This window comes from Cornus florida, unplaced genomic scaffold, assembly GCF_030987335.1.
Source record: "Cornus florida cultivar Cherokee Brave unplaced genomic scaffold, ASM3098733v1 CherokeeBrave_3.0.0_Hap2_Chr02, whole genome shotgun sequence".
Classification (NCBI taxonomy): domain Eukaryota; kingdom Viridiplantae; phylum Streptophyta; class Magnoliopsida; order Cornales; family Cornaceae; genus Cornus; species Cornus florida.
The window spans coordinates 4,367,077-4,480,992 of NW_026775572.1; the positions used below are offsets into that span (position 1 = coordinate 4,367,077).

The window sequence follows — 113,916 nt, forward strand, 5'->3', positions numbered from 1 at the left end:
AGTTTTAGTATTTTTTTTTATTATATTAATAATAAATAAAGGGAGGTATATTTACACTATACTTTTCTCCAATTACATTTCATTTATTATTATTATTATTATTTTATAAAGGAAATGACTAGAAGGTCATTGCATTCTTTATTTTAGGTCCTCTCAAAGAAAATATTTTATTCCATACTAATAATTGTATTTTTGACTGTCAAAAGAAATAATTTATTCCATAATGACTTTTTTTTTTTATACAATCTAAAGAGATATTTATTTAACAAAGTTAACTTTTTTTTCTAGTCAAAAGAGGTAACTTTTTTTTTTTTTTTGATAATTTTTTATAAGTCTTGTCTAAATAAATAATTTATTAGATAAAAATAACTTCTTTTTTTTTTTAGTCTTATCAAAATAGATAATTTATTCAATATTGATATATATATTTTTAATCTTCTTCTTTTCGTACCTTTTTTTTTTGTTAATCTTGACAAAAAAAATATAATTTCTTCAATAAATATGTTTTTGTCAGAAGAGATAATTTTTTTAATGATTACTTTTTATTTTTTTGGTCAGGTAAAAAGAGGCAATTTAGTCTACAAAAATTTTTATTTTTTGGTCCCTTAAAAAAAAAATTGCTCAATTATTTTTTTGTCTTGTCAAAAGAGACCTAAAATAATAAAGAGTAGAAATAAGGAAAGGAAATCTAAAAAGACATTTTTGTCATTTTAAAGGTAGTAATTATTTACTTGTAAAGATAAAGTTAAAATTATCATTTTATTTAAAATTATAATGCAAACATTAAAAAGTGAAGTGTGGGTATAATCTTTGGTAATAAATTATTATAGTGAGGTTTAATATGACAAGATTAGACATTTATTTTGGACTTATTCATAAAGGTGCTTCGAATGTGAAAATTACAAACCACCTTTTTTTTTTTTTTTTTTCCCAAAATTAGGAAAAGATAAAAAAATTAGTCTAGCAGCGGTCATTAATCAACATATAATATCAAAAGTCTAAGAAGCAATCTTCATTAAAACAAAATAATAATACTAATAACATTGTTGACCGAATTGTCAATTACTGGCATCCAAAACAGAATGTGATCATCAAAGTATAAAATTGAGGATAAAATAAGCTTGAGAATTTCTTGTCAAAGAAAAAAAATCTACTAAACTTCCCATCTTTATCACCCATATTCGGAACCTAATTCAGAAGATAAAAACTACATCAGAAACTCCACCACTCTCTTTAATCCAAGGAAGGTTCAAGGTCAGTTTTCCATCAGTAGCCATCCATTCAAAGCCAACATTGGCACCATTCAAACAGCACTTCTTCGGTGACTCAGTTGAGTAGGCTAAGAACATGCCTCCACCTTTAACTTTAATTTTGGCACTAATCTCTGCACCACCCTCACTGTAATCCAACTCAATTATGGTCCCTCCACTGTTGAACATGTTGGTCAGTCCAATGGGTGCAAATTTGGCGGTCAGGCCTAGCTTCTTAACCGGCACAAAGCTGAAAATCTCAAACGAAGATGGTTGAATGGTGATCTCAATGGCAGTCGCTAAGAATAGCTTCTCAGCCTGATTTTGATAGACCGCAAACTCCTCTGCCTCACCCATTTTTGTTGCTTCCATCTTCTGGTCCCATTCGATGTCACTGACATGCACAAGACAAGCCATTGGTTTGTAGCACTGTGAATAGCCCTTAATTCTTTTTTCCTTGGGGTCCCAACCACCTCCTTGGCAGTTGAAGGCACCCACCACCCCTCCATACTGTAAAACATACACAGATTTTAGCGTGTCATGATTGACATAGTAATCCAAATTAATTACTCAGATAAAATTGAAATTTTTGGTTCAAGAGCCAAGCATTATATAGTACATTTTCAATCAGGACATGGTCATTTTGGAAAATTAGTCGTGCTAACTAAGGCAGAACCATTCCCATGAGAGTTATCTCATCATTGAATGATGTAAAAAAAAAAAAAAATTCATCATTCAATATAAAAAAAAAAATTAGTTTTTGTTTGGAGGTCACTACTAAAATTTTGAATGTAAAAAACGATTATAAAAGCAGAAAAAAATTAATCCAATTGTAGCCTAATTTACCCAAAATTATGGAAAACCGTATTAGATTGATAAACTTTTTAGTCATAGATATTGATGATGGTATAAGATATATAAAGCAGAATATTAAAAAATGTAACTAGATCAAAGGTGAGGGGCAGAAACCTTGTTGAAATTCCAAATCTTGAGAATGGTCTCACTGTCAAAAAGAGGGTTCTTGAAAAGGCAGTCTCTGGTTGGGAGAGCAAAGTGCTGGCACTTGGGAATGGTACCATCTGGGAACACAAGTAGCTTTAATAGATCAAAATTGTGACCTCCCACTGAGTCACTCACATAAACAGGTCCACCGCAGATAGCCCTCGATCCAGCATGGAACTTGGCACACAGATGGTCTGATTGAAACATATCCCAATCAGGCTGTATAATCTGACCCATCCACAAGCTGTTGTAGGCACAGTGGATCATATGAACCCCCTGTAACCAGTACACTCCATTTGGATCCCCATTTGGATCTTGGAACCAGAAGTCATCACCTGCAAGAAAAAAAAAAAAAAAAAAAAAATCTAACAAACTAAATTACTAACTACCATGACCAATTATTTATTATTTTTTTGGTGACAAGAGGGTATCACTACCTTTCGGTAACAAACAATATATAGTGCTATGAGACCTTGTGTCAGGTAAGAAAAGAGAAGACATTTGCCATTTTTCTGTTTATAAGTGATTATGTTCTAGAGAAGACTATTTGATTGAAAAATCTTACCAACTCTTCCCATAGAAATCTGCTTTGTCCCGAGTAAGAAGAAGTCATTACATTGTTCCATGCTAGAGATAAGTCCAGTTCCTTTGAAGTTCTTGGAAAGGGATTTTGAAAGCCCCTCGTAGTAAGCCTTAGCAAGCTCAACCCGGCCTCCATATTCCTCACCAACATATTCAAGTGTCTGCAGAAATGTAGAGTTTAGTTATGTAAGAGACTGTAAAAGCTACAAGAATTTAGTACTACTTAAAAGTCTAGGATTGAAGAGAGATAAAGACTTACATGAATAACATCCACTTTGACTCCTGTAATTCCAACTTCGGAAAGGTAGGAGTGCATAGAGTCATAGAAATCACTGGCTTGATCAGGATGAACAAGCCCAATGCTTCCTTCAACAATCTTCACCACTGCAAGATCACTCATTGTCCCGTCAAGCCCTGGAGAGACTTTGCAAGGGACTATCTTTGAACTGAGGTGAGTTGTTCCTGGCCTAACACCGCCCCACGCACCACATAGCGCGTGCCAAACATAAATATCATCCAAACCTTTGAATTGTGCTCTCAAATCCCTTGTAAAAGCCTTCATTCCATTATTTTCTGCTTTGCTGGAACAGCTCTCACAAGTTTGGCTTGAACCACCATCCTGTTCTCCACCAAACATAGCATTCAACTCTTGTTTCAGGTTTTCAATCTGTGATTGAAACTGGGACAAGTCAGTGACGCCAGATTGGATGGCCTTGTCGCGAGCCTTCTCTGCATGCTCAACCTCAATAGCTTTAGAGATCAGCATCTTTGGCTTCTTGGGATCAAATGGAGGTGGATTAGGACCCAACATGGACCCTCCCTTGTACTTTTTAAACTTCTCACATTCATCAAGTCTTTGAAGCCTTGCAGTCATTTGAGTCCCACCCAAAACAAGATTTTTCGCGTCCTCGTGAGGGTCACCTCCATCCAGATTGATGCTTTGCCATCCATCATCAATAATTAGAAATCTTGGTGAGACACCTCCATCTGCAAATTCCTTCACTCCATGCCAGACGCCGGCAGGCTCTACCGTTAAGTAGAATGCATCCCAAGTGCACCAACCAAACCTGTCAACAAGGGATGGGATTGATTTCTCTTCCAAGAGCCTAAACGTATTGAGATGGACCCTAATAGCACTATAAGCCTCTTTCATCAAGTTGTAGGGATTATCAGACATATGAACATAAGCAATTGCATCAAAAGATGATGCTTTGACTTGTGTGGAACCACTTTCAGCACAGATCATGACATGACCATCCATGCCCGGACGTAGAACAGACCTGAAGGAACCATCAATGATGGGTAGGATGAGGACATATGACCTTATTTCAGGGACATCTAAGAGTAGCCATTGGGTTTCCATCTGCAAATCTGACCCACAACTCCCCACCCACTGTGTAGACCACCATGTTTTAAATCGAAAAATGCTCAGAAAGTTCCTACCGTTAAACTTACCTAAGGAATTCATCGACATATCAGATGGTTCCTCCTTACTGAATCCAAGGAACCCACCCTTGTTTGATATGGACTGGACACGCTGAAATAGGGGAAGTGGAGCATTGGAAGAGTGACATATCGAAGAAAAACTTTTGAATGAGACATTGCTGGGGACTTCGGAGAGCAAAGGAACTCCTTTGACACATAATTTGCCATCAGACAATGCAAAGCATTCAACCTTATTATCGGATTTTAAGACACTAAAGATGGAGTTGATAGGATCATTATGAGGAGCCATGACAGAGGAAGAACAGGGGAATGAAATGAACTAACTGAACTGAACTGAGAGATGAGAAATCACAAGAAAACTAATTGGGTTTATATAGAAAACAAAGGATATGGATAGAGAATGAAAATCTTTGAAATTCCAATATGAATCAAATCTACAATTGAAAAGAAACCGTGACAAGGTGCTACCCTTTTTTTTTTTCTCTCGGCAGACCAAAATTAGATTGTGCAATCTTTGATACCTTTTACAAATATGGTATTTGTACCTATTACAAATATGGGAGCTGAACTTGCAGTTTTTGAGTTCTGTCACAATTTATGGATGCTGAAAAGAGAGAGCACTGAAGATTATTAATCAAGATTAAGAACACAAAGGTGGATAATGATTTGGAAGATTTAATTGGATTTTATATCAGAGAAACTTAAGAATGATATTGTATAAAGAAGCCATCCATAAATACATGTATACTAGTTGGCCTTGCATGCATCATGACATATGCCATCTTGTTTCTTGGCGGCTAGTCTGTCTCTTTTTCTGCGTCTTCACAAGTCTTACCATGAATTTAAAATGAAGAATGTGGAAACATTGGAGACAGGCAGTGGAACTAAACAAGGGAAGCCTGTACAAGCGACTTATTTCCTAACATTTAAAAAGGAGACAAGATAGCCTACAAATCTTGCTATCCTTATGTGTTTGAATATATATATATATACCAAACAAAAGTTTATATTAAGAATTTATTTTTATTACCTACCAACCAACCAACACAATTATTTGAGCGTAATCCTCTGTTAGGTAGGAAAGAAGGGAGGCAGAGCCCGTGTATGCCTGGGCAAGTGCCCCCTCCAATTTTTAAATTTTTTGTATATATATATATATATGGAATTTTTAATATAATGCCCCCTAAAATTTTAATTTTCAAATTTATCTATTAATTTTCTTATTCTTTTCTCTTTTACTCTTTAAATTTCTTTTAAAAGTTAAATTTCTGTAAGTTCTGAGATTTTTTTTTTCCCTTCTACTTTTTAAATTATTATTATTATTATTATTATTATTTCCTTAATATTGACTTTAATAACACTTGGCTTTGCCAACTAGGTCACTGGTCACTAATAACGCCCACTTAAAAAAAAAAAAAAAAAAAAAAAAAAAAAAAAAAGTCTAAAATAGTCTCTCCAGACTCTTCCATACTTTAAGATGGCCTAAAGCAAGGATGAAACTCACAAATCAAAAAATGACCCAATTTTTTTTTACCAAAACAAAAAAATAAAAAAAATTTAAGAGAGGAAATAATAAATTACTACTAAAAAATTCTTTGTGTAAGTACTTATATTCTGAAAATGTACATAAAAAAATAAAAAAGTTATTAACATTTATACAGGAGTATATGGTAGACAGATAGAAAATCCAGTGTTACGCGCCACAGAAGTCTGGTCGTTCCGGAATCTCGCCCCTCGTTTCGTGTAAGATCACTTTCATGGTAACAGAGGCGGTAGGACGGATTTGTTACTGTGAAAATTTGATCCCTCACCTATCTTTTTGGGGGTAGAGGAGATACCCTCAGCTACTAATTCACCTTTGATACTAATTCATGTATAATTGAAACTAATCGATCGGTTAGCATATAATAGTAATATGTTGATGGATTTCAAAAATCTAACTTTTGAAATATGCATATTAATCAAATTTTTGACATAAAGGGATCATTTGTGAAATTTCAGAAAAATATACATATAAAAGTAAAAAAAAAAAAAAAAAAAAAAAGGAAATCGGGAGACGGGATGCCCACTGGCACATGCTCCCTCCGCCATTGATTTCTAAAGCATGCATGTTTTTACTCCTAACGCTAGAAAACGTAATATTTTTGTAAAATTGTAATCACCTGAAACAAGAACTGGGACGTGCAAGATCTGAGTCGGCCCGGGTAAAGATCCTTTCTAACTGGCCAACCAGTCGCTTTTTCTGTTTATTAGAGTGCTTCGAAGAGAGAGGGTGGTAGCCGCTCAGGCTGTCTTATTCAGAGCCCCAGAAAGATGGTATCTATCTTTCGTATCATTACCTTTACTACTATACTTTTGCTACTTGGAAGTCAATTCAAGGATTACCACCTTACCCGGCGGCCGCTTTACGATTAAGATCTATACCTGTGGGATCCACCTTTCCGTCTATTCCAAGCCCATCCTTGTCTCCACTCCACGTGTCATTTTGCATGTCAAGTCTTCAAATCTCTCCACAGTCCCTCCTGCCCTTTTCTGTGAGAGATTCAGATGATCCCCTTCAATGTTAGATAAGAGAACAAGTGGATTAACTGTAGTTTTCACTTTCTTTTATTCCTATATATCTATCTATCTAAAAATTCTATACTTCCTAACTACACCTTCCTTTTCTATCATATATCCAGATGATTCCATATCCCATCACTAAACAAAATTTAGGATCTTCCCTTGCACATGACCAAATTAATGGTTAAAATGTCCACAGGGGAACCTATGCTTTTCCACTTGGCCGGGTTAATTAGGTCATGATCAAATCTTTCCCGCCCTTTTTTAATTTAATCCTGTCAGTGTGAAGGTCATACGTAGGTGAACAAGATGTGTAAATCATTCGACGGAAGCCGCACCCAATTGTGGCTCAACCTCTGCTGAGATTTGAAACCATGCTTTTTAAGGAAAATTATTACTTGTCGAGTTCTGAAGATTTTGGTCCTTAGATACTATTATAGATCATCAACTGGCTATTTTTGCTCTTTTTAGTGGTGTTGGACTCATTGAATGTTACTAAAATATGAATTTGCCATAAGTTGAGTTCACCATAGATGTAGAACGATGGATGGCCTTGTAATTTTCATCCACCTTTAAACTTTTTGCTTTTGATATATATATATATATATATATGGTTCTTTGCCAAGTCTATTCACCTTAAAAGACTAATCAAATGCAATGCATTTTTTATATTTATGTATTTTTTATTCTCATTTTCTATCACATTCTTACATGTTGAAAATTGTACTACAGTATGTGGTAGAAAATGAGAATAAAAAATACATAAATAAAATAAAAAAGAAATTTCATTAATTGTAAAACAACCTGTTTCAACAAGTGGGTTGCCAAAATTTTACTGAGTTGAGTGTGCAAAAGATGAAAGACAAGCAAATGGTGAATGCTGAGCAATCTCTAAATTCCAAACTGATCGTCAATCTCGTCTGCTTGCCAGGGGAACCACCTCAGCCAAGGGAGTTGAAAGGGTTTTTGAATTGGAGAGGTTCAGATTGAGTGCAGCAGCAGCTAGGGGTCAACGCATTTGAGGTGGAAGAGGTGCCCGCAATCAGGCAGCTAGCAGCCGGAGCATATCGCTGCTCTTGTTATCCGCCAAACAAATGGAACAGCACAAAGCAGTACTAGATCCCTTGTTCTTGAGCTTGGCTTCGGAGTAAAGCAGCTTTGGGTAATTCAATAGGGTGACCTCATCTAGCCCGACATGAACAACACAATCTTCTTGTTCAAGTGGCTCCCTAATAACCCTCCGAGCCATTGGGGCTGTTGCAGATGAGTGAGCCCGGCTGCAGCAGTATGAAGGGTGATGGTTGTGATGAGCAAAGGATAGCAAAAGCTGCCGATGTCACCGGAGCCCAAGATCCCCGGTGCCAGTTGTGCTATTCATCATCTTGGGTGATAATGGGAAGAGCCTAATATTCTTTCCAAATTGTAGAAGATTGAGCGATCGAGGTGGTTTGGTCAGCCATGGGTGATGCAAAGCCAGTGGTTATTTGGGGGTTAAAGATTTGGAAAGTCAAACGGTAAGAGAGAGAGATTGGTTGAGTTTTAATTAAAGGAAGATGCATTTTAACTTTAGAAAGGAGAGGGAGGATGATGAGATAATGTATGTGAATGAATATACATGAAATGTTTTCTTTTTTTGCGTATTATTTTATGAGTTTCTGTCTGCAAGTTCTTGGATGTCAATGGATTCTCAAATCTATATCCTTGACTTGCACGCTTGTTTCAGGTGATTAACGTGTTTCTTTTAACTTAAATTTTCTATCATTTTTTTTTTCTCTCTCTCACACATTGCATTGCACCTTCATACACCACAAAATTATTTGTTGCCTAGTGCTTCTTTAATAAAGTATACACCTATCACATTAATTACTCATATACGTTTATTTTTTTTTCAGAATACTCATACGAGTTTACTTCTATGATATTAGAGATTTATTATTAGTTATACTACCTCCATTCCATAATAGAATTTCATTTTTAAAAATGGGAGTTTTGAAGGGACATGCATTTAATGCATTGTCTCTTTTTAAAATTATCAATTTGTCTCTTCTAATTTAAATAATATAATTATAAAGTTTAAAATTTTAAAAAAAATAAAAGATAATGATGGAAATATAAAATTTATTTCCTTTGATTTTTTAAAAAGAATAATTAATTTGAGAGATGTAAAAACAAAAAATTAGATTATTAATATGGGCGGAGGGAATATTAATCTTCAGCCATGACCACGGAATAGTTTGTGCTAGTGGCTCCAGCCAGCAGGCCTCTTTATGGGTACGAATTGTTGCATGGTAAAATTAAAATTTTAAGGAAGCTTAGCTTATTGATTGATTGATTGATGAGCGCAACTGTATTTTGTAGACAAGAAAACCAAAAATGTGAAACCACTGATGTAATTGGTCGTTGTAACCGACAAACAATATCAAATTGGAGGTTGGCTTTGGAGTGGTTAATGATTATTCAAACAGTGTCGCTAATAATCCATGTCAATTGTTCAGTTGGCAACTTAGATGGACAGAGAGTGCATAATTTGTACTATCACAGAATTCATCCAAAGTAAGGTGCCTTTTGATAAAATTGTAATTTTAAGTGGTAAAATTATACTTTTAAGTGCTAAATATATTAATTCGAAAACCTATTTGATAGTATATTAATTTTACGTTAATATTTGGGTCCTCCTATGAGAGGATGAACTTTATCCTCATTTTTTTCTTTTGAGGGGGCATCAAATTTCTATATAATATTTTAAACTCGTATTCTTTCCCTATTCAACACTTGATACAGTACATTCTTTAAATAAATTTAGTAATTTTTCAATTTCAAATGGAGGTTGAGTATAGAAACAATCGTGATTCTTTTGAAAAAAAAAAAAAAAAAAAAAAAAAAAAAAAAAAAAAAAAACTCTTTGGAATTCGGTTTAATCGGTAAGACATCAACTGGGAAGATGAACTTTATCAATTAAATTCATTCAAACTAAGGTGCTGTTTGATAAAACTGAAAATTAAGTACTGAAAATTTCAAGTACTGAATTTTAAGCGCTGAAATTTTAAGTGTTGAATATATTAATCCGAAAACTTGTTTAATACTGTATTAATTTTAAGCGCTGAATTCATTAAGATTGTTTATTAAATGCGAAAGTTGAAATCTGTATATTGTATATATTACATTTTTGCCTTGAATATCTTCTACATACAATATTATTGATGGGTGAAAAGTAACCCTACGTTTGATCAACCGCTTAACCTACGATAACGATGAAGCTACATCAATAAGTTGACAAGGATGAGGCAGAAAGCCATTAAATGAGGGGATTGAAACAACACGCTCAATTGGTTGGGATGATTAACGGAATCTCCAAAAAAATCCTCTAATTGGTAACTAACTCAAATCATGGAAACTCTATAAATTCAACTCCAACTTATTGAATGAGGTACACAAAAACTTTATTGTGAATCATTAAATACAATACTCGACAATTATCTCTGGTCTTTGACTTGATCATTGGATTGTCCTCGACCGACACCACACTGGTGCCCTACGAAGTGACGTCATCCCTCTATTTCGCAAGAAACGTTGCCGTTCCGAGTCGTGCGGATTTTCACTTGAATAATTATTATAAAAGTCCTATATTAAAACATAAACACATAGATAAAATAATGAATTTCACCAAAGAAATATATCAATTTAATAATAGATTTAATGTCAATACTGATCATAAAAATTCCAAAATCAAAATACAAAATGAATAACTTATGAAAATGAAATATTAATGAAATGGAGATTAGTTCACGCACAAATCATTTTATTTTTATTTATTTAGTAGTTTTGCATCATAACAATGGTGAGAGGAATTGCATTGCATGATTGTTAATTATAAACTTGAGTGAACCATGCAGTATATAAATATATTTATATTTTGTTGAATATTATTTGTATTCACATTATTTGAGAAGAAAAGTGCAACGAAATTGGGGTAAACTAAAAACACACAAGTGTTGGAAAACCTAAAATATAATATTTAGGGTAAAAATGTCACTAACAAAATATTTTAAAACCTAAAATCATTTACTGAATATTATTTGTATTCACATTATTTAAGAAGAAAAGTGTAATGAAATTGGGGTAAATTAAAAACAAACAAGTGTTGGAAAACCTAAAATATAATATTTGGGGTAAAAATGTTAATAACAAAATATTTTAAAACCTAAAATCACTTACTGTCTTTTGCGATAATCTTTAAGTAACGTTGGTGTCACTTAAAATTTTGGCTTGTTTTAAGTGGTACGTAATATTTTAAGTAGCAATCTAAATGGTTGGCTTACCATGTTTTGTATTAAGAGCTCAATAACAACATCAAACAAGCCTTAAATTTGAAATAAATCAACGATAAAAAAATAATAAAAAAAAGAAAAAAAAAGATTAAGTTTTCAAAAGAACTCATTTATGGATCCAGATCCCCTCCTATCAAGACATGTGGCATTAATCGCTACCATGTTAAAAAAAATACTCAATCTCTCATGTTTATTTGCTCTAACCTCTCATGTTTCTTCCCTCTATATCGACTATATACTCAATCTCTCATGTTTCATCTTTCTAAATATACACTATATACTCTCTAATCTTTTTTTTCTCTCTATATCCAACGATTGCTCTATCTCTCATGTTTCTTTCTTTCTTTCTCATCTCTTTCTATATCTCTATTGACTTATTTTACTCTCTCTTCTATATCGTCCCATCTTACATTCTCATAATTAGGGTGAGTCGTTTTCATATTTATGCTTCATTTGGTTAGAGGGATGAAAAAATGGATAGAGGGAGAGATGGATGAGAAATCCCTAGGGAAGGGAAAGTGTCTCCCCCATTTTTTATTTGGCTGAATGGAATAGATAGTAAAAGGATGGATGGGGTGATATATTTTTTGTTTGGTTGGAAAAAAGAGAAATAAATTTTTTATATATTTTTTACCAATATACCCTCATTGTATAAACTAATAAAAGGTAGATATTCATTTTAATTTTTTTGAAAAGGTTAAAATTGAAAATTGTATATTTGTAGGTAATTATTCATTTTAAAATTGGAAATTGTATATTTGTAGGTAATTATTCATTTTCTTTCTCCTCTCTTTCCCCCAAAATTGGGCTGATATAAAAACATGAAGAAATGAGGGATGTTTCATCCCTCCTTGCATCATTTCCATCTTCTCCTCCCTCTAACCAAACACGAAAAGTTTCATCCATCCCTACTCTCATCCATCATTCCTCAATTGTTCATTCCAACTATTCATTTCTTTGGTATGAAATTTAAAGTCATAATGAAAATTCTTTCCAATAAATAAAAATTCATTTTACAACTAAACCTAAGAAATGGGGTTGTGGCCCCACCAAATGTTTGATCCGATCCATAAATCATTACTCTTATGCGCGTTTGATATGCAGAATGGAATGGAATGGAATGGAATGCTCATTCCAACCATTCATTTCTTTGGTATGAAATTTAAAGCCAGAATGAAAATTATTTCCAATAAATAAAAGTCCATTTTACAACTAAACTTAAGAAATGGCCATTTCATTCCTGACCAATTTTATGTGAAAAAATCAAGATTCCAAAATACCCTCATGAACCAAGTCCTAAAATGCAATACCCCTAATTTTAAAAGGATAGTCTTGGTATTTTAATTAAAGATTTTATTGCATTTTCATTGAATTATTTGCTTATTTGCGTAATAAATTAATTGTGTGTTTATTTAAATTCATTGTTTAATTGTTTATTTAATTTAATTATTTGGTTAATTGTTGATTTAATTGACTTGTTTTATTTAATAGCTTATATGACTTATTTGTTTAATTTTGTGTTTGCTTAGGTGGACTTAATTGGTTTATAATTTTTATTGTATCGTGTATAGTTTAAGTTTAGGGTTTTTCTTTTATGAAATTATGTTAGCCGACTTATAATTAGGTTGGAATTAGAATTAGGTTTTATAGAAGCCTATATATATATAAGTTAGGTGTCTGCCAAGGGTTTTAGAACCTTATTCACGTACTGTGAGGCAGAGAGAATAGAGAGGGATTTGGGAGAAAAAAAAAAGAGAAACTTGAGATAAACATAGAGAGGCTCAAGGAGGAAAGAAAGGGCGTTGCTCGTGGGTTGAACCAAGAGGCAACAGAGGAGGAGTACAGTCTTGGGATTTGTCGGAACTCAGAGACGGTGGTTTAAGGTTTCAAAATTGAAACCGAAGACAAGTTTTATTCTAACTCTTTTCCTTAAACCTGTGTTATGTGCATGCTATATAGTCTCCAGGAATTAATTCCAACTTTAAAACGGATGTTTGATGCATGTTATATCAGACTGTAACCTATTTTATGTTTAATTAACTGAAATTGTTTTTCTTGCGTAAACTGTTTCGATTATGTTTTAGATTTTTGTCAAGCAATTCGTTTTGGAATTTGAGGAGTTTTTAGGACTTTTGGGACTTAAATTGGATCCTAAAAACTTTTTAAAAATTGGGACAGAGGACTTGAACTTCGCCGGAAGCAAAGAAGAAGAACAAAGGAAAAGTAGCACAGCTCTCAGGGAGAGAGCCGGCTCCCTGGGTGAGAGAGTCGGCTGTCCATGAGGGAGAGCCGGCTCCAAAGGTGTGAGAGCCGGCTCCCATGAAGGGGGAGTCGACTCCGTTGCTGTAACACCCGTATGGGTGAATTTTTGGGGTTTTCTGATGATAGTGGGTTAAAATATAATTCTGAAACTTGTTTGGGGGTTTTTAATAATGTATAAAACATACTTAAGACCCAGGAATGTTGGTTTATACTGTGGTAATGGACTTCATGAAATTTAAATACTAATTTGCATGTTGTCACGGAATAAGGAAGTTTTATTGCTAGTGATTGTTTTAGCAAATTAAATAGACTAATAGGAATGTATTTTTGGAATTTGAATGTTATGTGCTCAGTTTAAACTTGTGAGTATCATTATATCATGCTCTGGATTCATAACTGGGGATTAAATAGACATCATGAAATTCATATATTAATTTGCATGCTGTTAAGGATTGTGGAAGATTTAATTGCTAGTTTTGTTTTACCAAATTAAATGGACTAGTATGAAAGTATTTTTAGGATTTTGGTATAAGTTGCTTAGTTTATATTTCTGATTATCGTTATAACATGCTATGGATTTTAATTAATGAACGATTATAAATTCTGTTCTGTCAATTATACGGATATGGATAGTTTAAATTGTTTATCATTACTCTAACAGTTTAAACGAGGTTATATGACTATAATCACATATTGGATGCATAATAAGATCTTGTATATATTTGACTTCTATTATGTTTGTCTCTGGATGTATTTGATGTTCGAATGAGTGTGCATCATTTATGGATCATATGCATTATATGCACCGGTATGGGACGGTGGCATATTAGGGATGGATTAAATCAAAACACTAATTCGTACATATTCATACATACAGAATGGATTAACTAAAACAGTTAAATCCTACATGGATTCATGTCTTGTCAACTAAAAGAATTGAACGACATATCGGATGTTTGTTTTATATTCTATATTAGGAATGATTTATATATGTGATTATGGTACCATGATATGAGCTTGAGCCTCAGGATCATAGTTAGGGTGCGTATATCGCCTAGGATGGATAACTGGACCTAATTGTTGTTCCCTGGTAGGTCTAGGTATATATGACCACGTTACGTGCAATTTGTATGTTACCTTATACTCAGGCTGAGACAGAACTGTGGGCTAGTGAGCGTCCTATAGTGTGTATCTATATCTATATGGACTATTTTAGTTATTGTTGAGCTATCTAAGATGTATCTGCGTATCAGATTTCTGTATGGATTGTAGTAGGATAGAACTTGCATGTGGGCCTGACCCACTCTTATATTTTTCTAGGTGTTCGTCAGTTCCAGGCTTAGAGCTTGATAGCAGATACAGTCACTAATTCCTCCAACTACGTAAGACTGCTTTCTATATTTAGTTTTGGCTTTTGTTTCAATTATTTCCTTTTCAGTTTGGAATTTTAATAGGGGTCCACAAGATGGATTCCCGAATTGTTTAATTAATAGAGGTTTTGGATTATTGGATTTCAATTATATAATTTTGAGGATTTTTTTTTTTTTTTTTAATTTAGAATTCTTTCAGCGTTTATTATTTTATTCTTATTTTATTTTTGTATTCCGTGCTTATTTACATATTGATTGTCTGGTATCTCTCGGATCTGTGCTCAGACTTGATCACCCGTGACTCTAAAATCAAGGGATGTCACATAAAACCACCACCACCATCGCTTCTGCCTTCCACCACCATTACTACCTTTCACCACTGCCACTTTCACTACCTTCCACCACCACTGCCGCCACCACCACCACTTCCACCTCCACCATCACCACTGCCTCCACTACCTTCCACCACTACCATTGCCGCCGCCACCCCCACCATCACCATTACTGTTATTACCACCAATACTATTGTCATTGCCACCCACCTGCATTGTCACCGCGTTCACCATTATCAACGCCATTGTTCTCTTCACTGCCTTCCACTGTTGTCTTCTGCCACTATCGCCATTACCTTCTACCACCACCATCTAGACCACTGCCGCCTTCCACCTCTATCACACCACTACCCCTTCTACCGTTTTCCACCACCACCTACACCATTATCACCTTCCACCATAATTACCACTACTTCCATAACCGCCAACACTTTCCACCACCCATCACCTACACTACTGCTACCTTCCACCACCACCACCTCCTTTCCACCACTGCCACCGACTTCCTCCGTCGCCTTCCAACACTAACACCTACACCACTGTCGTTTTCCACCTACACCAGCATTATCGCCACCACCCACCACCACTGCCATTTGTTTTTACAAAAATTATAGAATAATGTTATTTTGTGAATTTAATTTACTTTTCACCGAAAAGGATATTTTGGATAATTCAATTTAAAATTCATTCTATTCTAGGTTTTAAATTGGTCCAATCAAATGCTAGAATAGTTATTATTATTACATATATACATCATTTCATATTTGTAATTAAACAATAGATTGAGAATGGTCATTTAAATCAATTTCAACATGCCAAACACAACATTAATGAAAACTAGAAGGATAAATTATGCTAACCTCATCAGATTTGTCATAATTACAAAAATCTCTCCTATAGTTTTAAAATTACTTCGACCTCCCTAAAAGACAAACCTTCTAACCAAACGGAACTACAATGTGTTTGGAAAGTCAAGATTTGATGGGATTTGAAATGGATTCAAAATGGAATTCATAGTTTTAAGAAGCAATGTAATTTAAAATGGAATTGAATTTCATAAAATTGAAATCCCAAAATATAGTGTTATCAAATTTTATGAAAATTGGTGGAATTTGATGATATTTTGTAAATTACACAGTGTTATCAAATTTTAGGAAAATTGGTGGATTTGACGATATTTTGTAAATTATATAATTTACTCAATTTTTGAAGTGTGTGTGAGTACTTAGAGCATCTCCAGCAGTCTCTTAAAGTACTCTTTTGTGGAAAATATATACTGGCACATATGATATGTAATTTTTTTTTTTTAATCTTTAGCAGTCTGTTAAGATATACTGCCATCTCACTAATGTGTAAAATTGTTGCGTATTTTACGTAACCTTTTGGCTGATTTGTTAGGCAGATTCCTATGTGGCGTCTAGCTGGCAAAAAGAATGGGCCCCGGTCTCTCTCTCTCTCTTCACCCATCTGCGATTTTCACTCTAGTTTCAGTTCTCTCTCTAGAAGATCGGGAATGCCAGATTTGGGGTGTCAAAGATTGATGGCAGTGTCGGCAACAGAACTCCGATCAGTTCCCGATACTGCATCAACCGTTATATCAGCAGATCGGTAGTCCCATGCTCAAATCAAAGTGTCTTCTCTCTTTACGAAGAGAAATCTATACTGTCGCCAAAAGGCCACGAGATTTTTTTTGATTATTCAATTTTTTTTCTACTGTTAGCCATGGACTGCTAGTAGGATCTATGCCGTGTATCAATTATGTAAAAATGTTCCACTTTACTCAAAACCCATTTGTCTCTTCCCTTTTTCCACCCGATCTCGACAAAAAAGAGAAATTCCTCCGGTCATGTCAATTGGATCAACACAATATAAATGCTCGAAACCCATTTGTCTCTTCCTCTTTTCCCTAAGGAATTTCTAAAAAGCCAAATGACAGAAAATGTATGGGCAATAGAAAGATTTCAATTAAAGACTTCGACGAGAAACAAGGACATAAACTTCAGATTGTCATCGTGGCTGTCGCGAGTCGTCACCGTAAGAAATTGATTCTGATTGGGTGTCGCCATTGGATAATTCACCTCAGATTGGGTGTCGCCGTCCAGCAGTGTTGTTGGCAATGTTAGCTAATTTACCTTGGTCAAGCTTTTTGCCGGCTGGCGGTTTATGGTTGCCGACAGTGAAATCCCGGCGAGGACGGATCGCTGTAGATGTCGCCGAAGTTGAATTGACGCGTGCAAATTCGTCAAGCGTGTAGTGGATTGTCAGCGCGTGTTGAGAACGCAGGAAATGGGTTTGATGAAGTTCTGCACTAGGATCGAGTACGCTGAAACGACGTTCTTCATATCAGTTTGTTCCGCGTAGAGAAAATGAATGGACAACGTGTCATGATGTTGACGCCAAATTGGATTAATTTTTTGCCAGCTGTACCGCCACATGTATTCTGCCTTGCAAGTAGGTCGGACTGTTCTGCCTGAATATCACGACCCTTGGGGAATATATTTTTACAAAAAAGGTATAAAACAACAACTGCAGCTAAAAATAAATAATCCAAATTTTTTGTGTAAATCTATTGTGACATATCAAATTTACACCAAAAAAAATATATACACAACGGTTGGAGATGCTTTTACGCAACAAAAAAAGATGTTAACTTATGAGTTTGTAAATTATCCAATTTACCTTTCTTTTTAATGAAACATAATATTGAAATTTTAATTAATAAGGATAAAAGGGTAAAAGAAATATTTCCTTTATAATTAAATTATAACTTATTCCAAACATTAAAATGAGATTTAATGTCAAAATTCAATCCAATTTATTTTATTTTCTAAATTCAAATTTTAAAAGAATTTGATTTAAAACAAAGTGTTAAGAGTTAAACTTATTTGAGTTCCCTTTGAAAGAGTGTTTTAATGAGTGAACATTGAATATTTGAATGAAAATACCTCAATCAATGTACCTTTTAAGTCACTAGACGTTTTTAATGTATAAATATTGAATCTTTAAAAGAAAATGGGAGTTTTTAGTTAAACTTATTTGAATTTTCTTTAAATTATTAGATTGTTTTGAATTTGCAATAATATATTTTTTTATTTGACAGAAAAAAATAAAAAATAAAAACTACAAACAAAAAAGAGAAGTAAAATCCATGCTAATAGACTGAATAAGCAACACGGGCTGAGAGCCCAGTTAGCCCAAGAGTGTGCCACTCGGTTACAAGACCTAGAACCCACGACAAACAGAGATCCTTGTGTTTTCCTTTCCTAAAAAGCATGTTACGGAAAAAAACATTAGAAAGTACTGTTTGTGGGTTAGAGACGGTTCACTATAATTTTCATCCAGTTAATATTTTGATTGTATGCAAAAACACAAATTGACATTGGAGCTCTCAACAATGGCTGTTCTGAGAGTTTTGGTATTGGCTCTCGTGGTGTCGACGTTAGGGTGGTTGGTGGAATCGAGCAGCGACAACAACAAAGTGTACTCGCCTTGCGCGGACGCCAGTATACAGCGATCCGATGGGTTTACCTTCGGGATCGCCTTCGCGACTAGGACTTCCTTCTTCTACAACACTTCGGTCCAACTCTCTCCCTGCGATAAGAGGCTCTCTCTCTCTTCCTCCAACTCTCAGATCGCTCTCTTTCGCCCTAAAGTCGACGAGATCTCTCTCCTCACCATCAACACCTCTACCTTTTCTCCGGTACCAACTCTACCATTCCTTCTCCACATATATGTATATGCTTATGTATCTAGGGTTTAGACCCTATGGTTTAATCTTGATCTTGTTCACCTGTACGGACAGAGAATTGAACTTATATTTGTTAGATTTGGATCTAGGGTTTTGACACTAGGCTCTGTTTGGTGGTTAATAAGAAAACAAGGAAAATATACAAAAGAGAGTGAAATTCCGAATTTTATGTGATTTCGGTACAGAATATTTAGAAAGTTGCATCAACCGAGACAAATAGTTATGTTGATTCTAAGGGTCTTGATTGTAGGGTTTTTTTTGCACAATCTCTTAATCGTCGTTACAATCTGCCTGTTAGTGAAGTGTTTTTTTTTTTTTTCCTTGAAAGAAAGTTTTTTAATTCTTGATGTGTTTTCCATGTAACTTGTGTTTCTTTAATTCTTTCTTTTTCTTTTTTCTTTTTTCTTTTTTTTTTTAATCTTTTTGGAGAATTGTTTTTATATTTGATTCTTTGCTTTAGTTTTGGCTTTTTCAGAAATCTGCCAAGTTTGGTGTGTTCAGTTGACGAGGGGTTTTTTTCGCTTATGAATTTTGATGGATTTTGTACCAGCGAGTTTTGCATGGTTGTAATGTTAAGGGAGATTATTGGTGATCATTTGCTTAATAGGGAGGTGATATGTGGCTGGTGCTTTGGGATTGAGAAATGTGGTATTTAGGAAAGAGTTGTAGCAAAGTTAAGTACAGTCTTCCAAAGATTATGTGGGATACTGATTTTGGCTATGGAGTCTCGTTCGTGTCTTTAGAAGGGCTCAAGGTCCTATTTTAGGGATACTATTTTTTCCTCATATTATTGTTGGTGATGGATCTCGACTTTCTTATTAAGAGGATCTTAAGATGTGAGCATGTTTTAAGGACTTGTTCTTTTATATTGTTAAGATTCGTGAACTATATGCGCATTTATATTGAACCTTGTGGTTCATCCTAATTCTTTGCTCTTCATGGAATTTTAAAGAGCTTTAAATAGAGTAGCTTGCTTCTGTCCTTTATCTTTTCAATCACGTGTATGTTTTATATCCACTTCGAAGAGGTTTAGATTCCTTTCCTAAAGTCGGAGGCTTCTCAGTTCATCCTACTAGATTGATTTGGAAGACTATGATCCCCAAAGTTAAATCTCCAGTTTAGATGACCTGAAATAGTGTTACAAAGCTCTTAGCTTGGGTGGTGTGTTCTTTGAACTCATGAGCCCAGTCCAAATAACCCAATGCTTGGTCTTGCTCAATTCAATTGTAATTCTAAACATCTAAAATTTTAAAATTAAACTTATGTCTTGGGGTGTTTTACTTGAGATCTTTTTCCAACTTGTAAGCCCACATGCCTTCTAAATATTTGATTGTTAGGGCCATCCAATCAATATGTATAAAGTTCCTCAAATTCCTTTGGATGGTGTTGGCTTTGGAATCTTCTAAACGAGGTTTATATGCGAGTGTGTGTGTGACTTGTTGAGCTTTCCCATCCAAGTTGAGCTAACGATTGTAGGGCAATTATATGGTATAATGGCGAGAAGTGTTCTTAAGGAAAGAACATATCATGCAACATGGTGAGATTGAAGAGGGTCCAACTTATGGGAATAGTAATGTGGCCTAATAGGAATACAAATGCGTACGAGATAAATGAGAAAGGACACGGCATGGTCTTCCATTGTGATCTCATATGTTGGATACCCTGGAGTAATGGGGGCACCTGTCCAGCTCCATGGAGCCCTTAGCAAGATTCTCATCCTATTCCAATAGTTTCCTATTCTTAGAGAACTGACAAACATGCCCCAGTAGCCACGAGCAAAAGTGTGTCAGCTGGCCTCCTGCAATAAGAGTGGACAAGGGCAGTGTATTCTTCTGCCGATGCTTGGATTTTTGGGACCCCTGTTTATGACCTGGTACTAGGGTGCAAGCAAAATGGAAGTGGCTTCCATATTCGGCATCTTTAAAAGTTGTTCAAACTCGTTAACTTAGATTCACAGGTCACCTTAGGGACCCAAAGTCAGATGTTACCATGCTGTTTAAGCCACATGGCTATATAGTAGGTTTCTAAATCATCCAATACATGTAAGAAGTATGTTTCACAAAAGAAAAAACATTGACAGATCCATATATTCTGCAAAATTTTAGGGTCACCATATGAAAACCTTTTAATAGGGTCACCGTATTAGAACCTTTTAAAAGGGTCACCGTATCAAACCCTTTTAATACATCTGGAGTATGTTGATCTCCTTAAGCACATTGTATTAATCCAAATGAACCGCCCTCACCCCCCACCAAAAAATAAAAAATAAAAAAAAAGAAAAAAAAAAAGAAAAGAAAGAAAGAAAGAAGAAGAAAAAGGGAGTAGCATGTGGTTTTCAAGCAAACTTATGGATTATCAATCCCTGAAAAAAGGTTGAATACAAATATATGCACACACACAAAAACAAGTTTAGCTGGAACACGTAGTTTGATTAGCTCATGTTTTTATAGTTTCATTTGTCTACTCTGGTTGAGAAAAAAATTAGAGCCTCTAGGTCATTCTTATCTTATGTTGAAACCTTTCTAAATTGTATATGGCAATTTGAGTTTGCATTTTGCATGCAATTTAGATTTTAGTTACGGACGAATGAGAAAGAATGGGTTTTCCTGGTGCAACACCATGAGTTTTGGAGTGGGTTTTTATATTCTGTGTACAAGACTCAGGATTCCCCGAGTAGTTTGGAAAAAGGCTTGGTTGTGGTTTATTGTTTACCAGTCTCAGGATTCTTCATACTATTTTTTAGTGTGTTAAGTGCAAGCCTTTAATTTATTCAAGCATGAGCTGCTCAAACTAGTTACAGAAGAAAAGGTATGAGATGCCTGCAGCTTTTGATTTTTAAGTAATGCGACGCCCATAGTGTGGTTGCCTGTTTAGCCATTATCTAATGAATATTTAATGTAATATTTTGGCAAGTGATTGATTATGACTGTTTTTTTTATTGGAATGTATGCTATTCTACTTTTCCTTTGGGGATTTTTGTTGAATTTTTTCTTATGGATGAATATGATGCCACATAAACTATTTCTGGCATCACCTGTGACTTGTTCTCTTGTTGGTTCGCAGGATTCTAGTGGTGGATATATGGTGGCATTTGCTGGTCGAAAATATGCTGCAAGGTCCACCCCTGCTTTCGTTGCAAATAGTACATATACCGTAACCAGCTTCACACTTGTAAGGAACAAAACGATGTATATTTTTATAATGCTTTTAACCTGCAATTAACCAACGTGAATATCTAGTGAGACCAATGTGATTGTCAATGCAGGTTCTTGAATTTAAGAAGGGCAGGCTTCAAAACCTATATTGGAAGAGGGATGGCTGTGCTAAATGCTCAGACAACACAAATTTTGTCTGCCTCAATAACCAGGATTGTGCAATCAAAACAAACAATTGTAAGAACCATGGGGGTTCTGTAGATTGTAGCCTCGGGATACAGCTGGCATTCTCTGGCACAGATAAGCATTATTCAGTTTTCAACTCATGGTATGAAGTGAAAAACCTCCGTCAGTATTCCCTCTATGGCCTCTATTCAAATCTCAAGGATTCCCTCACTGGCCAGTATAACAAGATCTTTTAAGTGGTTTGTGTATCAACTTGTGGTTGGGTTGTAATTTTTCTGTTATTTCTCTATCTATAGTACTTGTCCTTCCTCTTTTCTTGTTGCAAAGTTTCTTCGAAGTTGTGTAAATTTCTCCACTTCAGGTCTCTTTCTATTTTATTTTATTTTTTTACCCAAACAAAAGGACTCTTTCTAATTTATGAATGGATGATATCATTGTATGGGAAGTTTTATTTGTTGTCTATTATTTTTTATTTTTTTATTATTTGACGAATTGATTGATGAACTCGATTTGTCACTGTTTGACAGGCCGGACTACATGTCAATACTATATATAAGAGAGGTTTGCCTTGATCATTGATTTCAGTGAAAGGAGAGATTTTCCTTAGTTACTGATTTCAGTAAAAGGAGAGATTTGTCTTAATCATTTATTTCAGTGAAAGGCTGATTCCTTAGTTACTGATTTCAGTAAAAGGAGAGATTTGTCTTAATCATTTATTTCAGTGAAAGGCTGAACGTATGAGGTTTAATCATGGGAGGATTAAGATTCTGTTGACATCGGGTCAGGGAAACTGTTAAACCCTAGTGTGACAAGATAGGTTTCCTTTTCTTCATTGTCACTTGTTTTCCTTCCCAAATGTACAGCTACTAGATTAGCTTGAAGATGATCTAGTTTGAAGATTTTTCGAGCATATTTAATTGAATCTGTATTTTGAGTGTTGAAACTTTTTATTTATTTATTTATTTGTTAATTTTTATTTTTAAAAATTAGGAAGCAAGAGGAGACTGGATGGCCTAAGCCTTTTTTGAGTTGGGTGTTAGGGTTGGATTTCAGCTGGCCTTCGGCCTGGCCTTGTACTAAATTAGTGAGTTTAATGGGTGCTGCTGACCTTGGCCTAGGCCGTGGCCAAGCACAGCAGATGTGTACTTGTGGCTGAAATGTGTTGCAGGGTGGTTTTTTATTGGCATTGCATCTGAATTATGAATTCTTTATCATTGGATCTGATGAAATTTTAAGATGCATAGAATTAGCGGTTTCAGATCTCTAATGCATCAGTTGGTATGCTAAAGGGTCATCAATGGAGCCATATTACATTGTGCTTTGCCTATATTTTTCATTTTGTTGGCGGGCAGAATTACTACCTTCATATAGGCATGAACTTTTCTTAATCTATAAATTACATACTTTGCTTATTTCTAATCCTTAATATGTTACACTTGACTTCAAGTTCATGCCAGGGTCATTGAGTCATCGGTTTTAACTCAAATTGGCTGGTCATTTTCCTTTGTACTCTGTTGATACTATTACCGTCCAATCAGGTATGGATTACAGTACGCATTCTTATGTTACATAGACTTGGGTACGGGTGTTAGACACAGGTATGTATTTTTGTATCGAACGTGTCAAATCTCTAAATAGAAAGACACACGGACACGGTTAAATATTTATTTTATTTTATTTTCTAGAGTAAAGTAATGTTATTATCTAATATAATGTTCAATATAGGCATTTAACTCATTTTAAAATAATAATATAATGTAATTGAATGATGATTATATATGTTTTGTAAATACATGTACAACCAAAAGTGTCGCACACATATTCCATATCTATGTCCGAGGAATATGTATCTTACACGAGTACTTCATTACTTTCAAATAGTTCATGTAACAGAGGTGCATTCATTTTTGTGGTGGCTTCATTTCATGATCACTGGTACCAGCCAATTTTATTTGTCTGTGTGTTCTATCAGCAAGAAATGGCACCGGCTGAGCTAAATATCTAGTTACGTGTAAGGTGACCTAAATATCTAGACATGGCACTAGCTGAGCTAAATATATTATTAATTAGAAATTAGCACTGAACGTGATCGACCCTTGGTTACTCATCTAGGCTTGGTTTGGATAATTAGATAATAATATTAGTGATGTAGGAAAATAAAAGAAAAGAGAGAATAATATTAATCATTTATTGTGTTTGGAAAATTAAAAGATAAAAGACAAGAAAGGATAATGTTTGCAAGGACAATGTGAGTGGGAAGGACTATTTTATGGGCAGCAAGGACAAAAAGGATTTCACTTGAAAACATGGGCTTCTACCCCATCCTTTCAAATCCTTCCACTTTAAGAGGAGCACTATTCAAAGAGTTAGGTTATCCCTCCTAATTCTCTCTTTCCCTTCCTTTCAAATCCTTCCACTTTAAGAGGAGCAAAATCACTGTTCAAATAGTTAGGTTATCCCTCCTAATTCTCTCTTTTCCTTCCTCATTATTAAAACGAAAAAAAAATACGATATCCCTTTTCTTTTTGATTTTTTTCCTCTAATTCCCTTCCCTCCTAATTCTCTCTTTTCCTTCCTCAACGAACAAAAGATACGATATCCCTTTCCTTTCTTTTTTCCTCCAATTCCCTTCCCTCCTTTCTTTTTCCTCCAATTCCCTCAAGTCCTTAACAGTCGGGAAATGCACCATAATCTGTGTTGGCTCAACTTTGATAGAGAAAGCAAGCCAAGATTGCAATTTACTAGTGTTTTGATAGTGCTCTTAACAATGTAAGTTGTCATGGACTTGTCTGACGTACCATCATAATCATATGAATTGACATTGTCAACAACGTTATTTTTTGACTTGAAAATAATAAGGAAATCTCCCACTTGCTTGTTGGTTCCACCATCAACCCAACTAAAAAATGCGAGAATCTGATGTTATTTTAGTGTTAGGGAAGATTCTAATGGAAAATTATTAACTTTAAATTAACCATCGTATTGTATAACAGCAAAGCACTACTTAAGAAAGAAAGAGATTAAAAAATGCTAACCCACTTTCTACTTAGTGGTAATCCCGATTGATCCACCCTATAATACTTTATAGAGTTTTATCTTTTTGGAAAGTAACATAAAGCGCTCTTGATATTTTCTAATTAACAGGTAACATTAATACTCTACTAACGTAACATAGAACTAATCAAGAACATCTTATGAATTTCATAGAAAACGAGTGAAAGAAGAGAATCTATGTGGCTGGCCACATTCGATTGAGATGATGAACGCAAAACACATTTTGAAACTGGATGATATATATATCTTTTATTTGCGATATTTTAATTAAAGTTGAGGTGGTAAAACAGCAAGGTTACTGATCAGCATGAACGTGTATGTTGATAAGTTCTGCTGATGAAGAATGTGCTAAGCGCACACGTAAACAAAAGAGAAAAAGCATATATGTAATCAAGCTGATTGCTGATGCTAGCTAGTAATTAGCTTGGGAGATCTCCACCTCTCTCTCTCTCTCTCTCTCTCTATCTCTCATAAAGGTTTCAATATATCCATATGAGTCCAATAGTGTTGTTTTCTAGCTCTAAAGATGCAGAAAAGTTGGTTCTATCTGATGTGGATTGCAAATCTAACAGGAAGATAGAAACAGACACCTTTTTTCTCAAAATCCACTTGTACGCTTATGGGTGAATTCCACTTGGAATGATCTCACGCGTGCCGATGAACATTCCCCTGTCCGAGCAGCGACACGTGGCGCTAGTCATTACCCACAGTAGTGGAGGAAACTTTTAAGATATTCAGCATGAACAGCCACCAAAAGAGAGCATAAAGAGGTTGTGAAATAAAAAAAGGGGAAAAAGAAACTCAAAGTGTTGTGTTGAGGACCACATGATGAGTTTGCTTATACAAGAAAAGAGCAGCTTGGACTCCCACTGCTAACCACTGTTACAACTACATTGCTAACACTTTGCATATATATATATATATATATACAAGGACCAACTGGTCGGTTAGGACTTTGGGACCAGTTTTGGGAAACTTATAGGATAAGATAAAGACTAATTTGCTATTGGTTAACACTCAAGTGCCAATTTTAGGTCAGTTGCCTTACCATGTTCTTAGGACAAATCTAGTGTTGGATTAGTCTAGAATGAATAGATATTGATATATATATATATATATATATATATATATATATATATGTATCTGTGTGCGTGGGGGTTGGGGAGAGAATCCTAAAGCAGACCAGGTGCTATGGAAAAACAGTGGCATATTAGATACACAGCCTTACAGTTTGGCAGGGATAAAAAGTGCTCTTGCCATTCTCAATGGCAGGGACATTAATACATTATGTAAATCTTTTTAATTTATATGTATAACCAGATCAAATTCAATATTGAAAACTATGGGACGTTTCCTATATATTTTGCTTAAATTTCCAGATGATTTCACATTGTTAGGCTCTTAAATATTTCCTTCCTTTACTAGTTTTTAGAAGGAATGACAGGCAAATAAATTACTAGTTTGAACTTTCTCAATATAGCATCAAGACTGTAACCTACTGGTAGTAGTCGTACTTTCTCCGTTTTTAAAGACGAGCTAGGGTGAGTTCGAAGCGTTAGGGTGTGAATTTCTTGCCTAAGTTAAAGTAAAAATTCTGGATTTTATACTTATTTGGAGTGTGAAAAAATTAGTCTAATGCATACTTTTAAGAGCATATAAAAGAGGACAACAATAATCATGGTAGTTTTCTCCAAACAGAAAAGCTTTGAAGTGACAATCTTATTTTGTACAATATGAATTATTATTAACCTCAAAGCTTGAGTTGAGAGGTTGTTGTATAGAGAGAATTAGACGCATCTCTTCTCCATTGTCATGGGACTAGAATATACTCTCAAACAAACAGAAAAGCTTTATTGTCTAAGACACATGTATGTGTTCTAAGTTGAAACCTATATGCCAATGTTGGACCTAGCCAATGGCTGCATATGAAAATTGAATCTTGTCCCCACTCTTTTTAATCATGGAGTTTCCAAACCATTTAGAAAAGGCCAAAAGTAAGAATTAAAGCAACACTATGTAAAGGCTTGATGTGGGTTGAGTCATTCATACACACACAAGCTTTCTCCTACCTCTAATAATTGATCAATCAGTGTGTAATATCATTGGGGCTTTAGATTAATCACTATTGATTTCGATTTTAAAGAAATAACTGAAATTAGGCCAATAATAGGAAATCTGCATAAATCCAACTAATTTTATGTGATGAAGCTGATATTATAATGACATTAGTCTTCACTCATATAAATTAGTACTCACATGAAATATTATTTTTATTGCAATATATTGTAACTTTTGGACAAATTTACCCTTTTATTTTGGATGGAAGACTAAGTAATATTGTATTATCATTTTGAGTATAGTACAATGACACCTCTTAAGGTTTGTTATAAAGACAATTATATATGAGTTGGTCAATTATAAAAAAAATGACACTTCCTCAAGTTTGATAGAATTAACAAAGACTACCTGACAATGGTAAATTGACTTTATTACTCTCAGACACATTAAATTATTAATTTAAGCAATACAACCCCTTTTGATTGACTAAAATACTCTTGAATCAAATAGTTTTAAATGAGTTATCGGGTACAACCCATCTGTGAAGGGTAAAGTAGACTTTTTCTCTCTCCTCAATCATTTAATTGTTTTGATTCTTCACAATTCAAACTAATTAAATAATGAAAGGTAAAGTAAAATTTTCACATGTTTTTAGGATTTGTTTGGCTTTCAAATCTTACAAAGAAATGTCATTATTTAAAAATATGACAACTTATACATGACTATTTTTATGTCAAACCTCACCAAAGTGTCATTGTACTTTACTCTATCATTTTGTTTTTTTTCCCTTTTGGCACTGTAATATCATGAAAACCAAGGATCTCAGAAATTGTCAAAATGAATATTGGAGCATAGCGATATTTCTTATTGCTTTGTTCTCCAATGCGGTGGCATCAAGATGACAACAACTTAAAAAGTTGGTGAAACAAATCCTTAGGCTTATCGAACAAATGAATAATGGTCGTATGTGTAATTTGTCATATTTTGGCTGGCATAAATAATCTTTTGGGACATCACTTTATAGATGTACATTTGTAGTGACTAGGCTATTTTGTCCGTTGCAAATCCAAAATAAATAAATAAATAAAACTTTGAAATAAGAGTACAATTGCATTGGATATCTAGTCAAACAACCTGAGAACTGACAACAGGGACTACTAGAAAATTTTTGAAATCGGACATGTGTAGTCAATCTTAGACTAGACAGTAATCCTTAAGTTAACTTCTGTATATTTTAAGGAAGATTTATTTCAACGAAAATTTGGAGAAAAGTTAATTGTGTCTAAATAATGACAAGATATAATCAGCTTTTTAAATTATTTTTTAAATTATGATATTATTAAAATAAAATATTTTTATTTATGTGATATGATACAATTAATTGATAACAAATATAATAAAATATTAAAAGTGTAAGAAAGTATTTCTTTAAAATTTAAATTCTTATATGAGTGATATGATATAATTAATTGATAACAAGTATAGTGAAATATTAAAAGTGTAGAAAAGTATTTTTTTTAAATTTAAATTCTTATATGAGTAATATAATTTTTATTCAAGAAATTTACTCCAAAAAATTACGTAAAATATGTCCATATTTATCTAGTGTCACATTAATAGCAGCATTGCACTATGTCATTGCCTATGTGGCAGCGACATGACATTACATTACATTAAATTGATTTAGACTATCTTTAAAGTTCAATCAATAATTTATTTATTTTTTTCATTTCCTTACGAACTACCAATATCAGTGCCACGTGGTTGCTAAGGATTGTCAATGTGGCAATGATGTGAATATTGACATGATGATATGATGCCACATGGCTGCTGACATGGTACCACCAAACTGGTTACGAGCAAGTCAGTGTGATCACAAGACAATTAAGCTATTCCCTTCTCAACAAATAAAACTTTTTAAGAAATTCAGCATTTGGAGTTAAATTCCATCTGTGTTTCAACTACAAAAGGTTAATTGAAAAAGTGTGTGTCGACATCTTCAGATAAGTTAATTTAAGTAATTATTAAAATAAAAATAAAAAAACTGTTCTTCTAGTTGTAATCTAATATTTTGGAGCCAAACACCTTGACATTGAACCTAGACGTCCACTGCAGATACAAAATTCCAGTAGCTATATGATGAGATCATTCTTTAGAGGCAATTAATTAAAGGGTACGGCTTAGCTACTCATCGGTAAGTAAAGTAAAGGTATTCACTCTTATGTGACTCAATAACAAAATAACACATAACCTTTAATAATAAAATAATCCACACATTTCTCTGCTTTCTCAAATTAACCATTGAATAAATGTATATAATGTTTTTAAGTGTGATTTATTTTATTATTAAAGGTGATGTGTTATTTTGTTATTGGACTACATAAGGTAAATAGTTTATATATATGTGTGTGCACGCGCATGTACCCATGGTAAATGGATGTTCTAAAAAGTTCTAACACCATCATTATTGATAATAAATAAAAATAAGATCATATGAATATATATAAATACACATATATATAGGCACAGACCCAACATTATATTTTTATTTTATATCTTAATTTTTAAAAAATTTATGAAAATGTCATCACTAAAATTATAATTTGTCCCCTTTGAATTTTATTTTATTTTTGCATTTTATACTTTAAATTTTTTAGAATTTATGAAAATCTCCCCACTAAAATTACAATTCCATTGATTTTTTTTTTTTTTTTTTTGTACTTTATATTTTTGAAAATTTGTGAAAAAATCTAATTGAAATTATAAAAATGAACCCACTATATAAGTTTGTCCCCTCAAATTAAAAGTCCACCCCCACCTCACAAAATTTTCTAATGAGGGCATATATATCATCCCATCCAGGATAATATTGGATTATTTTACAACTGTGACCCATCAATGTTGGTAAGTGATTTGGGCGTTTGGTAAATTGAATATTATGTTGTAGTAACCATGAACAAATTTAGTAATTAGTATTTTATTTATTTCTTTCGATGGAACGGTATTTCTAGCTAAAATTACAAATATATGTAGTAATAACAATATTCCATTTGTAATAGTTCCCCAAAAGGGTCATTTAAAAAATAAATAAATAAATGATTTTCATTTCCTTTTCTTTTTTTCTTCACTCTTTGGGCCAAATCTAATGTGAATTTACATGTGTGGGGTTAGTTTGAATTTTCTTTTGTAACCGAATTTCAAAAGGCAGGATTCTTCATTTTCTTCTCTCAGTTTTTTTTTTTTTATAAATAATTTACAATTAAATATTCAATGAATTTCCATTAAAAAAACAAATGGTAACTAATTTACCGGGGAAAAAGAGCTTTGTGTCAAAAACAGTGTTGCTATCAATTGATTTCAGAGAACTTTCGTCCCGTCTTCATTTGCAAAGAATTATGTTTTTGTTTATTTTTTTTGCGTTGAAGATTATTCAACATTGACTATTTTGTTTTGACATAACTAGACACTTCAAATTTATGTAACGTAATATAAGAATTCACCATCAAGAATTGCAGTGTGTGTGTATATATATATATATACAGAGAGAGAGAGATAAATAAGAATTCTAAAGATGCATTCAAATTAGGGGCGCAAATCATTTGCTGTGCGATTCCCATACTGTTTTTTTACAGTGAGAGGTAAGTGGCATTGATTTGACCACGTTTTACTCCACTTAATAGATATTAAGACTGTGTTTGGCAATTGCATTACTATTTATAAATAATATTTCACCACCATTTATAAATAACATCACAGAAATCTAAAAGTAATATCACATAATCTAAAAAGTAACATCACCACCATTTATAAGTATCTTCACCCTCGATGTTACTTTTTAGACTATGTGATATTATTTTTAGACTTTTATAATGTTACTTATAAATGGTGGTGAAATATAAAAATATATATACATCTAATATGTAACACCCAATTCAGCAAATTCAAGTTTTGGCCTAAATTTTAGACACCCAATTGAAAAAATCGATCTAATTGTGCAATTTTAACACTGGACATTATTTTGAGCACTCAACTAAGAAAATTCAAATAAAATTAAGAAATCAACCAGGGTTAGAATAATTTTTAGTATTTCTACAAATAAATTAATCAAATTAAGCATATATTCAACAAATTGTGAAATTACTTGTAATGCTTGCATTTTCAAAAAATCAAATTTTTTTTAGAGGCATTAACTATAATAATTCAATAAAGGAGTACTATTAATGACAATATACAATTCCTAGATTCTGAAATTTATAAATGGTGGTGATGTTACTTTTTAGACTATTTTTACATTTCACCACCATTTATAAGTAACATTACAGAAGTCTAAAAGTAATATCACATAGTCTAAAAAGTAACATCACCACGTTTTGAGAGTGAAGATACTTATAAATGGTGGTGATGTTACTTTTTAAATTATATAATATTACTTTTAGATTTATGTGATATTACTTATAAATAGTGATGAAATGTTACTTATAAATAATGGTGCAATTGCCAAATACAGTTTTAATATTTATTAAGTGGAGTAAAATATGACCAAACCAAACCACTTACAGCTCACTATAAGAAACAGTATGAAAATCGCACACAAGATGATTTGCGTACTCAAATTAAAAAGTCAAATGAATAACATTGTTGCATGACTGTTAAGGTTAATTATATGGCTTTACATTGACCATTTTCTAATTTTTCATGACATCTTTGTCAAGGGATGAACATATAACCACATAGAAAATAGCAGAAGGTTGGGACCAAGTCCTTTACAACTGTACACTAGACAAGACAGAGAACAGCGATGGACCACACTATATTAAAACCCAAAGTCCTATGCAAATCCATATACTTAGTTTTAACCCACTTGTAATAGTATAAGAAGAAAAAGTGTGTGTAAAATTACCAAAAATAGTAGACAATCAGAAGACTGGGTTTTGTTTGGCCATTTCACGCCCAATCTTTTGTATAATTGAAATAGAAATAGAATGTTTAGATGAGTGCTCCATGATCCATCCATGGTAGGAATAGAATAACAAGTTAGAGAGAGAAAGAAAGTAGAGAGAGAGTGTGTGTAGTACTAAATATTTTTGGCAGATAAAACAAAGCTTGCATGAAAGCTATATCTCATTGGTCACTGCCGTGTAGTTCCATTACACCTGTACGCAGACCTCGCATTCTCTCTCCTTTTTCACTCTCTCTCTCTCTCTCTCTCTCTCTCTCTCTCCTCTCTGCTTCAAATTCTACCGACATGGCTCCTATCTAATGGGCTCTCTCTCCTTAAGTGCAGCACCGGATTTTACTATTGGGTATGTGATTACTCTCCTTTCTTCTCTTTGGTTTGGTGATCTTATCGGAATTTTCTGTTCTTGATCTTCTCTCTCTGGCTTTTGTTGGCGTAAATATCTCTCTATATTGATAATCTGAGTATCACCTTGTATTTTATCAACTAGGTTTTTTGTGATCTTTATCTTTTCTTTTTATTTTTGTAAAAAGAAATTTGGTTTGTATGATCACTATGTTCATATACTTCGAATTTCCTTTTCCTTTTCATTTAAATATAGTCAGGATTTCCATGTTATTACAGATTTAATGGGGTATTTTGGATTTTGGCATTAGTTTGTTTCAATCTATTAAATTTTTTTTTTTTGGGTTAACTTCTACTTTGATTTTTTGTGGATTGAATGCATTATGGATGAACTGCGTTATTAATTTATTGAAATATTTGGTGAAAGTTACTTCATAGAATTTTTCTTATATTTTATAGGACAACTTTGGTATGATTTTAATTATATAACATAAAAATTGCAGGGACTAGATTGAACAATCGAATATAAGTTAGTTGTAACTTGAAGGGTATCTATGACCATGCACACTGTATATTTCAAAGAACATGAAGGAATTGTCCCAAATCCCTTTGGGCCATTGTCATCGGTCCCGGTGCCTTGGTGGAGTGGACTTGGATCTCCATCGGCTCATGGTGAATCTTATGGCCAATTGAAGTCTTCATCCATGGCTGCAAGTGGAGACCAACTCACTGCCACCAAACAAGCGGAGCGGGGAACAGAGCAAGCGGTGGAAAAGGCAACTCAATTTACTTTTCTTTCTGGTAATTTCTTCACTTATGCATCATTGATGCCACTTTGGTAATGTCTATTCTTGTTGGCTTTTGTATATTCATTTTTTATGACCATAATTGTGGTCGTGCAACTTACATATACATTCAAAAAAGTGCTGGATGAACAAAACTCAATTGGGATGTCAAAGAATTGAATAGTGAAAACTGTTAAAAGTTTCTAAGAATGAATGTGTGGAATGCACTCTTGGCAAGCCTCTTGTTTTTTCGTTTGCATACTCATCATAGTACTGTCATCTGCATGGAGATATACTAGTCATCACTTGCATTTTATTGATATTGTTTGTGATTAGGATATGGGATGCTATTGGGCTATTAATCTTTGACAATGTGAGTTTTCCTAAACATAAATGGTCAAATAGGATAAAAATCGCATGTGCATAGGAAAAGTAGAGAGCACATACAGGAAAGTTTGGTATAGACTTAGTAAGAGACTGAATCCTTTCCCATTTCTCCTTTCTTGTCAATGACTCGGTGATAAATAAACTGATTAAAGGAACTCGAAAATCTTCTTAGGACCAGGTTGCTTATAGCACAAGGGTATGTTTTTCAGTCCATGGATATTTGGATGTGCTTATTGTGGAGATGGAGTTGCAGTGCTTTCATGACATAGCATAGTAGTAATATATGGAACACTTGATATGTGGGAGGCAAGGTAATTCTTATTCTGGGAAAATGAATATACTCGATTAGTTTTTCATTTTCTTTCCTTGAAACTCCTTTGCTACTAGGTTCTGACTCCTTCATGGTCTGCTTCTTGATGCTGAGAATATTGGCGTAACTCATAATGCATGATGGATAATAAATGGAGAATACTAAAAGGCTATCTTTTGTATGCTTGCAAACAAGATAGATTTATGTTGTGTTAACTAGTAGTAGTCAATTTTGGAATGTTAATTCTTGACGCACAAACAGTAAGAGTGAAGTATAATATACGAAATACCCAACCTAAGGATATCAGTGTGAACAAGGTTTCCAATAGCAAAATCACTGCAGTGGAAAGAAAATGTACGAGTCAAGTGCAACCACAATTCTATTCTGGCTTGGTGACATGTCAATCCGCAAGGACAAATAATTGTGTCGTGTTTCTATCCTGGGTCTTAGTGTCAGTTCTGTAAAGTGATCCTCAATTAGGGAGTATAGTTTTATTTATGATCAAATTATGTTTTGTAATTAATCTAGTTCTCCGGTTCATCCTTAAATCTTACAAAAGGAATCATGATACTGCATTTCGCAGCTTGATGTCGTCTGGTTTTGGCCATCAAAACTCTGGACCTTTTTATGTAAAAAAAATGGCCACTTTCAAGCTTGTGAATACTTCCAATTAAGCTTTGGATGCAAGTAAAATCAATGTGGTATGTACCGAAGAGAAAAGCACCAAAATGATAGCTTTGCTGTGAAATAGGCAAAAATAATAATCATGAAATCCAAGAGTTGGGGAATGACTATGCAACCACGTACATGCGTACTTCTTGAATTTTTTTAAGAGCCTACTTTCTCAGTATACTAACTGTAGGATGACATAAAACAACTCACAAAATGAAAGGAAAACAGGATTCTTCTGTGTTATTAATTGTGCTGTAAGGAATAAACTCAAAGACATACTCTATTTGTCGTTAGCCAAAAAAATTGCAGCCATGTGCAGATGATACTTTCTGAGAGGTCTGTTGCCAAGATTCTCGTTATATTGTCAGTGAAAACATTCTGTGGAAACTAGTTGGTGTTTTCCCTTTGCACAAACAAACCACAAAGTTCATGAACTGTTTTTCAAGGACATGGATTAACTGTCGCTACACCTTCTGCATCTTTACCCTTCTGCATCTTTACCACAAAGTGCTTTGTCGTGCTAGGTCACTGACGTATCCATTTTTGTCTTTATTTAACCCCAAGGAAGGATTGGATCGAACAACTTTCCTGTTGAAACCCTTTGTGTCTATTAATTTCTTGCTTCGTGGAATCTCCACAGCCAATTTTCCAGAGGCCTCTCAAATTAGTACCAATGAGGAAGGAAACAAATGGAAGATTTAACACATAATGATGGTAAAAAAAAACACTTTTTTCAATTTAAAGGCTTATCACGCTTGCAAAGACGCTACAACTCTATGCATGTTCCTAGGCAATATATACAGGTACTTTCTTGGTTGAAGGTCTTGTTGCATTGGTTTCGTAGCCAAATCTAAATCATCTAGGCAGTGAATTATTCTTTGGAAATAATCAACTCCTCAATTGTAAAACATGTGTGAGAGCTTTTCAAGTTGTACGGAATTATATATGCTAGTCTGCTCTCTGTTCTTGTTTGTCTCTTGGTACTTTGGGGAAATAGAAAAAACAAAAGAAATATGTTTTTTTCTTGGTAGCCTTACTGTCACGACCTACCCCAACCCGTGTAGATATTGTCCGCTTTACACACTCTCCTCTCGGTGCTCACAGTTTTGCTCAAAACGTGTCTACACATATAAGTCTCAACAACTATTTCCCCCTAGGCGATGTGGGATGTCACAAGCACCCCCTCTTGGGACCCAGCGTCCTCGCCTGCCTCCTATCCCTCATGGGCTTGTGCCCCCCCATTTCCGATTGAGGATTGGCTCTGATACCATTTGTGCCCCAACCTGTGTAGATGTTGTCCGCTTTGCACACTATCCTCTCCGTGCTCATGGTTTTGCTCAAAATGCGTCTACACAGTTAGGTAGTGTCCACACAATGTGGGATGTCACACTTACACTCATATTTCATTGCCCTTACCAGAGGGCGATTGAAATTCTGTGAAAGGGTACTACATTTTCTACTTAAGATTTTTATTTTTTAATTTTCTCAAGGATTCTGTTCATTTGGTGATAGGAAGTGTGGAGGCTGATATTTTATATGTTTGTTTCTATGAATACCTTACTTATAAAAAATAAATAAACAAATAAAGAAGAAAGATATTTATTTTGTTATGTAGCCCTAATCTATATGAGTATAGTGTGGGGCAGATGTTGCTTATTGAACTCTCTGTAATTCTTTTGCTCTTCATCATAGTGATATCTCGACGACTCCGTGGACGTAGGTCTAGTTGTGTGTGAACCACGTAAATATGTGTTCTTGTTTGCGTTTTTGTTTTCTTTCCTGTTATATTTCGTATCTCACAGATCCTGAGTTCAGGTTGCTTTTTTCGCAACGCTGTATCGGTTTAGATAGAGCGGAAAGGAAAATAAGATTCATGTGCCAATTCCAAGTAGTTGAGAAAAGGACTTTATCAGTTTATTGAGTTGAGTTTAACTTTCTCAAAGACTTTATTCTTAAACATAATCACAATGGTGGAATTCTTTTTTGCGCTTGCATGGTTTTGTTGACTGTTTCAGTTTTGATCATGTAGGCAAGCATTGAAAGTAAGTTTAAGAGCCACAATGGAAATTATTCCTATACTAGGCATTTCATTTGGACTCTCGTTGACCTTCCCAGTAGTTTCTCATTCAGGTGATAGCAAAAGTTCATTGAACAGGCAAAAACCTCTGCAACTCCAGGCAGCCATCTCTGTGCAATCATCTCCACCAGAATATCGAGGTCATTTCGAGCTAGGATTTAGTCAACCTGTGGTAATTTTTTCTGACAATTAACTTATTTGCATGTATCAATATACCTTGGTTTCTAGTTACCAAATGCTTATTGTTTTATGTTTCTCTGAATTGTTGTAGATCTGTGCAACATATCCTTATGGGGATCAATGCTATGGAGTATTCTCGACTTTTGGGCCTATGGTTTGTCTTCCTTCTAATTACATAGCTCACTGATCACTGGAAACTACTTTTTGCATTTATACGATTTTTGTTAAGTAAAATGCTTCTCTTAGATGAATCGACATAGTGTTTGGAAACTAGTTTTTGCATTTATATGATCTTTGTTAAGTAAAATGCTTCTCTTAGATGAATCTACACACTGTTGAACTTCCATGATTGGAGCAATTCATGAGAGATTGATGGGAATGGATTATGGATTTGATGTAGACTGATTGCAGTGGATCATGGGATTTTGTAGTACATAGTGGGTGTTGTAATCTATCCATGTCTATTTAAGGAAACAATTTAATAGTTGACAGATATTTAAAACTATGGTCTTTTGGTTTCCATGTAATTGTTGTGGATTAGACTGATGTGGTTTTGAATCTACAGCAGTAAATTTGTAAGTTACTGTAGTCAAGGACCTCTGGGTGTTAGAAATTTAAAGCATGTTACCTTTATGTTGCATTGGCATAAACATGGATCAATTGTTTGGGGGCTAGGATAAAGGCTTAAAAGTATAAGGAGATCCTGAATGATTAGCAAGGATAAGGTGTAAAGGTCAAAAGAGGTTTGGATTATGGGTTAGAGTTACTAAACAAAATAAAGAAAAAGAAGGCTGGTTTTTGGTTCACAATCAGTATGGTTGTACAACAATTAGAGAGAAGAAGAAAGAAGAAATAGGTAAATTTCAAAAGCAAATTTAATCGACATAGCAACCAAATAGAAATCAGAATATATTGTTGAAACATAAAATTGCAAAAGAGAAAGAAAAGGAAGTACTAGAAAACTGAATCTTTAAAGGAAATAAACCTTCTCAGATGAAATTAAGGAGACTTGCTAAACTTTCAAAATAGTTGGAATCACAGAGGAGCCTTACCTGAACTATTTGTTTGTCCAACTCCCAGCCCCAGGCATGGAGAGATATGTGTCCGTGTTCTAGTTTCTTACACTAATTTAAGGGGGAAAATCCTAAATGAATCACATATTCCTCTTTTAATTAGAATTTTCTTCTTTAGAGTTTTCTTGTGAGTAATTAATTATTCAATTTCCATTCCTTGTCCAATAAGGATCTAAGATTTCTATAAAGGTAGTTTTAGGGATAGGAATTTGAGTATGCCGAGGTAGATAGTGGTCCTCCATTCTTATGCTAGGCACTTTGGTAAGTGAGGATTCATGGAGTGATTTAATGTGTCTGTAGAGCATGTTTCAAGAGAGTTTGAATTTAGTTTTTCTTCTTCTTCTTCTTTCTTATATTTATTTATTTATTTATTATTATTTTTTTTTTTAAGTTTTGGATACTTATTTGTTGAGTTCTTGAATACTTTTGAGTCTCCTTTTCCACATTTTTTTTTGTTGTCTATACAACTCCAAATTTTATTTATTCTTTGTATTGCACAAGAATTATTTTCACAACTTGAATTTGATTGCCCCCAACAAGTGGTACCGAAATCGAATGTTTGGCCTTTGCTATTATATCAAATAATTGGATTTTTGCAGTGGCGGTGAAAGATTTGTATACTTTTGGAAAAAATTGGCAGAGAAAAAAGCCCTAGCTATTGGGAAAAATACATTTTTTTTCTTTTATTGTACTTTTTTTTTTTTCTTTTTTTTATTGCAAGGTTTTGTAGGAAAGTTGACAACTTAATGGGTCTGCAGAATTTAAACCAAGATGGAGTTTAGATTTTTTCTCAAATTCCGTGGTGGAGAATTTAATTCTTAATTTTTTATTTATTGTCTAACAATGAGTTATGTTGAAGTTGGAGAGAGAGAATTCATGTGGCACTGGCCGACACTATTCATATGGAACTAAGGCAAGGATGGTGATGGTGATGATGATGAATGAATTTTGTCGAAGACTGTATAAAAAGGAGTTTTCATGATATGAATTTAGGTTTGTCCAAGGTAGAGAATGGTCTGCCCTTTGTCCCTTGTGGGGAGCATGTTTTGGTGAATGATAATTCATGGGGTAGTTTTATAACATCTTTGCGGCATGTTTTGTGTAGAGAAAGGAAGAAACTCTAAGCTTCTCTTGATAGAGCCTCCGGTTATCATAATTAAGAGAGTTAAGTTTGGGGTTCTCTTCATACTCTCTTTGATTTTTTATTTATTTGTGGATTTTTGCAGAAGATCCAAGTACTTGTAGTCTCCTTTTTTTAGTAAAGCTGTTTGATCTTCATCATCCTAGACATTAGACATAGCCCTATTGGTAGGTGAACCTTGTTAGGTCCCTTGTGCTCTGAGGTTTTTTTTTTTTTTCTTTTGGGATGTTCTTTCGTATATCATTTTGACTTCCAATACAACTCACTCTATACCATTTTGACTTCCAATACAACTCTCTCTCTCACTCTCTCTCACACACACATACAAATATGCTTTTGCAGTTGGAAGCCACCAACAAATAGTATGCTATAAACATAAACGTTAGTAACCAATATAAATTTACATTCAAGTAAAGGACTGGGCTATGGTTAGTTAAGAACTAGAGATGTGAAATGGTACTTTCTAATAAGAACAAGAATATCGGGAAGAGGATATTGGATAACGTATTTCATTGTATGTTTGATAAACCATGTCTAAAATAAGTGGCCTTGTAAGTTTGATGCTTCTGACATAACTTTTCCATTTTACTTGGCCTTTATTTTTCACTCTGTCGCTGGTGATAAAAGAATCAACTACATATGTAGACACATTTACTGATTTACATGCTTCTTTTTTACAATGATATAGGGCCGCATTATGTTGACCACTGATGATGGACCGATATATGTCAACGCTAAGCAGTATCATGGAATAATCAGGCGCCGACAGTCCCGTGCAAAGGCAGAATTGGATAATAAAGTGCTAAAATCTCGTAAGGTACAATTCCTTTATTCAGTATTATCGTTGAGCAATTACCAATGTTCCATTATCTCAAAGAAGGGAAACATATTTATGATCTGATAGATGTGGAAGCTATATATGTGTGGATGCTTGTGCAATGCCTATCACATGTTCATTGAAGATCTGTAATGTAGGGCAAATTTTCCATAATACAGAAAACTTCCTAGTCTGAATTCAACGTGATACAGCTGTCTTAACCAGACTAATTCAATCATTAGTGAGATGCTAATCTTTGATGGTTGAGAATTGGGATGATTGAATTCAGTTGCCCCCAGAAACTTAACAAATTTACATGGAGATTAGGTGTGCTTATCTTAAGCTGTTTTAGAGTCATTTCAAAATTTCAATTTAAGTCTGTTCTCTATATACTAAATTTTTAGTAAGTTAACACTGTTTTATTGTGGACCATACCGAAAGTGATCCCTCGATCGAAGGATTCATGTATTCCATTTTACATCTTTTCTTTAATGATGTTCTCTTTCTTTCTTTCTTTCCTTATTTTTTTGCAAATCCCCTCTTCTCCATGTTTACAATAATTTGGGTTTTGGTTTTGTTCTGCAGCCATACTTGCACTTGTCACGCCATCTCCATGCCATGCGCCGACCTAGGGGCTGTGGTGGCCGCTTTCTGAACACAAAGACATTGAACAGTGGTAAGGATGGAACTGACACAAAAAAGATGGGAGATGGACAACTTTCTCAGTCCACTGGATCTCAGAATTCTGAAGTTCTGCAAACTGATAGAGGAAATATGAACTCACCAAAGGAAGCAAATGGAAGCAGGTCAAATCTTTCTGGTTCAGAGGTGACTAGTATGTACTCAAGGGGAGATTTTGGTCAATTCCGAATCAGTCATCTCCAGCCATCTGTCTACTCTCTGTGTGATATGATGAATGCTGGGCATGGTATTGCTATGGCCAGTAAATGGGTTGCAGCGGCAGATAGCTGCTGCAACCTCAAAGTTTGACAGCAAGGGGAGGGTGGGGCTGGTGTCAAGTTGTTGACACCAAACCCCATCCTTGCTGCAACCAAATGGAGAAGCTCTGTCGCATTTTCTGTTATGGATATTGCGACTGGTTTCGGTTCAAAGGATGGTCCCACCACCATTTGGTTGCTGTCAAAAGGCAAATCATTCTTGGCTCTGCTGCATTAAGGTTGTCTTTGTCATTCCATGCAATCCTGCATTCTTGGGGTGTTTAGAGATGCTTGAGCCTTAATGCAGTTTTAAAAAAAACTGGACAAGCTGATAAATGGGTTTGTTCCCATTTCTTAAATAAGACCATAAAGGTCTGCATCTCGTGTTTGTGATATAGAAAGATGTTGAAAGTATGGTGTTGTTGAAGTTTGGTGTATACAGTCTGGATTTCGAACCTTTGGTGATGTAATGTATCTCTGTTGCTGTCAAAAGGCAAATCATTCTTGGCTCTGCTGCATTAAGGTTGTCTTTGTCATTCCATGCAATCCTGCATTCTTGGGGTGGTTAGAGATGCTTGAGCCTTAATGCAGTTTTAGAAAAAAAAAAGCTGGACAAGCTTATAAATGGGTTTGTTCCCAATACTTAAATAAGACTATAAAGGTCTGCATCTCGTGTTTGTGATATAGAAAAATGATGGAAGTGTGGTGGTGTTGAAGTTTGGTGTGTACAGTCTGGATTTCGAACCTTTGGTGAAGTATTGCATCTTTCGACTTGTTAGTTTTATCATCTCTAATTCTGTGCATTACTGCTATTCATGATTTGCAAATTGATAACACTTTTTACTTGATTGCCAAAAACTTTCTAGTTTCCAATTGCTCCTAAAGAATGTTGGCCATGCCCTAGCCCAGTAGAGGCTTGGCCGCCAATAAACCACCCGATCTTCATGCCCCTGAACCACAGAGCGTAACCTTGATGCAAGAGCTAGATGAAGGTGGGTTAGCCACATGAATTGGAGTAACAGCCATCAAACGTCGCTGCTGATTAATCATTAATGGCAGGTTGTTTAAACTTGATGCAAGAGCTAGGGAGTGAGCCTCCCCTAATGTAGCAGCTAACTCCCTGACAATTACCTGAATCTTCGAATTTCTCTCGGAACACCATAGCTGTTCTGTTGATGGACATGCTTCATCAAAAGCTCCAGAAGATTGACAAAAATCCCAAATATTTGAGTACGCATCCGCTGGAGAGGATCCAAGAACAAATTGTCTGAACTCTTATCAAACCCGAAAGCTCTTATTCCACAACAGATAAGAATGAACATAATCCGGGCAGATGAAATATAGTGTGCCACTTGGGCCTACAAATCACAACTATGATGGAAGACCACATCTCTTGAGGATGTAACATTTTCTTTCATCAGGGTTATTGTGCTCAATCATGTTGTGTTGACACACACAAACTTCATAGAAAAGGTTGCAAGAATAATTACAATAGACTTGGTATAATCAAGTAACTGAAAGTGACATTTTCTGAACAATTTAGGAAATACTACACCACAACGTACGGACGCAAACGCCACTTTGATGCAGACAACAGTAGGAAGAGAGGTTGAAGGAGAAGCGTGGATCATGTGATTCTTCACCTTAAAGCCGGCCAATTAAGGGTTTGTTTGGGATTACTTTTCTATTGTTTAAAAACGTTTTTATTTTAAAAAAATTGCATTTACATGTATTTGGTAGCATTTAGATGTGTTTGGTAACCATTATAAACTTTTAAAATGGTTACCAAATTTAGTTTTAATTTAGTAGAACATTTGAATAAGGACAATACTTGCCTACTCACCAGTGAGTAGGGAGTCTCTACTCACTCAATAGGTGGCAATATAAAATTATGACAAGTGTTTCAAATTTTATAAAATATAACAAAAATAGAACCAAAACGTATTTAATACATTTAAATCGGATTAATTAGATCTTTCTCTCCATATATATCTATACACACACTTGTACATACATAGGTACAAAATTGGCTTTTAAAATAGAGAAAAATTAGGATTCAAGCTTCCTAAAATAATACCTTCAAAAAACAAGATCTTCCTAAAATAATATATTGTTTTTGTTTTTCGGAATCAAAAGATCAAAATTTGGGTTTCACCATAGCTATACAAATATACATACATACATATATATATATATATATATATATATATAAACAAACAAAAATCATATTATTAAAATACCCATTCACCTCCACTTCCAAAGTAATTCTCATTCTCACTGCAACAATTCTAAGTTGGAAAAGAGACGAGTAAGAAATTTTTTTCTTTCTATTCTTCTTTTAGAAAGAAGGGAGTGATGTGAATTTAGTGGAAATTACAAAAGATAATGTTAATCCAATTAAAAATGGGTCAACCCAGTTTTAACTCTATTTTTGTTATATTTATATTTTATAAATTTTTAAAACATTTGTCATAAATTTATTGTGCCACCTACCTAGTAAGTAAAAATTGCCTACTCACGGTGAGTAGGCAAGTATTGTCCTTTGAATAAACCTAAAATTTGAAGCTTAAAAAATTGCAAGTTGACTATTTTTTGTAACTCTTTTTCATTAGACAATTTTATCCATTTTATTTTTTATAACAACAATTACGTCCCTTGCTTAATAAAGTTCACCATATTAAAGGATATTATTGTAAAATTAACAATAAAATGTTTTAAAAAATATTATTACCAAATAAATTAAAAAACAATTTAATTGTGAAAAGTATTTACCGTAATTTTTCTTGACAATTTAATTAATAAAAGCGTTTTCTCTATTCTAAATAACAAAAAATTAAGTTTTGTCTCTACTTATTGAGGCTCATTCAAAAATAAAAAAATGCCAAATTCTAGGTTAAGTTGGAATTGATATTAGTCAAAGCTTAAGCAACAACAGACTCTGAATAGGAGTAGTTGATTAAAGAAGTTTTGAGGGTGTGAAACAAGGTTAGATAGCAAAAGCCTACATTTGGACAATCAACCGGACCATGTAGATTGAAACCAAATCAACCCGCCCCCTAAAACGTACTCCACCAAGTTTCATTGTATTTAAAAAAATGGACCCCCTTCCTTCACACACTTGATTGGATTTTGATTTCACCATTCAAATTTCAATACGCGTGTATAACCAATCATTGTACAACCTAAATACAGTAATAAATTACAAATTACAAATTACAAATTACAAATTACAAATCTTTTCCGCATCATCATATAATTATACGGATGGTAGTTACTTATTTTACGATAAAACACGTTTTCTAGTTACATTTCTCTCTGTACATAATAAATACGTACATGCATACGGGGATATAGTGTATAAGAAACTTCCTATATATCTGTAAATTTACCACCAATTGGGAGAAAAACAGAGACTCAAAAGACCCTTTCCAACTTCCCCTACTTGTTTTCTCTCTCGCACTTTCTAGGATATTTCCTCCGTTTCTCTCTCTACGATTCACCCATCAACATCAGTTGACTTACTTTCTCTCTCTATATCATCCTGTGTTGTAAATATAGATATAGAGAGAGAGAGAGCGAGTCGTTGAACCATTTGATGAGTCGAGTCTTCCCCAATCCGGCAACCATTCAACAAACTACCCCGCGCTTTCAACTATTCTCTCTCTAAAAAAACCATTCATATACCCCTAATTCAGTTTTCCCCATCACAAATTTCACTGCAATAGTAAGTACAATCTTATTACATACATACCTTAGCAATTCAAATTCAATTTACCGATTGAATCTGTGTCTTGTTCGTCTCCGGAAAATTGAAAATGAACGATCTGTTCTCCGGCTCGTTCTCTCGCTTTAAGAGCGAAGAGGACCACTCTCCCGGCAACGTCCAGATGTCGAATCCATCGTCGACCGGCGGTGTCAACCTGGACAGGTTCTTCGAAGACGTGGAGGCGATCAAGGACGAGCTCAGAGAACTCGAAACCCTCTACAACAACCTCCAATCTGCCAACGAGCAGAATAAGACTCTCCACAACGCCAAGTCCATCAAAGACCTCCGATCTCGTATGGACAACGACGTCGCTCTATCCCTCAAGAAGGCCAAGCTCATCAAGGTCCGCCTCGAAGCCCTAGATCGATCCAACGCCGCCAATCGTAGTCTCCCGGGCTGCGGGCCCGGCAGCTCCTCCGACCGGACTCGAACATCCGTGGTCAACGGCCTCCGCAAGAAACTCCAAGACTCCATGAACTCCTTCAACGGCCTCCGGCAACAGATCGCCTCCGAGTACCGCGAGACAGTCCAGAGACGGTACTACACGGTGACAGGCGAGAACGCGGAGGAGGCGGTGATCGACCGTCTGATCTCGACTGGCGAGAGCGAAACGTTCTTGCAGAAAGCGATTCAGGAACAAGGAAGAGGCAAAATCATGGACACGATCATGGAGATTCAGGAGAGGCACGATGCTGTGAAGGAGATGGAGAGGAATCTGAAGGAATTGCACCAGGTGTTCATGGACATGGCGGTACTGGTTCAGGCACAGGGAGAGCAGATTGACGACATTGAGAGCCAGGTGCAGAGAGCCAATTCGTTCGTGAGAGGTGGGACCCAGCACTTGCAGAGTGCGAGGAAGTACCAGATCAGCAGCAGAAAGTGGACCTGTTATGGGATCATCATCTTGCTTGTCATCATCTTGCTTGTGGTTCTCTTTACTGTGAAGCCATGGCAAAATAATGGTAACAACAACAATACACCGGCTACACCATCACCACCGCCACCGGCTGCATAGTGAAATTGATTATAATTATTTTGAGGTATGTATGTATGATAACTTTGAGAGTATTGTCATATTGTTATTCATTTGAGACAGTTTTTGATTGTCGTTATTTTCTTTTCAGTCCTGATAAAAAGAGTGAATCATATTAAATTTCATTATTTCCTTCTCTTTGTGGTATGCAATTGATGTTATGAATGGAGTTCTTAACTACTCAAGATGTTTGGAAGAGAGAATAAAAAACAAACCTAACTTCCAATAAAATAATTGCATTGCTCGTGTGTCACCTCGTTCGCTCCAAGTTTTATCTAGAGTTCACCCTTGTTCTCATCCTGAAATTTCATACCACCTCAAGTGGATGTTTTCTAGAAACCCGTTTGTGTATATATATATATATATATAATAAAATTGAACATGATTCTAGATTTCCTTGTAACCTGATAATTTGATCTCCCTTCCAGGGTATGTATGATTGAACACCAACGAAGTACAACCCATAAAAACCACTTAATTTTGTTATCTGAAAACAATTTCAAAGAACCAAAAAAAACAAAAAAAAAAAAAAAAAAATTGTATTTTCTGCTACCTTTGAGTGTTTAAAAACTAAACAAAAATATGTGATTTTTAACTTTTTCAAATCATTTTTTTAAAATTTTCCTCAACGGAAGTTCTTGCATCACCATCCATCATTGATGACAATTGGGTTATTAACCACTAAAGACTTTGTCATTGGATTTTGCATTTATTTAAAACTAGCATAACATGTGGATGTACATGAACAACTGAACCAATATTAAAGAGCCTTATTGATTTCAAAATATAAAATGGACTTTAAGCCACTTATTGATCGTGAATGTGTTGACGAGTTCGGTACTGGCATTAACTGATAGAGGGAGCCAATAAGTTACATTCATATTTATCGACACCATCGATCCGCATGTCAGTAGGTCCCTGCAATCACCAACAACAAAAGCACCGTTAAATTGTAATTTGATTTGGCCTGAGCTAATTAGGCAGTGATTTTGGAACAAGTAAAAAGAATCACTTACCGATCATGGATTTAGACCACCAATTAAAACAGTTCATACTGAGCTTTTATCCCCACTACCAGGGAAATAAATAAATAATAAAAATTCATCCACCGCTGCTCAAGTATTGTCATCAAAAGTTGAATCAACAAAAACAACTCAAATCCGTTACAAATTGGATTGGCCGAAACATAGTACACTGACAATACGATTGATTCACCTTTATCTTTATTGCCATTATTATTAAGAAAAAAAAAAAATGATCCAAATTTGTCTCCAACTTTCACCCTGCTTTCATGTACTTCCTACTGTTGTATAAAAACACCCTAATTTACAAGCAGAAGATACAAAAAATTAGTACACACAAGATTTCCCCATCCCAAACCGGAGAGAGCCAAAATATAGACAGCGACAAAGCTCAAGCAGATTGCAGCACAGTTAGGTAATATGGGTGACCCGTGCAAGTTCCTGAAAACACTCTCATTCCAGCTGCACGATTTCCTTCGTCAGGAAATTGAATATTCCAGTGCAAACAGTAGTTTGACAAATCATATGTTCCTGGAGAAAATACACTTATCTGGAGAGGGATTTCAATTGTGGATACTGGCTCAAGTTTGAATCGGGTAGAACTTGAACCTGACCAAATGAAAGGGGAAACATACTCTGCTGATATTGATTTCCCAACTCGGCTCCCGATGATATCAGTTGTGACTTTAATGTCGTTCAGCACAGGTATGTCATACCACCCTGCTTGGTTCACAGAAGGTATAGAAGTTGCATCACTTAGTGGGCTACCACCGGGCGCGGAATCATGGGTGCTAATGCGTATTGATACAAGGGTGTCTGAGGAGTTGTGGACTGTCATCCTTAGTTTTATTTCGCATAAAGAAGCAGCGAAGTTATGGTGTATAGTCCGAGGGCCATCCATCAGCCACCATATCGGGCTTGCATTTGCAATGCTGTAATGAAACAAAAAATTGTTACAAAGAGAAACTAAGAAACGAAAAACATCAACATAAAAAGTCAAAATAGGAGTCTTGCCTGCAATGACACGCATGATGAGAAAAAAGAGTAACAGAGGCGGATAGTCCAGGATCGCTATCACTCCTCTGCGGCCGAGTGATCAATATGAAGTCAACTGTATTTGGACAATCCTGATCCATGCATAAGGAACCATTCAGTACAAAAAAGGCTGCAAATCAACATTTGTTCATTGGACGGCCTCAATACACACTTCCCCAAGAATTTAGTGGGTAATCATTTGATTTTGTTCTAGCAATCTAAAAAAAATATTATTAATCAATATTTATTATATAATCAGCCCTACTCTTGGTGTAAATGAGTTTTAATGACCCTATATCTATATGTAGCATGGAATGATGAAACAAGATTCCGGTAACCCACCCATGTTGGCCTATTGTGGTACTGACGGCAGCAATCAAGAAAATACGTTGCAAACAATTAAAATTTTGAATATGAAGCAAGAAAATGGCGAACCTGATCTGACATCCGCTGGTGCGCTTTTTCATAATGGTGAAAATCCGCCAAAGGTGAGCTATATATATCAAACAGTAACTCGCCACTGCCAGGACCCAATCTCACATCAGTTCCCTCTAAAAGGGCAATAGAAGAGACCTTATCTTCAGCAGTTAAAGATTTTCTGCCACTCTGAAGCAAAAACCAATTTAATTGACTTAAAAAAAAAAATACGCAAAAGATAATCTGCTGTAGAAAAGAAATAGATAAATATCCTAAAGGCAGGTCAATGAAAAAAAATATCCTAAATGAAGAGTAAGCTGATGATAGCGTAAATTTGACATGTGACAAAATCGGAAATGGATAACGGCTCAAAGGAGCTGCTTCTAGTACCAACCTTGAGCTTAAAAAAACATGAAAGTGCTTGGCCAGCCATTATAAACTCTGAAGGAAAAATGGTATCAATAGGTTGAAGCAACGAGATCTCCCATTCCTTCCCAACGGTTGACAATTGATGAGCCTGGAAATTCCCAGATTTGGTCCTGTTGACAACATCCATCCGTACAAGGAACTCTTGTAATCTTGAAGGACAAGAGCTGATTTGGAATGAAACATCTAACGACGGTAATACCTATTAAAGAATTAGAAAATGGATGAATGAACAATTCCAAGTACATGGATAAACATCAAAGGCTGAATTGATATAATATTTATTTGTTAAAATAAAATCTGAAGTTTTAACACAGTGAATAATGATAGTTATCCAAATATGAAGAAATAAAAGGTTCTCAGACAAATAGAACTTACTTCATCAGCAAAAAGATATATACGCATTATAACATAAATTTGATTCTTTAAGATAAAAAGGAAAATAAGAGAATGATCAAAATAATTTACATGGCACAACTCATTATGCTATTCAATATTGTTCCAAAAACAGCTGCACACTTCAGCAATTATCAAGCAAAGAAGCCCTCGTCTTTCAAGTTGGAGAGCATACCTCTAAATTGTAATGCATTCGTAGAGTGCGATATCTCATGACAGTCAATATATCTCCCATCTCATAATATATTGTTATGTACAAGGATATCTTTCCAGGAACAGCAGCCCGAAGCCAAAGAGGCCACAGTAAAGGAGTCTCTCCATGAATTGATGTGTCCTGAGAAAAATAATTTATCAAAATGAGGAGGAAGAAGTCCTGATAACAAATTGATATGATTCGCCAACAGGCAATCCACCAGTTAAGACCAGTACTGACCTCCGGAAACAGATATACAGAGTCTAGTGTTTTACAGGTGCTGGCCTGTGCCTCACTTTCCGCAGAATTTGCCCTCTTCTCCAGGCACGCAGGAAATTCCATGTTCATAACTTCCTTCTTCCCTATATTTAAATATCTTGGATGGCTTATCTTCAACTTTATGTTCTGCCAAAAGAAGTTATGATTCATAAACTGAATACAAGTGTCATTCTTGGACCCCAATGTGATGTCTCCAAAGGGTAATGCTAATCCACACATAAATACAGAAAAGATGAACTATGTTTGATGAGAAAGCAGAGATGCCTATATGTACAGTGGCTGTTCAAAGGAAGATGGCCTTCATAGTTGGCCATTCTCTAGCTTATGTAATAGTACTTCTTAACTATTAAAGCATTAGAACACTTCCAACTACAGTAAACAGTCGAATTTACTTGTGAATGATTGAGAGATGACTACCTTAGGAAACAGGATTGGCACAAATGCACAAGTTCGTGAGTACAACAGGCATGCATAGGATAAGCAATTGCTACCATTTAAATACTTGAACCGCAAAGTCATACCTTCACAGAAGTTTCTGATGGATTTCTCAACTCTAAAGCAAGACGCCGTAAATCGCCTGCATAAACTGTTTTCGGTAGGTGGCGGATGAAACCCTCAAGCTTAGGTAGACTCTGGAGAATAAGGAAGTATTACCAAGCAAAACATACAAAAATAAGAGAATGCCAAATCAACATTACTTAAGAGAATGCCAAATCAACATTACTTTGTCTAAATTTTCTATGTCGGAAATAAAGAAGCGAAAAAGAAAAAGCAATGCACCTTAATCACAACAAACTTCAGGTTGTCACTGACAGGCTGCTTAGCTTTCCTTTTTCCCTTTGCAACTTTCTTGTTTACTAATTCAGGCTCGAAGTTATAAAAGCCAACTACTGAACCTGACAACTTCCACCTTAAACCAACTATTTTTAGGACGCCTTCTACTCTGGGAGTAACATTTAGTTGTGCCTGGAAATTATCAGTGAAAAAAAAAATGAAATTTTACAAAATCTCGGATGATAATATAAACACCCATCAAAACTAGTCATTGACAGACTGAATTTGGGCATCTAGTAAGCAACAGAAAAGAAAATCTTGAAAATAAAAATTAAAAATTAAAAATTGTAGGCAGCTAAATATAAAACACATGTAGACTGCACCATCAAAAGTAGCAGTTGCATTGCAACAGCCAATTTGACAGACAGATTCTGGAACAATAGAACAGAACATATTAAAATAGACATATCGCTAACTGCTTTACTGAGTAATAGGCTGCTGCATAAAAGAAAAAGCATGTAGATTGACAAAAAGAATGTAAGCATTCAAAATAAGATTCTAAGAAATAGAAAAGGACATCTAGCAATAAGATATGACACTAGCTGCTTGGCTTGTCCCCCTCCTTCCTCCTTTTGGTTTATTGTAAACAATTCTAAAAGCTATAGTTAAAAATTAGGGCTAGCCCATGTGAGTTGGAGCTTCCTTCTATACTTGATGGAGAGGATGGGGTTTGGAGTGAGATGGAGAAAATGGATTCAGCTTTGTATTTCCAGTGCTCGCTTCTCTATTCTTGTGAATGGAGCTCCGACGGGGTTCTTCACTAGTTCGAGGGGCGCCTTTTTTTTTTTTTTTTTTGATAAGTAAGAATTTATTAAAAACGCTCAAAAGGGGAGCGAAGCCCAAAGAAACAAAAGGGCCAAAGGGCGCTTGAGACCTTCAGAGAGGCCAAGAAAACAATAATTTCCTCCATAGATCTATAATCTCTCCCTGAAACCCAACAAAAAAGAGTAGAAATAACAGAGAACTTAAGCATAGAAACAGGCTTCTTTTTTCCGCTTTCACCTTTCTTGTTCCTCTTTGTGATGGAGGCCCTTAGTAGACTGATGAAGAGGGTTGTTGAGTTGGGTTTTCTGAGAGGCTTTAGGGTAGGCAGGGATGCTGCTAATCAGTTGGAGATCTCCCATTTGATGTTTGCGGATGATACTTTAGTGTTTTGTGATGCGAATGTGTCCCAATTAAGATATCTGAGATACGTTTTGATCTGGTTCCAAGTTGTCTCCGGGCTTAAGGTGAATGTCGGAAAGAGCACTTTGGTGCCCGTTGGCGAGGTCCCTGAGATTGCGATGTTTGCAAATATACTTGGATGTTGTATTGGCTACTTTCCCATCTCTTATTTAGGTTTGCCCCTTAGAGCACCTTCGAGGTGTATGGGGAGTTGGGATCCTATTGTGGATAGATACGAGAAAAGACTAGCGGGTTGGAAGAAGCAATACCTTTCCAAGGGTGGACGGGTTACCCTGATAAAGAGCACCCTTTCATGCTTTCCCACGTATTTTATCTCTCTATTTCAGATTCCCTCTTCTGTAGCTGAGAGGATTGAGAGATTGCAGCGAAATTTTCTATGGAGGGGGAAGGGAGGAGGAGTTCAAGTTTCGTCTAGTTCGCTGGGAGCAAGTGTGCAAGCTAATTCAGAGTGGAGGTTTCGGGTTTAGAAGATTGGTGCCTTTCAATAAGGCTCTCCTTGGGAAATGGCTGTGGAAGTTTGGGGCTGAGAGGCATTGGCTTTGGAGGACGGTTGTAGCGAGAAGATATGGGGAGAGTAGAGGAGGGTGGAGCTCTCGAGGTGCGTGGTCCAAAGGGTGTGGGGGTTTGGAAATTCATTCAAAAGGGGTGGGATGAGTTTTCCAAACATAATAGATTTCGACTCAAGGATGGTAGGAGGATCAGTTTCTAGGAGGATGTTTTGTGTGAGGATCGTTCTCTTGCTCTCGCTTTCCCATGGCTCTTCAGGATTGCTACGGATAGGCAAGCCATAGTGGTCAACTATTATCATCTTGATAGCGGGAGATCGTCTTGGGATGTTCGTTTCAGGAAGCACTTTCAAGACTGGGAAATTGAGGATGCCACTGGTTTTTTGGAGTTGTTGTATCGCTAGGAGATTATGGTCGGAGATTTTGATAGCTAGATTTAGGCCTCTGACTCTCAGGGTTGTTTCGATGTTCGGTCCTTCTTCAGGTGTCTCATGGAGGAGCCTGAAGGTCCTTTCCCATGGAAGATTTTAAACCAGGATAATTTGAGGAGAAGGAATCAGGTAGTGGTCAATATGTGCCTACATGATGAGGAGACAGTGGATCACCTTCTTTTACATTGCACCATGGCCAGGGACTGTTGGGATTTGATGCTTGGTTTGTTTGGGATTCACTGGGTTATGCCCAGATCCTCCAGAGGGTTGATTGAGGCTTGGAAAGGTTGAACACTGGGGGCACATATTCAGGATGCTTGGAGGGCTACGCCTCTGTGTGTGGTGGTGTATTTGGCTCGAGAGGAATAGGAGATATTTCGAAGGAAAGGAGATGCCTATTTCTATGCTTAAATTCTTTATTCTTTCCACTCTTTTTTGTTAGGCTTCAGGGAGAAATTATAGATCTTTAGAGGAGATTGTTGATTTTTTTTCCTCTTTGAAGGCTTAGAGGCCCTTTTTGGCCTTGTGTATTTCTCTTGGGCTTCGCTCCCCTTTTGAGCGCTTTTATACAATTTTAGTTGTCAAAAAAAAAAAAAAAAAAAAAAAAAAAAGGGCTTGCCCAGTGCAGGAGCTATATTTAAAAAGAAGTCAACAAAATGCTTTAAGTTTGCAAAAGCAGCAATAAAAAGAGAAATTTCAATATGAGTCTCACCCAGAGGCCACATATAAAGTTTCACTAATCTCATCAGGGAAAAACAGTGCACAAGAAACAAGAATATTCAAACAAGAAACTAAAATATTCAAACTAATCCTCATACTAAAACTGCGTTTGTGAACTCTATACTGGGAGTGTAGTTCAACAGATTCAACTTCAAGAACAGTTGAGTTTTACTTAACTTCGCATTTTATCAAAATGATTAAGCCCAACAGGAATCAGATCTAGTAGTTCCTTGGTGTTTGACAATTTAAAGGTGCTGATTGGCTTGTCGGTCGTCTACCTCTGATGGGTCAACTGGATTCAGTCTTATTCGGCACAACACACAAGCATGGTCTACAGCTCCAACTAAATCAAAATCATGTCTCCTTTCTTACTATAAACACATATTGATCAGTGGCTTGATAGTCTATATTTAGTGCACACTAAAAATTCAAGGGAAACAATGAAAATTTCCATTGTATTTGAAGAATCGCAAAATATTTGAACATTCAGAATTTTACTTGCATATGAAATGTGTGATGTTTTCACATTAATTCTTTACACAGATTCTTTTAGAGATTCCAGACACCTGATTGTTTTGCAAGCAACTTTAGCGAACAATCATGAAGGCCAAAATACATTATGCTTTTGATCAGTTGGTAGCTAGTAGTAACTAACTACTGGAAGCCAGATCAAATTAATCATATCATATGGACTCCTTACTTTTAAGACACGTCAACATCCATAGAAGAAGAAGAAGAAGAAGAAGAAGAAACCATACCAAAGATAAATTAATTACTATAATGTTACTGAAATGAAATTTCTGTAACTAGCATAAATTAAACACACAATAAATCTTCTCTTGTTTAGTCGACTCTTAAGCAAAACTCACCACAACTGTTTCGCCTCCCCCCAGTGAAATGTCAACCTCAGACAATGTAAATGAGTTGTCTGCACTCCAATCCCTGAAGTTAAGCAAAAACACTCCTTAGCAATTTTAAGCGCAATGGAAAGAGATGTGAAGACAGTGAGGTCGTGTTTATCAAATGAACAACATCCTTGAAGAAGAGAAAAACCATCAAAAGTTAAATATGCATACCTACTCATGGTTAACTTCTTCTTTTCCTCATTAGTAGTAGAGCTACTTGCATCTGTATCATTGAAATAGCAATTATCTAAATCTGCTGAATAAATGTACCAATCTTGGACCTAAAACAGAAGAAACAAAGGGGGAAAAAAAGGAACAAACAGAAAAAATATAAATAAAATGGCACCATTTTGACCTACCAGGTTCCATTTCATCAGAAGTAGAATGCTCACATATCAGGGAAACACCCGAGATGGAAATAGTGATTTGAAGAGGATTTTTAAATCCAATATCTACCTTGATTACTTCTGCAAGTGGATGAAGCACAAGTAATGAAGTAATCATAATAAAGTAATAACACAGAGTACATCTCTTACTGTTTCTTTATTTCATACTAAGAGATTGTTCTTTATCGACAAAAAATAAAAAATAAAAAAATCTGAAAGGTTGCACCATTTGTGAAAGATCAAAGGCTAGGTCTGTCTCAATCCGCCCCTCCCCACCACGGCCCTGGGGCGCACCAGAACTAGGTAATACCCTTTAATGCCCATTACGATTGGAGAATTGATTCCTAAGTTTCTCTATTGCATGTGCCAGATGAACTCATAGAATAATTCTTTCATTCCCTACAACAAACGTAGTCACCTATAGAAGAAACCTATACTGGATCATAGGCATGAGAGAGAGAAACTAATCATTACAAATCTCTACGTCATGTCCAATCACAGTCTATAGAATTAAGATTGGTAACGGGTTGCGACAAGCTTGTACAACCATTATAGGCAAGTGCATTGTATTCAACTAAAGAGTCACTCACCCTTTAGAACAATCTATGAATTTTTTTCCAAGCCCCATGGTAAAACTCAATTTACGAATCTCACAACAAAGTTCTTGTCTAAAATTTGTTTTGTCCAAACTCTAAATCAGCAGCAGTGGCTCAAACTGGTCCATAACATAAAAGCAACAAAATGAGCAAATTTCCTCTGCGTGCTCAAAAATGTTGGTATTGAGCCCCACAAATAGGAAAAACAGAGAGGTCAGAGTCGTCCTAAAAAACAGCTAAAAATGAACAATTTGAGTTATAAATATAAGCTTTACGCTTTAAGAATTACAGTGAAACAGGACCTACTAACCATTGGGGATAATAAAGTCATCCTTAAAATAGCGAACCTTTCTATGTAATTTCAAATTGTACTAGGCTTTTCAATTCACGTCAATGTTGAAGAAGGTTCTTAAAAAAAACGTGAAATCATACCATCTAATTATGGAACTACGACAGAAATAGTACAACCTTCATATCATTATAGACAAGTCCACGTGGTTGGCGCTCAGGATTTGTCCGTTCCCAATGGAGACCAGCTGTCCCCACGGTCAATTCAAATTTCACTTCAAATTTGGCTTCCCATTCAGTTGGGCCTGTTGGAAGGCTTGGTGTCGAGGCTACTATCTCTTGCAATGGTGGGCCTAAGTCTGTTGGGCCGCTTGTTGGGCCTGAAAGGCCTATTTCAGTTTCTAAGAGGCCTAGTTCAGTTTCTTTGGGATCTGAATGTGATGTGCAAGTTCCTTGTGCTGTGGTTGGTGGGCCGAGCGTCCAGTCTTCTAAAGAAGTTAATGTTGACGGGTCTGCGGGATTAAAGGTGGGCCGAGTTGTGGATCTGGGCCGGTGTCTAACAGGTTTGAGCCCTTGCCCTCCTTGCGAGATGATAGAGCTCCTTGTGTTGCTGGGTCGATGAAAACGAGAACGAATGTTGATCGGCGAGTGAAGGTTCCGGTCCTGAGGCGTCGGTTGCCGAAGAAAAAGGTGATTCTTCCCGCTTTTCGTAAGAAATGGTCACGAAAGGATAAGCAAAAATGGGTGGTATCTTCGCAATCCGGTTTTGAATCGGGTATGTTTTCAGTTCCTTCTGGTTCTTCTCCTATTAAACCGTGTTTCTCTTCTTCTTCTTCTCCTTTTTTGGGGGAGTCGACAATGTCTTTGGAACGGGTGAAGGGTGGGACAGCTTCTGCTTCGTTCTCTAAAGAATCGGAGGCTGAGAGGGACTCCGTTCTTGTGGACAGACAGGATGGTGATTCTGGGTTTAGACGTGGTTTCTCTCGGCGAGGTGAAGGTTCGTGAGAGGGAGTTACAGTTTGTGTTGGTCGGGATGTAAAGGTGAAGCTTGATGATGATATGGCTGCCTTTCTGTTGAAGGAGATACGGGACCATTTGGCGTCGAAAGGCTTTCTTAGTGATTCAGGAGAAGTTTTGACAGAGGAGGAGCCTGTTTCACAGTTTTGCTCGCATTCCTCTTCTGTTCTTGATGATTGGAAGGGAGCTGCAGGTTCTTCTCTAGATGGTGACTCAGGCATGATTCCATGGGAAGACTTGGAACAAGCAGTGAATTTGGCTGTTCCTTTGGCTGTTGTTCCGCCTGGAGGTAATTGGGTTAGCAACTCGAATGTTGTCGGAGTGAATGATCTTGAGGAGGAGTGGGTAAGGGAGAAGGGATTGGAAGTGGGTCCTTTGTTGGGGGTTTCTTTTGAGGGTAGAGTGGATGAGGCACTGTGTTTGTTTAATGATGTCCTCAATTCTCATTTTCAGGAAAAAGCAGGTGGTAAGATAAGGTTGCAGGAGGAGAGAGGGGAGACAGTGTTGAGGGGAGACAGTGTTGCAAAGCCCCAATGATTTTATCACGTATGAAAGGAGAAATAGGGGGTCCAGATCAGGAGGGAGAGGTGGTGGAAGGAAGGGAGGGTTTGCTTTCTAAAGTGTTTCCCTATGAAGTTACAAATTCTTTCATGGAATGTCAGGGGTCTCAATGATCCGGTTAGGAGGAAAGTGGTGAAGTCGGTTTTTCATAAAGGTCGGGGTCATGTGGTACGTCTCCAAGAGACCAAACTTTCTTCGATGTCTGATAGGATTGTGAAGAGTCTTTGGGGTGGGAGATTTGTGGAGTGGATTGTTTTGGATGCTATTGGTTCCTCGGGGGGCATCTTGATCATGTGGGATAACAGAGAGGTGTCTAAAGTGGAGGCTCAGGTGGGGCGCTTCTCTGTTTCTTGTGTTCTTGCTTTGGCTGTTTATGGTCCTTCGGAGGATGGTGTGCACCACTTGCTTTGGGAGGAGTTGGGGGAGATTAGAAGTCGATGGTGTTTGCCTTGATGTATTGGTGGGGACTTTAATGTGGTTCGCTCTCCTTTTGAGAGGTCAACGGGTGGTAGGTGGACGTCTGATATGGTGGCTTTCTCGGAGTTTATTGATGAATTCGGGTTGGTTGATTTGCCTCTGGTTGGAAGGCCGTTTACTTGGTCCAGTGGCCATACCCCTCCTACCCTTTCCCGGATTGACAGATTCCTTGTGTCGGGGGAGTGGGAGGAGAGGTTCTCGGAAGTTGTTCAAGCATCGTTGCCTCGTCCTATCTCTGACCATGTTCCGTTGTTGTTGGATTGTGGCGGGTTGTGCAGTAGACGATCTCCTTTCAGATTTGAGAATATGTGGTTGCAGGCTGAGGGCTTTCTTGAGCGGGTTCGTCTTTAGTGGGAGGGGTATGGTGTGGTGGGTACCCCTAGTCATCTGCTTGCAGGCAAATTGCGTCTTTTAAAGGAGAATCTTAAGACTTGGAATAAAGAGGTCTTTGGGAATCTGGAATGGAGAAAAAATCGGGTTCTTACGAAGATTGTGGCTATTGACCGTATGGAGGGTCAAGGGGATTTGGTTGAAGCTTTGAAGCTTAGGAGGGCAGAATGCAAAGCCGAGTTTTCTGAGATTGCTATCATGGAGGAGATCTCGTGGAGGCAAAAATCTCGAGCCTTATGGCTCAAGGAGGGGGATAGAAACACGAAATTTTTCCACAGATTGGCCAATGCTCATAGAAGAGGAAATCACATAGGGAGGATTGGGGTTGAGGGGGTTACTCTTTGTAAGGAGGAGGACATCTTCAAAGGAATTTCAGAGTTCTTTGAGAAGTTGTTCTTTGAGACTGTTGAGTGGAGACCTTTGCTTGAAGGGTTGCAGTTTGCCTCTATTTCTGAGGAGGAGTGCTTGGGTTTGGAGGTGCCTTTTTCTAAGGAGGAAGTGCTGATTGCTTTGAAGAGCTGCAATGGGGATAAGGCCCCAGGTCCAGATGGTTTCACCATGAGGTTTCTTCTTGATTGCTGGGAGGTGGTTAAAGGAGAGGTGATGGGCACTTTCCATGCTTTCCATTCTCGGGGATTTTTTGAGAAAAGCTTGAATGCCACGTTCATTGCTCTCATTCCGAAAAAGGGGGGGGCATTGGATGTGAGGGATTTTCGCCCTATTAGTTTGGTGGGTTGGATCTACAAGTTAATTGCCAAAGTGCTCGTTTCTAGATTGAGGAAAGTTTTGGATGGTATCATTTCGGACTCTCAAAATGCTTTTGTAGGAGGCCGTCAGATTTTGGATTCAGTCCTTATTGCTAGTGAGTGTGTGGACTACAGATTGCGTAGTGGGGTCCCAGGTGTTCTTTGTAAGTTGGACATTGAGAAAGCGTATGACCATGTGAGTTAGAGCTTTCTTCTGTACTTGATGGAGATGATGGGGTTCGGTGATTGGTGGAAGAGATGGATTCAGTTTTGTATTTCCAGTGCTCGCTTTTCGGTCCTTGTTAATGGTGCTCCTACCGGTTTTTTCTCTAGCTCAAGGGGCTTGAGACAGGGGGATCCTCTCTCCCCCTTCTTGTTCTTGCTTGTGATGGAGGCCCTTAGTAAATTGATGCGAAGGGCTGCTAATTTGGGTCATGTGAAAGGCTTTCGGGTAGGTAGGGATGCTGCTTCTCAGTTGGAGATCTCTCATTTGATGTTTGCTGATGACACTCTGGTTCTTTGTGATGCGAATGTGTTCCAGATTAGATATCTGAGATGTGTCTTGATTTGGTTCCAAGTCGTCTCCGGCCTCAAGGTGAATGTGGGCAAGAGCGTTTTGGTGCCGGTTGGGGAGGTTCCTGAGATTGAGACTTTTGCTGACATCCTTGGATGTCGCACTGGTGCTTTTCCCATTTCTTACTTAGGTTTGCCTCTGGGAGCTCCTTCGAGGTGTGTGGGGATTTGGGATCCAGTTGTGGATAGATTTGAGAGAAGGTTGGCAGGTTGGAAGAAGCAGTATCTTTCCAAGGGCGATAAGGTCACTCTGATTAAGAGTACGCTCTCTAGCCTTCCCACTTATTTTATCTCTCTTTCAGATTCCATCTTCAGTTGCGGAGAGGATTGAGAGGTTGCAGCGTAATTTTCTGTGGGGGGGCAGAGGTGAAGAGTTTAAGTTCCATTTGGTGAGATGGGATCAAGTATGCAGGCCTATTCGGAATGGTGGGCTGGGTCTTCGTAGATTGGTGCCCTTTAATAAGGCCCTTCTTGGAAAATGGTTGTGGAGGTTTGGTGTGGAGAGACATTGGCTTTGGAGGAGGGTTGTGGAGAGACATTGGCTTTGGAGAGATGAGAGGAGGGTGGAGCTCTTTGGAAGTTAGAAATCCTCGGGGGGTGGAAGTTTGGAAATTTATTCGGAAGGGTTGGGATGATTTTTCCAAGCACATTCGGTTTCGTCTTAGAGATAGGAGGAGGATTTGTTTTTGGGAGGATGTGCGGTGTGGTGATGCTCCTCTTGCTCTTGCCTTTCCTCAGCTTTACAGGATTGCTTCGGATAGGCAGGCCTTGGTGGTTAACTTTTATCATCTTGATAATGGGAGACTGGTTTGGAATGTTCGATTCAGGCATGCCTTTCAGGATTGGGAGATTGATGAGGCAATTCGTCTCTTGGAGTTGTTATATCGCCAGAGGATTGTGGTGGAGGATTCGGATTGTTGGTATTGGGTCGCAAACTCCAAGGGGCGTTTTAAGGTGATGTCTTTCTTCAAGTGCCTCTCTTTTGATCCTGGAGTTCGTTTTCCTTGGAAGTCTGTTTGGCGTTCTAAGGCTCCTCTCGAAGTGGCTTTCTTTGTGTGGACTTCGGTTCTGGGTAGGATCTTAACCCAAGACAATTTGAGAAGGAGAAGCCAGGTGGTGGTCAATCGTTGTTATATGTGTCTTCGTGATGAGGAATCTGTGGATCACCTTCTTATTCATTGCTCTTTGGCTAGAGAGTGTTGGGATTTGATGCTTGGCTTATTTGGGTTTTATTGGGTTATGCCAGGATCTACTATAGAGTTGATTGAGATGTGGAGAGGTTGCCATGTGGGGGCTCTCAGTCAAGATGAGTGGAGAGCTACGCCGCTTTATGTGTGGTGGTGTATTTGGCTTGAAAGGAATAGGAGATACTTTGAAGGAAATGCGATGTCGATTTCGGTGCTTAAATTCTCGATTATTTCAACCCTTTTTGTTGGGTTTCAGGAAGAGATCATAGATCGTTGGGGGAAATTATTGATTTTTTGGCCTCTATGAAGGCTCGAGTCCTTTGTGCTCTTTTGTATTTCTTTGGGTTTCGCTCCCCTCTTGAGCGTCTTTTAATAATATTCTTTTATTTATCAAAAAAAAAAAAGTGCATTGTATTCAACAAAAAAGTTACTCACCCTTTACAACAATCTATGAAATTTTTTTCCAAGTCCCGTGGTAACACTCAACTTACGAATCTTACAACAAAATTCTTGCCTAAAATTTGTTTTGTCCAAACTCTAAATCAACAGCAGTGGCTCAAACTGGTCCAACATAAAGGACACAAAATGAGCATACATCCTCTGCGTGCTCAAATTTGTTGGTATTGAGCCCCACAAATAGAACTAGTGGAAAAGCAGACAGATCAAAGGAGTTTTAAAAAACAGCTAAACATGAACAATTTGAGTTATAAATATAAAGAATTACAGTGAAACAGCCATTCGGGGTAGTAAAGTCATCCTTAAAATAACCTTTCTATGTAATTTCAACTTGTGCTAGGCTTTTCAGTTCACACCAATGTTGAAGAAGGTTCTTAAAAAAAACGTGAAATCGTACCATCTAATTATGGAACAACAATAGAAATAGTACAACCTTCATACCTCCTGCCACACAAATATTTGATCTTTTATGCTTTTTTGATATAAGCTTTGGTTGTGATTCTAGCCAGTTAGTCTTGATGGTAGATAGTGATGGAATGATGTCCTCCTCCAAAGACTGCCAAAAACTCTCTCTAACACTAACCTGGAATCATGAAACAAGAAGAAGAGAAACGACCAGGTCTAATTATTTAAAGCAAATCTGCAGCCTAAAGAAGCAATGCTTCCCCAGTTTCAAATTATAAATGCAAAAATCTCTTAGTATGCAGAGATGATACTTGCAGCGCCCCCGACCCCAACACAAAAATGAATGCAGCACAATCTGTAATATTTGAAAACTCAATATACACACAAAACTCATAATTAATAATTAGCATGAATGCCAAGGCAATTAACATATCATCCACATTTGTAGCATTATTCCTACCTGAAAAAACAAAAAAAAATATATATATATAAAGGAAAGCCAGTGTTATAGTTCAATGTCATTGACACATTCGAGTCGTTAGCACTTAGTGGAGGAGATGATTGCAAATAGCAAAATTAAATTACCTTAAAACCTTCAAATATTTCAAAAGGATGAAAAGCTTTCCAGTATTGGGATTATCATTAAAGCCACATTTAACTAATAAAGGTTTCAGGTTTTTTTTTTTTTTTTAAAATAAAATAAAAAATAAAAAATAAAAAAAGTAATAAAGGTTCAAGGGTTATTCTTAGGAAAAAGAAGGTTATTCTTAGCAAGAAGACTGAACCTTTAATTTCATTACTTGACAAATACCCAGGAAAAAAAAAAAAGTAAGCAAGCAAGACAATTCAATGAGTCAAATTTTCTGCTTCAGTATCGCATCATTTTTTTTTATTAATAAGTAATAATTGAAATAAAATAGGCGTTCAAGAGGGGAACGCATCCCTTATACAAAAGTGGAACTAGGGATTAAGATCCCAAGGAAGCCAAAAAAATAATTAAATCTTCGGAAGAAGAACAGGACTTCCTCTTCACATAACTAAAAAGAGAGCGTATGATGTAAAGTTTCAGAATCGCCGTGGACGATTCTTTCCCTTCAAACATTCTACTATTCCTCTCCTTCCAAATGCACCACCAAACACAATGTAGTACAACTCTCCAATAATCGCGAACAGCACTGCTCACACTGCATCCTCTCCATATACAAATCAAATCCTTAGGATAACGAGGCATAGCCCAATGCATACCAAACAGACAAAAGATAAGATTCCAACAATCCCTCGCCGTAGGACAATGCATGAGAATATGAGCAACTGACTCACCATCTTGTTTGCACAAGCAACACCAATTAACAAGACAATTGCCCCTTTTCCTTAGATTATCAATCATAAGGATCTTACCCCAAACAGCGGTCCAAACAAAGAATGTCTCTCTAGTTGGAGCCATAGAACGCCAAATAGTCTTCCATGGAAAATCAACAATATCGAAATCAGAAAGACATTAGAATAAGGAACGAACTTCAAAGCGACCATGGGAAGAAGGAATCCATATCATATCATCACTACCTCTGCCAACTGTCTCCTGTCGGTACAACAAATCCAGGAAAACACATACCTCGTCCACCTCCCAATCCTGAAAAGAGCGTCGAAATTGCACGTCCCACGTCATCCCTCTGCTATCAAGGTGATAACAGTTGGCTACGTAGGCAAGTCTATCAATTGCAATACTGTATAACTTGGGAAATAAACAAGATAAAGGCCAATCTCAACACCAAAGATCCTCCCAAAACGTACACATCTGCCATCACGAACTTTGAATCTGATATGAGTAGAAAAAGCGTCCCATCCCTTTCTTATGAATTTCCACGCCCCAACTCCTCCCACAAGAGAAACCGGACGAGTAGACCAACCACCACTCTCTTCCCCATATCGACATGAAACAAGCCTTCGACAAGAGCGATGTCTTTCCCTTCCATACCTCCACAGCCATTTACCCAGAACAGCTTGGTTAAAGGGGACCAGTCTTCTGATGCCAAGACCACCAAACTTCATTGGCTTACAAACGTGTTCCCATTTGACAAGGTGATACTTCAATTCATCACCTCTTCCACCCCAAAGGAAATCCCTTTAAATTTTTTCAATCCTATCAGCAACAGAGCATGGAATTTGGAACATAGATAAAAAATATGTGGGAAGGCTCGATAAAGTGCTCTTTATAAGCGTAACTTCCCTCCCTTAGACAAGTATTGTTTTTTCCATCCTGCTAATATCTTCGCATACCTATCAATCACAGGTCCCAGCACCCCACCGTTCTAGAGGACCCCTAAAGGCAAGCCCAAATACGGAATTGGAAAAGAACTCACCCTACACCCAAGGACTTCCGCTAAAGAAAAAATATCCTAAACATCTCCAATCGGAACAAGCACGCTTTTAGCCACATTAACTTTCAGACCAGAGAAAGCCTGAAAACAGGCCAAAATGCACCTCAGATATTTAAGCTGAGACATATTAGCATCACAAAAAACGAGGGTGTCATCCGCAAAAAGTAAATGAGAGACCTCCATCTGATGGACAGGATCTCTTCCCACCATAAAGCCCTTGATAAGATCAAGATCCTCTGCTCTTTGCATAAGTCTGCTTAAGCCCTCCATAACAATAAGAAAGAGGAAAGATGATGGGGAATCTCCTTGTCTTAAACCCCGAGAGCACCCAAAGAAACCAGCAGGAGACCCGTTCACAAGAACAGAGAATTTGACAGACGAAGGGCATGTCTCAATCCATTTCCTCCATTTACTTCCAAACCCCATTCTCTGAAGCAAATAAAGCAGGAAATTCCAATTCACATGATCATACGCTTTCTCAATGTCAAGTTTACACAAGACTCTAGGAACACCACTTCTCAATCTGGAATCCACACATTCACCTGCAATAAGAACTGAATCAAGAATTTGTCTTCCTCCAACAAAAGCATTATGGGAATCTGAAATAATCCCATCCATCACTCCCCTCAACCTAAGAGCAAAAACCTTAGCCAGAAGCTTGTAGATACATCCCACTAAACTGATAGGACGAAAGTCTTTAATGTCAAAAGCACCTCCCTTTTTAGGAATAAAGGCAATGAAGGTTGCATTAAGTGACTTCTCAAAGGCACCAGTAGAATAAAACTCCAGAAAAGCGCCCATGACATCGTTTTTCACAACTGTCCAACTTTCCAGAATAAACCGCATAGTGAACCCATCTGGCCCCGAAGCTTTGTCCCCATTACAACTAGATAAGGCCTTTAGAACTTCTTCTTCAGTAAAAGGATTCTCAAGCCCTTCCCTATCAATCTCGGAAATGGCCTTAAAATGAAGACCATCAAGTTTAGGTCTCCAAGCAAGCGGTTCGGTATAAAGCTTCTGATAAAAAGAAGCAATCCCATTACGCACATCTTCCTCCCTCCACAACTCTACACCTTCCACCTGAATACGTCCTATATGATTACTTCTTCTATGAGTGTTAGCGAGTCTATGAAAAAAATTTGTATTGCAATCTCCCTCTTTTAGCCAAAGAGCCCGGGATTTTTGTCGCCAAGATATCTCCTCCATACTAGCAATCTCAGCAAAAGCTGTCTGACAAAAAGCTCTCCTAGAACGCAAAAACTCCACATCCCCACCCGCCTCTTCTAGGCGATCAATCTCATAAAAATCAGCAAGGACTCTACTCTTCCTCCATTCAAGATTCCCAAAAACATCTTTATTCCACTTTTTAAGATTGAATTTGAGAGCCTTCAACTTTTTAGTTAACATGAAACTAGATGAGCCTATGACAACAACTCCCTCCTACCAAGACTGAACTTTCCCTTGGAAGTCCTCCGCTCTTAGCCACATATTCTCAAATCGAAACGGAGACCTTTGAGAACTCAAACCTCCACAATCTAAAACCAAAGGAACATGATCAGAAATGACCCGAGCTAAAACTGCTTCAGGGAATTTCTCTTCCCACTCCCCAGAAATCAAGAAACGATCCAGCCTTGGAAAAGTAACTGGATCCCTGCCATTTGACCATGTATAAGATACGCCTTCCATAGGTAAATCAAAGCGAAAATGCTCGTCAATGAAATCAGAAAACTGACCCATTTCAGAAGACCTCCTACCTCCTGTGGACCTCTCTAATGGGAATCTAACAGAATTGAAATCCCCACCCAAGCATTAGGGAAGAGACCACATTTCTTGAGCATGATTAAGCTCCTCCCAGAAAAAAGGCCAATTAATATCAACAACTGGTCCATAGACCCCAGTGAAAACCCAACTGAAATTGTCCTCTTCCAATTTGAACTTGCAAGACACTGACCACCCACTCATCCAACCGAGACACCCATCTACAATCCCACATAACTAAAATACCGCCCGAAGTACCTGTAGCATTCAAGACCTCCCATTCTACAAACCTTCCTCCCCACAAGCTCCTAACCACCCCATCTGTGATGGATGCCAACTTTGTTTCTTGCAAACAAACAACTTGGGCCCCCCACTTCCTCACAGCAACCTTAACCACCCTCCTTTTATTCGGGTCGTTGAGACCACGAACATTCCAAGAAATAATTCGTAGCTTCATTAAAAACCAGATAAGATAATCTCCCTTCCTCCTTTCTTCGTCCTCCGACTCCTAGTCCTTCCCCTCTCCTTCACCACCCCTTTCTTTCTTTCATAATTGACTTCAGAGATATGATTCTTGATCTCCTGTGCCCCTTTCCAGGCTGATAAAGGCCTCGGGTTCACTACCTCTTCAGTCACAGCTACCTCTCTGCCTTCCACTATTGCTTGAAGAATGGAAAGTGTCTGATTACTGTTTCCCTCTGAAGAAACACCTAGCAACTCACTAGCAGCTCCTATGTTTTCAATCATCCAGTGCTTACCCAAATCAACATTTGTTACTGAACAGCCAGATCTCTCAATTGCCAAAGGTTTCTCCTCTATCACTTCAAAGAAATCATTCTCCATCCAAGGTACAAACTCGTTAGAACAGACTTCTTGGATAGAAACCAAATCAGTAGCCACCTCCTCATCACAATCCCTTCCAAAATCAAAAGGCTCTGAAAACGAGTCAGAATCAGTACAATCTCCCAGTCCACTACTCAAAAAACTAACCAATTTATTCTCCTCTTCCCCATTAGACGATATGCAATTAAAACCTTTCAAAGTAACATAAAGGCGAAGTTCATTGAGCAGAGCCATGGTTGACTCATTAGACAGCTGAAAGTGAAGGTCTCTCCCAACTCGGACCAAGACCCCATCTGATGAGTCCTGAACTTCACAATTGAGTGAATCAGCTTGGCCTGAAGTGACAATTTCGCTGGTAGTCTTCTCTGTAACCAGCCCATACTCTTCAGCAGGTGCCGAGGGCACATCAGACAGAACACAACTCTTCTCCATTGACATCTCAGCATCGCCCCTCACCTCTCCAAAAAGGGTGGAAGAAGAAGAAGGTGCTTTAAGGGAGCTCTGAGAATGAGAAACAGAGGACATACCTGGGTCAGTAGAGGTCCATTTCTGTTTATCTTTCCTCGACCATCTATAAATATGGTTGCTTGTGTGAGAATCCCGAGATGAAAGTCTAGAACTTCTTCCCATTATCCGAGTTGTAGCTGGAGGGGGCTTGAGTGAAGAATCAGCGCAACACTGTAGATGACGAAAGCCTTTCTTGTTTGTTCCCACACCAGCCTCATCTTCACTTAATTTCATCCATCTCCTCTTCTCCGGTGAGTTCCAGAAATTCACAGAAGGAGCATGAAGAAGACGACCCTGTATATGATCGATGGCTGGAGTGGGTTTCATATTAAGAAAAGAAACTGACTTCTTATTATTCAGCCCCCAATGAACCATTCTTTTTAAGTCTTCAAATGGCCCAATACTTAACTTAGCATTGTTTCGGCTGGACTTGGGCAACTGTGGGTTTGGGCTTATCATTGTGGAAAGAAATGGATAGCTTATTGTTGGGCCTCCACATAACATTCCTTTTAAGTGAAGCTTGTGGTCCATAAAAACCTACCGGCCCATTGTTCAGCCCAGAAAAAAAGGCCCATACTTACGCCCATCTGAGTCCGCTGCATGAGAGGCCCTCATAAAGCCACGTGGTTGATAACCATTAAGTCGATCAAAACGAGGATTTGAAAAGCGTTGATGACGGGCATTATGCGTACGCCTCGGATATCTGTCTACCCCACTCGCTGCCGGAGCGTTGGCGAATGCTCTTCGCTTTCCTTGAGAACTCAGTTGAGTCTGCAAATGCCGATGACGCACACCGTTGAATTCTCCATCAGCGAAAGGGGAGAAGCCTCACCAAACCCATAATAGGATTTTGGAAGGATGCAAGTTGAGGTTTCCTCAATCAAACTGATCTTGAAGGCTACTCATTGGTCTTCAACAAAAACAAACTTCAGCACCACAGCTCCGACGGAAACAAGAAGGAGAACTCATTCGCCTCTCGCTTGATTATCTGCTTCCACTCCTCTAAACCCACCGCAGAGGTCTCCGATGGCTAGGAACAGTTTGTGGCACCAAAGATGGAGGGGCAAGCCAAACAACACCACCCTTTGTAACCTGTTGCGATCAACCACGGCTGAGCAACCCACTGCGAAATCCCATTTGTCAATGTGTAAGGAAGCTTCACCCCATCTCTTCCTCCCCACATTCAAAACCCTGCAAGCTTCGGCCTCCAATGGTAGACGGAACAAGAACAGGCCGTCAGGTAGGGTTGAGACTTTTACTCCACACGAGATCTGCCAAGATTTCGTCGCCCACTCCTAGATCCTTTTAGTGCACCCCACATCACGATCAAAATGACCAACCAGACAAGATTTCAATACAGATTCACGTTCTGCAATGCTTTGATGATCAACCCTAAGGACCACATCTCTATCAATTGAACAACTTTTGATCTTCCCGTGAAGATTGAGACATGGTAGGGTCGCTACTTTGAGATACGAACGTAGCATGATCTGTCAAAACCGAAGATCCAACACCGAGAAAGAAAAGAAAGAGAACGATAGACGCCGGAATACGAGACTCCGGCATCAAAAGAGAGAAGAAAAGTTGAGAGGAAAGTCAAACATCAGTCAACATTCTGACTTTCTCACAGATGATGCTTCTCCCATTGCTAATGTTATCATCCAACAATGCACTTCAGCAATCTAATTTCATTGTGACGAGCTGTTGGAAGGAGAAGTCGAAGAAGACAAATATGGGAGAATGCAGGAACTCAGCCTAGAGATCATTGGAAAATGTAGGGTTAAAGTATTCAACTCAATGATATTTGGGGACCATCCACTGTTTCTAACATTTCTGGGGCTCGGTGGTTCGTTTCTTTCATTGATGATTACACTCGTGTGTCTTGGATCTTTCTTATGAAAAATAAATCTGATATGAGCTCTATCTTTCCTGTTTTTACAACATGGTCAAAACACAATTTGGTACTGAAATAAAAAGATTTTGTTCTAACAATGCTAAAGACTATTTTAATCAGTTTCTCTCACCATATTTCTGAGAAAAAAAACCAGTATCGCATCATTTATAGGCTCCTTAACTAGTAAACGATTGTAGACAGTGACAAATCAAATAAATCAAGGATTTGATAACAGAACGCATATTCTGCACAAACTTAACTATCAAGCAGGGCACCTCTCCATTTCCATAGAAGGATACGTGGAACTACCAAGCTAGAAGATGGCCTTTTATGCTTGTTCAGTCAATCCAAATATTAACTATTAGGAATCATAATGTGAATAAGAATTCTTGTGGTATCTGTTTACGACATGTGATTAAATAAAAAAATAAAAATAAAATAAAAAGGATGCTCTATAGAATGATTCCCATTTAACAGCAAATGTCATAGTGGCATTTGACAAATTAAGGAAATGGGAAGATCATAGCTAGTTGGTGCTGTATGTGCAAGGATGCAAGTGAGAATAGGAATTGTGGAGTCTCCTTACGGTGGCGTTTGGCATATCCTGGCCTATGCCAACTTGCTTAATTGTTGAAATAGAGGGTGTGGGCAGAAGAGGGTCCAAAGCTTCAGGTGTTGCCCCTTGGTGTATTATATGGTGTATATGGAGGGAAACCAACTGGAGAGTGTTAAACAGAGACGAGATTACAATTCTCAAGTTGAAAGATTTGATGCCTGGTACATTGTATTTTTGGTTAGGGAATTCTTTCCCATTTTGCTCCATTGTGACTTGGAGGTCACGGGTTCGAAACCAGAAACAACCTCTCCATGAGGAGGTAAGGCTACGTACATCTAACCCTCCCCATACCCCATAATGGTGGGAGTCTCGGGGCTAGCCCTTTTTTTTCTTTAGATTCTGTGGAGTTTTTAGGAGGATTTATAGGTGTTATTCACTTGTATACTGCCCGTGTACATGTGTTGGTGGATTTTAAACTATCAAATACATATATGCCAGGGAAATCAACATTGTCCTATATATAAAAGCATAAAGTATAACAATATTGTACAAATTATGTTGTTATCAAATATATGAGTCACACTATTAAAAATCATGGAGAGAGTGACTAAACACCACTAAAACATTAAACCATACAAAATCAATTTGGTTATACCGTGAAGATCAACAATGAAAGCTACTTACATTATTAAGAAAACAAATAAAAAGATAACTGAGAGAGAATGAAAATCATATGGTTTTCATACATTTGGAGGAAGCATACAATGGGTCCTTAGAGTTGTAACAGGGAGGGTTTAAAAAAGAAAAGAGTTAAAATTATACATATAATAACACGATAAAGAAAATCTATAATGAAACTTTTGTTGACTTAGAGAATCAAATCAAGAGTACAGTATTAGAAGAAAAAGAGAAGAAAGAGGATGAGAGAAAAAGAGAGAGAGATGGGGAAAGAGAGAGAGAAAATGAAAGAATGCTTTCATCCTTCCACCACATTCTATTTATACTAACAAGTTTTAAAAATTACACATAAGCCCCAACATTATATAAGTAATAACAAATAAGCCCCTGAAAACACTCCCCCTCAAGTTGGTGCAAAGATATCTATCATGCCCAGCTTGACTAATATATTTTGCAAGCAAGTCTTGCTCACACCCTTAGTCAAAACATCAGCAACCTGATCATTGCCGTATGGAGTACAAATCAACCCAAGACCAAGCTTTCCCTTGATGAAGTGTCGATCGACTTCAATGTGCTTTGTCGTGTCATGTTGAACTAGATTGCGGGTAATGCTAATAGCAGCCTTGTTGTCACAGTACAACTTCATTGATTCGCGAACAAGATAACCCAACTCACCCAACATCGTTCATAGCCATAACAACTCACAAACTCCATGTGACATGGATCTGAACTTAGCCTCTGCACTAGATCTAGCTACTACAAATTATTTCTTACTTCGCTATGAAACAAGATTACCTCCAACAAATGTGCAATATCCTGAAGTAGATCATCGATCTATCACAAACCCTGCCCAATCAGCATCGATATAGGCTTCAAAATGCAAGTGGCCATGACGACCAAATAATATCCCCTTACTAAGTGAACCCTTGAGATAGCGAAGAACATGATGAGCTGCCTCAAGGTGAGGTGTACATGGAGCATGCATAAACTAACTAATCACATTATCTGGGCGCATGAGAGATAGGTAAATAAGTCTCCCAACAAATCGCTCAAATCTTCCCACATCATCTAATGGGTCTCCATCTACATCATTAAGCTTATGGTTCTGATCAATGAGAATATCAATAGGTATAGCTCCAAGCCTTCCTGTTTCAGCCAACAAATCTTAACACATACTTCCGTTGAGAAATGAACGCCCCTTTCTTCGATCTGCACACCTCGATGCCAAGAAAGTATCTCAATGATAACCTCGAACTCTGTCCCCAAGAATGACTTCATTCAATGAATCTCTTCTAGATCATCGCCAGTGACAACAATATCAACATATACAATAATGGCAGTGGTGCAGCCCTGGTGCTTCTCGATGAAGAGAGTATGATTAGCCTGACTCTGTGTGTACCCTACTCTTTTCACAGCAGTGTTGAACCTCTCAAACCAAGCACTAGCTTGCACACTAAATTCTGACCATTGGCAAGCTTAAACCCTGGTGGCATAGACACACACACCTCTTCCTCCAAGTCATCATGAAGGAAAATATTCTTTACATCTAGCTGATGTAAAGGCCAATTCTGCCAAAGAAATGAGGACACGTATAGAGTTCATCTTGGCAAATGGAGCAAATGTTTCCAAATAATCAATCCCCATAGATCTAAGTGAAGCCCCTTGCAACTAACCGAGCTTTATATCTCTCAATTGTTCCATCTGCATGATACTTTGTTGTGTAGACCCATTTGTAGCCTACTGGTTTCTTACCCCTAGGTAATGGAACAATATCCCAAGTACCATTCTTCTCAAGGGCCTTCATCTCTTCAGGTATGGCTTCCTTCCATAGAGTTTGACTGAGAGTATCTGAAACACTAAAAGGAACATATACAGAGGAGATACACGAAGTGAAAGCACGATGTGTTGGAAATAAGGCATCATATGATACAAACTGAGATATGGGATGTTTTGTACAACTACGACCACCCTTACGATAGGCAATAGGGACATCAAGATCAACAGGAATGTTATTGGGAAAAAAATCAGGAGTATTAATGTCAACTGAGGAATTACCTGGATCGAAGGAGACTTCTTGGTCCTAGGGTGAGCCAATGACTTGTTTTGCCCTCCTTGTGTAGACAATTGGATGTTTTCCCTGCTGCAAATCATTAGTGTTAGGAGGACTAGACATAGGCACCTCAGTAAAAAGCTCCCCCTGAATGGGAACGTGCAAAGGAAAGGGGCATTCCCTCTGAATGGATGAATTTTCTACCTGAATAGTAGTCTCGCCATGTAGAGAATCCCGAGCGGTGAAAAAAAGGAACAGACTCAAAGAATGTAACATCCATGGAGACAAAGCGACAACAAGTGGTAGGGTTATAACACCGATACCATTTCTGAGTGGCAGAGTATCCAAGAAAGACACATCGGATTGCCTTAGGATCCATTTTGTCCTTACGATGATGAATGTGAACAAAACAAACACAACCAAACACTTTCAGTGAGACACTAAACAAGGCAATGCGATGGAGTAAGACAGAGAAGAGGGATCGATAGCCGAGAACCTTAGAAGGCATGCAATTGATAAGGTATGTAATTGTTAAGGTTGCATCAACCCAATAACTTTTAGGCACTCCCATCCCAATCAGAAGAGAACGGGTCACCTCCGTAATATGACGGTGTTTTCTTTCAGCTACACCGTTCTGTTATGGTGTATCGACACAAGAGGTTTGATGGACAATCCCATGATCAGCATTAAATGAGGCAAGACCACCATGTATAAACTCTCCTCCATTATCAGACCGAACGATTTTGAGGGGACAACCAAACTGAGAAGGTTTTAAAAATGGAATGAACTTCATCTTTGGTTTTCATAAGATAAAGCCAAGTATATCGACTAAAGTCATCAACAAACACAACAAAGTAACGAAAATCAATGACATGCATACGAGCACATTGAGCCCACTCCATATAATTCGTCTCATCCAACCTAACAGTCGTAATACAAAGGCCTGAATGGTGGTCACTATTACCGCCCAATACTGGAGTCTGACTAGGAGAAGACCCAGCTTCTTTTGAAGTCACCTCTAAGCCAGACATTATATCAAACAATTTCTGAATATACAATCCTCCGAAACAAAAATAGCAACAAAATACGTAGAGAACCACCTCTCTAACACACAAACAGTTACAACTAGAAAGATTACCGGCTTCTGATATACATAACAAAGTGACCACACAGTCACCAAACAAACCCTAGAAAGCAACAAAATAAACCATACCAGAATTGCGAACGCAAAGAAAAAGTCATCGTTGCAGAACAACACGAACACAGGAAAATCGTCGATCAAGACTTCAATCGATCAAAAATCAAGTTGGATCTACAGTACGTGTGGATGTGATTAACACTCCTTCCTTGCAAACAAATCCCATCTTAGCCCTTCACACCCACTAGGGTTTACACAAACTTGCCATAGGGTTTCAACTACACACATAGAGCTTTACAAACCATGCTCTGATACAATGTTGACTTTAAGAGATAATCAAATCAAGAGTAAAGTATAAGAAGAAGAAGAAAACGAGAAGAAAGAGGATGAAAAAAAAAAAAAAGAGAGAGAGATGGGGAAAGAGAGAGAGAATGAAAGAATGCTTTCATCCTTCCACCACATTCTATTTATACTAACAATTTTCAGAAATTACACATAAGCCCCAACATTATATAAGTAATAACAAATAAGCCCCTGACAACAACTTTGACTAACGTACATATATTAACATGATAAAGAACATGTATAATGAAACTTTGACTATAGTTAAAACAATTATGGGAGAAACAAATGAATTTTCAATTACTATAGGGTTACACGAAAACGAAAGACCATCATAATAACCCATATCATTTTGCATACTTGAAATCATTCAACTCACTAAACACACTCACAATGGGATATCTTGGTGTATTCTATATGTTGGTAATATTGTTTCAATTGGTGAATCATGAAACAACAGGACCAGTAATTGCTTGGGGGGGGGGGGGGGGGGGGGGGGGGGGGAGGGTGTTGTGTGCAGAATCTACAATCAAAAAAGTGTCAAGTAGAAATCTACAATCAAAAAAGTGTCAAGTAGAACTAAAATATATGAAACTGACTTTAGCAAGACTACAATTATAAGTGGAAATACAGAAAAGATCAAGGATCAAGGGATATCAAAAGAACTAAAATATATGAAAGTAACTTTAGCAAAACTAGAATTATAAGTGGAAATACACTAAAAATCGAGGTTCAAAAAACAAACATTTTTTGTTTCCTAGACTCAACTATTCACAAAATGGGATAAAATAGATGTGATGTGAATCAGAGAATCATAGAATTAAAACAAGAAGGATTAAATGGAGGAGTGTTTTTGACATACAATGTGAATGACATATACCGCTAAAATTGAAAGGTGAAATCTATAAACAAATCTTACGTCAACCAAACTTAATGAGACATTATGTTAGACGGCTAAGACTAATATACTTATAAAATGTGAATTTCTGATATGCCCATATTGAGATAGATGTGTGAAGAAACAAGAAAGGATCGATTTTTTTATTTTTTTATTTTTTTTGGATAAGTATAGAAAGGATCAATTAAAAATGAAAGCATACATGAGAGAGTTTAAGTAGCCATTGGAGATCCATAAGCAGCAAAGACTAAAAATTACACTAATGAAGTTGAACCGTGTGATATACATTGAAGGTAATACTAGGAGAAAGGAAGACCAAAACTAAAATATGATAGCATGTGGTATGACTAAGGTTATGGCCCTTGATACAGCGGAGTTGTGACACATTATTCATTTATCAAAACCTAAATAGTTGGAAAAGAACTTTGGTGAGTTGAGATGAATTATCATGCATAATTGGAACATTAGGCATATACAAGAACAAAGAGGATACATCAGGATTTTCGGAACACGGGCAAGGGTAGTGGTGTACGGCAAAAAGCTAGAATAATACCCAATAAAGAACAAAGGGCAAGCATTAAACGCTTGATGATCTGATCACAATTAACATCAACCTTATCATCTATATAAAATACATATAAAATGGCACAATGTAATGAGGAAGGTTAGAATAACATATAAAGGCCACAAACAAAATTAAAAATTAATAGCAAATATATTGCCAAGAAAAAGAGACAAAGTCATAATTTAACTTACGGCTGCAGGTGATGCATAAGTTCGATGATCTTCAAAAATAACCTTGAGTGAAGAAATGTTGATGACAGGCAACTGAAGCTTCAATACCTCAAATGTCTTCCCAGTTTTCTATATTATCCATATAAAAATAAGAGTAAAGAGTCAAAACCAATACGCCTACATCAACCAATTTAATAATCTATGCTATAAACATATATATATATATAAATCGTAATTATGATTTTGATGGATGGCCATTTAATCCAATAAAAAGCTACAACGTGCTGAGAATAAAACAGAGAAGACAATATTTCATCAATGGTAAATGCAGCTATTTGAGCCATCTGTCCAAATGATGTATATCGAGTATGAGGTGTTGTCACTCAGGGTAGAGGACAAATTACCCAGATATCCTTTCCTGGACTACTTAACATAGAAGAAATGTAATGGTAAAACCATTCATTAGAAGAGTTGATCATATACTTAGGTTGCACAAATAGTCCTAGGGCAGATCCACATGTGGTCTAGCCAACATGCCTCCCTCCCACTTGCACCCCCAACAACAATACTCCCTCTCTGATTATAAATAAATAAAAACATAATAAATAGGTAACCCATGGAAAGTAAGTTGAAAAAACACAAAAATAAATAAATAAAAAGAAGTTCTAATTTGTAGCCTCCTCAACCTGCAAGGGAAATGTCAATGAAGTCCAACGTCCATGTCATAAAAACTTTAGACCAGGCAACATAGGCAGGTTTGAACAACAATTCATCACTGAAATAAACCAAGCTTTTTTGCTTTCTCCAATAATTCCTAGTACAGAAAAGAATTGTGTAACAAGTGGGCACCTGAACAATTTGAAGAAAATCCCTGAGGAATAACTCCTGCGTCATCTTGGATTGATGACCACAGGCAAGGACCTCCAACATATGTTTAATTGACACATCAAACATCCCAAGAAAAGCATACCACCTGCAACAAAGATAAAATTTACAAAGAACTTTGAACATTATAGAGGCTACAATCACAGATGAATTCATCATGCAAACTACAAAGCAAGTTTTTTGCAACTTACTTCCCAATATGGAAATGAACGTGATCTTTGATATGGCTCCACGTAGTTCCTTTAAATACAGAAAGAGCACATCTATATGTGCGAATTGCATGATTTATCTGATGATGGACCGGGCAGTTTTCAGAAAGTTACAGCAAGTATGCAGAAGAAAAAAGGGAAAAAAATGTATTTGATGACATCCATACTTGATCGCATTTCTTGTACAGATCGCCAGAAAGAACAAGATGAAAACCATACTTGCGTAGCATGGGTGGTTTGGAAAATAAGTAACAAGAAGATGCTTGCTCAAGCATTACAGCTGAATGTAGAGGTTCCTAAAAGAAGTAAAACTTTTCAGGAGCAGAATATGAATGTTCTTGTTCAGTATTTTTATAAAAATAATAAATAATAAATAATAAAAATTGGTATTACCTCACCAGAGATGCGGAAGTAAACACTGGCAGCCTCTTTATACAGATCTCTTGTCTTCAACATTTCTACCCACCAAAGCCCACACCGCGTAGCATTGCGTTGACCAGACGGCCCAATTTTCTGCATGAATATATTACAGATTCAACACGGTGTCAGTCAATAATACCCAGAGAGAAGGAGGAGAGGGAGGGGGGTGGGGGTGGGGGTGGTTCAATTGTGAAAAAAAATTTAGAGGTGGTAATCATACTAATACCACCTGCAGGAGTCTATTTGTAAAACTAAAATGCATTTAAAACACCAAAATTTTAATGGCCCAACAATGAATCCATCTAAGTTGACATTAAATCAGTTACCAGTTTCTTTTTCTTTTATTTTTTTCAGTTTTTTATTGATCCCTTTACAACCCCCTTCTTTTTAGATGCCATTTTAGCACTTTAAGAACTCATTCCTCCTCCTCACAACAGCCTTTCACAAGCCAACCTCATAGGGCAATCACTGTGTGGATTCCAAACTTGGATATTCTCCTTAGTATGGCTGTGCCCAAAGAGCCTTTGGTAGGGATAGGAAGAGAGGGAGGGCAAATCTTGGAGGCCTCTTCTTGATGGGCTCAAGTTTGCGGCATTATCGGAAGGTGATAGAGACTAGCTTGAAATGCCGTTTGTGGAGGAAGAGGTGTTGGCGGCTTTGAGGAGTTGTGATGGGGATAAAGCTCCTGGCCAGATGGGTTTACTTTAGCTTTTCTTTCAACAGAATTGAGAGGTGGTGAAGGCTGAGGTGATGGGGGCAATCAATTCTTTTTTCTGCATGGCTCTTTTGAGAAGAGTCTCAATGCTTCCTTCATTACTCTTGTCCCCAAAAAGAGTGGAGCATGTGAGGCGAAGGACTTTAGACCCATTAGTCTTGTTGGGACGGTGTATAAGATTATTGCGAAAGTCTTAGCCATTCGGTTGAGGAGAGTTCTCAATGGGGTGATCTCAGACTCCCAAAATGCTTTTGTTGGGGGGCGTCAAATTCTGGATTCAGTTTTCATTGCTAGCGAATGCATTGACGCATGGGCGAGAAGTGGTATTCTGGGGATTATGTGCAAACTGGATATCGAAAAGGCCTATGATCATGTTTGTTGGCATTTTTTGTTGTATTTGATGGAGAGAATGGGTTTTGGGCAGAAGTGGAAGGCGTGGATTCTTTTCTGTATTTCATCTGCTAGGTTCTCGGTTTAGTGAATGGATCCCCAGCTGGTTTCTTTGCCAGTTCTTGTGGCTTGAGGCAAGGGGGCCGTCTTTCCCCTTTCTTGTTTATCATTGTCATGGAGGCTTTTAGCCGGCTGATGGAGAGGGCGGAGCAGCTTGGGTTCATTCAGGGATTCTCAGTAGGCAGAGTTCTGCATCAGTTAGTCATCTCCCACCTGCTCTTTGCGGATGACACTATTGCCTTTTGTGATTCTAGCCTCCTTCAGTTGAGGTATTTACGGTGTGTATTGGCCTGCTTTCAAGTTGTTTCCGGGTTGAAGATTAACATTGGGAAAGTGAGATTGTCCCAGTCGGTGAGGTGGAGGATGTTCAAGTCTTGGCTGATACTCTAGGGTGTGGTGTTGGCTCTCTCCCGATCTCCTACTTAGGGCTCCCTTTGGGAGTCTCGTCAAGGAAAGTTGTTGTGTGGGATCCGATTGTTGAGAGGTTCGAGAGGAGGCTTGCATGTTAGAAGAAGCAATATTTGTCCAAAGGGGGATTACTCTTATGAAATACACGCTCTCAAATCTCTCGACCTATTTTATGTTGCTCTTTCCGATGCCTAAGTCAGTTATTCGAAGACTTGACGTGATTCAGAGGAAGTTTTTGTGGGGCGGGTAAGGAGATGAGTTCAAGTACCACTTGGTTAATTGGGAAAGAGTGTGTTCCCCTATTAATAAGTGGGGGTATTCGAAGGTTGGATGTGTTTAATAAGGCGTTGCTGGGCAAGTGATTGTGGAGGTTTGGAAGAAAGAGGGCCAAGCTTTGGAGGCGCGTTATCGCTTGTCATTATGGGGAGGGAGATGGAGGGTGGCACTCAAACGAGGCTAGAATGCCCCAGCAGGAATGGGCTCCTGGAAGCTTATTTGTAGAGGGTGGGATGAATACTCTAAACGTATTCGGTTCAAGGCAAGAAGCGGAAGGTTTGTTAGGTTTTGGGAAGACAGATGGTGTGGGGATTTGGCTTTAGCATTCAAATTCATGTGTCTTTACCGGAATGTTGTGTTTAAAGATGCTATGGTTGCTGACTATTTTCGTTTCGATAATGGGAGGGAGACTTCGGATGTGCAGTTCCGTCGACAGTTCCATGCTTGGGAACTTTTGGAAGTGTCAGACTTCTTAGCCTTCATCTATAGCCAGGTGGTGGTCGGGGTGGGCATGGCTGAGATGCTGTGGGTGGGTACCTTAAGAGGGGTTTTCGAGGTTAAGTCATTCTACAATTGTATGCTGGAGCGTCTGGGCCCCATTTTTCCTTGGAAGGCCATTTAGAGGTCGAAAGCTCCACTGAAGGTTGCTTTCTTCTCTTGGACCGCTGCTTTGGGAAGCATCCTAACTTTTGATAATCTTAGAAAAAGAAGTCATGTTGTGGTCAACAGGTGATGTTTGTGCAAGACAACTGGTGAATCTATCAGCCATCTTCTTATTCATTGCTCGGTGGCTAAGGATGTTTGGTCTATGTTTTTGGGTGTTTTTGGTCTTCCATGGGTGTTCTCAGAATCCATGGTAGACTTGTTAGAGACTTGGAAAGGGTGTACAGTGGAGAGCCGAGTCAGAGATGCTTGGAGGGCCACTCCCCTTTGTATTTGGTGGGGCTGGTGGCGTAAGAGAAATAGGATATTTTTTTAGGAGAGGAGTCTCCCATTTGGGCTATTAAATACAATATTCTTACTTCGTTATTCTTTTAGGTAAATGGATGGGACTGTAATTCAATGGATTCTCTTTTGGATTTTGCGGATAGCTTAAAGCTATAGTGTCGTCATGGGCGGTTGTTGTCTTCATTGGGAGCGCTCCCCTTTTGAGCGCCTTTTATTAAATCTTACTTATCAAAAAAAAAAAATTATTTATTTCACCTTTATGTTAAGTAGTTTATGAGTAATACATATATATGTTTTTCCTTCTCTGGGGAAGTTTGCAAAAAGTATCTCAGACAAGATATATATTAGTTACAGAAGAAGATAAGTAGATTTCCTCAAAATAGAGCAAAGGAAAGAAGAAAGACAATACATGTTCAAGTTTGACAATACCACAGAATTTAAAGCATAGATACTCTTGCTATAGCAAAAAAATCGTAACATTATTACAAACAATGTCTGCACAAAACAGTCATTCCTAAAAAAATTATTAATAATAATTTGGATATTCTAAAATTATTTTTGTGTCCCTAAATACCATATTGTTTTTCTAATTTTATTTCTAAAATAAAACTACATATGCTTTGGTATTTCTCATACAACTCCTTAATCCTTTTATGGATATATTCTTCAAATATAGAAGGGCTAGCCAGCCTAGCCCAGTGCACAAGGCTCCACCTTTGCGGGGTCTGAGAAGGTTAGAGGTACGAAACCTTACCTCTGCATGCCAAAAGGCTATTTCCCTTTTCGAACCTATGACCTTCATGTCATAATGGAGCAACCGTTTGTGCCAACAACAGATGCAAATTGACTCCCTTAGCCACAACAGATGGGAATCTTCAAGTTTCAACTAGAAATGAAGCTCAAAGCAACATTTCAACTACGTTATTTTGAACATGATAGATTCAAAGAGAATCCTAAGCAATACAAGGAGGGGGAAGGAGGATTAGCTACTTTTTTATTGCACAGCATACCATTTTATTATAGTCAACACTTTTACAATCACTATTCATATTACGATGTAAACTGAATATTGAAATATATTTTTTATTCTTTACTTGTTTTCCCTGTAAAGTCCATCCTTCCAATATGGAGTGTTTGATAAATGGATTGGGAGAAGACCCAACTTAAGGTATCATTTCAATTTTCACATTCTATATAATAATGTATTCAAGAAAGACCGAAAGGTCTTGCCCAATCAAAGTTTTTCATGAAAATCTTTTATAAAATAAAAGAAGTTATTGAGTAACAATTACTCTTTTAAACCAGTAAGTATCGAGAAAAACATAATTTCTTCATGATTCCTTTTTTTCCCCTCTTTCATTAGTACTATTAATAAATACCCAATACTCAACTAAACAAAGCCTTTTTTCCAAATATTTGACTTGAGCAATTTTTTGACAGTATCAAACTATCGATGAAAGAAATAATCAGGAAGAATTTGTGTTTTTCTGAGTACTTTCAGGTTCGAATTTAGTAATTTTCACTGATACCATCAAAAATTAAACTTTCCAATTTTCTTGTGTCACTAAAATTGTGCATTACGTTCTTGTTGTATATAACTTGTCAGCAATGAAGCTCTACAGAAATTTATGATCAGTCAATAAATTCTAGGGCAGACTGCCAAGCGCTTTTGAATATACCTCTAAAAGGTCAACAACAGATTACAAAGGAGACCAATAGCAACAAGCAAGGTGTCACAAAAGAATAGGGGGTCAATATATGCTTTTTATAAACTTGAGGAAGTCTATAAAATGGTCTATACAAATAAAATATGGTCGGTTCTAGAGTTTTTTTTTCACCAAAAAAAAGTCATAAATCAGTACTTTGCCATGATAAGAGAAATGTATGACAGAACTTTGAATTTGTGATCATATAAGAAGAATTGCAAAGAAACAAGTGAGTTATAATGACTATGGGCTTACATATGAATTAGAATTAGGCGTCAATATTTTGATTTAGTTCATATCTTATGAATGAATTGACTGGACACATTTTACTCGGCGTACCATGGCATGTTATGCTACTCAGTAATGACATTTTAACTGAAAAACTGAATGGTGAAAACTAACTCTCAGAAGTCCTGGGAGAAGTTATAAGAAAATTTAAGTAGGACCAACTTGAGTACATAGAGAAAAGTAAATAAATAGAGAAAAGTAAAGATTAAAAAGAATGGGGTATCAAAAATGTTTCCGTTACATCAGTCATTCCTAAGAAGAGATTGAAGATGATGTTACTCACATTAAACCAAGACAGAAAAAAGTTATACTATAAATATGACTATATAAAAGAAAGAAAAAAGCTACTAATCATGTTCATCAAATAACCATGGCCAAAATACAAATGTTGGCATGGATATCAACACCACAACAAAGGAAAAAATTAGCAATGACTACATTCCTAAAAGGTTAGAAGTAGCATCCATTGAGAGTCGTGAAAAGTTGAAAAACAATGATTATCTTGCCAAAAAAGGAAATAATGATACTAGCAAGGAAGAGTAATATCGTTCACATTAACGCCAGTAACAAAAATAGAAACCTCGAAATTAAAGTTTATTGAGAAAAGATGTGGTAACGTCATCATGTATGACTGAAATAATGGCACTAAAACGAGGGAAATGGTGAAATGGGATCCATGCAACCAGCCCCACGTAGCTGGACTTTGAGTTCAGATGAAGTGTAGTGTCATCCTCTTCTAGATGGTACTTCTATTTGCCTTAGTTGTCAGTTTCCAAGACGGAGGTTATGTCCAATTCTAGGGTGTTAATTTGATCTTATTAAAAAATATCCAACAATGCCAAGTTATAGTACCATGCCATGACTATTCTGCCGAAAGCATTGTGCTGTCTTCATGGATCATCGTTTTTCATAAGAGTCCAGAATGTTGGCCACTTGAGTAACTTGGGATCTAACTACATGAAAGATGTATTTGCTTATGCTGGCTCTTATCTGCCTAGTCTTGTTCGTATTCATTTCGCTTCTTATGTAAGCCAGCCTTCTTAAGACCAACTTGGCATCTTCTGGTGTCCTTTTTCTGGTCTTTGGTCTTTCATATATATATATATATATATTAGCCAACTTAATGTTACTTTTTTTAGCTAACAGTACATGCAGATACCTTTTTGCTGACCCAAAGGTTTCAACCTAAGGGCAATCCATTAATTTAGATGATTACAAATCATTAATAGTGTTTAGGCACTAATATTTACATTCAGTGTTGTGCTAGATTTGTCATGTTCTCAAAGATTGACCTCAATGAAGCAAGAAGATCAAAGTCACATTCCAAACATTCAAATACACATGATCACATCAATGGTGAAGCAATGCACACGGAAATGACTCTGAGTTGTTCAAGTCAAAGCTTGAAGCATTCAAGGTTGACCAAGACCTCAAGAATCATGTTTTCAACTCAAAGGTTAAGAAAGAAGCCTCAATGCTCAAAGTTCAATCGCATTTTTTAACGCATTTGAAGCTCATCTCAGGATTATGCATATACACTTAAAAGTTCATTTTTGATCCTCGGGCAACTTAAAAATAGGTCATGTACTTCATTGATTATCATATAATGACCGAATGGAACTCCAAGGCCAAAGACACCCTCAAAAGTGTCTAAAAACAATTTCAGATATCTACCAGCCAACTGATAGGATTGCTCGAGGCTGCTGAGTTTTCTAGAGTTTAGAATTGAGAGACTAGCTTTATCGACCGACTGATACATAGCATCAGCCGACTGGTACTTAAACCAGCCAACTGGTTTAGGCTGGAATTTGAATCCAACGGCTATTTCAACATTAAATGAACTCTCAACCACCCACAACAGCCATTTTCTGCCCAGATTTCTCGATATAAAGGCTGTGCATTTATGTATGACATACATATCTTTGAGAGAAAGATCATAAGCATTTAAGAGCTATCACTTGAGCATTCATTACTATCTTCATTTCTCTCATTCATTCTACATAGACTTGAGCTTCAATTTGATTCATTAACACTCTAGTCTTGTGAGCTTGTGATTTGTATATCCATCTTTTGAAAGATACATTTGTATACATACTCTTTCTATAAACTTCTTCAAAGGGTTGGTTTGACCCAAAAGGTTGGTGTGACCCAAGGAAGCCTAAGATAAGGTTTTTCTCTTAGCAAGAGGAAAGAAAGAAAGTTTGCTTCATTGTAAAGGTTTGCTCTCCACCCGAAAGGAGAAGCCATAGTTGATTTGGGAAAGTCTCTTGAGTCGAGGAGTAGGAATTCCGAACCTCACTAAATCGGCGTGTCATAGTTTGCAATATGGGAAGGGTAATCTAGGAAGAATATAGGTTATACTAGAATCTGGTTGTTGTTATGTTATTGTATAAACAAGGAGATTAATAAATGTCTCCAAGTGCAGAAGTAAGAATAAGAACCATATTTGGTAACAGGAAAAAAATAATAATAATAACTAAAGATACAGTAACCTGAATCGGAATTGCAGAAAAAAATTCTACAAGAAAGAACTATACTTTTCTTTTCTTATTTTTGATAAGTTAAAAGAAAGAACTATACATACTGAATATGTGCTAAATGCATTATCCATGCAATATTCTGCATCCTTCCTTGATTGATCCATCATGAAATAAGTCAGTCCCATCATTTCCTGAAAGAAAACACAGAAATATAAAAATGTTGCTTGGGGAATATATATTCACACAACCATAGGTCTAGATGTAATCGTTAATAGTTGCTGGATATACACACACACATATATATAAATAAACCGAAGCAAAAAAACAAGAAGCGGGTAAGCAAACCAAAAAACGGCAACAATTGAAGAGGCCACAGCAACCTATTTCTAATATATATAGGTCCAAGTGTAGTACAATTGATTTAAATACGCATGTAATGCAATTGGTAATAGAAGCATGTGATCATGAGACATGGGACCATTAGAAGATTCCAAAAACACTTTTATGCATATTTGAAGAGATGTAGGGAATCAAACCAAATCAGAACATGGAAACTTAGAAACCCTAATTCATTTATGCATGAACCATAATTTGGTGAATACATCAAAGCATTAGATTACCTTTTTACCCGTGGACGAAGAATATGCATATTTAACAACTAACTAACTTTGAAATTTCTAACCAAAAGTAGAAATTTGAACTTTGTACGAAATTTGCCAACCTAAGTCCTGTTGACATAAAAAGTTCTTCATTTTCTGTTTCTTTTTAAAACATGCACAATAATTCTTAATAATGTAACTAATTTATTATGAAAAGCTGAGTAAGACTAAACAAATTGGCTCTTAATTCTCCCTTTTCTGTTCTAAACATGCACAAGATTTCCTAACAATATACCTAATTTATTATCAACATTTGAATAATTAAACTGAAAAAAATTTAGATGCTCATCCACTACCCTAAGCATCAGTGATAGAAGTTTTTTTTTCGGTAATTAAGAAGTAACATAAATAAAAATGTAATTACAAAGATAACGAGGGGCATACCCCCCGGCCCACAAAAAAAGGGCAGAGAAAAAGAAAACCAAAGAGAAGTCCACAAAGTGGCCAAAAAGGATAGGATTGCAAATCCATACAAGTCAAGATCCGGCCCAGAAGGTAACAAACTGCACACAGGCACTAATTAACCTTACCATAACCATGGCCGGGATAGATCAACAAATCAGAAGTATCATAGTACTGGGTTGCATGGTGATGGCTACGGAGGTGGATGCGGTGGTGGTGGTGCAGGGTGAGTGTGGTGGCTGTTTGGACTGGTGAAGAAGGGATTCATATGGGTCAGCTCAAAGAAGGATGATGGGATGCTCCATTCGTTTGCAATTTCTTCAGCAAAGGGGCAATCACACATTTTGACAGAGAACAGCTTCAGTCGGATTGCATTTACCACTGCATTCAACGTTTGTAGAGGAGATAAGAATTTGTTACTGAACATTCTGTTATTCCTCTCTAGTCTCCACACATGGTATACACAGCTAGCCAAGGTTAGATTCCACGTCATGACCCTGCTTCTTTTCAATTTTTGCTTCTAGTTAGAAGATGCCCAAATTAGGAAATCCTTCCGCGAATTAGGGTTGGTGTAGAAACCACATTTATGTTGGAGACCATTCCAGATAATTTTGGAGTATTCACAATGGTGAAACAAATGCTCATGTCCCATTTCCCATTTTTTGTGTCACCATCTAGGTAAGTAGTAGGTAATACCACTCACTCTCTAAATAACAATCTCCCTTGCTCCTTTCTATAAGCTAACTACAATTGGCTACTGTTATTTTTGCTTTAAAACAACTAAATCAGAATCACAATAGAATGCAAATGTAGCATTCTGCAAAAAAAAAGTTCACTATAACAAGGAAAAGTCCTTTGAATTACTGATTAATATAGCACCTTAAGTCATCCTTCTATCTGAGAACTCGATAGCATCTCTGCATTACCACTGACTGCTAACTCAGGTGGTGTCCCCAAAACTGTATTGTGGGAAAGAGCAAGGTTCAGGTCCCAGTAGAGGAATATGGGATTGGAGGCTTCCGGAAAAGGGTTGGCTCGAAATAAATTGAGGCCTAAAGCAAGAATTGAAAAGAACTTTTTTGATATCTAAATTACCTAATATAATAATGTAACTATATTAAGTCTATATTGTAGAATATTTACTAATTAACCAATAAAAATGAGTTTAGAAAAAAGGGAAAAAATATAATAATAGATGAAATTTTAGAAGAATATGTATGGAAAAAGATAGCAGTGTTATTAAAGACGCAGTGACAGAAGAAGTAGACGAGAAGAGAGAGAAAGTATTAAATAAAAAACAAAACACCCACACCCCCCCCCCCCCCCCCAAAAAAAAAAAAAAGATAGGAGAACTAGACGAAGAGAGAGATGTAAGCAAAGATAAGAAGAGAGGATCAGAGGGGAGAGAAGTAGAGGAGAAGAGAGAGAAGAAGAAGAAAGAACTGACGTGGCTTCGTCGTTCATCTCTACAACTAGGGCTTCGTCGTTCGTCTCACTCTTTCTCTGTTCAGTCGACACTTTGACTCTTGGGCTTTCTTATTTGTTTATTCTTTTGAACAAAAGTTTCTTCTCTCATACGCTTGGGCTTCTTATTTGTTTATTAAGTTGCCAAAAGTACCCTTTTTGGCTTAAGAAATAGAATAATCATAGTTTTTAAAATAAAATAAAAAAACTGTGAGGTGCACCTAACAAACAGGACGAGGCGCACGCCTAGTAAACAGCAGTGAACCTGGGATGACAACAGGCGCTAGACCTGCGCCTCAAGCCTATGCGCGCCTTTAACAGCACTGTTACATAGTTCAGTTCAATCTAAGATATGGAGAGATTGCGAAGAATCAAATTATCACTACATTCATTCCATTTTCTACTTCGTCTTCCAACTGTAGGATAACCCCAAGTTTTTTTTTGTGTGTTTTGGGGGGGGGGGGGGGGGGGGGGCGGCGGACAAGGAGAACTGGTGGTTGATATCAATTCCTATGAACGAGGTAGATATGAATACTATATGGTAGCAGCAGGAAATTTTTTGGCGTTGATACAGAGTATTCAGGAGGAACAGTTGTTCTAGCTCAACATCGTCAAGAATTACTAATGGACCTCATCTATGTGAGGCCGTAGGCAACGATCTTCCTCGCAGTGTATGAGCTGGCAATGGGCAAGGGGAGTGCTACCACATAAAATTTATTAAGAAAAATTAAAATAGGTGCATTTTACCACATAAAATTTACCAATTTCTAAAAGCTTGCAGCCCCATAAAAGCTAACTGCACTTTGCAAGCAATCTTTTTGTTTGAGATAACAACGTACCTAATTAAAAATCTAAAAAATTACAGGGTAAACCCCAGGTACGCAGTCTGTATGCAACTGATGGAGCCATACAAACACCAGGATTTTATTTTTATTTTTTTGACAACTCATACAAACACCAGGATATTATAAAACCTAAGGCCACCAAAGACCCCTAAAGAACACACACAAGCACTTTCGGACTACTCCAAGAGGATAACACAAAATTAAAAAAAAAAAAATACAACAGACACGAAAGAGTAAATACAAAGATTTGAAGTTACCTGTACACCAGCGTAGCGTTTCCACGCTTTGTCAAGCTTGTAATCAGTGGAAAGTAGCCGATAATTTGACAATGCAAGTTCATAATCTTGTAACATGAAGGCGTAGTCACCCAAAACTCTAATTTGAGATTCAATGGAGCTAAAAGTGTACCTTCAGTAGTTATTATACATAGTAAATTATTAGAACACAGAGAAAAGAAAAAAAATTGTATAAAACATATGCATAAAAAATAGTCGCATTACATACATAGGACCACTGGGGTTATCTGGTATGTCTTCTTTTCCTTTTCTCCACCACAAATTTTTTATTTGGTTTCTAAAACCTTTCCTTGTTGCAGAAACCTAAAAACAAGAGGTTTATTTCAAGAGGAGAGAGGACAAAGACAATAACAGACTAAAAAAATTAATTGGGATGTAAAAGCATTTTCCATAAGTAAAATAATTATTTTTAATAGAATACCTGATGATTAAGACCACGAACTTTTTGCTCCATGTGAGGAATGATGTATTTAGATGACAGATCATGCATGATATTTTTCATCTGTTCCAATTCATAAAGAATTGTTATCTTGGTTATAATTCAAAATATAAGAATCCAATGCTTAATGAATGCTCTCAGTATACAAAGATAAAGGTCAATTGAATCACCTCATCCTGATCATCGATGTTAAGGAAGCAACCATGATGCTGAGCAGGAGCAGCATTAGGATCCTGTCAGAACACAAGTATAAAGTGTTTCACCAAACATAATCCAATGATATAAATCCTCATTTTGAATATGAGAGCGAAAGCAAAAATTATATATATATATATATATATATATATATATATATATATATATATAATTCTTAATTATTAGCTTACATGAGGAGCCCATGGATTTTCTTGGTGTTCGACTAACCCATCCAGAGACGAGTTAATACACAGTAATCGACAATCACTTGAGCCAAATGTACTCTTCATTTCTGCTAGAAGTTTGGTTGTGCTGCAAAAGAAGCATAACAATCAGTAACTATAGCAGTTGTAATATATTTGAAACCCTATCCATGGCAAGATGCAGGATGTGCAATGGATTGAGGAATTGTTATTTACTAGGTTTTATCTGAGAAAAAACAAACAGAAACCCAGCTTCATATATTTTTTTGAAAAAGATGATTATTCTAAAAACGAGTCTGCAACCCATATCCACAATCTGTACCCACTTACATCTCTTAGATCAAAGATGAGCACTCAACCTTAAACTATTCAGTGTACTTCCTCTGATGTTTCCAAAGCAGGAGATTCAGAATAATATAAGATTTGTAATATTATGCAAAAAGGAAAATTTAACAATGAATTATATAAAAATAAGAAAACGTCCATTAACTAGTACAGTCCTGTCAATCCAGGGAGTTGGGATAAAGACCCAACCTCGGCCATTATTCCCACAAACTGCCTGTCCTCTAACCCAAACCTACTTTAAACACTTGACACCTGAGCTTTTACCTTTTCATCAAACAATGACCCAATGGTGGATAGTACATCAATGTTTTAAAAATCATAAAAACTACAGAAGTGAAAAGTGAAGAGAGAGAGAGATGGTCAACAAGAAAAGAATATTTACGGCTTATTATTTCACTACACCACCTAAACAAGTAATGTAGGTCAATGTACACAAATTGTTCTACAAAGCTTTTCCAAGTCTCACCTTGAGAATCACATCATGGCAAGACTGCCTGAAAACAACTTGCAACTTAAAATTTTGAAAATAGTTAAATTTTAAGGCAGCGAGAGTCTAGTAGGCTTACATCGCAAGCCAAGACATAATTAAAGGTGCACCTTTTGTTCCTATGCCTTGTGAGGATATTTTTTCCCCTCCAAGGGTCAAAGTAACCAACAATGTTTTTTTCTGCCATCAGCAGTATTCAATAATACTTACTTTATTTCTCTACATCTGTTTTATATTTGCTCATTTGTATAACGCCATACCTATATGTGCATTTGTCAATCATCATAAATAATATTCGATGAGATACTAACATATTCACTTTGTATAGTTATTTTAGCATGGTCTTAATTCTTTTATATATATATATATATATATATATATATATATATATATATTTTATTATATTTGTTATCTATTCATTTTTAACTCCTGCAATCAGTATCATGTTATCAAAATAAATAAATATACAAAAAGGCTCATACATTCCCCTCAGGATTTATGCCTAGCTTAATGCTTTTGCCTCCAAAACTGCACATATAGATGAAGCCCCGTAAAAAGTTTTATCAGTAAACAACTAAAACCAATTGAAATAATAAAATAAAAAATTATAAAATGAAAATTTTAATACTTTTAGAGGTGGGATACAGAAGGTGAAACATTATGGATAGTTGAATACAAATGGAAGAATTAATGCTTTGATATCCCTATGTGGGGGAGGGGGAAAATACGGTCAAACCAAGACAAAAGAAAAACAGCATTAGAATTTTTTCCTAAATTTCGGGAAATGATTAAAATAAGATGAAATCAAAGTTCAATGACCTAAAGGAAATAAATATGAAAAGGAAATTGTAAATAAAGAAAAAAACTACCAAACTTTTTGCTATTGAAACTAAGAATTTCCTTAACCAAAGGGGGAAAAATATAAAATATCATTCAATATTTTTATATTTTGTCAACTGCTCAACCATGCCAACAATAACACTCCCAACCAGGGGAAAATCTATGAACATAGAGAGCTCCTTCAACACAGCCATCACTCAACCACTCATAGTCTCATACATCACTCACCTAGGAAGCATACTATTAAGTTACCCTAACATACCAAGGAAGTCCAACCTACTACCTCACTACTACCAGATCTTTGAATCCCCCAGACCTAAAATCCAGGGAGAAAAGGCAAGAAACAGAAAACTCCCACACTACTATCTCCTTGTTAACTATCCCCTTGTCCCATACTATGTCATGTAGACTTGAGTAAGCGTGTCAAGTGTGCGTACGTGTCTAAGTATAGAATTTATCAAATCCCCAAACCTAATAAAAACCATGGGAGGACAGCAACATATTCAAATTGGTAATTCTTTTTCCTATTTTCTAAAGTAAAATGTGGTTTTATATACATTCCCCAAACCTAAAAACATGGGAGGACAGCTACATATTCAAATTTACAATAAAAAAACTGCTCTTTTCTAAATTTAAATGGTGTTTTTATATATACTGATCAAAAAAAAATGGTGGTCTTATATACCTTAAATGTTCAACATGGGCACTTCGATCATTTGAAGCAATAATATAATAAACAGAATATAACAAGAAAGCTTTATCTACTTGATCACATAAAGAGGGAGAACTTTATGTACGATTATATGGTATCTTAATTATTAGATATGCTTCATAGTTAGATCAAGTCTCACACACTCATAACTAGGTGTTGTGTGTCAATACGTGTGCCTCGCATTTAGAGGAGTCAACAACTGGTCCCATTACTAGGAAATGCTTAATATACCCACAACACGCAAGAAGACTGGATCAAAAATTAGCATAACTATGGTTTTGTAAACAACTTTTTAGTTATATTGTAGTATTGCCTGCCAAAAAGATAGTCATAAAACTAAGTCAGTGATCTTCCATTGACGGGTCGTTTGCCATTAAACGTCATTATCTGATCCAGTGGCCTTTCACACCAAAAATACTATATATTACAGAATACTTAGCATATCCAACAAATTTTTAACATTCCGTCATAGCCTTTATGACAATAAAAATATCAAAACACCACTGCCTTCCACCACTCAAATTGTACTATTTTTAAAGCAAAAGTGTCAGCATTGCCTTCCTCTTCATCCAATAAAAGAAAAATAAGCAGCAGACGGCATTATATTATGTCCCAATCAACTCACTACCCTTTTCAAGAAAATGGTTAAAATGACATTATCATAAACAACTGTTGGTCATTTAAATGTTAAACTAAGGGCTGTCGGACTTATCTTATTGATTGTGAGCATTTCAGATATCCTGTCTTATTCTTTTAACATTCTATTTAAAGTCCAAATACTTTATAAAAATTTATATGCTAACAATATCCCTCATAAATGTCAAGCTCATTATGCATGAGAATTTCTTTCCATATTGAAAATCCTACTGTGTTAAGGAAGGGATGAGCCATATACTTCTCAGAAGCACCATCTTGGTTATCATGCACTAACAAAAAATGCTTCAGAATCTTTGGATCCATTGCACCATCATTAAGAAGAGAAGGTAACTGGTTGGTATTAAAGAGGTCAACAAATTTGTTGATGGGCTCTTTATCTTTGGAGGAAACAACCAAGAGACCTGCACATCAATTTGAACAAATGATAAAATTAAAATTTGTAGCACTTTTGGGGGAAAATAAAATTTGTAACACTTTTGGAAATATATATATGTGTGTGTGAAAAATAAATAAATAAGACTCTTGAAGAATAATCATAGCATAAGTAAAGTAGTTCAATACTGCCAAGTGTCATCTTATATAAAGAAAAAGGCAAGTTGGGGCAAGAAAAGAGAATGAGAAAGGTTCACAGTAAATGGAAGAGCTTACATGCCACAGGATGGTCAAAAGCTTCATGGTCTGAAAAAGCGACCATGCGTGCAAGCTCTTTGTTGAAAAATTCAAACCATGATGGCAGAATTTTAGCTTGACAGGCTGCAACCAAAAGAAAAATTAAATAATAACAAATTATCAGTGCAAAAATGCCATAGAGTTCAGTACATAATCCTAACCAAAAGTTCAACCTCATGGATGAAAATCAATACATATGGGGAAAAATCTAATAAAAGGAGACAGACAACAAGCCAGCGTCACTGTTTCAAAACACAATGTTGAGAGGAAGTAGATGCACTAAATGCATACTGAGGCAGTCAACAATAAAATATATGGCCAATTCATAGTGTCTGTTGAATCAACTAACTTCTATCATTTCACATGAGATTAAGGTCATATTACTTACTGGCAAGCACGCTTTCAATTTGAGGTGGGTCTGAAAACAAGTTGGAAAGATCTCTTTCCCCTGCATTAGTAATAACCTGTTTTAACTGCTCCTTTGCAACCTAGTTGAGCAAGAACAATTTTTAGAAAGAAAAACTTAGAATTCCAGTGGAAGGAAATCACTCCAGCCCCAAGAAAGGTGGGGTGGGGGGGAAGGTGTGATAGACAACATAATTTTAGAATCTTTTTTCTTTTAATTAGATTTGTACAAGTTAAACTTTTATATTTGACCAGTGCATGCGATATCTTCTTCTTTCGTTCTTTTTTTTTTTTTTTTTTTTTTTTTTGCTCCAAATTTGACAATCAAAGGAGGAGCTCATAGCAAGAATAATGAGATCTACCCTTTCTTTTTCTACCTTTTCTTAGTTTTCAAAGAATATACATGGGTCGTGCCCTCAGATGAAATCGTACAAGTAAAGAGAAAGTTATTCTGGGCCTGTAACGCCTGTTTACTGCAGTGCTCTTAAAATTATTTTCAACAACACAGAAGAAGTAAAACATTTTTCAGAGAAGCAAAATGATCACTAAATTCTAAAATGGGCTGCTTTTAACTTAACTCTTTTCTTACAAGATATTCAGAAAAAATATTCACCAAACAAAATTTTGGCCTGTTTTGAGTTATTCAATAACAGTTTCAATAAGAGAAAACAAACTGTTCTCAGAAATTTGAAAACATGTCTTTCACTTTCTTATATTTTCTAAACAACCAAGCGAAAAGCATTTAGTAATAATTACCTCTATATCTGGCTGCCGAATGTCAGCAGCATAAGATAACCGTAACTTGAATTTCTGGATCCTGTAAGGTTGATCACTTGCTGTCCGTACAGGTACTGTTTCAAAACACGGAAAAATCGACACATTAATTCGGTGAGACAACAAACAACCCAAATTTCAGTCAAAATTCTCCCAATAAAGAAATAAATTTATGTAATTACGTACACATATATTCACATTAGTAACCCCAATTCTAAAGAAAGATGAAGAAACAAATACATTTACACAACTATATATACATTGATTTTTACTTATCAAAAATAATAATATATATATATATACACACACACACACACAAATTGATTTAATTAATTACCCCAATTCTAAAGAAAGACAAAGAAACAAACACATTTATGAAATTATATACATATGTATTTACGTTGGTAACCCAAATTCTAAGGAAATATAAATAAACAAATACATTTATAGAACTATACATACATACATATATATATACATACATATATATATATATATATATATATATGCCCGGCTAATCCAAATTCTGGAAAAACAAAAAGTCAAGAAGCATATACATTTATAAAATTACATATGCATAGATTTACGCTAATAACCCCAGTTCTGGAAAAATAAAGAAACGTGTACGTATAGAAAGAGTGTGTATTACCGTCGATGTTGTTGAAGACACAGAAAGGGCTGAGCATTTCGACTAAACTGAGACCGTTCTTTTGGCAAGCCTCTTCGACGAGAGGTGTACGGAGAACCATAACCACCGGCATGATCTCGTCCAGTAACATTCTTCCGAGGGTGGAGTTCGCCGGATCCACCATCTTGTTCTCGGATTGCCCTAGCATGACGACCGTTCGATGAGTGATGAGGGCGACACTCGCTCGCCACTCACCGGGTCAACAAGGGTTGTGAGTAGATTCACTTCTTTGAGGCTATGCTCAGAAGTCAGATCTTGTGAAGAAGAAGTGACACAGGTCGTCCTCCCAATTCGCGAATAACATTACCAGATGAATCGCTTTTTGAAATTACTATAGTCCGACGACCCGTTATGTGATGGGGCTCAAGCCTTTCTGCCTTCCCATACCTAGCCCGCGAAACTATGGGCAACAAACAAATACAGTACTTAGTATATATTTTTGGCCCATGTCCCTTTTGTGTATATAATTATGTGTCAATCTATCTCAATATACAAATTAACTCGAACCAAATGGTAAATGATTTAGAGTTGACTTTAAATAATTTCGGATCATAAATGGGTTAATACAATTAATTCGTTTATTTAATCGTGTTGAATTAAGATTGAAGAGTTCACCTGTTAAACTCAACATGTTATAATCGTGAATATGACATATGTAATACGTTACTCAATTACTATGAATAGTTAAATGATTTCAACATAAACATTATATATCCTTTTTTTTTCTTATTTTGAATATTTGGGTTAATTGTGATAATTTATTTCTATTATTTATTATTTGATTATTTATTATTTGATTAAATATTAAATATCTCGTTTTGATAAACAGGTCATTAAACGGGTTAACACGTTTACCCGTTTAAAAAACGCACTAGGTTAGTATTGAGGGTTCTTGATACGATTATTAAATGGGTTGAATTTGGGTTTACCTATTTAGTAATACCACACGACACAATTATAACCCCCACCCTATCTATATCTATACTATTATTAAATATGTAAAGACTTTCACTATTTATTTATTAATATAAAAAAAATTATTAACTGATATAAAAAAAGTTTTTTTAAATAATTAGTTTTTTTAAATAATTTATATAAAATTCTAACACAAATTACCTATTTATATATATATATACAAATATATATATATACTATTATTAAAAGTGTAAAAAAAATTATTGTTTCAATATTTATTTATTAATGTAAAAAAAATTATTAATTGATATAAACTGAATTAAAATAAAAGAGTTTCTATAAATAAAATGAATTAAAATAAAGAATTTATATCAATAAAATGAAAGAATTTATATAAAGCTATTAAAACAACTAAAACAAGTTACCTATTAAAATAAAATAGGAAACTATTTAATAAAATAATTTACCAAATAATAAAATAAAAAAAAGTTTCTATAAAACTATTAAAACAACTAAAACAAGTTGAGTTTCTATAAATAAAATGAAAAAAAAATAATAGTTTTTATAAAAGTATTAAAACAACTAAAATAAGTTACCTATTAAAATAAAATAGGTAATTATTTAATAAAATAATTTATAAAATAATAAAATAATTTACCAATTAAAATTAAAAAGGTATTTGTTTAATTCAATTCAATCAAGGTGTTTTAAATCATTAAAAAAATTACAAAATAAAATAATTTACCAAATAATAAAATAATTTAAAATTCTTTAACATGATTCAAAATTCTTTGTTTTATTACAGATATATTATAATTTGAATTCCATTAATTGCATTGATTTATTTTTTTTTTTATTTTTTACGTTTGTTTAATTATGATTTATTATTTTAATTGCATTAATCATGTTGATTTATTTTTATTTTTTTGTGTTTGTTTAAATATGTCATGTCAGCATTTATGAACTAAACAAATAAATTTTGTAATATTATATATTTTATTCTCTATAAGTTTTTAAATATTATATATTTCATTATCTAATTATATACATATTGTACAAAGGGCTAATTGCAAAAAAAAAAAAAAAAAAAAAAAAAAAAAAAAAAAACCCTTTATTATTACTCAGTTGCAAAATACTCCTTTACGAATATTTTTGACAAAAAATCCCCCTCAACTATTCCAATTGGGTGTTTTTAACTGACGTTCGTTTTAGTGGTTGTCTGAGATAATTTTTTTTATTAAATTACCCCTTAACAGATTATTCATCAGAAAAATTATTTATTTTTTCTCTCTTCTCTCCCTGCGTCAAGGAAGCCTTTTCATTATTTCAAACACGAAACGAACAGGAGATCGAAAAACCCAATTATTGAAAATTTATCTTTCGACATTGCTTGGACAATATGATATAGCAGACAATAGTTGAGGCCCAAAGAATACTCATTTATATTCGCTTAATCTATGACTTATTTTTATTTATTTACTTTTATTATTTTTCCATGATTACAACCATGTAATTGAACAAATCATTTGCATGTAAAAAGTGTTATGTTACCTTTGGTTTATTACCATCTTAATAATAAGAATTATATATATATATATATATATATATATATATATATATATATATATATATATATAATTGTATTTTATATATTATTTTATCTCAAAATAAAATAAAATTGACTTTAATTTTGAATCTTCCAAACCAAAAAATGAAAGAAGAAAATATTTTTTATTACGGAATATTGACTAACTAGTAATATTTTTTTTATCACAGTGACTCCTTTTAGCTGAAAATTCATTTTTAATTGGTATTTAATTTTTCTTTGGTTGATTTTTACCGAATGGTGATGCGACTTTTTCTAATTTCTCCCTTATTGATATTTATGTTAATCTTGTTATTTACTCCGTGATCATTTAGTTTTAGTTGTTGTATTGAATATGTTGGACAACTGTTATTTTACTATTTGATCCGACATATGTGTCATTTGTGAAAGGTTGTGTCATTTATAAGAACGTTCGTGTCCTTCAATAATTGATGTGTTCTTTCGGATTAAACTTTTTAATAACAATAATGTAAATTTAAAATCTCTTTAATTATTTTTTATTAACTTATTTAAGCTAATGTTTAATTAATAAAATTGTATACAAATAGAAAATAATTTAATTAGAATTATTATTAATTTTTTGAGTGATAACTATTAATATAAATAATTTAAAAAGGTCACATAACCGTTAACATGATTTATATAGGGTATTAATCATCTTTCTGTCTAATTATTAAAATATTAGAAGTCTTTTGCATTAAGGATATGACTTTTAAAAAGTGTGTTTGTTGTTAAGATTGTAACTCATTAAGTAGTTTAGTTTTTTTTTTTTTTTTTAATAAGTTACTTAAAATAACCAATAATAAATAACTTAAAAAAATAAAACTTTGAAATGATAAAGAGAGTCTGTATATGATTATTGATACATGAGAAAAAAAAAAAAAAAATGCATAAAAATTTTTGGATCAGTATAGTGAAAAAAATACATAGAAATTTATAGTGACAAAAGTTCAATATCCAAAATATGATCATAGACATCATAAAAAGCCCATAGCATGAATTACAATGTCGTAGATATAATTACCAAATGCCAAAAGCTTCAAAAGAGAATAAACTTTTTTATTTAACCAAAAAGTTTTCCTTAGTTTGTATGGGTTGATGCCACTAGACCGTAGCTGACAAAGAAAACATTTAGAACACATTATAATAAAAAGTAAATGGATTATTAAATAAAACACACATATCTAAAAAGATAATAGTAGGTAAAATAGTGTTTATCAATAAGTATGTAGAATCTTAATATTGCCTAGTATAATTATCATATATCACCACCTTTATCAATAGTACTTATTATGTATAATTTGAATAATTTATTAATACGTATGTCTACCACATAAATGATGCAAGGAACACGTGCAACATGCCAATTGGGACAAATGAGTACCAAGTGTAACTTAGCTAAAAAAAGTTGGATGGAAATCATCATCATCATTATTATTATTACAAAAACATCGCAGCAATACTCCGAGTCATATTATGAGAGACTAAAGAATAAGAAAATTTCAAATTGAATAGCAAAGAAGGTTTCATACTTCTAAGAAAAATGGGAACCCCACCTCCCCTTACCATATTATATGAATTAAAAAATATAGTATAACATTATACATTACACAAATATATCTTGTTTTTTAAAAAAAGATCCTAAAATATACAACTTAATCCATTCAGTGTTTGACTATTTTATCAATATTTTAATTATAATTTTAGTTATTTTACATGTGTTTTTTATTATTCGGTAGGTCATTTATAAAATTGATTAATTATGAACACCCAAATAATGAGTTAGTGACCTTTTTCAATTGAAACACTTATTTTAATTGTGTTTTTATAATATCTGTCACTCTTAAAATAATGTAAATTGAACAATTACATTTTAAATTAAAACACTTGTTGTACGATACTTCAAAATTTAAAAAATTACAGATAATTAGAAACACTAAAATTATATCATAATCATAAATTGTTATCTATAAATAAAAAATCGCAACATTGACTCTATTTATTATTGGCAGTGTTGTCAACTTATTGCGAAGCAACGACAAAAATGTATATACATAGAAAGATAGAGATAGTTTTATCAAGAAACTCTTTCATGTAATAATTACAATAAATTGAATAAAAGTTATATGTAAATGAAACTCTAAGATATTTCAATAATAATGTGATATAGAAAAAAATATAAAAAATACAAAGAGACGTAAAAAGTTTTTAGAGGATAGAAGAATTGTAACCTAGATATATAATTTATTTAAGAAGTATAGTGCACTTATAATGTTGGGCTGAAAATGAGAAAAAAGATTTGTAGAGAAGAAGATAATATGAAATAATTTTTTTTTTTTTTTTTCTTGAGACCATATTACTCGTAGGTATATATAAGCGGTAGACAACCTTTCATAATAGACGTATCTTTTAAATATAAAAGTAAAAAGGCATCTTAACTGTTTATGCTTTTTAGAAAAAAAGAAACGTCGACTCTTTGGGAAAAAAGAAGAAATAAATAAAACAAAATTAGTATGTAAAAAAGAAAGACATCTTAACTATTGATGCCTTTTAGAAAAAGGAAACGTTGACTCTTTGGGGAAAAAAAGAAGAAAGAAAGAAAACAAAAACAGTGTGTAAAAAGGAAACGTCGACTCTTTGGAAAAAAAGAAAAAAGAAAGAAAGAAAACAAAAACAGTGTGTAAAAAGGAAACGTGGTGTATAATATTTTTGTAAATTAAAAAAATTATTTTAAAATGTATATAAAAATATCAAAATTGAATACACTTTTATAGGGTATATAGATAATAAGAATGAGTAAACTTTCTAAAAATTACCCCATATATTTTATCCACATGGTATGTAATTTTCGAGTATAAAGTTACTTTGGGGTATTTCGTATACTCAAAGTAAGTAAAAAAATAAAGAAAAATAAATAAAATTTCAAGCAAAGGAAAAAAAATCGCAAAAACTAACATAAGGTTCCGAAACCGTAGCTTGTTTCCCTTATGATCCATTGTTCTTGTTGGAGGGCACAACGGAAGCATTTAATAATTTTTTAGGATCATATCCACGTGATATTTCATCAAATCAATTAATACTGTAAAGGGATCTCATACCTTTGGACGATTGATTAATCGTCAACACTTCACGAATAACAGTGAATTAGATTGGTTCTCATTTTGCCTTGAACACTAGTAAACCTTCACCTTGGTTCTCATTTTGCCTTGAACACTAGTAAACCTTCACCTCTATATCCCCGGGATACACAGGTTTGTGGAAACCCTATATCTCTCACTCTCGTTATTCTGCATATTCTTTGAGATTGTATGTATTACCGAATAAGAGAGATATATCGTGTATATAGATGGGGCTAGAGATGAGGATCAAAAGGGATTCCTATCCTAGCTCCAATTAGATAGAGATAAAGTTATCTCATAACTTTATCCTATCTAATTAGATAGACATATCTAATTAATTACAATAAGCACCACAATAATATTGTAATTGCACTTTAGGATTTAGAAAATTTTCATACTAAATAACTATATATAAGTCCTTCCACTACCGAATATCCATAAGTAGCCCCAAGGAAAATAAATACTGTCCCACCTAAGGCATGCTTACTTCTTGTATTCATTGAGTAACCAATTTAATCCTTATGATCACTGAATTTATGTTATAAAATAATTTTTCAAAATAAATATTTTTCTCAATAAATAATAGTAAACATTTTACTAAAATGTTCTGGCCAGGTTTCAGTGATCAAACTTATTAAATTACACCAAGGGGATATTCCAACTCTTATAAAGAGCGTGGATTCCATGTTGAGCATTTGTGTTCCCAGAGCTCCAACATTAGCCACCCAAGATACCATGGTATTGACCTTAAAAGATTTCACATGTTGGTAAGTCAAAGTGACCAATACTGAAACTTTAGTCCACTAAACCTCTCGGGATTTAGAACTTAATACATCTAGTAGTTAAGAATCACACCAAAATAATAGCAGTAATTTGTATGGTGTGATCTTACGGTGATCCAGTTCAGTGTACTCCAAGCACACTAACACACTGCCTTATAGTCAACTACCCCAATGGTCGAGACAAACCATCCTATCTTATAGAGGTCAAATGTGTTATAGTCTTACAGATAAAAGTACCCAACTTTTATCACTGACTGCGAACAATGCTAAGGTGCAAGAAACCGGTGAGCCCAAATCTCCTATGTGTTAATCTCATTTACACACTCAAGTCACCTATAATGCAACTTGAGGACAATAATGCATCTCATGTAAATATATGTAAAGCCCAATGCATGAATATCATATTTATTAATAAAATATCGAATTAATAATAAATAATTGGCGTGTAGGGCATATAATCCCAACAATCTCCCACTTGCACTCAAAGCCAATTACCATTACATCTAACACCCAACCCTTCAATACGAGACTCAAAAACCCTAATAGGTAGAGTCTTAGCGAAAGTATTTGCAAGGTTATTTGCAGATGCAATCTTAGTGACAACAATATCCCCGTGCTGAACTATCTCTTTAAAACACCACCACACTTCCATCACTCTTCTTGTATACACAAGGCCCATTCACGTTCTATCATGTTCAAATGATTTGACCACGATCAAAATTAATGTTCCGAGTCACAATGATTCGTAACCTTTTCATAAGTGTAGAGGGATCTAGCTATTCTGGGATCGCCTCGTCAAACTTTCCCAAAAGCATTAACCTGTCAAATGGCCTGATAACCCTCCTACTACGTTAAGGTTCCGATATAATAAGAGATTATGGACTTGTAGTTTATGATATCTCATCATCCATAATTGTCATATCCAATCTTGGATTGATTGGTGTATCTATCATATCTTCTAAAACAATATTGCTTCGAGGATAGTGATTCATTATATAATCCTCCTCAAGAAATGTAGTATTCGTGCTAATGAACACTTTCTGTTCCTTAGGATCATAAAATGAATAACCATTTGTACCATTTGGGTAGCCCACAAATAGACAAACATCTATTCTCGGTCCTATCTTCTCAAACTTTCCTTTCCACACAAGTGTAGGACACTCCCATTTACATAAATTTTGTAAACAAGGCTTTCACCAGGTTTACAATTCCTTGGTAGTGTTTGGAACTGCTTAAGAAAGAACCCTAAAAGAATATTGGTAGACTTGAATAACTGATCATCATAACAATTATTTCAGTATCATATAAGGAGTGAGGTGTGGGAGTAATCAAATAAAGACCATCCATCAATGTACCAGAATAAATAAACCTTTTATTTTTATTATTTTAAAAACTTTTGAATTAAAAGATATTGAAAAACCCAGATTTTGAAAAAACTGAAATAGAAATCAAGTATTTTATACTATCTAGTACATAAAGACAATCTTTAATAATAAACTTCTATCATTTATTTCAAAATAACTACTCATACTGATACTGCTGCTACCCTTGCTTCTGAAGCAAGATGAAGATAAATATCTCCCCTTCACTCAGTCTTCTGATTTCCTAGAACCCCTGCAATAAATTGCAAACATGATTAGTGGCTCCAAAATCTACAAACCAGGTATCCGTAGATCCAACCACATATCATGTCTTAATAATGAGTAACTAACGCATACCTTCAGAGTGCTTCTCTGCTAGATACACCCGACAATTCCTTTTCCAGTGTCCTTCTTTACCACAATGGAAACAATTTCCTTTGATTTTAGCCTTGCCCTTAGACTTGACAATTCCACCACTAGTACCATCATTTTTCGGGACAGTGGAACCTTGCTTTCTTATTATGGTTCTTGCCTTTCGGCTTTCCATGAGAAGAAGAACCATTTTCCACTGTATGAACACTCCCTTGACCCTTAAAAATTCCTTCTGCAGCTTGCAGAGCATTCATCAATTCTGATAAAGAATAAGCCATACTATTCATAGAATAATTTAGTTTGAACTGATTGAATGACTCTGGCAATGATTGCAGAATTATATCAACCTGGGTCTCACCATCTATGTCTGCCTCGAGAACCTCCAGTTCACTGAAATAAGAAATCATTTTTAAAAGGTATTCACCAACTGGAGTTCCTTCGGGCATATGAGCGTTCATAATCTGTTTCATTGCGACTTGTTGTGCCGCTCTACTTTGTTCCCCAAATATTTCCTTAAGGTTTAGCAAAATGTCATGAGCAGTGACAAAAGACTGATGCTGATGTTGTAAAACGTTTGACATTGAAGCTAAAATATAGCACTTGGCTATTTCATCAGCCTTTTGCCACTTCTCATACATTTCTTTTAGCTCCTGGTCGTCATCAGGGCTAGGCATAGGAGGGCACTCTTGAGTGAACACAAATTTGTACTCATGTGCAGTAAGTACAATGTGAAGATTTATCTTCCAGTTAACAAAGTTTGACCCAGTTAATTTGTTGTCCTTAAGTATAGCAGCAAGTGGACTGAAAACATTCGACATCTGAAATATATATAAACATTCACGCATAAATAAAACGACATACATACAGAAATAAAAATAAACTTTAGTTTTCATATAGCCATTCCATAGGTCCCTCTAAACCACTGATATAATAAAAACAACGGTAGTCATAATCCTTGTAGGTATTCACTCATTTCTCTTAGGGGGTAATAAGAACATGCCACTACCAAGAGATCATGTCACTACCTTAATTAGACGGAAACAATTTCCACTATATCCCACTATTTATGCATCTCATGCCAAATGAAATGTGGCAACCGATTTAACCTTGGTCTCTAAGTGAAAATACCCCCTGAAGTGGAGCGTACTCCCACTTAGTCAAGTGTATACCATTGTCTAGAAGTAATGCAATTGAATGCGGTCCGTCTCCTAATGGTGATCATCCTCATCCGCCTGCCGCTAGTTCTATCATTACAAGATCTATATCTAGTAACCAGTGAAACAAATACCCTCCGGAGGAGCACCCAAGATTTGTGGCGAGGTACTTGTTACACCTTACAATAGATCGACAATGGAAGGCTGTGGAATTTAAAATTAAATCCCCCTCCCACTTGATTTTTAAAATTATAGAGTTTTAAATTCCATACATCCTATGTGGATAATATCAACATATTACAATATTAATTTTAATCTAAATAATATTGGAATCTATTTTTTAAAAAAATTTCTTTTAGGCTCAATGAGCCTAATCCATTTAGGTCAACTTAGCTCAATTTCTTGAGTTTAACAATGGGATAATCCTACACTTTCCACAAAATTTAATTAAAAATAAAATTTTTAATTTTCAAAAAATCAAATTTTTAAAAATATTTTGGAAAGTGCTAATTTTCCCAAAACTACCCAAATAAGAAATTCCAATTTTATCTAGTTTAAAATTAAATAAAACATAATTAAAGCAATTCATGGATTAAGCATGATATTAAGTATATAATCATCACATAATTACAAGCATGCAAATAAAATCATGTTGCACCATAAATAGTGCTAATCCCCTCTCATGGCCGGATAAATATCATCTCATGATCACCTTGTGCTTCCAAATTTCTCCATTGGAAGCCTTGACTCTTATCTTGTTTGAATATTTTCTTAAACTCTTCAAGAACTTCAACCCTAGATTTTGAGAATATAGTACAAGGCTTTGTCCTATACCTAATTTAGGGCCTACAAAAATTCTAAACAAGATAAAATAAAATAAACTTATTCGGTTAGGGAAAAACAATCTCTAGTAGATCAGCCCTTTACAATGCCGCCTCTATTAATTAATTATATCACATATAATAGATCTATAATTATGCAAAGGATCGATAGATTACAAGTTTAAAATAACAAAATTTAAACAAGTATTGAACAGACTTACAGAAAACTTTCTTTATTCAACTTCAAACTTGTACAGAAAAATATTACAGAGGAGAGAAAAGAAAATTGAAAGATACATTGAAGGTAAATATTGCCTTCTATTTATACATAAAATGGACTTGAAATTAACAATTTGAAGTCCGCATAGTGCATGGGATCGTGTGCTAGAATAATGCAGTCGGTCGGCCCACCACTAAGTGTTGTCTCCTTATCTGATGGAAAGTAGACATCTGATGAAGGGAATACTGTTGAATCAAAGACTTTTGGGAAAAGTTCTTTGTCTTCTTCTGTCGGTAGGATAAGAGGAATCTTTACTTTTTGGGTGGATTCATCTTGTCCTTCAAATGTCCTGTGAGAGAGTCCCAATAATCTGCTATTGAAATCTCGTCTTCGGAATTAAGATCTTCATTGGGATCTTGAGCATAACCTGCAAGACAAGAAAACTGATTGCCTTCTTGACTGGTATGGCTAGAGACTGACACCATGGATGCATCATCTCTTACTGTGGGAGTGGAGGATTCAAAGGATTTAACAAATTTGTTCCTCATAAAATCCATGCATTTAACCATTAAATCAGCTTCGGTAATTAATGGTTGTTGTTTTCTGATCATATCTTTAACAAGTTCAAATGGGTTAAAGATTTCTGGTTCTGGAATAGTTAACTTTGGAATCTTATCCATATATTCCATTGTTTTCTTTCTGATCGGATTTTGATAAAAGAACGAATATGTCCATGCTGAGATATAATCCCAATAATTGTAACTGTGACCATATGATATTTTCCTTGGCAAATTGGGATTTAATCCCCAGTCACTAGGCCGTATAAGCCTCTTAAAGATAGCTTTACTATAAGTAAGAGGACTATCTTTGGAATTCGGAAATTGCTTCGTGTGGTTGATTTCCACAGAGGAAGTTTCAGTAAGAATGGCTTCATAGATATATCTATGGCGACCATCTGGTGCAGCATATTGTTGAGTTTGGAAATATCTGGATTTTACTTCCCAAGGATCTGGCATCCATTGCTCATCTTGAGAATCCAGTACCAATACTGTTTGAATATACCTTTGATTAGGTATCCATGGAGTTTCTTGTTCAAGAACCTCTTTCATGGTTGGTTTCTGTTGTTGTTGCTGGGAACTACTGCTTCCTTTAGAAGGAGTTTTGAGCAGATCAGCAACATGTTCCAAATATGGAAATTGATCATCAGTGAGTGGTATAACCACTTTGGCCTTAGCCTTGTTTTTGCCACGAGCCTTTGGAGTATTACCCCGGCCCTGCCCATGGGGGGGCTGATTCATGAACCCTGCAAAAATTCACGAGTTAGAAAATCAGGTAAAGAATTAGAACTGCCTTTAATATATTCAATAGAAAAATCAAAAGCAGATAAATCAGCTTGCCAACCAGCAAATATCTGTTTGGAAACTAAATTTTTTACATCTTTTTCCAGTACTTGTTTAGCAGCACTACAATCAATGCGTAACAAGAATTTCTGATTGATTAAATCATCTTGGAATTTATAAATGCATTTAACCAAAGAAAGAATTTCCTTTTTTATGGTTGAATAATTTAATTGTGCATTTTTCCAAGTTCCTGAAGTGAAGCGAACAAGCTCCTCTGTTCCTGTGTTTGGATTTTTCTGTTTAAGAATACCACCGTATCCAATATTGGAGGCATCTGTTTCCACAATTTTGAACCATGAAGAATTGGCTAGAGCTAAGCAAGGAATTTGTTTGGCTCTGAGTTTAATCTTCTGGACTGCCTTGGTGTGATCCAAAGTCCATGGGGAAGGAGATTTCCTTAACCTGGTGTACAAAATTGCTGTATCCTGTGCAAGATTTTTGTAGTGACTTCGAATATAATTCAAGCTACCCAGAAATCTTTGAAGTTGAGTTTTATCCTTGATTTCATCTGGAAATTTAGAGGCGAACTCAATACTGCGATCAATAGGTCTAATTTTCCCATCACAAATTTCATGACCAAGAAATCTGACCTTAGTTAAAAACAGTTTTAGTTTAGGAGCAGAAACTACTAAACCACTTCGGTAAATGACATCTTTGAAAATTTTCAAATGTTTATAATGCTGATCAATTGATTTTGAGTATATAAGAATATCATCAACATAAACAATAGAAAATTCAGTGAAAGGATTAAATATGTCATTCAAAATATGTTGAAATTCTGAATGAGCATTTTTTAATCCAAACGGCATCACTGTCCATTCATACTGTCCGAAAGGTACGCAAAAGGCTGTCTTGTACCTGTCTTCTTCTGCAATTTGTACCTGGTAATATCCAGATTTAAGATCAAATTTAGAAAAGATCACAGCAGATTGTAACCTATCTAGAAGATCTTTGATGTTGGGAATTGGGTAGCGGATCCAACTTAAAGTAAGATTAAGTGGTCGATAATCAATAACCAATCGAGGAATTCCTCGTTCTTTTTCAGCATTTTTATTGACATAAAAAGCTCTGCAACTCCAGGAGGAGTAGCTAGTAGTGACAAGCTTCTTAGCCATTAAAGAGCTGATTTCAGTCTTACATAATTCCAAGTAGTCAGCCTTCATGTGGCTGGGACTAGCTTTAGAAGGAATCATGCTATCGGTAAACCCCTTTACATAGGGTAAAGAAACAATATGCTTCTTTCTGGCCCAAAAAGCATTAGGAATCTCACTACAGATTTCCTTTAGAAAGTGTTGTCGGAGTGACTCAATTTTCTGTTGCTCAGTGGGCTGTACCAATCTTTGATTAATTGCTAAGGAGGATACCTCCTTTTGCAAATAATTCAGTTGCTTTTCCTTAAAGATAATGTTATCTTTAAGAGCATTGATATGCTTATTTACTGGTGGGGTCAAGAACTGGAAAGTGATTGACTGACCATGTAAAGTAGAGCATATTCCATGAGAATCAATTTTCTCAATTGGCATAATCAAAGCTAAAAAGGGAGTGCCCAAAATAACTTGTTGTGCCATGTTTCTGATGAGTAAGAAAGTAGATGGGAGACAAATACCTTCTTTACAAATGAAAACATGATTAAGTTTATACTTAATCTGCATCTTACCGCCACTTGCACTGGTAAGGCCTTGAGTGGTTTTCTCAAAATATTGAGTGGGCACCAATCCTTCCTGTATGCAGTTCATGTCTGCACCACTATCAACTAAGGCAATTGCATTAGTGATTGTGTACTCTTGATTAATTACCAAATTGATAGATATATACCATTTTTGGTAAGTAACTTGATTCAAGAGTTGAAGATAATTAGTACCTTCGGATTGAGGAACTTCATCATTGGATGATGAAGATGGGATTGCAGATTTTGCTTTTAAAAGAGTAATCTCCAAATCCATCTTAGTCTGACTAGACTTTAATTGGCGAATTTCTTCTTTTAAAAGATTAATCTCCATTTTAAGATCAGGGAGATTAGCAGGACGAGAATTTTGTCCTTGGTGTTCTAATCTGCGTAGAACTTCTTTCATACTGTAATGATTTTCTGCTCTCAGAAAATCTGGATTATCCGTATCCTCATTAGATCGTGCCAGAGCAGAACTTATTTCAAAGACTTTCATATTGATTTGAGGATCCTGGATATGATCTATAAGATCCGATAAGGATTGTTGAGTTGAAGTTAAAACATTTAAGCTTAACCCATTCATCTCAACAATTGCCTTATAATAATCATCAGGCTCATGATTACAGGAACATCTAGGGTTTTCAATCTCTGCTTCAGAGGAAGAAGAAGACTGTAATTCCATGACAACATCTCCGTAATCACTTGATGATTCTGGTTCAGAAGAACTAGTATTAAGTAATAATTTACTTAATTGAAGTCTCAGTTCTTCTTCTATGTGAAAACTACTGAGTTTCTCCTTAGTTCTGCATTTGTTCGCATAGTGGCCAATACGTCCACATTTGAAACATTTAGCCTCAGCCTTGGGCTTTCCTTTACCCTTTGCTTTAGGAGTATATTTCCTTTTAGGCTTAGTATACTGTCTAGAATTATCCTTTTCCTTTGAATAATTCTTTCTTTTGGAATACTTCCTTTTATAAGGTTTTTCAACCTTATTTCTTTTCCTGGGTTTAGGATAAGATAAGGGAGTTTGGTAGGCAAATTGATCACAAAATTCACCTACTTCCTTTCGACCAGTTAATCTTTGGGATTTTAACTGGGATTGTAACTTCAGATCATTACAGAGGGCTAGACCTTCCTGGATTACAATGTTGACTAATCCACCATAGGTATAGTTTCTGTAAGGGATAGAGATACCATTATTCATATCTCTAAGCTTTTTCCTGATTCTTTCAGCAAAGAAGGTTGGTAAACCATCTACAAATTTGGCTTTCCAGTGCTCATGATTTGCATCATTGAGTTGGAGAACCTTTGCCAAGAATACATCTTTATACCACCGAAAATGAGTTAAAGATGGACATCTTAGATTTTGTAGAAGTTCACGACTCCGTTCACTATTAGCACCTTCAGGGCCAACAAAATGTTGGATAATGGTGGTAATGAGTGTGTAAACGGCATCAGGAGCAGGGCCTGATTGTTGAGTAGCTTCATCTTTAACAATCTTGGTAGCAGAAAAGATTTCAGCTTTCTGAATGTCAGTGAGAACATTATCCCACCATCCTTTAAGGATTCCTGTAAAACCAAACCCGGCCATGAGAGAGATTAAATAATTAATCTACCTGCAATCAAACTTTAATATGCATACAAATACATGCATATGTCCTTTAAAGCAAAGTAATAAAACTGATTGCATCCAAGAAACAACCTAGTGGTTGAAACGTACAGTATGTGAAACTGATCATGCCACTAATGACAAAAGACAAAAAAATGCCGTTGATCATCTTCAAACTTCAAACAAATGCAATACTAAATATTATATTTATATGGTTTAGTGTTTCTTAGGAACACAATTCCAATATAATGATGAATAGCCCATCACATGGGTGTGATTTTAAAAGCAATAAAAATTTGCCTTTTCTATCACTGTGCAGCCGCAACCACTAGGTACACATGAGTTTTTAGTGACTAATACATGGACAGTCCATCACACAGAAAGTCCTTTGCTCGAAGGCCATAATTAGGAAATCAAAATCTCATATATTTTATAAAAGGAACATAAATCTGGTAATTAATGGATTTCCTTTACTAACACCCAATCTCATGGGTGTTGGTACTGGCCATGTGCAGCCGCTTTATACAATAAAAATAAAAAATAAAAACTTTTAATTATACGCTGTTCAAATTCCCATCTCATGGGTTAACCAATCAAAGAAATATATTACTAATATATATATATATATATATAATTCTTCTTAACTGAGAACCCATCTCATGATTGTTAATTTTAGTAAACAAATCAAATATATATATATATATATATTCATGAAACAATTAGATGCCATCAATTCACTGTTCTAAAGTAACCATTACTTTATTTAATATACCGTGTACCGAAGCCCATCGCATAGGCATATATTATATGATGAAAAGGTAGTCCAGATTAATGACTCCACAATCAGCATCATTATACAATATATAAATATATATATATATATATATAATATTCATGGCTTGTATTTAAACAACAGATTGAAGAATCACAAAACTTTTAAGCCAATCAAAGTAATCATTAGATTACTGTGTACGAACAACATCATAAACTTAAATATATTAGATTGAAAAACTCATTGTTTCAAAATAATCATTACTTTATATATGTGTATGTTACTGTGTACGAATAGCCCATCACATGGGCATGTTAATCTATATTAACAAAAGCCTCATAATTTATTAAAATATAGTAACAGTATGTACCAGCGATTTTTTTAGAAAATCACATTGTCCCATTACAAGTCGTAATGGCATATACACAATAATCAGACTGGGCCATTTTAATACCAACACATCAATTTATTCATGCTATCAAAATTAATTTCATAATCATAAATAGCATTAATAAAACATAAACATCTATCAACAAATCAAAAAATCAAAACATCACTCTGATTTAATGAAAATCACACGGGTTGCTCTGATACCAATTGAAGGGCACAACGGAAGCATTTAATAATTTTTTAGGATCATATCCACATGATATTTCATCAAATCAATTAATACTGTAAAGGGATCTCATACCTTTGGACGACTGATTAATTGTTAACACTTCAAGAATAACAGTGAATTTGATTGGTTCTCCTTTCGCCTTGAACACCAGTAAACCTTCACCTCTATACCCCCATGATACACAAGTTTGTGAACCTTATATCTCTCACTCTCGTTATTCTGTATATTATTTGAGATTGTATATATTACCGAATAAGAAAGATATATCGTCTACATAGATGGGGCTAGATATGAGGGTCAAAAGGGATTCTTATCATAGCTCCAATTAGATAGAGTCTCATAACTCTATCCTATCTAATTAATTACAATAAGCACCACAATAATATTGTAATTGCACTCTAGGATTTAGAAATTACAATAAGACCCTTTCATACTAAATAATTATACATAAGTCCCTCCACTACCGAATATCCATAAGTAGCCCTAAGGAAAATAAATATTGTCCCACCTAAGGCATGCTTACTTCTTATATTCCTTGAGTAACCAATTTAATCATTGTGATCACTGAATTTATTTTATAAAATAATTTTTCAAAATAAATATTTTTCTCAATAAATAATAGTAAACATTTTACTAAAATGTCCTAACCAGGTTTCAGTGATCAAACTTATTAAATTGCACCAAGGGGATATTCTAACTCTTATAAAGAGTGTGGATTCTATGTTGAGCATTTGTGTTCCCAGAGCTCCAACATTAGCCACCCAAGATACCATGGTATTGACCTTAAAAGATCTCACATGTTGGTAAGTCAAAGTAACCAATACTGAAACTTGAGTCCACTAAACCTCTCAGGATTTAGAACTCAATACATCTAGTAGTTAAGAATCACACCAAAATAATAGCAGTAATTTGTATGGTGTGATTTTATGGTGATCCAGTTCAGTGTACTCCGAGCATACTAACACACTGCCTTATAGTCAATTACCCCAATGGTCGAGACAAACTATCTTATCTTATAGAGGTCAAATGTGTTATAGTCTTACATATAAAAATACCCAACTTTTATCACTGACTGCGAACAATGCCAAGGTGCAAGAAACCGGTGAGCCCAAATCTCCTATGTGTTAATCTCATTTACACACTTAAGTCACCTATAATGCAACTTGAGGACAATAATGCATCTTATGCAAATATATGTAAAGCCCAATGTATTAATATCATATTTATTAATAAAATATCGAATTGATAATAAATAATTGGCTTGTAGGGCATATAATCCCAACACTTGTACCTAGATTCGTGCACTTGAAAACAAAAAGAAATAAGATGAGAATAAAAAGAGTCCTAAACTAATAATCAAACTATAACAAACATATAACTTAACAATGAAATGTTACACGGTTTCCTACAATGATGCAAAATATTGATGTGTGTTTTTCAATAATAAAAACACTCACAATAGAACGAATCCTAGTAAGATAGGGCTATGTCGAGGGTGTCAAAACTTAGGACCGTGCTCGTATTATTAAGTATACAATTAATTATGAATTTAATTCGAAAGAATAATTTTGATTTGCTTTCTATTTATAGATTGTAATGAATTGAAATTAAACTAAGTTAATAAGAATATGTATCAAGATAGTAGGGACTTAGGGTGTGTTTGGATAGAATGATTTGGAGAGATAGGGAGAGAAAATAAAGAAATGATAGGGTGTGAGTGTGTTTGGATGGCTTAAATGAAAAGAAAAAATTGGATAGGGAGAGGTAGGGAGGGATAACTCTATCCTTCATTTGTTTTCTCTCCAATTTTGAAAAGATAGGGAGAGAAAGCATAGTGATTTAAGTGATATTTTGATAATACCAAAATTAGGCTCCATATATCAATATGCAAATTTATTATTCCATTCAAGTCCCATGCTATGTTTATGTGTGTGTGTGTGTGTGTGTGTTTTTTTTTTTTTTTTGAATTACATACTATCTTTCCTGGACTCCAATTGAAGAATAAAATTTGAGATTCATAATTTTTTTTTTCCCTCCTATACTTTCTTATCAACCAAACAATCACAAACAAATGAGTCTGCATATTTCAAAAAGCCTATAGAAGAGGAGAAATGCTGTTTTTCTATATCAAAAAAATCTGGTAACGAGATAGACGAGATATTCTCTGGAAATTTTCAAATAAATTATAAATTTGTGATTTTTATTGTTAATTTTGATGTTTGTTTTAGCAAGTGGGATTCAATTAATAGATATATACAGTAGAGGCTGAGCATATGAAGTTTGATCTTACTATTAATGTTTGCTTCCAATTTTAATATTTGTGCACCCAAGAAAAATAGACTTAACCACTTACAATTATAAAAGGGTATAATAGTAATTTGGTTACTATAATTTATTTTATTTTCTCTCATCTATTTTATCCAAACAAGAATGACTATTCTTTATTTTCTCTTCTCTCATATTTATCTAAACATGAATACAAATTATTATTATCTTTTCTTTTCTTTTCTCTTCTATGTATCCAAACACACCTTTAGGGAATTGACTTCGCCACTAACCTCATAACATGATCAGTTATCTTAACTATGGGGAATTCACACTTATGTATATTCGAGAATCAAGTGGCTACAAGCGTATTTCAATTCAATTAAGAATGTATATATATGAATAAACACTAAGTCATAACTCATATTCGGTTAAAGACTTACAAATAAAAAAGAAACGAAAACAATCATAAGAACCGAGATAAATGTATCACCAATACATTAACATGTGCACATTTAAGGAATCAAATATGCAATATTCAATGCTTATCAACCACTAGCATCGCCACTCTTACCACGACCTTTCACCGCTATTGACATCGTCACATTCCACCACCACCTTCCTAATCCCCACCACCACCTTCCTCAACCGCCACCATCACCATCGCAATTGCTTTCTGCCACTACCACTACCACTACCAGCATTGTTATCGCCTTCCACCAATGTTTCCTTCGCACTTTTTTATTGAAGGATTGCAGTAATTCTTGAGGAAAAAATATATTATTGTCAAGAAAAAAATAATATAAAAGTTAAAGTAAATTTAAGAAATGTGCTCACCAAATGTATTTTTCTTATATTCTCCTTCCAACAAAATTTATTTCATTTGGGATTGCTTTGTTTTTAGGGTAAAGTACAACAACACTCCCTGAGGTTTAGTAAACAGACAAACAGATTAAAATTAGTCTACTTTGGGACAAAGACACCTCTTATATGAAATTTCAACAAAACAAGGCCTTAAATCTATTGAAAATACAAAATTATCCCTTATTATTAAAATCATAAAAATAATCAGTTATAGTAAAAAGACACAATTGCCCTTAGTTTATTTCAACCGTCACCACCACCACTTCCACCTCTGCCCCCACCGCTTTCGCCTCCACCACCACCACCACCACCACCACCACTCCCATTATTTATTCTGTTCATTCACTTTCTCAGATATATATACACACACACACACACGTATTACACACACATACAATTGCAATCCAATCCATACCTTAACCTTCCCTAAATTAATCATAAAATTTCTCTGTACAAACCAGTGGAGACCGGCGACATGTTAG

At 35.7% G+C, this 113,916-nt stretch overlaps 6 protein-coding genes and 1 pseudogene across 7 annotated transcripts; 3 read left to right on the forward strand and 4 right to left on the reverse strand.

Annotated features, from left to right (window-relative positions):
• Window positions 1–967: 967 nt before the first annotated feature.
• Window positions 968–4,876, reverse strand: LOC132293213 (stachyose synthase-like). Its single transcript, XM_059790588.1, has 4 exons — window positions 3,094–4,876; window positions 2,818–2,995; window positions 2,220–2,587; window positions 968–1,760 (listed from the first exon to the last, which is right to left on the reverse strand). Exons 1-4 carry the CDS (start codon window positions 4,567–4,569, stop codon window positions 1,194–1,196), a joined length of 2,589 nt encoding a protein of 862 aa, XP_059646571.1. The 5' UTR covers window positions 4,570–4,876; the 3' UTR covers window positions 968–1,193.
• Window positions 4,877–7,563: 2,687 nt separating this feature from the next.
• LOC132285011 (RING-H2 finger protein ATL70-like) lies at window positions 7,564–8,220 on the reverse strand (annotated as a pseudogene).
• Window positions 8,221–18,379: 10,159 nt separating this feature from the next.
• LOC132293214 (uncharacterized) lies at window positions 18,380–22,683 on the forward strand. The gene is made up of 3 exons (XM_059790589.1): window positions 18,380–18,834; window positions 21,946–22,053; window positions 22,148–22,683. Exons 1-3 carry the CDS (start codon window positions 18,493–18,495, stop codon window positions 22,457–22,459), a joined length of 762 nt encoding a protein of 253 aa, XP_059646572.1. The 5' UTR covers window positions 18,380–18,492; the 3' UTR covers window positions 22,460–22,683.
• A 9,579-nt stretch (window positions 22,684–32,262) lies between these two features.
• On the forward strand, window positions 32,263–41,811 carry LOC132293216 (nuclear transcription factor Y subunit A-10-like). Of its 2 annotated transcripts, none has more exons than XM_059790590.1 (6): window positions 32,263–32,638; window positions 33,141–33,438; window positions 36,910–37,040; window positions 37,140–37,202; window positions 39,951–40,079; window positions 40,665–41,811. In XM_059790590.1, exons 2-6 carry the CDS (start codon window positions 33,192–33,194, stop codon window positions 41,067–41,069), a joined length of 975 nt encoding a protein of 324 aa, XP_059646573.1. In that variant the 5' UTR covers window positions 32,263–32,638; window positions 33,141–33,191; the 3' UTR covers window positions 41,070–41,811. The 2 variants fall into 2 exon arrangements, with proteins under 2 accessions (XP_059646573.1, XP_059646574.1); XM_059790591.1 differs by having other exon boundaries at window positions 32,264–32,638; window positions 36,922–37,040.
• A 2,645-nt stretch (window positions 41,812–44,456) lies between these two features.
• Window positions 44,457–45,944, forward strand: LOC132293218 (syntaxin-121). The gene has a single exon (XM_059790594.1). The coding sequence runs from the start codon at window positions 44,833–44,835 to the stop codon at window positions 45,796–45,798; it is 966 nt and encodes a 321-aa protein (XP_059646577.1). The 5' UTR covers window positions 44,457–44,832; the 3' UTR covers window positions 45,799–45,944.
• A 994-nt stretch (window positions 45,945–46,938) lies between these two features.
• Window positions 46,939–94,276, reverse strand: LOC132293217 (uncharacterized). The gene is made up of 28 exons (XM_059790592.1): window positions 93,851–94,276; window positions 93,184–93,278; window positions 92,411–92,510; window positions 92,002–92,106; window positions 91,592–91,754; window positions 88,301–88,421; window positions 88,085–88,147; window positions 87,897–87,977; window positions 87,684–87,778; window positions 87,437–87,587; window positions 83,914–84,000; window positions 76,512–76,631; window positions 76,286–76,414; window positions 76,101–76,198; window positions 75,874–75,997; window positions 75,046–75,153; window positions 61,284–61,425; window positions 54,525–54,632; window positions 54,337–54,388; window positions 54,130–54,202; window positions 50,365–50,550; window positions 50,106–50,216; window positions 49,546–49,710; window positions 49,288–49,446; window positions 48,685–48,918; window positions 48,309–48,479; window positions 47,853–47,965; window positions 46,939–47,770 (listed from the first exon to the last, which is right to left on the reverse strand). Exons 1-28 carry the CDS (start codon window positions 94,035–94,037, stop codon window positions 47,230–47,232), a joined length of 3,882 nt encoding a protein of 1,293 aa, XP_059646575.1. The 5' UTR covers window positions 94,038–94,276; the 3' UTR covers window positions 46,939–47,229.
• A 7,881-nt stretch (window positions 94,277–102,157) lies between these two features.
• Window positions 102,158–102,862, reverse strand: LOC132289458 (uncharacterized). Its single transcript, XM_059789986.1, has one exon. It carries the CDS (start codon window positions 102,860–102,862, stop codon window positions 102,158–102,160), a length of 705 nt encoding a protein of 234 aa, XP_059645969.1.
• Window positions 102,863–113,916: the final 11,054 nt, after the last annotated feature.

Coding starts and splice junctions, on each gene's coding strand:
- LOC132289458 (XM_059789986.1), bottom strand. CDS start 102,862: ATGTCGAATGTTTTCAGTCCACTTGCTGCTATACTTAAGGACAACAAA.
- LOC132293216 (XM_059790590.1), top strand. CDS start 33,192: ATGACCATGCACACTGTATATTTCAAAGAACATGAAGGAATTGTCCCA. Junction 33,439..36,909: donor TCAATTTACTTTTCTTTCTG/GTAATTTCTTCA, acceptor CCTTCCCAGTAG/TTTCTCATTCAGGTGATAGC. Junction 37,041..37,139: donor TAGGATTTAGTCAACCTGTG/GTAATTTTTTCT, acceptor GAATTGTTGTAG/ATCTGTGCAACATATCCTTA.
- LOC132293217 (XM_059790592.1), bottom strand. CDS start 94,037: ATGCTAGGGCAATCCGAGAACAAGATGGTGGATCCGGCGAACTCCACC. Junction 91,755..92,001: donor TTTTGACCATCCTGTGGCAT/GTAAGCTCTTCC, acceptor ATTGATGTGCAG/GTCTCTTGGTTGTTTCCTCC. Junction 88,422..91,591: donor CAAGATGGTGCTTCTGAGAA/GTATATGGCTCA, acceptor CTTCTTTTGCAG/CACAACCAAACTTCTAGCAG.
- LOC132293214 (XM_059790589.1), top strand. CDS start 18,493: ATGCAAAAACACAAATTGACATTGGAGCTCTCAACAATGGCTGTTCTG. Junction 18,835..21,945: donor ACACCTCTACCTTTTCTCCG/GTACCAACTCTA, acceptor GTTGGTTCGCAG/GATTCTAGTGGTGGATATAT. Junction 22,054..22,147: donor CCGTAACCAGCTTCACACTT/GTAAGGAACAAA, acceptor TTGTCAATGCAG/GTTCTTGAATTTAAGAAGGG.
- LOC132293213 (XM_059790588.1), bottom strand. CDS start 4,569: ATGGCTCCTCATAATGATCCTATCAACTCCATCTTTAGTGTCTTAAAA. Junction 2,996..3,093: donor TCAAAGTGGATGTTATTCAT/GTAAGTCTTTAT, acceptor ACATTTCTGCAG/ACACTTGAATATGTTGGTGA. Junction 2,588..2,817: donor GATTTCTATGGGAAGAGTTG/GTAAGATTTTTC, acceptor TTTTTCTTGCAG/GTGATGACTTCTGGTTCCAA.
- LOC132293218 (XM_059790594.1), top strand. CDS start 44,833: ATGAACGATCTGTTCTCCGGCTCGTTCTCTCGCTTTAAGAGCGAAGAG.